This window comes from Myotis daubentonii, chromosome 4, assembly GCF_963259705.1.
Source record: "Myotis daubentonii chromosome 4, mMyoDau2.1, whole genome shotgun sequence".
NCBI classification, from domain to species: domain Eukaryota; kingdom Metazoa; phylum Chordata; class Mammalia; order Chiroptera; family Vespertilionidae; genus Myotis; species Myotis daubentonii.
In genome coordinates, this window is record NC_081843.1 from 43,080,557 (window position 1) to 43,224,735 (window position 144,179).

Below are 144,179 nucleotides of genomic sequence, written 5' to 3' on the forward strand. Positions count from 1 at the left end.
GTCATTTGTTGTTACATATAAATAAATGATATGAACTTCATTTTAGGTTAAAATCTAAAAGCCCATGTATATGGTTTGTGGTTTTGCTTAGTTGCCTTTTGTATTAACAAACTATTTAATAAGCTCACACGACTTGAAATTTGTCTATGATGGATAAAAAGAAATCTAGTTGATGTTTTAAAAAAGAAACTATCATATATGAATGGATCCTAACTTTCGTCACCATTACCAGTCACTTCAAGGACACAGAGCAGGCATTGAGAGAACGACCACATTCTGTTTTAATTGGGATTTATAAGAAATATGCATAAGCATACATACACTCAGGGGACACATTCAACTCAAGCTACAAACTAGCCATAAAAAGAGAAACATTGCTATCATAGAAATCCTTATTTAAATGTTTACCAGATTAGCCTGGAAGCTGATAATCTGAGAAAACAACCTGCCTCAAACTGTGGACAAATGTTTTTTGGGGGGGAGGGAAATTCACAAAATTAACCCACAAAAACAATTCACCTTTAAAGAGCTCTTACAGGTAAAACAGATGTAGGCTTGTGGTTGGCAGTTTGGAGATTTAAGTTGTAGAATATCTGGTGATACTCTGAACGAACAATTTTCTGCTTCCCTAGCCTACTCAAGGTAAAGTATCTGAATACACTTTCCTTATTAATGCAAAAGATAATTTTCTTTGTCCCATCAATGTTCAGTATTTCTCACACTGTTCAATATTAGCTCATTAACCAAGATGGGGAGGGCAGATCATTCCCTTTTGTCAGAAAACTTGACTGCCTTATGCTACTCATTTATTATTTGTAATCCTTGCCACAGATATTAGTAGAGGATTATTAACCCACAGGTTGAATATATCACTTGTGTTGCAGTAATTTGTAGCTTACATTTAAACAAAGCTCTTGCATCATACCTCTTTTTAATTTGAAAAAATAAAATATTTATTACAGAATTAGGAAAATATTGATTTCCTCAAGCATGTATTGAGGGAGTCTCATTTCACAAGACAATCTACTAAAAAAAGAACCCAATATAAAATAAGAAAAATGTTATCTGTGGCAGATATTCACAATACATATTACCATATTCAATAATTCTAAGAAGTCCTGTAGTAAAGAAACCACTTTATAACTTTATTATCTAGTGTTTCTCAAATTTGTTTTTCCATAAATTTTGTTTTTAAAATAGGATTTACTATGCTGTCAAATGTTGTTTTTTCATGAAAAACTCTGGGATATACCATATTAATTAATTATCAGCTCATAAAAATGAGATTATTTGAAAATTACTTAAAACAATATATGACAGTAGCAGCATTAAAGAGATAGGAAACAGGAATATCTGAAACCCACCAATTCACTGCCTGCCTAGAGGTACGATATTAGGGAAAATAACTTTTATAACAATTGATAGTTGGGATGCTGCTGGGGCTAAGATTCATAGATAAACAGTCTGGTAGTTGTGATCACATCACTTTTATTTTAGGACTCTTTGATTTCTGGTAATAGAAATATACTTAAACTTGTTTAGTCCAAAGAGGAATTTATAGGTTCATGTAATCAGACAGAGAAAAGGCAAAGGTAGGGTTATCCCTAGAGTAGATGGAACCAGGAAATCAAACACCATCAATGTTCTTGCTATTTTCTCTCTGGGTGTTCACTTCATTATTTTGGTTTAGTTTCTCCATGACGATAGAAACTTCGTTGTCTGCAGATCTCAGTACACATTTACACAGCTTACTGAGCAGAAAAAAAATGGCATTAACCTATAGCTCAAATTTGAAAAATTCAAGGGGAGGTATTTCGTAGGCTCAGGCTGAATCATGTGTCAATCCCAGATCCAATCACTGTGGAGACATGAGAGGTCCCGAATGAGTCAAGTGCTCTTCTTATTCCATTATAAACGTCAAGAAGACAGGGTCAAGTAAGAGAATGGCTGCTTACAGACAAATGACATGACTGCATTTTTGCTCTATGTGTAGGTGTGAGGGGAAGGTGGGGGAAAGAAAAAGGATTCCCCAGAGAAAGGGGTGAGTTATTAAGGGCATTTTCAATGAGAAGTTTACTGGGAACCAACAATCCACCTACTTATGCCAGCAAAAAGATTAATAAAATCAACATATATATAATTCAACTCAGAACCTTTCTTTCCAAGCTGTTCATCCACCCTATTTCTGTTAAGAGAACCCCATATTCTCAGAATCCAAGGGCTGACTTTTTCACAAGAAGGACATAAAGTCACCTTCCTCTCCCTTTCAACATGATTTCCCTCCCCTACTGGCAGGTCTAAGCAGTCTTCTCCCTCCCACCCCACCATCAGTGTTTCATAAAGTCTTAGTAGATTAGCATTTCAGAAGGGAAGCTCATTCTTATAGGTGAGAGAAGATCCCAGTTCCTTCTAATTCAACCAGTCACACTGGAGTTGCAACAGGTGGGTCATTCCAAAAAGAAAAAGGGAAAAGAACAAGAGAAAGAACCATTTTTTTAAGGTTTTGTTTCTCCAATTGCTACCCATTCCCACTGAACCCTCTACCATCCATCTACCCTGTTGTTTGTCTTTGACCATCAGTGAGAGACTCCATCTAGAAGGAGTACCTTAGGGGAGGGGGTATTGCACTCTTTATTTCTATTAGTTACACTGTGCTTTTAACACATTACAGTCCCTGTAGAGTGGGTGCAGTCAATGGTCCAGGGAAAACTTCAGAGAAAAGCACAGTAAAATACTAGTGTTCTGGAAGAACTGCAATAATAAATTAGAGATTAGGATGAGATAATAAGTAGTCAATATACCCATAGCTCTCCCAATATTCTCTCTTGATGTTCTCACCATCTTTTAATCTAGATAAACATGTACACATGGTTATGCTAGGGTGAGGTGAGAGTAGTATACAGGTGTGACAACTCACCCAAGAGGTTTTTGAGCCTGAGTCTGAGATACAACTGTTAAATTGGCTTTGCGGAGAAGAAATCTAAGAGGATGAGGTCAGTGGAATGGGATGGAAAACATACACATGGTGCAACTTCTTCACTAAGTTAGGCAACCTGCTCTCTGGAAAAGAACTATTAAGCCAAGACTTTCTTCAAGACCAAGGCTGACCAGAGATGCCTTTTAGTCCACAGGGAGTTATCCTGTTATTCTTTCAGAGTTTGAGAAGGTTTATCAGGAGCTAGGCACACATAACCTTATTCCCTGTCTCTTCTCCCCAATTTTCTCAGGGGAATATTTCTGAATATTAGAGACATGGAAAAAAATGACATATTCTCCTTTTCTCTCTCCTCGTGTAGGGATTTCACAATTTAACTACAGGGGCCCTCTAGAATTCTTTCTCTCTCAGTGATCAACAAGAGGCAAATGTGAGTTGAATCTACCAGGGGAAAAAAAAAGATGTAAGAGTGAACTTTGCCCTATCACAATAATTTGGATCTTCACCCAAAACCAATACTTCCATCCTTGGAACATATCATAATTCCCGAACTTGTACACTATTTCAAGCCTCTGGGGTCTTACCTGGATTTCTCTGTGTCCAAGTAGAGTTCTTTTTCCCTCCTTTTGGTACAGATTCAAAACCCTCTGCCTTTCCACTTTCTTTCTTCCAGGGAAAAAGAGGAGAGGAGAAGAGTGCAGATTGGTTTGGCTCAGTGGATAGAGCTTTGGCTTGCGGATTGAAGGGTCACACATTCAATTCCAGTCAAGGCGGGGGGAGAGATATGAGGGGGAGAGATGAGGGGGAGAGGAAGATGAGAGCCTTTCCTAAAAAAAAAAAAAAAAAAAAAAAAAAAAAAAAAAAAAAGAATACATTTTATTAAGAACCTTCAATACTTGGGCTAGTGGGAATTCTGGGTTCTCTTGACCGAGCAGAGGAGACAAACAGTTCAGGGCAAAGGGGCCTTAAGTATCTGGGGAGTTATATCATCTCCAGGGGGTCCCTCAGTCTGGCCTGTGGGGATCGGGCCAAAACTGGCTCTCTGACATCCTGAGGGGTCCAGGATTGCGAAAGGGCAGTTCTTGGGTGACGCATCCCAGAATCAGGCTCCCTCCTCTCTAGTTCAGGGTGTGTCACCCGAGAACCGTTGCTGCCAAGTCACCACAGCTCGGCAGCTCCTGTGTTGAACGTCTGCCCCCTGGTGGTCAGTGTGCGTCATATCTACTGGTCAGAGCATCTGACCCTGGTGGTCATTGTGCATCACAGCTACTGGTTGGAAGGTCGGACAGTTGCTTAGCCTTTTATAGATATAGACTAGAGGCTCGGTGCACAAAAATTTGTGCACTCGGGGAGGGGGCGTCCCTCAGCCCGGCCTGTGCCCTCTCGCAGTCTGGGACCCTTCAGGGGATGACCACCTGCTGGCTTAGGCCTGCTCCCCTGGGGATTGGGCCTAAGCTGGCAATCAGACATCCCTCTGGCAGCCTGGCAGCCCTCAGGGGATGTCCACTTGCCAGTGGAGAGCAGGCCTAAGCTGCAGTCGGATAGCCTTAACACTGCTGAGGAGGCAGGAGAGGCTCCCACCACCACCGCTGTACTGGCAGCCATCAGCCTGGCTTGAGGCTGAGCAGAGCTCCCCCATGTGGGAGCGCACTGACCACCAGAGGGTAGCTCCTGCATTGAGCATCTGCCCCCTGGTGGTCAGTGTATGTCATAGTGACCAGTCATTCCCAGTCTTTCTGCTATTAGGGTCAGTTTGCATATTGCCCTTTTACTATATAGGATAGAGGCCTGGTGCATGGGTGGGGGCTGGCTGGTTTGCCCTGAAGGGTGTCCCAAATCAGGGTGGGGGTCCCACTTGGGTGCCTGGCCAGCCTGGATGAGGGGCTGATGGCTGTTTTCAGGCTGGCCACACCCCCTTTAGGGTGGGGCTCCCCATTGGGGTGCCTGGCCAATCTGGGTGAGGGGCTGAGGGCCGTTTTCAGGCTGGCCGGCGACTGAAGCTCCCGGACTCTCCTTTTTTTCTTTTTCTTTTTTTATTCTGGCATATATTTACCTTCTATAATTGAAAATTTGTTGCTGTCACTGGAGCTGAGAGCCAGCTCCAACTCCGTGGCCACGGCCAGCTGAAAGCAGGTATCTGGGGTTTGTTTAGCTTCTATAATTGAAACTTTGTTGCTTTCAGAGCTCAGAGCCGGGCCGCGGCAGGTGGGGAACCTTGGTTTCCTCCATCACTGGAGCAAGCAAGCCTCCTGCTTGCTTCAGCTGCGTGGCTGCCGGCTGCCATCTTTGTTGGTGGTTAATTTGAATATCTTCCTGATTAGCCAATGGGAAGTCTAGCAAAGGTACCGTCAATTACCCTTTTTGTCTTTTATTAGTTAGGATGGCTTATTTAAAGATGCCAGTTCACTGGTGATCTCAACCTCTATCTCTGCAGATTGAGTTTCTCTGCTTCAGATTCTTCTCTGTCATGGAGAAAGTTCTTCTTCAGGCTTCTTAATGATTAACTTTTAAGTCACGAAACCAAATTTATATTTTCCGATTAGTCCATTCAAATGGACATCGTTGGCCTCCATGTAGGTAAAATAGAAAGGTGACTAGATGATGTAACTCCCCAGATACTTAAGGCCCCTTTGCCCTGAACTGTTTGTCTCTTCTGCTCAGTCAAGAGAACCCAGAATTCCCACTAGCCCAAACATTGAAGGTTCCTAATAAAATGTATCTTTTTTTTTTTTTTTTTTTTAGGAAGGGCTCATTCATTTTCCTTTAATGGTCATTGATACCTTTGGTTGAAATAGTCTCTCAGATTTTTAGCCAATCACCTATTTGGGACTTAGATAATGGGCAGTTTTTAAAAAATATATATATTTTTATTGATTTCAGAAAGGAAGGGAGAGGGAGAGAGAGAGATAAAAACATCAATGATGAGAGAGAATCATTGGTTGGATAGTCTCCTGCATGCCCCATAATGGGGATTGAGCCTGCAACCCGGGCATGTGCCCTGACCAGGAATCAAACCATGACCTCCTGGTTCATAGGTCGATGCTCAACCACTGAGCCACCACAGCTGGGTGATAATGAGCAGTTTTGACCTCAAGATAGGAGACAAGAAATATCAAGAATATGGATCATTTTATAGGACAGGCCTAGCAGTATATGTACTTGGACAAACTGGGCAAAAGCAGGATTGATCGGAAAGGAGGCTGATGGCCCTTTAGACATACTTCTACTTTGTATTCTTTTCCTAGGACAAGAAGCGTTTGTTTAGATAGAATGGCTGCCTTTCCTATTTCTTGTAATGAATGTTTATATCCAGCTAAAGAGTGCTACATATAGTTTTTATATGTTGAAAGCTTTTCAGCTAGGAAGTAGTCTTTAGGTATCAATTATTATTTTAATGCTAAAATTTAAGAAACCAATAATTTTATAGGGAAGCATGCCCCATTAGCATGTTGATTAAAAAATATCTGTGAAGATTGGGTCAGGAATAGAATAAAACTTTGTGCATGGGTCATATGTATATTTTTCTTCTGGTTAGAATTGGGAAGTATTCTTCAATTGGTCATTTATAAAGGTTTAGAGAATTTCAAAGAGCCTTCCTTGCTGTATTTCTGTGTGTGCTTCTGTATGCCCAGGTGGGCAAGTGCTTGAACTTGTTTTTCTCTATAAAGATGCAAAAACAAAAGAAAACCAAACCAAACCAAACCTTCCCCAGATCTGCCTGTCTTTTAATGTTGTACAGCCTTCATTTTAGTTTGAATTAAATTCTTTGTACATGTGCCAGGGGTTATTATTGTCAATCTTCTTCAACCTTGGCCATACTATAAATTGTAAGGTTTGGATTTTTTCCCTTTGCACTTGGGCACTGGAATTATAATCATACTAGGGGCCCAGTGCACGAATTTGTGCACCTTGAAAGGAACTGTGGGCCACGAGGCTGCGGTGGGCACAGGAGCAGGTCTCAGCCCATCCTTCACGTCCCTGCCTGGCCTCTCCCACCACAGCCCTGGTCCTCTGTCCACTGGCAGCCCCACTCCTGCTGCCGCTGCTCCCATATACTGACGGCACTGGCCCCGCTCTCACCCACGAACGGTGCAGAGGAGAGGAGAGAAGAGGAGAGGGGAGGAGAGAAATAATACTCATTTCATTGAGCTAACTAACTACTAAGGTAACTGTTTCTTATATCTAGTTTGTATTCAAATTTCACCAATTGTCTTATAACCTTTTTCCTTTTTTTAAAGTTGGTTTGTTTGAATCAGGATCAAACAAGGACCACACACTGAATTTGGTTATTAATGTGTTTTAAGTCTTTGAAAATAATATATATTTCCCTTTTATCATTTTTTGTCTTGCTATTAATATGTATGAAAAAATAGGTATTTTTATAGAATACCATTTGTCTTATATAATTTTTCACATTCTGGATTTGCAGATTTTATCCTGGTAGTGTTATTTAATACATTTAATGATCACTGCTAGATCCATTATTGATGATCAAAAGTGATTTTTTTAAAAGAACTGAGACTATTTCATAATGCTTTTTCATTTGAACTGAACTATTTGTTTCTTTCATTAATGTACTTTATTAAATTAAATAACATTTAATGTGAAACTTGATAATTGACCTTTTTTTCCCCCTTTAGTAATCTGAGATAGTTCTGGAACTTTATGAAAGACATTCAAGGTGCTGTGCTCTTTCATAAGAAAAGCCAAAGTGTTGTTTTTGGAGCTGTTTTTGTCATGTGTGTGTGTATTTTTCTCCCATTATTGTCGAATATAATTATAATCTTACACAAATGATCTGTTGATTTGAAATATCATGGGAACACTTTGACCGAGAACATTTTCAAAGAGGTTAGTTACTGGATATACAAGCTAAGGACAATTTATACAAGTATAACTTACTTTTTCTTCATATTTTTGTATTTTAAATCTGGTTTCTCAATTTCTTGTAGATTTTAAGAAGCCTAACTGTCATTCAAGGCTCCCTTTATCAGGCCCCAATTCCCATTTCATGGTTTCATATCCTACCATTGTATATTCTCAGCTATGGCCCAGCCAGACAACTGACTGCTTTCCTTATATCTCTCATATCCCCAGGGATAAAGTCCTTCCTTTAAACACATAGGGCCTTTATCTCTCTGTCTCTTAGGTACTTGTTTATTTTTTATAGATTCACATATAGCGTGTCCTCCCAAAGTGTATATACAAAACTTTAATAATTATAAAGGTAATATTTATTAAAATATATTTCATTTTCAAATCTGAGCTATCAGCTGTTCAAGTGTGTATACATTTTGCGGGGGACACCCTGTGTATACATGTTGTCCTAGTAGACTTCTAGTGTACAACTACTTCTTCGTGGCTAATACCCTTGTGTTTTTATTGGGATGAAATTTTTTTTTTTACTGATCTTACTGGGAAACTTTGAAAAATATAGAGAATCCAGTATTATTTAACATTTTCACATCCACATTTATAAATGATTTTGCTCCTCCAACCCCACCCTCTATCGTCTTTATGAGGTTTAGTGTGAACATTATCCAAGCTTCAGTAAAAATGGCAGTATGATGTAGTTGCTAACAACAAAGGTTATCTAAGTTCACATCCTAGCTTCACCGCTTAACAGGTACATGACCTTCAATAAGTCACCTAGCCTCCAAAGACTAGGGTGATAAAACAGAATGTAAAAGCTATAAACATTCATAAGGTAGAAATAGAATAACTAACAAACATTGAGAGAGAAAAAAGAAAAGAAAATGGAAGTGTGCAACTTCATACTTCTATAGCTAGAGTCAAAATCTGCACTTAGATTCCAACTATAAATAAAGCAGATAAACATATACATCTGTCTATTCTTAGATTTATTAATACAAAGACAACCTTAAGAAAAATAATACCACCAATTAATATTCAGTAGTGGAGGAAAACATCCTGAGAGAAAGAATATGTTAATTTAATCATCATCAGAATAAGCAGTAAATAGACACTGTCCAAAGCAGGGCTTGACAAATATGGACTGTTAGCTAAATCACCACTAGTTGTTGTAGATCAACGTTATCTAAATATAGCCAAGCCAATTTGTTTACAATACCACAATCAAGTAGCTGCCAAACAGACCTTATGGACTGCAGAGCCTAGAATGACCTGCTACAGAAAATGTTTGCTGACCCCTGTCCTAAAGTAATAGGTAGGGTATTTAGTATATTAAATCTATACTAATAATAAAGAAATATGCAGATTATCCGTTACAGTGTCACATCACGACCGGATCAGCTACAAGGCCCAGGGTAGGATAGGATACAATAGGAGGGGATAGGAAAGGAGAGGGAGAGAAAGGCAGGCCTGCATGCGGATAGGCCAAGAGGAGAAACAGAAATACAGCATGGGAACAAAAAAAAGACGCAGGAATGGAAAAGGGAAGGAAATGCAGGGCTGCACACAGGAGGGGGTAGTGACCGCAGGGAGGGTTGGGGGGAGAGGGAAGCAGGTACACCCAGCGAGGGGTAGGGCAGGAGCCCCACCCAGACACAGGAGGAGGGTGGTGGCCCCCTGCATGGGCCATTGGTGGGGAGGCGCCCACGGGTCCAGGACGGAGTGGTGGATAGTCCGAGGCCTTCTGGGTGAAGGCGCTCCCGCTTCGCAGCAGCAGCGCCCAGGCCACGCAGGCCTCAGCCACCCTCACTGGGCTGGGCGTCCCGGGCAGGGAATGGGAGCAGGATGGTGGCAGGGAGGCCGGGGAAGGGGAGGGCAGTGAACACCTGGTGGGGGCTGAGCCCTGGGCTGGGGGTTAATGCCCCCCCCCCCAAAATGGAAGCTTTAAGAAGGGAAGGAGGGAGAGAAGAACTTTATAAAGGAATCAGTAGAGAGCAAAGTTAAAGAAGGAAAGAGGATGTGTGAGTGAACTGTAGGAGCTATAATGAAAATCAAGTATAGTTGTGTACAGGGGACAGATTTTAAAAGTAGGAGTCAGAAAAGAAAAAAGATAAATGATAGTGAATAATTAGGCAGGTAGATAGATAGGTATTAAAACAGTGGAAGTAAGTGGAGAAGAATGTATGGCAAAGGTAGGACAAGAGAGAAAAAGAGAGGGAAGAAAAGTTTTAAAGGGGAGTTGGTAGTACTTAAAAGGAGAATGGGAAGAAGGAAGAAATGGGGAAGGGAGCAAAGCAGGCCTGAGGGAGGAAGTGAAAAAAATTAAGGTGGGAAGGAAGGAAAAGGGGAGGGAGGGGAGGAATAAAGATAAAGGAAAGAAGGAATGTGGTGGGGAGGGTAGGAGAAAGATGGGAAGAAGGATGATGGAAGAGAAGTAGGAAATAAGGAGGAAAGAAAAGTTTATAAATGATGAGTCAGTAGGAAAAAGGAGAGAGGGAGAAGCCAATAAGGAAGTCAAATACAATTGTGTATGAAGGGGATAAGATTTAAACAAAAAGTTAATAGGGGCAACCAGGCTGGCAGGGGAGGGCAGTTAGGGGGATCAGGCAGGCAGACAGAGTGGTTAGGGCAGGCAGGCAGATGAGCTGTTAGGAGCCAGATGTCCTGGATTGCGAGAGGGTGCAGGTTGGGCTGAGAGACCCCCTCCTCCCCATGCACGAATTTTGTGCACCGGGCCTCTAGTATAATTATAAAGATAGCCTCTATTAAAAGATATAAGTATTTCATATTATAAAAAAATCACTGACACAAAAGTTATCTAAAATGTATGATAATGTAACTGACAACTGTGTTAACGTAAGAAAATATTCAAACCTGCAAAGAATTTTTGTTGAGTTTATTTGAGCCAAACTGTTGACAATTGCTGGTAAGCAGAATCTCAATGTACTGGAATATTGAGATAATGCTCCAGAGAATGGCAGTTTTCACATTATTTTATACATTACAATCAAAGGGGGAGACATAAGTGGGTTACGTGAAATCCACTGGTGATAGATTAGGAAGGTTAGGGAGGTAGGAGAAAGCAAAGTGGGGAAACCTCTGAAATTGGATAAAAAGTAAAATGAAAGACACCTACTTCTTTTACATAGGTGGGTACAGGACAGTCAACAGTCAAAAATTAATAGGATAACAATAACAATGAGGGAATTTGTGGTCTCGCCCTAGCGCACCGGTGTGTTGGTTGTGCCCTGAGGGGTCTGGAAAAAGGGAAGTTACAGGTTACCCTGACATTCCAATGGTATGTTATCAAAGATGCAAAAGACAACAGACAGGCTTAGTTAAGGTAAAGATTGTCCTTTGTCAGGGAAGAATCTAGCCTAGGACATGACTACCTGTCATATACTGCTTTTAGTTAAAAAGCTTTAATTTCAGACAATCCTTTGTGGTTACTGTTAGGCACATTCTTGTGCTCCATTATGCCCCACTTGGGGCTCTTGCTCCTCTTTCTGTGACCCTAACATTTGGTGCTGAAACCCAGGAGGGTTCCATGGGGAGGAGGAGCCATCGCCCCAGCTTCAGTCACCCTGAGTTTGCTACTCAGAAAGCAGCAGACAGCGGGAGCTCAACCTGGGCTTACCTCCGAATCCTACTCCAGTGACATGACTGCCGGCCTCAATTAGGCCTTCCTCCCTAATGAGCCCTCCTGAACCAGTGAAAGAGGAACACATAAGGCCAAAAGGGGTAAAGAATTATAAATTTATTATACATCTGCTAGCAGAAGGGCTGAGACCAAAATGGCATCAGGTGGGCAGAGTAGGGGGAGCAGGATATTTATGCCTCTTACAAAGGTCAGAGTAACCAGTCAAACCAGGTGCAGGTGGGGGCCAGGTGTAGGTAGACCACTGGAAACTGGGTGAGATGGTTTACTAGAAACCAAAGGCCGTTAATCATAAAATCTATGAGAATAACAGAAAAATCGCCAGGAGGGGCACAATGGAGCACAAGAATGTACCTAGCATTCCAGAAAGGCATAAGAGCTTCAAACAGGGCATAATGGAGTGCAAGAATGTGCAAACCTTCTCCTCCTCTTATTGTGTATGCAGGTCTACCACATATCTCTTAAAATCTCCTAAGTCCTTACTATCTCTCTCAAACTCTCAACACATCACCTCCTCAACACCACCAAGTCTCACACAGGACTGCTGGCTCTGTCTTCCCCTCTCATCAACTAGCTACATCAAGCATGTCAAACTCAAAGACTAACACTGGCCAAATAAACAAGGTTTAAGTTTATGTGGGCCGCAAAAAAAACAAAAGCTTCAATTTTCACAGAATGAGGGTTTATTTTGATAGAGACATGCTGAATACAAAGGGCTGAAATAAATGCGTAATAGAATATTTTAATAAAAATTAATATTTTTTCTTGAACATTAACTTACTAGACACTGAATAACTGCACAAATAAGCATAACGCAAATAAACCTATTTTTCTTGTTCTCCGAAAGTGAAATATTTCCTGTTGCACACACCAAACAAGTCAGTCCAAGACTAATGATGTGGCAATCAGCTGCTAAAATATTCGCTGGTAGTATTAGTCGAGAGAAATGGTGTGCCTGCACGTAAGGTGTGTAAGGGAAATTAATGCAACACGATTATAGTAATCAGTCATTAGCGAACATTGTAGTTCATTATTAATAACTAGGGGCCTGGTGCACGAAATTCGTGCACTGGGTGTGTGTGGGGGGGAGTGTCCCTCAGCCCAGCCTGCCCCCTCTCACATACTGGGAGCCCTCAGGCGTTGACCCCCATCACCCTCCAATCGCAGGATCGGCCCCTTGCCCAGGCCTGACGCCTCTGACAGAGGTGTCAGGCCTGGGCAGGGGACCCTCATTTCCCCCCATCACTGGTTCTGCCCCCAGCCCAGGCCTGAGGCCTCTGGCCCAGGAATCATGCCTGGGCAGTGGACCCCCATCTCCCTCTGATCGCTTGCTCCACCCCCCGCCCAAGCCTGACGCCTCTGACCCAGGCTTCAGGCCTGGGCAAGGGGACCATCATATCCCCCCAATCCCCGGCTCAGCCCCCCGCCCAGGCCTGATGCCTCGGCCAGAGGAGTTGACCCTCATCACCCTCCGATCACCAATCACCGGATTGGCCCCTTGACCATGCCTGAGGCCTCCGGCAGAGGTGTCAGGCCTGGGCAGGGGACCCCCAGCTCCCCGCAGTTGCAGGCTCTGCCCCTGCCCAGGCCTAACGCCTCTGGCCTAGGCATCTGGCCCGGGCAGCGGGGACCCGCAGCTGCAGCAGCCCCGCGATCGTGGGCTCCGCTTTAGGCCCAGGCAAGGGACCCCTAGCTCCCGGGACTGCCAGCTTCGACCGTGTCCAGCTCCCATCGCTGGCTCCACCCCTACTTCCTGCTATCACTGGCTAGGGCGGCAAAGGCGCCTGATTCTCCGCCTTTGCCCTGCCCCCCAGCTCTTAGCTCCCCCCTGGGTTTCCGATCACTGTCAGTGGCAGGGGGCTTCTTCCTGCTTTCCCTTTCGTCTCCCTGCATTGTGCCTACATATGCAAATTAACCGCCATCTTGTTGGCAGTTAATTTGCATATAGCCCTGATTAGCCAATGAAAAGGGTATCGTCGTACGCCAATTACCATTTTTCTCTTTTATTAGTGTAGATTATGTATAACACGATATTGTAAAAATTAAGTTACGAAATTTTTATTAAAATGTTTCTTACGCCGAAACCAGTTTGGCTCAGTAGATGGAGCGTCGGCTTGCGGACTGGAAGGTCCCAGGTTCGATTCCGGTCAGGGGCATGTGCCTGGGTTGTGGCACATCCCCAGTGGGAGATGTGCAGGAGGCAGCTGATCGATGTTTCTCTCTCATCGATGTTTCTAGCTCTCTATCTCTCACCCTTCCTCTCTGTAAAAAAATCAATAAAATATATTTTAAAAAAAATGTTTCTTACATACTGTTATATTGGCTGGGTCGTAAAAATATTCGTTGTGGGCCACATTCGGCCCGTGGGCCGAGAGTTTGACATGCTTGAGCTACACAGTGGCCAACCTGGTTGGCTCTGATGCAGTCCCTTGATTTGACCCGAGATGGGACTATCAGGTCAATTCTCCAGGGCACTAGCTCATATGATCACCTGTCTCATTGCCAGGTTCAAAAAGACTGCCCATTAGGCATTCAACTATGACAAACTTAATGAAAGCAGCTCAGGACCATGCTGATGCCCTCCATGGACAAGCCTGGCAACCTTCCTTTCCTACCATCAGAGCCTATCCAAAGACCTTTCAGTTTAGAGGAAATTGCCTGAAGTATTGTCACAGTACAGGACCAGATAGATTTACTGGCAGCAGATACCCTCCAAAATCGGAGAGGACTTGACCTCCTTCCTCGCAGCTGAGAAAAGGGAGTTACGCCTATTCTTAGAGGAAGAATGCTGTTTTTATACCAATCAGTCTGGCACAGTAGCCCCTCCCCATAACAAAGAAACAGAATTTCCGGAGGATGAGGCCCAGAAATCAGGATTTTAAAAAGATTCCCAGGTGATTCTAATGTGCAGCCAAGGTTGAGAACCACTGCTCTAGTTGGACCCCTCTTAATGCTCTTCCTGGCACTCATCTTTGGCCCATGCATCCTAACAGCCCTTTCCTCCTGCCTTCAAAACCACATTCAGGCAATCATCCAATAGATCCATAGGGGAAATGATGTTATTCAGACCTAGAGTAGATATCATCCACTCCCTTAATCACTGACTAATTAGGGACATCTCTACACCCCACCTAAGCATGAAGAAGTTACAGAAAAGTGAGATCAGCATCCCTCATCAACCCCAACTTACAAAAAGATAGATAGAGAGAGAGAGAGAGAGAGGCGAGAGAGAGAGAGAGGCTCTGAAATGTTAGGTCCTTTTTGCACTCCATTATGTCCTGCCTGGGGCTCTTGATTAACAGCCTTTGGTTTCCAGTAAACCTCCTCACCCAGTAGTTTCCAGTGGACCGCCTATACTTGGCCCCTACCTGCACCAGTCTGACCTGTTACTCTGACTGCCCTTTACAAGAGACATAAATATCCTGCTCCCCCTACTCTGCCCTGCTGATGCCATTTTTGTTTCAGCCTTTCTACTAGCAGATGTAATAATAAATTTATAATTCTTTACCTTTTGGCCTCGTGCATTCTCCTTCAGAGACCCAAACAGTTACGTTAGGTCTCTAGTTATTGCAAGGCCTCCGCGTAGGCCTTCCCTGGGCTAGTCAGGTTAGAATGTGTCCCCTTTTCATCCACAGCCTACCTCAACAAAACAGTCAGAAAGCAATGAGGTATCTTCATATAATGGGAGAAAATAATTGCTAACCAAGATCAGTTACCCTATTAGACTGTCATTTGAGAATAAAGACATTACTCTGACAGACAAAATCTAAAAAGGCTTACCAGTAACAGATCTTCACTAGACAATGATGAAAAATATGTCCTTAAGGAAGTAGGACAATGATACTAGAAAGAAGATTGGAGACATAGCAAGACTGATAAAGAAACTGGAAAAGATGTATGTAAATTTATATAAATATTGACCACAAAGTAATAATGATCATGTATAATTTGGAGATAAAGTTAAAAGGCAGAACTAAAATACTTGACCTAAATGCATAAGAGCCCAGCCCATGTGGCTTAGTGGTTGAGCAATGACCTATGAACCAGGAGGTCATGGCTTGATTCCTGGTCAGGACACATGTTTGGTTGTGGGCTAGATCCCCAGTAGGGAGAGTGCAGGAGGCAGCCGATCAATAATTCTCATCATTGATGTTTCTATCTCTCTCCCTCTCCCTTCCTCTCTGAAATCAATAATAAAAAAAAAGATGCACATAAAATAAGAAAGAGATCAAAGAGTTATGAAGCCTATGTTTTGCTGGTAGGCTGGTAGAGTTGCTGAGATTAATTTAGATTTTAAGAAAATATTCACTTAAAAATTTAAAGCATAGTTTTGAAGAAATACCAAAATAGCAGAGAGAGAAAATGGAGCCGGGGGGGAGGGTGTGTGTGTGTGTGTGTGTGTGTGTGTGTGTGTGGTGGAATTGAAATTGAATAAAAGTGGGGAGAAAACCAGTAGTTTAGAAATCACAAAGTATCAGATCCTATTGGACATGGCTAAAGTGCACACTAAGAAAGCACTGTATACCTTTACCTAAACTAATCTAGAAAAAAAAGTACAAAAGTGTAAAATAAGACAAAAGAGTAAACTAATCCAAACTTGTAGAGGTAATTTTAAAAATCAAGAGATTATACTGTTTAGTTCTGCAAATAAAACATATATCATGGATGAAATGGTTACATTTAAAAATATGTAAATTGAATTTAGGTGAAAATCTAAACAGATAAATTAACATAGAAAAAAAAAATCTGTCAAAATGCACCAGGCAGAGATTGGTGTTTTTTGTTTGTTTGGTTTTTTTTTTTGTTCAGTTATTCCACTAAATCTTTAAAAAAGAAAAATCATATAGTCATTTTCATAAATGCTTCAAAGACATTTGATAAAACTCAGCATCTATTCTTAATTAATAAAAAATACACCTCATTAAGAAGAATAAATCTTAACAACATAAAACATATCTAAATATAAAAGTCAATTTCATGCATACGGGGAAAGACTAAAAGCATTCCCATTAATGCCAAGAAGGATAAGGAGGTCCACTTTTAGTGCTATTATACAATGTTGTAATAGAGTTACTAGCCAATCCAATAAGCTAAGAATTTTTATATTAGGTGCAGGTAAAATGATCATTTTCTTAAAATGATGAAATTCAGAACTTGCAAAAATGCAAGAGAAACCATGGAGTAACTATTAAAAGTTTTATCAGGTGGCTGAGAAAACTGTCAGTATACAGAAGTTAAGAGCTTTCATATATAGCAACAATAACCAGTTAGAAGGTTAAAGAGCAAATATCATTTATAACATGAATAAAATAAAATATTCTGTTTGGAAACAAAGTCAAAAGACTAATGAAAAATGGACATTCTTTGCAAATCATAATAAGTAAAAGGCTTATTTCTCTAAAATATGAAGAGCTCCTAAAAACCAATAACAAAAAGATTAAGAGCCTAAAAAAAAAACTAGTAAAAAAACAGGTCATAGAAATGAAAATACAAATGGCTAGGTTGATTGGGCTCACTTTAAACCAGCGGTTCTCAACCTGTGGGTCGCGACCCCTTTGGGGGTCGAACGACCCTTTCACAGGGGTCGCCTAAGACCATTGGAAAACACATATATAATTACATATTGTTTTTGTGATTAATCACTATGCTTTAATTATGTTCAATTTGTAACAATGAAAATATATCCTGCAGATCAGATATTTACATTACGATTCATAACAGTAGCAACATTACAGTTATGAAGTAGCAACGAAAATAATTTTATGGTTGGGGGTCACTACAACATGAGGAACTGTATTAAAGGGTCGTGGCATTAGGAAGGTTGAGAATCACTGCTTTAAACTAATGACAACACACTTCAAGTGGGCTCCTAATGCTGCCCACTAATCACACTGCTTCTTATTTCAATTATTCTCATTTTTTTCCTAGAGGAAAACATTACCTTCTCTCCCATTCTCATTCTGTACTGTTACTCACCAAGTTTGAGCCATCCCATCTCTCACCTGGATTATTCTAATAGCTCCTACCTGGTATCTGCAGCTATTTAACTATAGGAATCATCAATAAACTGAAGGGAAAAAAACCTTGTATATATCCATGATTATTTATTCAAAATAACAATATTTATTCAAATATCAATAGAATATGTGTTCAAAAAGTAAATATTTAACTGAGCACCTACTATTACTGAGAATTGTTCATGTTTGGGGCATGGCAGAAAACAAACAAGCAAAAAAAACAACAAAAAAACAAAGTCTGTGCACTCACAAAACATATTCCAGATAGAGACTAACACCCATTTAAATATATGTGTCAGATGATGAATGTCATAGAAGAAAAATCAAGCAAGGAGAAAGCAACTGTAACCACTTAATGTTTTTCTAAGGGCAGTCAAAGAAGCTCTCCCAAATAAGATGACATTTGCACAGAGATCTGTGAAACTGAGGGACAGAGCCTTGCAGATATCAAAGTAGAGAACAAATTCAAGCACTAAAGAAAGTAAATTCTAGGCATTAATAATGTAATTATAGTGCTTAAAAATCTTCAAAAATTTGATGGACCTGAAAAATCTCTCCTTTATCACCTAATGATAAAAATAAAAATTCAAAAGTAGTTCACACCTATTTCAGGTATGAGCTAAGTTGGTTGTTGTTAGTACATGTGAAAATGATGAACTTCTGTCCACAACAGAGAGGCCTACACACTGAGTATTCACACCATGTTTAGTTTAAAAATAAATACAAATAACCTTCTTCCCTTCAATGACCCTCTAAATTTTGGCTGTTTTTACTGAAAAACATCCTTTTAATTTTATTCTGAAAACAACATGGAGAATGACTTTCTTTCAAAACAAGTTCTCTCTTGAAGAGAAACACATGTTCAAAGAACAAACAACATTCCAGTATCTGACTTAAGGCTACTTAATTTTGGCAGGATGATGTCATACTTATGCTACTAAACATATTCCTGTACATGGTTCTCAATCTTCTGGCCCTTTAAATACAGCTCCTAATGTTGTGTCCCAACCATAAAATTATTTTCGTTGCTACTTCATAACTGTAATGTTGCTACTGTTATGAATCGTAATGTAAATATCTGATATGCAGGATGGTCTTAGGCGACCCCTGTGAAAGGGTTGTTCGACCGCCAAAGGGGTCGCGACCCACAGATTGAGAACCGCTGCCTGTACATACTATTTCTTCTGCAATTCTATAAGTCAGGCCTATTCACGGAAGCAGACCCATCATTTTATGCAATTAGAGAACAATAAAGAGAACATGTTTGAAGTACAAATACATTCCCAGTAATAAATAATTTCTAAGGGAAATTGAAGAGAGAAATATCCATGTGAGAGAAACACATCAATTGGTTGCCTCCTGCATGAGCCCTGACCAGGGCCTGGGCCAAGGAGGAGCCTACAACCAAGGTACATGCCCTTGACCGGAATCGAATTCAGGACCCTTCAGTCCCCAGGCCAATGCTCTATCCACTGAGCCAAACCGGAGAGATCCAAGGGCATCACTTCTTATCCTGCCACTCAGCCTGGGCTCGAGTGACCAGGTCCCAGGGAGCACGGCAGGCCTCAAGCCCAGGAAGTAGCAGAAGTGGTGCTGAACACAATGAGTGACCAGAAAGTAACAACAGCAGCTGAAGTAATAACAGTAATTGCTATACTCCCATTGCTAAATACCAGTGAGAGTACAGCAGCAAGAAGGGAAGTGGAACACTGGTAGAGGTATTTACTTACTTAAATTTATCCAGAGCTTACCGGGAACCAAGCACTCTCCTAAGTGCTTTATAGTTATTAACACCTTTAATCCCCACAATAATCTTATTGTTGGTCACAATTTTTATCACACCCATTTTACAAATGAGCCACAGATTAAATAATTTGCCAAAAGCCACATGGTTAGTAAGGGATAGGGCCAGAATTTAAACTTGGCTCCTACAACTTCCAAAGTACCAGTAGTAGAAGCAAAAGTAACAGAGGCAGACGCTGAATGCTAACGATCGGAGCAGCAACAATGGTGGTAATAGTGTGGGCAATGGTGGCAGAAGTAGTCAGGGTAATAGCACCACTAGTAATGGTAGTTGCGGTAGTGATATCAGAGAGCGGTAACAACAGTAATCGTGGTGGCAACAATAACAATACTGGTAATGAGATGACAGTATTAATAGCAGCAGTAACAGTTACAATAACTGTTTTTGGAACACCTACTATGTTCCAGGCATCAGAGTGAGGTGCTTCCACATCATTAATCCTCACCAAAAGCTATGAGGAAGGAGTTCTGACAGCTTACAGCCAGGATGACTAAGGCTTGCAGTGGTTCAATGATTCCCTGGCGTCACACAGCGGGGAAGAGACAGAGCCAGGCCCTTCTACCCCCAAGGTTTGGTTCTCTCTCCTTCTGGGGTCCTGAGTCCACCCCCTTCCCTGAGGCTGCCTAAGAAAGCACAGCCCCTGCTTGTACGCCTTCACCTGGCACCATTAGAAGGACAGTCTATCAACCCACACCCCCTACTCCTTGTTCCCAAACCTACCGCTCAGCCCGCTCCAAACACATCCACTCCCTTTGCCATGACAGCTTGTAGAGGTTGAAGGCAAAGATCTTATCCTAATCCACTGATTTTTTTTCAAATCTTCTTGCTTATAACATGGGTTCCTGACCTCTCTCCACCCTGCTTGCCCGTCCCCAGGCATGATGTCTAGAACAGGGCCAATTCTGGAAATGGGAGAGTAGTAGAAGAGTCACCTTCTTCCCTCTGGCATGACCTCTTTTTAAACAGCTTGATATTACATAAGCTTCTCACTCTGGTGATATTCTAAGTTGACAAACCCTTGGTCACTCCTGGGTCTGCTTCTCTTTGACCTGCTTGACCCTGGGCCCTTTCTGTGGTTCTCTGAGACCCTCTAGCTCAGTGGTTCTCAACCTTCCTAATGCCGTGACCCTTTAATACAGTTCCTCATGTTGTGGTGACCCCCGATTTCATTGTTACAAATTGAACATAATTAAAGCATAGTGATTAATCACAAAAACAATATGTAATTATATATGTGTTTTCCGATGGTCTTAGGCAACCCCTGTGAAAGGGTCGTTCGACCCCCAAAGGGGCCGCGACCCACAGGTTGAGAACCGCTGCCTTGTCACCAATGGGAAGTAGAGAGTTTTCTCCCACAAGTTTTTGGTTGTCCTCTCTGAGCATCAGATTTAAGGGATTCTATAGTCAACCACTCATTGTTCCCCTCCTGAAGGACACTGGTTCAGTGGTAACTTAGTAAATGTTCCTCAGGGAAAGGGTTCCCAGGTCAAATCAGTTTGTGAAACTCTGAGCAAAACAGACTCCTTCCCTGGAGAAGTCAGGCCTTTGTGAATCTTTGCAATGGGCCTGGGGCTCTCCCAGAAAAGGGTATACTTCCCAGTGTTTCCCAAACCTGGTTCTTTAAATGACTGTTTTTCTAAGTATGTGACACACAAATACATTGCCCTTGAAAAGAAAAGTCTCAAATTACAGTTAAAGCTAAAAGAAAAGTAATATCATAATATATATTTAAATAAAATTTAAAAGCTATAGTTAAATAAAATGTAAAAGTTATATTTAAAATTTCTTTGTAAAAAGAAAAGAAATAAAAATATCCAAGAAAACTTTGAGAAGAAAAAAAAAGATAAGAGTGAAACAAACTACTAAGTATCTAAAGAAAATACAAGGCTATAATAATTTAAAATATAACACTGGATCAGAGAAATGGATAAGTGAAAAAGAGAAAGAGCATAGAAGCACTTCGTGATTATACAGTGACATTTCAAATCAGTAGAGAAAGGATAACCCAACTACTCAGAAACAGCATTAGAACAATATTCATTTTGAAAAACATAGAATAGTTAGATCCTCACCACATAGCATACATGTATTAAAATAACCCTAGCTGCAGAAACAGATAAATACCCTAAATCTGTCACTTAATCAAGTACTCACTGATTTCTTGCTCATGTAAAGTTCAATAGGTGGTTGTATAGGGTTGGGGGATCTTGTCAATGTAACCATGGTTTATAGAAATGTCACCATCTTCAAAATCTCTCTTGCAAGGTTGCTCAAGATGTCAACATTTAGCTGGAAAACAAGGAAAGAAATATGGGAGAATGCTAGGAAAGTTTTGTGGGACATGTAATCATCTTTACCCATATTCCATTGGCTAGCATTTGCCTACCTTTAAGGAGGCTGGGGAATGTAATTTAGCCAGTTACCTAAGGAAAAGAAAAGTAAGATTCAGTGAATATATATATATATATAATGAAAGTTTTTAATGCAGTATGCCCTCCTGGTTACTAAGTATCCTACCAAATCTAGAGCACATTTCCTCTTTCCCCAAGTGAGACAATCTAAAATTCTACCTAGTTATTGCAACCAGCTCCAAGTCCAAGAGCTCTGAATGACGCATGGTTTTTTTTTTCTGTCAGTTCTGAATATGGCCCATTAAGGTTCAGTGACACCTGCACTAAACACACAAGTTATGGAAATCTCTCTACTGCCACCTGGCCCAACCTACTATGTTGAAGAAGTACAGGAGACACACAGAGGCACTGGTCGATCTGGCAGGCATTTTGAGGTCCCTATGATATAGCAGTGGGGACATCTCCTTAATTTGAACTTTGCTAGGTGGAAGAAACTACTTATTTAAATGTTCTTCCCAGCCCTGGATTTACCCTTATGCAGGTTCTCTTTTTGTCCATTGTCACATTCAAAATAAATGAGGGGGACTGTGCCTTCATTGGGGTCCTTTACAGTTTTTGTAAACTTTACAGTTTTTGTAAACTTCCCTGAGCAAGTTTGGGAGCCCCCAAATACCTTTAATGACAGAGCATCTTTAGGCTGCTGAAGCACAGGCTTGGAATTTCATTGCCATTACAAATAGGCAGATTATTGTTTTTTGAGGGAAAGTTCTCTCTATTCAATGACATATGCTAGTAGCATTTCCCAAAGTTCTTTCTTAAATCTCAAGCCTGTCTTATTTTTCTCTTCCTTTGCCCCATACCATCATGTTTAGGAGAAAATACCACACCTTTACTCAGGTGTGTAATGGTGGAGCCAGAAGTCTTCATGGACCTTTGTGTATATCTACTATCATCTGGAACTAGATGCTTTTCTATCATTTTACATTTTGTTTTTTCATGCTGTCAAAGTAACAAATTATTGCCACATCCCGTATTTTTCTTTTCTATCACCTTGATAAATGTAGGTAATAACAATCAACATTCATTACCAACATTCCATTTTCTAACCTCATTCCCTAGAGCAAAGTGTTCCCTAGACATGTGATCCACATTCTAATTGCAAATGACCATTGAACAATCATTTTATCACTGCATGACACAAATTTGTTTTCTCACTCTGGATATTAGCTTTTATCTTGACTATCTGTTGGACTAATGCCATGTGTTTTGAATTTTTTTAATAATGGAATTCTTGTAGCAACAACTTCTGTGTCAGAGTAATGATACCTGTCCTATTTTTAAAAAAAATCCCCAATTTTTGGATTTAACAGAGTGTTTTTCTTTTGTTTGTTTTTTTAAATATATATTTTTATTGATTTTTTACAGAGAGGGAGGGAGAGGGATAGAGAGTTAGAAACATCGATGAGAGAGAAACATTGATCAGCTGCCTCCTGCACACCCCCACTGGGGATGTGCCCGCAACCAAGGTACATGCACTTGACCGGAATCGAACCTGGGACCTTTCAGTCTGCAGGCCGACACTCTATCCACTGAGCCAAATCGGTCAGGGCACAGTGGGTTTTTTTTGTTTTTTGTTTTTTAAATAACAAATCCAATTGGCTTAAGTGGAGGAAAGGGTTGATGATCATGATTCTCAGTCACTTAGGTTCCCAGACTGATGGCTCTTTTTTCATTTTAAAAATAGGGTCTTCTAATGTCTTCCTAGGAAAGCACATCCATCTGAGGGATAAAAGAAGATTGGAGGATAGAAGAGGATTTTATGGGCCAGACCTGGAAATGTTTTATAAAGTTTTCACCCATATTCCAGTCAAGCAATTCTTAAGTCACAAGACCCCAACCTAACTTTAAGAGAGGCTGAGAGATGTTGATTACTTGTGTACTAATTGACTTGATTATGCAGTTTGCCAATCTCTGCCAGGATACACAGGGGTATATTCCAGATGGTTAAGAAAGGTGAACATAAACCTATAAAAAGTACTAGTGGAACTACAGAATTATTTAGGGATGTCAAGAACTCTTCGGGGCATGGGAGTTCCATTGACCTACTACAGAGAGCACTTAGAAGATGGGGGCAGAGCAAAGATTAAACTGTCCTTGATGGTGAAAGAAAAGGCTGCTGTTCAGCAGGGAGGAAATACCCACCAGGATCCTTCTTCCCTGCTGAGGAAAAAGCCTTAAGCTACTGTAAGATCATCAGATACTGTCAATCAGGACACAAGTAAAGACTCACTGTAGCATGGGTAAAAGGAAATACACTCTGCCCGTGGGAAGAGTCAGGAGGCCATCTGCAGCCAGACTTGGGGAGGGGCAAGAAACAGTCCAAGCAAGATTCACCAAACATACAGTGAAGAGTTTAGCTGCCACAAAGAAGAGGGGTAGGAACACTGAGAAAGCCATAATCCTAAAATCTACTGACAATCTAAGTATAAAAACCATGAAAAGTATTTTAAAGATCAAGGGCTCAAAGAATTCCCATGGTTCTTTTCAGAGGAATTTACTAGAAACTGAACTTCATCCAAACAAAAGAGAGTGGGAAAACTTTAGCAATTTAGTTTTCATATAACTTAATTGCAAAAATAAGATTAAAACTAAGGAGAACAATCCTATATAATAAAAGCCTAATATGCTAAGTGTCCAGTTATCTGATCGTCTATTCAACCAAAGCGTAATATGCTAGTGATATGCTAAGGACGCTCAACGGCTCCCTATGATGTCACTGACCACCAGGGGGAAGACGCTCTGACTGGTAGGTTAGCTTGCTGCTGGGGTTCAGCTGCTGGGGACTGGAGCCCTCCCGTGGTCCCTCCCTGGCTGGCCAACCTCCCGTGTCCCTCCCGGCCCTGATGGTGCACCAGTGGGGTCTCTCCCCTGGCCTGCACCCTCTCACAATCCAGGACCCCTAGGGGATGCCCGAGAGCCGGTTTCCGCCCGGTCCTGCAGACCAGGCCTAGGGACCCCACTGGTACACGAATTTGTGCACTGGGCTTGTAATGTTATGTAACAGTGCTCTATGCCTTGTGTTGTATGTTCCAATAAAATAAAAACAATGCATCTGAAAATAGGAGAATGGAGATGAAACAAGGAAAGTAGAATAAACTCATTAACTGTGATTTAGATAAGTAAAATTTAAGAAATGTTATTAAAAATTGACAATACAAATTATAGATAAAAGAAATAAGGAACTAAGGGCACTAAACAAGTTGTAAGCACAGATAACTATTAAAACAAAAATGTTAACCTCCCTAAATACCAAATTTAGGGATTTTTTAAAATATAAAACATAGAAAGCACACTATAAAGAGAAACAATGAATTATTACAGCATAAGTCTGATAATTGAAAGCAAGCATATTCATGTTATCAACAATTTTGGAAGGGTTTAATGTGCTTATCAAAAGGAAAGATTTTCAACTTTCATAAAGACCCAACTATATAGTATGCTCTATTCAAGAGACATGCATAAAACAGAAAGGCTAAAAATAAAAGGATAGTCAAAGGTATTCCAGGGAAATGGCAACACTAAGAAAGCAGGAGCAGCAACACTGATACCAGATAAAGTAAAAGTCGAACAATGGTAGAGGAAGATTTTCTAACTATGATTCCAAATCCATATGCAAAAATGAAACAGAAGAAAATGAAAAGAGAAATGATATATCTAACTACATATTAGTAAGTGGCAGACAAGCATGATAAAAAGGAAATCTAAGACAACTGACAAATTTGGAAAAAATATTTGTAATATACATAACAGATAAAGGGCTAGTATTTATTTTAATATAAAAATAAATCTTAAGCCCTAACCGGTTTGGCTCAGCGGATAGAGCATCAGCCTGTGGACTCAAGGGTCCCAGGTTCGATTCCAGTCAAGGGCATGTACCTTGGTTGCGGGCATATACCCAGAAAGGGGTGTGCCTGAGGCAGCTGATCGATGTTGTTTCTCTCCCATCGATGTTTCTAACTCTCTATCCCTCTCCCTTTCTCTCTGTAAAAAATCAATAAAATATATTTAAAATAAATAAATAAATAAATCTTAAAAATCAGGGGGAAAACACAAAAACAAAAAATAACTCACTTGCCCTGGCCGGTGCAGCTCAGTTGTTAGAGCATCAGCCTGCACACTGAAGAGTAGTGGGTTTGATTCGTCAAGAGCATGTACCTGGGTTATGAGTTTGCTCCCCGCCCCTGGTCAGAGTGCGTGTTGTAGGCAATCAATCGATGTGTCTCTCTCAAATCAATGTTTCTCTGTTTCTCCCTTCCCTCCTCTGTCCCTTCCACTCTCGCTCTGAAAAGCAATGGAAAAAATATCCTTGGGTGAGGATTAACAAAAACCTAAAACAAAACAAAAGGAAGTAACTCCTCACCAATGAAAAAAAGGGCAAGACAATAAATTCACAAAAATTGACTCAAACTTAAAATTAAAAAGTATTCAACTGTACCCATAGTAAGAAAAGTACATAGTAAAACTATATTTCACTCATCCAACTGGTGAAAATAAAAATGTAAAAACACCAAACTCTGTTGGAGAGGTTGTGAGGAAACAAGCCTCTCTCATCCACTTCTGGTAGAAATACAAATTGGTACAACCTTCATGGAGAAAAATTTGGCAATTTTAAAAATGCATTTACCTTCCAACATAACATTCTTAGCTCTAGGAACATAACCACAATATGAAAATGCATCTGTTTTTCGTATTTTCTTTGCAAACATTGTAAATGTAAAATATGAAAAATAATCTATATACCCATACATTGATGTATGGTTGAATAAACTGATAGATTACCCAAATGAAATACTATAAAGTTTGTTTTGTTTTAAATGAAGATCTTAATGAATAGATTTTCAGTGATTTCCAGGATATATTTTTAATGAAAAATAGCCAAGTTCATAAAAGCATCTAGGGAATGCTAAATTTTGTATAAAAAAGAGGAAATAACAAAATGTACATACATGTGTTCATTTGTGCAAGTGAACACAGCAAAGATACACCAGGGACTAATGAGATTGATTATCTAAAGGGAATGTATGGGGATGAGGTGGAAAGTAGGGAGTTGCCAATTCTCTGAGAATAGTGCATTGTGTGGCTTTGACTTGTAGAAAATGTTAATGTTTTACATACATAAAGAAAAAAATGAGTCAAATTAGCAAGAAAGAAGGACGAATACTTAAAATTATATACCATCAGAAACATATGACCAAAATTACATTTCAAATGAAGTACTACATAGAAAAAAGGAGGGAGAAAGCACAAACCCAGATAACTTTATTATTTTTTTTAAATTGAGATACAATTCACATACCATAATATTCACATTTTAAAGTGCACAATTCAGTGGGGTTTTGTATACTGAGAAAACTGAGCCACCACCACCATCCAATTCCAGCATACATTCATCAATCCAAAAAAAAAAATCAGTTCCAGAATCCCTTCTTCTCCATGGATACCAAAATTCACAGGTCCTCTATATAAAATGGCATACATAGATCAATGCAGTCGGCCCTCCACATCCAGACTCCCAACTACAAATAAAAAATACAGGTATTCATTAAAAAGATCTGCATATTGAGTGGATCCATGCAATTCAAACTGGTGCTGTTCAAGAAGCAACTATATTTACTTTCGTTAATTCAATCATATGTTGGATACTTGTTTCCTCTTTTAGCTATTACGAATAATGTTACCATGAATATTCATGTTCAAGTTTTTGTTTGAACATGTTTCCAAAGTTCATCCATTGCCAATGTATATATCAATACTTCTATCCTTTATATGGCTGAATAACTCCATTTATGTACAGTTGACCCTTGAACAATTCTCTTAAGGTATACAGCTATGAGTGGAAATGTGGCATCATATGAGACTCTCATTATGCCTATGTTGGCACACTTGGTGGTATCCCACAAGTCTTTGTGAATCTGTTCATTTTAGGGTTTTTTTCTGTTCCTCAGACTGGATCATCTTAATTGACATAAATGTAGTTTCACCTTATCGTTCTTTTGCCTGCGCAAGTCTGCTGTGGAGCCCTTCTGCTAATTTTTGCTTCACTTACTGTGTTTTTCAGCTGCTGCTTCTTTTTGTCTCATTATCATTTCTATCTCATCATTGATATTCTTTAGTTGGTGAGACACTGTTCTCAGACTTTCTTTAGCTCTTTAGACATGGTTTCCTTTGGTTCTCAGAACATATTTAAAATAGCTTATTTAATGTCACTGTTGAATAAATACAGGGTATGGGTCTCCTCAAGAAGTTTCTATTGATTGCCTTTTCCCCCTCTGTATATGATCCAGACTTTGCTTCTGTATATCTTGTTTTCTTGAAAACTGAACATTTTAAATATAATATTGCAACTCCAGAAATTACAGTCCCTTTCCCCACATCGTTGTTACTGGTTTTTGTTGTTTAGTGACTTTTAAAACTATTTTTGTGATGTCTGTATTCTTTGTTATGTATGCCACTGATGCCTCTACTTCATTAACTTAGTAGTATACTAATAACTGGACAGAAATTTCCTTAAATTCTTGGAATCAATACTTCCCTGATTTTGTTGACAGGGCTCTGTGTGCTGGGACACACCTTCAACACTTGGCCAAAAAGTTGACAATTCCACCTGAGCCTTCATTTCCTGCTTGTGTAAGCTATCTACTGTGTCCTTTCGACATATAAGTCCTTTCTCTAGCAGTGAAAAATATGTATTGTGTAAGCCAACCAGAGATGAGAGTTTAGGGCAGGGGTGGGCAACCCCTGGCACGTGTGCCAAACATGGCACACCAGTAACTTTTGCTGGCACGCAAAACCCTCTCTTATAATCTTCCATTTACAATTTCCTTAATATCGACTTTATTTTTCAGATAAATTCAGTGTAGGTGCATCTTAGATAAATAAATAATTTTACATAACAAGCTATCTTAAAGACCATAGACATGGATTGACGAGAGAGGGGAAGAGCAATTTCTATGCCTCTGCCTTAACTCTCCCTGCCTTCCTAGATCCAACCAATGTTTTGGTTTCATCCACATACACTTGTGAATCTTTGTTCTCAGTGATGAATTTTGTTAAGTCTCGTAATAGGAGCAGACTGACGGATGAAAGTAGTAGTTCGTGCATATCTCTGAAGGTCACGAAATATAAGCCTGATGTAAAATCTCTGTCATCAGTGATGCAGCAGCAAAAGTCCCACTGATAATATCAAATGGAGTCATAAAGTTTTCTGTTGGACTATCAGTGTACATGTATACATTAAAAAATAAATATATTTTTCATCATCATATACTGTTTTTGTCGCTCGAATGAATTTTATTTCTTCAAGGTTCTTCACATACGTACAGCTTAAGAGATATCAGGTAGGCATAACATATTCTCAAAAAATTAGGGTTGGCACGCAGAAGAATTCTGAGTCAGAGATTTTGCTGGTTTTGGCAAGCGCTCACAAAAAGGTTGCCCACCCCTGGTTTAGGGCATCTTCAGCTTTCTTCTGAACATGCACAGTGTTAAGCATGTGACTTCCTTAATTCCAAGAAATATGTCAGAACTTATCAGATTTCCCAAGGATATTAAATTCTTCATATTTCTTTTTAAGCTTTTTGATGAAATTTTTGTTTGCCCCAAGAGTTATTCACTGTCTCAGGCAGCTATGATGTTGAACAATTGCCTCTCTTTGTTTTCTAAGTGATCTCAGGAAATGGCTTTATGCACTGGGCAAGCTCTTTGACACAAGACAAATTTGCAAGAGGAGCCTGCCAGTGAACTACCAAAGTAGTCAAATTAATAACAATTCTGATAATATATCTATGAAGCTGACCCCCAGTGGCTGTCAGCTGCTGGTTTTCAAGACTACCAGGTTATATGAGAAGTGGGGGATGAGAATAGGGCAAGTTAAAATGTCACAAAGGTCACTATTCTTATGAACATTAAGCCATTTTTCTTGAAAAATACTCCCTGGATTGCTGTAAGCTTTGGTTAATTCCATAGCTCTGAAAAAGTTGATTCTGACGATATGGACAGTTTTCTCATTGCTTCTGACAGTGAGAAAAGTTTCTGGATGCCCTTACTCCACCATTTTTGCTGACATCATCCCAGATAACTTCCAAACTTAGTTTTGAGACCATATGCCCTCAGGCTAAAGAAAAAAGCATTCTGAACATACACTGAAGTTTGGTTAATGGACTTCTGTTTTACAGAGGCATCATTAGCAATTCTGAAACTAACTTCTGTGTATTCTCCTGTTGAGAAAATAAGTAAATATATTGTGAAAGGCTCCAAGTGGTCAAATTAAGGACAATTTGAGTATCAAAATAAATAAGGGATTTTTATTTCTGATTGTTACATAATAACTGAAACCAGATTTGCCCTTCTACATTAAGCAACTAGAAAACTTAATAAAATTTATAAAACAAAGGCTTTGGGATAATGGACAAAAAAAGCTGTACAGAATAAAAAACCAAATAAGTTGAGTGCTTCAGCTCACTACCTGGTAGTTCAGAGTTTAGATAAGCTAATTTGACTAGATTGTGGGAGGAAAAATACAGAAGAGGAAGGTGCACAGAAAGGGTCCTAGATGTACAGAAGGGTTCCTTCAAGTTGATCATATAAGACTGATCTATACAATGCATATGAAGAATCTACCAACGCCAGGGGGAAAAATCGCTAGAAAGTAGAGGAACAATACCAAGAACTTACAGTCCCAGGAACAGTTTGTGTTCTCACCAGACACAACAGAAAGATTTCCTTACAGACAAAGCATAAGATAGTGATTCAGTAATGGGGCCAAATGAGCCCTACACAAAGGTTTCCCAACCTTAGCATTGTTGACATTCTGACCTTGATAATTTTTTGTTGTATATACTATAGAATGTTCAGCAGCATTCCCGGCCTATTATCAGCAAAAACAATAACAATGTATAATAGGGTTACAAGCAGAAGCAAAATGTATGTAAATAACAAAACAAAGGCTGGGAGGAAGAAAATTAAAGTGTACTGCCCTGCCAGTATGGCTCATTGGTTGAATGTCAACCTATGAACCAGGAGGTCATGGTTTGATTCCTGATCAGGGCACATGCCTGGAGTTTTAGGCTCGATCCTCAGTAGAGGGTGTGCAGGAGGCAGCCAATCAATGATTCTCTCCCTCTCCTTCCCTCTCTCTGAAATCAATTTTTAAAAAAAGTGTACTGTAGACCAGACTGTGATAAAGATGTATATTGTAAACCTTTTAAGTCAATATTAGACACAACAAAATAAAAAATAACTAATAAAAAGAGCTATCCATGAGATCACAATGAAATAAATTTAAAAACTGAATAGTTCTTCCTTAATATAAAAAGCCAGCTAGTATTTGTAGAAACAAGAAACCTTTTTTTTTTACTCTAGCAGTAATTGTTTCAGTTAAGAATTACGGCTGAATGGTAGAACTAGTCAGTGAAAGTTTTAGAATAGTCTATAGTCTAAAAGTACTTCCCTAAAAATAATTATTCATTACAAAGAGGAAAATACTAACTTTCCAGTGGGGAAATCTCATAGACACTACCTGAAACAAGAAAATTAACATCACCAGTAATAGGTCACATCAACATCACCACCTGCCTCTTAATATGCACTGGGATAAATACAACATCCCTCCTGTGATATTCCTGCCCAAAGTGCCTAACTTGAACTTAATAACGGGGACATCAGACAAACCCAAATAAAGGGACAATGCTCAGTACTTCTGAAAAATGTCAATGTCATAAAATACTAAAACAGACTCAAACTATTATCAACTAAAGAGATATGGCAACTGAATGTAAGGTATGATGTTGGCTTTTCTGTTGTAAAAAGACATGGGGACAATTGGAAAAATCTGAGCATTTGATAATTGGACTGTGGTAATACAAGAGAATAGAGAATGACTTTGTTTATAAAGAGAGAATATAAAGGGTGGAGGGGAGAGAAGGAAACACGAAAAATGAAATGGGAAAAGGATGAGAACAAGAAAGCAGTTGGAGAGGGAGAAAAAGTGGAGGACAGAAAGAGAGGGGGATAAATAGGAGGAGGAGGAGGAGGAGGAAAGGAGAGGGAGGTGAATGGTAAAAACCTCGGCCTTGCTTAAGAAAATAACTGTCTTTGCCTTCACCTTCTTGAAGCGTAATCTATGTCATACCTGATTGGACTATCTTTGATTAGGGTAGGAGCTGGCTACACTAAAAAAAGACAAACCATGTGATTTACCACAGGGGCTTGGGTCATGTAGTATCAGTCCCTTTGGAACAACTATGTAAGCAATCAATCAATCATCCCTAAATATTGAAGGCACAGTAAAAATCCTGGATACAAAACCTTGAGAAAGCTCCTCAGATTGGTAATCTGCATTTGATGGCACAATGATAGTATGTCCTGAGGACAAGAGAAGCTTTGCATTTAGAACCCTCATAGATACTGCTCTATGCTTCTCTTCCTATGGCTGTTTATAACTTGTGTGCTTTCCCTGTGACAGATAAACTTTGTGAATAGGTTTCAGTGAGCTCTAGAAGTTTTTCTAGCGAATTATTGAACCTCAGTGTATGGGGAACCCTCCACCCATTCCCCTCCCCACACACCACCTCTGAACCTGCAACTGGTGTCAGAAGTAAGAGTGGTCTTGTGTGGGCTCTTCTCTCTAACTTTGTAGTTGGCCCCTAACTCCTTGCAATTGGGGTAAAGTCTTTTTCTTTTTAAAATATATTTTATTGATTTTTTACAGAGAGGAAGGGAAAGGGATAGAGTTAGAAACATTGATGAGAGAGAAACATCGATCAGCTGCCTCCTGCACACTCCCTACTGGGTATGTGGCCACAACCAAGGTACATGCCCTTGACCGGAATCAAACCTGGGACCCTGAGTCTGCAGGCCGATGCTCTATCCACTGAGCCAATCCGGTTAGGGCTTGGGGTAAAGTCTTAAGCAGACTTGGCAGTCTGGAAAATAGTATTCTCAACTTCGTAGCTTGGCTAAATCTGGGTAGGCATAGAGACATTTTTCTTTCACTTTTTTACTGTAATAAATTTTCATAATTGAAATTAATTTTAATCTAACATAACTGATATTATGTCAAAATAAAATTTGAAAGAAAAAAAAACAAATTTTGCATTCAACACAGAAATAATTTTCTTTCCACACAATATCTTGAATTCCATTGCTCAAGTTATCTAAATTTTTAAGCTCATGGAAAATGTAGAAATGACTCTCCAGAGCTTGTGAATTCCTGCTAATCAGAAGGCTTTCCCTGACATTAACTTTTGAAGAGATTTTATTATTTATGTATATATCTGTGTGCACGTGCACACACACACACACAAACATTTTTATTGGTTTCAGAGAGGAAGGGAGAGGGGAGAGATAGAAATATCAATAATGAGAATCGTTGATGGGCTGCTTCCTGCACGCCCCCTACTGGATGTGCCCGCATTTTGCTGAAACAGGATGTGCCTTGTCCAGGAATTGAACCATGTCCTCCTGGTTCATAGGTTGATGCTCAACCACTGAGCAATGCCAGTCGGGCTTGAAAGGATTTTTAAAATCTTAATTTTTCTTTAATAGAAATACTATGATGTACAGAGTAGCCCCCTCCTCAGTGAGTCATCTTATAATCTTCCGGTTCAGCTACTGTAGAAATGCTCTTTTAATCATAACTCCTTCAATCTATGATCCCTCAAAAATGTTTCTATAAGAGCACATGGCCACGTAATTAGGTGTCAAACATTTTGAATTTAACAGAAATATTTATATGCAGTGAAATAGAAAACTAATTTTTGGTTGTGTTGCTACATTTAAACAATGTTACTTAAATAATTGAAATAAATACTCAGAAATCTAAAATTATCCTGGGAAACTAAAACAATCAAAAGTACAAGATCATTACTAATTAAAGCTATAATATTAATATTTTTTGTATAACAATATTAATATTTTTTGTATAATTTATTACCTGTGTACCCCAAATGAACATTACTCTCTCTTTTTTTTTATTGATATTAGAGAAAGAAACATCAATTTATTGTTCCATCTATTCATGTATTCACTGGTTGATTCTTGTATGTGCCCCTGACCAGGGACTGAAACCACAACCTTGGTTGTACTGGGAAGATGCTCTAACCAACTGAGCTACCCAGCCAGGGCCAAACATTACTATCTTAATCTTAGTTTTACTAACAAGAATAACTTTTAGCAGAGGTTATCTACTTTAAATAGCTGTAATCTCCTCATAGTTTTCAATTATTATTTTAAATATATCTCAACTTTTATTCTCAAGGCAAAGAAACACAGACCTAATCCAGTGAAATATACTTCATGATAAGCACAACTGAGGAAATCTGACTAATAATCTCAAAATTCTTTTATAAAGGGAATGTTCTGGGCATATTTTTAAAAACCAACTAATGTAGTAGATTTGTGCAAGATTTATGTAAACATAACTTGAACATACTTAAAAAAGAGAAATAAAGACAACAAACTGATTTCTATACCTCCTCCAAAAAGACTTATCCAAATACGAGTTTAAATAATGGGCTGGTAAAAAACAAAAAGAAGGAAAACAATTTTTTAGATGGAAAAGTTCACAAAAAGAGGTACTAATTAATCATCAAACGTAATTTTTTTCCCCTGAAACACAGCAATTTTAGATTGCTGCTCTTTTCGCCTCCTGCTTGCTTCCCATGAAGGATGAAGAGGCAGCTGTGTCTGCTGTTTTGTATTTTCTGGTCCTCTTGGTGCATTCTTAATAAACTGATTTTTGAGTTGAGGGTCATTTTGCTGAAAACCTGGGAGAAGCAAGCAAAAATAATGAAAACTAAGTATATACCCAAAAAACATGCACAAAATATCTATTTTATCTTTTCAAATCAGTACTGAAGAAGAAATTTAGTTTTACTGAAATGGAATACCTCATTTTAAACCTAAGTCCAATAGAGCACAGTTTGAAGTTGAAATAAACATTAGCAGTAAATGTTGGGACACATGCTTCCTATTCTTGCAAGTGGATGTATATTGCTTGCCTCTTAATATATGCTGTGATATCTTAAGAAATATCATTTGCTTATGAAATCTGTGTGTGAATCAGATGTAGCCAGAAGGCACACGTCTTTACTAAGATACTGCATCTGACAATGTTGATAGGAGAGATTTATTTTTAAAAGGCTATTTATTGATTTCACTCCCTTCTGTTACTGAACAAAGTTATTACTACAAGGTAAATTACTAAATCTACTCCAATACAAGACAAAGTTTTGTTTTAATCATGAAGCTACAAAAGATATGAGATTGACAACTTATATTCTAGCCCAGGGGTCCTCAAACTTTTTAAACAGGGGGCCAGTTCACTGTCCCTCAGACTCTTGGAGGGCCAGATGATAGTTTAAAAAAAAACTATGAACAAATTCTTATGCACACTGCACATATTTTATTTTTAAGTAAAAAAAAAATGGTAACAAATACAGTATTTGTATTTGCATGTGGCCCGCGGGCCGTAGTTTGAGGACCCCTGTTCTAATCCTCATGGCATCTTATATTATGAGGCACTTCAATTACATTACCTTGAACAAACTACTGTTTGGGAGAGATATACTAGCTTGAAAAGACCTGAATCAATGCATGTTTATAGAATCAGAAAGAAATAGGGGGGGGGGGGGGGACAAAAAAAAATTAACAAACAGGGAGGCAAAAAGTTTAATATAGATGTATTAAGTTTAACATAGGATGCATAATTTCTCCACTTCAATTTAGACATCACTATCAAAAGCCTTTTAAAGATCTCCTTTAAAAGCAAATGGGATAATCTACATATACAAAAGCCTAAGCCGCCATTCGACTATTAACTATGATGCACACTGACCACCAGGGGGCAGACACTCTGACCAGTAGTTTAGCTTGCTGCTGGGGTTTGGCTGATCCAGGCTGGGCGAGATGGGCTGGACATGCCCTGGAGCCCTCCTGCAGTCCCTCCCCGGCCCCGATCATGCACTGGTGGGGTCCCTCGGCCTGGCCTGTGCCCTCTTGCAATCCAAGACCCCTCGGGGAATGTCGGAGAGCGGGTTTCAGCCTGATCCCCACAGGCCAGGCCAAGGGACCCCACCGGTGCACAAATCCATGCACCGGGTCTCTGGTGTTTTATAAGTAAATAGAGGCCCGGTGCACAAAAATTTGTGCACTCGGAGGGAGGAGGGTTCCTCAGCCCGGCCTGTGCCCTCTCGCAGTCTGGGACCCCTCGGGAGGTAACGACCTGGGAACTGCTCCTGGGTGGCAGAGGGCAGGCCCAATCCCTAGGTGCAGCCCCTGGTCGGGCTCAGAGCAAGGCCGATTGGGGAGTTGGGGCGCCGCCCCCTGTTGTGCACAAAGCAGGGCGGATAGGGAGGTTGCAATGCCACCCTCAGTCACGCTCAGGGTAGGGCCGATTGGAAGGTTGGGGCACCGCCCCGTCACACTCAAGGCAGGGTCGATGGGGAAGTTGCGGCGCCACCCCGTCACACACAGAGCAGGGCCAATCAGGGGGTTGGGGCGCTGCCCCCTGTCACTCACAGAGCAGGGTGGATCAGGGGGTTGGGGCACTGCACCCTGTCACACTCAGGGCAGGGCCGATGGGGAGGTTATGGCTCTACCCCCGTCACACACTGACAGGGCCAGTGGGGGGCGGTTGGGGCGCCGCCCTCTATCACCCACAGAACAGGGCTGATCAGGGGGTTGGGGCGCTGCCACTGTCACGAACAGAGCAGGGCGGATAGGGAGGTTGTGGCCCCGCCCCTTGTCACACACAGAGCCGCAGGGCAATCAGGGGGTTTGGGCACTACCCCATCACGCTGATCCCGGTGCCGGGAGGCCTCACGGCTCCGCTGATCCCAGTGCTGGGAGGTATATTACCCTTTTACTATATAGGATAGAGGCCTGGTGCATGGGTGGGGCTGGCTGGTTTGCCCTGAAGGGTGTCCTGGATCAGGGTGGGGGTCCCCACTGGGGTGCCTGGCCAGCCTGGGTGAGGGGATGATGGCTGTTTGCAGCTGGTCACACATCCTTCAGGGTGGGGGTCCCCACTGGGGTGCCTGGCCAGTCTGGGTGAGGGGCTGAGGGCTGTTTTCAGGCTGGTGGGTGACGGAAGCTCCCAACCGCTCCTTTTTTTCTTTTCTTTTTTTTTTTTCTTCTGGGCCAGCTTTAGCTTTGAGGCTTGGCTCCAGCTCTTAGGCCTCCACTGCTGAAAGTGGTTTCTGGCCTTTGTTTACAATGTTGCGATCCTGCTGGCTGAAGCCCGGCAGACTAAAGCAAGTTTCTGGGGTTTTGTTTAGCTTCTATATTTGTTACATAGTTGCTTAGAGTTGCAGGTCAGAGGCCTGCAGGGGCAGGCGGGGAACGTTGGGAGTCCTCCGTCACTGAAGCAACCAAGCCTTATTTTTCAAGCTGCCTGGCTGCCGGCCGCCATCTTAGCTGGCAGTTAATTTGCATATTGCCCTGATTAGCCAATGGGAAGGGTAGATGTCGTACGCTAATTACCATGTTTCTCTTTTATTAGATTGGATTGCATACAGTTTCCAAAATATCATGTACACATTCATATTTTATACAAATCACCATGTGCTCCAGAAATTTATAATACTCAGAGTGGCTCTAGTGATGAAGAATGAAGAGTTTAAATGTTAAGTGGAACTGTTTCATGATAACAGATTTGAATGAGACAGTATTTCTAAACTAATATTTTTCATAATTACGCAAAGTAAATTTGCACATGTGAGTAAATTGGTAAGTATTATGAATTAAAAAGTTAAGCAAAAATAAACAAAAAAAATCTCACATGGGTCTCCTCAGGGAAAAAATGGGTGTGGCTTTAGTTTAGTTATCCTATGTTTGTGAAAATAAGGTAAATGAGGCAGATGGCCTCGTGTTTGCCAAACTTGGTCTTCTTTTCCTTCCAGGTGCACACATAATGTATTTCCCGTCACACAACAGTTAACTGAGGCCATGTAACTTGAGTTACAGCCAATGGAAGCTTCTATTGTTTCTCCTTTATTTTTTGTAGTATATTGCCAAAGAGCCATCAGTATACTTATCTTTTATAATTTCTAATCACTTACCCCCCAAACTCCAAAAACATGAAGCCTGCTTCCTAAGTTTTCATTGCCAACCGTTTTATCTATCTTTAGCACACAAATGCTCATTTTCAGTCTCAGATATCTATTTTCTTACCATCTATCAATGAACTGCTAAGCTAGTGCCAAATTTTTATGTTTTATTAAAAATTATTTTTATTTATTTTTAGAGGGAGGGAGGGAGAGGAAGAGAGAGGAAAAAAAGAAACATTAATGTGAGAGTGCAAGATCAATCGGCTGCCTACTGCATACCCCCGACTGGGCACAGAGCCTGAAACCTAGGCATTTGCCTTGACTGGGAATCACACCAATGAACCCTTGGTACACTGGACAACATTCAACCAATTGAGCCAGTGGCCAGGGCCAGGGCCAGTTTGTTTTTTAATGTACAGGTCACTAAACTCAGAGCAGTCACATCCATGACTGTTCTGTTGATGCTGCTGCACCAGGGCATCACTGAATAATCCTGGGCTGAGCTGGATGAGCCTTTGGGTTGGCTTTGTTGGGAAGGAGGTCAGTGTGCTCTACGTGTGGGAGGGAAAAAAAGGGCATCTGGTGATCAAAAGGATGGTGATTATGTGATTATCTGTTCAAGAAATTCCACTTTATTTTTTTTCCTAGCCACAGAGTCAGTCTGCATTTCTTAACTCCCATGTGGCTAGATATGGGGTCATATAAATGAATTTTGGCTAATGAAATGATAACAGAACTGATTTCTGCCACTTCAGGCCTGGCCCATGATAACCTTCTGCAAAATTTTCCATGTACTTTATTCCCTTCTGTTGGCCAAATGGAGAATATCTGGGAACTGCAAGAGGAAGAATCCAAATGAAACTTTATCCTTGAATGACTATGCCCCTCTGCTGATTCATGCTGGACTGTGATGTGAGTGAGAAACAAATTTTTATTGTTTTTAAATCAGTGAGAGTTTGGAATATGCACAGAAGTCAGCCGACCCAAATATATTAAACTTGATTTGTTATAAATTAATTTAAAAACACTTTGAGCTGGCCAGAGTGGCTCAGCTGGTTGAGTGTCGTGCTGTACACTAAAAGTTTGCTGGTTTGATTCCTGGTCAGAGCCCATACCTGGGTTGTGGGTTAGGTCCCCAGTTGGGACATATACAGAAGGCAACAGATCAAAGTTTCTCTCTCTCTCTCCCTCCTTCCTTTCCTCTCTCTAAGCATGTCCTCAGGTGAGGATTAAAAAAGAAAAAAACACACCAAAAACTTTGATTTTACTCTCAACCCAGAAAGTAACATACTTGTTACTGAATGTTTAACAGCACAGTGTTGACTAAGATATAGCTCATATAATAATTTACTTAAAGAATGCATTAATTTAGTTCAAGATAAATTAAATACACCCAATATTTCCTAGTAAGTTTTGTCTATATCTTTCCCAATGGCAGGACATAGGGAAATAAAACAACTTAAATTAATTATAAGACGGTAATTATAAGATGCTCTAGTTCCATTTCTGTGGGTACATAATTCATTGAGGCTATTGAACAATGAGAATTTTTCATCCTTCCACTTTGACAAAGCATTGCTTTATTGCATATGGAGGTTAACCAGCCATTAATAACATACCTGGGGTGTTGCTTTTTGGAGCCTGTTCTCTGTAATTTCTAAAAGAAGAAAAACATCATTAAGATTTTTAAAAGATAAGTAAATCTTCTGATTTAACAGTTAGAGAAAGATAAATACCATATGATTTTACTTACATGTGAATCTAAAGAACAAACACAGAGATATAGAGAACAGACTGATGATTGCCAGAGGGGATAGGTTTGGGTGACTGGATGAAAAAAATGAAGGGATTAAAAAGTACAGATTGGTGGTTATAAAGCAGTCACAGACATGTAAAGTATAGCAGAGGAAATACTATGTATGGTGTCAAGTGGGTACTAGAAATATTGGGGGCAACACTCTGTAAAGCATATGAAATGAATAATGTTGAATATAAACTGTAATTGAAAAATAAAATTTAAAAAGAAAAAATCTTCTAACTTAATATCCTATGGTTACCTTGTGTCTATTTTTGAGGTCTATCTAGACAAAGAATTCAAAAAATCTTTTCACAGGGGGAATGAGTCATTATAACAAAAATTAAGACTTACATTTAGTAGGAAAGAAAAGGGATAGTGATATGTTATTTTCAAGTGAGAAAAAAAATGTTGACTTTCGAGGCAGGTTTGGGAGATGTTATTTTCAAGGCTCCAAAGATAGTTGTGTGTCTTTTCTATACTCTTTATATTTATTTATTTATTGATTGATTTCAGAGAGGAAGAGAGAGAGAGAGATAGAAACATCAATGATGAGAGAGAATCATTGATTGGCTGCCTCCTGCATACCACCTGCTGGGGGTGGGGGGAATCGAACCGGCAACCTGGGCATGTGGCCTTTTATCCTCTATCCTCTGAGCCAAACCGGCTCAGCTTCCATACTCTTAAACTTCTTTCAATATCAGTTTTCTATTGTATTAAAATGATCCCTGACCTCTAAATATATAGAACAGTTCACTGAAGAAAATAGCTAATAATGAAGAAATAAGCTTGCCATGTGTAAAGATACCCCTACCTGATTAAAATTACAAATGAAAATAAACTCACTGATTTAAAACAGAACAGCTGTGGAAAGTGGTATTTAATAGCAGAGACAGAGACAGCAGCATCAACAAACAAAAAAGCATTCTGGAAAAACTCCGGTGTTAGTGCAAGCAGTGTACTGAAATAGAATACATAATAAAATGATGGATGGTTACAATAATGGCCATAGGTTAACAGAAACAAAACAACAAACAAACTCACCACATTTTTATTCATTAAGTTTTGTTTAAAGAGTGAACTATGTGAGACATTTTCAAAAGTTATTTATCAAAAGCTAATTCAAAGTTTTAAAACTTTGGTAATTGAAGGGATAAACTTAAATTAGCTAGAAAAATTATTTGGCTCTAACATCTCATTTTCTTATGAAGCTGGATATAAATGTGTCATTGACATTTGTGTTTTTGTATATATTATCCTAATATAAAGTGGGAGAGATCCAAGTCACAGGATGTAGTTTGAATAAACTAGAATTATGGAGGGGAGGTAGTCTCTTCTTTCACTATTAGGATGTATAAATATGTAATATTTTTAAAAATTAAAAACTAATAATTATTTCAGAATACAAAAATATAATTACCTTCTAGAGCTTTTAGATCCAGATAAAGAATGGAAAAACACTGATTCAAACTTCCTTGCTTCTGTACTTGGCTTGTTTCTGTCATTTCTTATACTCTCACGGGTTTCAAGTATATCTTCTTCAGGGAACACTTTTTTGGGAGATTTTTGTTCCAAAACTGAAGAAGGACAATTACTTTCCTTCTTTCGTGTCCGTCTGACTTTCCCAATGAAGAAGTCATCTCCACTATCACTATCCTCAGACATGGAAGACTGTTTGTAAAACCTTTCCTCTGTGCTATCATCAAAATATTCCTTCTCTTCTTCATGTGATTCTTCTCCATCACTGTTATCACCAAGTGAACTATCAAAGGCTTTCTTTTCTTGGTTTTGACTTAATGTTTTCATTTTGGGGTCAGCAGGCATCTTCTGCAGTCCAGAGGGAACTACAGGATCCTTTTCAGAAGGCTGTGATGGAGAATTTGGAATATCCACTGTTTTGAGTCCATGTTCCATCTTGACTACTTTTTCTTTTGAACTATTTATTGGTTTCTTTGCTAATATTTTGGCTTCCTTGTCTTTTTGCTCACTGATAATAGCACTTTCATGCTGCAACTTAATGGCATTATCATTTGAACATGAAGTGTCCTTGGAATGATTTTCTTCTGAAGCATTCCTTGATGACTTAACTTCAGCATCATTCTGTCTTGCATCTTTGAAGGCTTTGACGGCAGCTGCAAGAAAAATAGCACACAACTTGTTTCAACACTGAAACAACACAAAATATCAATGTTTAGTTTAATATTCCTTATATTATTTAGGAACACTTGGGCTAATTTATACATGATATTAAATACAATCACACTCGACATAATGACATTTCCATCAACAATGGACGCCATATATGACAGTGGTTACATGACATTACAATGGAGTCTAGGTGTGTAGGAGGCCATACCATCTAATTGTGTAAGTACCCTGAATGGTGTTTGCATAATTATGAAATCGCCTAATGATGCATTTCTCAGACTGTTATTCCTGTTGTTAAGTGATGCATGAGTATATATATATATATATATATATATATATATATATATATAACAAACAGTCCGAATTTATAAAGAAAGCTACTGACTTTTTAAAAACCAAACTTCGAGTAAGAAAGCTCAGGAGTATCCATTTAAAACATAAAATGAGAAAAACCCATCATTTTATGCCTTGGAGTCTTGAAGAACAGTAAAAACTTTACTGAATGCAAATAAATAAAACGAAATAACTTTAATTTCTATAGGAATAATGCATTGATATAATTGTAGAGCATTATGAATTGGCTTTCAGACATAAAAATATCTTCCAATCTGTGACAAAAGCATTTAATTCTTTCAATACATTTTATAATACACATGCACATAAATGAAAATCATATGGCTAAGTAGTAGACACATCAAAAATAATATGAATTACATCAATAATTAGAAAATCAATTGTATTCAATATAATCATGAATATATATTACATATATTCAAATATTAGAATTTAGAAAAAAATATGAATTAACTTGGGCTACAGACCACCTTCTTGATAGTTAGATAATTCTTTAGGTATCAGATACCTTCCATATTTTCAAGCCTCTACTCACACATATGGAAATATTTGAAAGAGATATTTATGACAGAAAAGGTCCATGAAAGGCAAAAGAACCAAAAACACAAATAAATCAACAGCCATTTTTCAAAATAACATGCACAAATGCATTAATAAGTACATGGCTTTAATTCATACCTTTAAGCATATCTATTTTTTTCTTCAGAAGAGGGTGCATTGCTAATCTGGCAATTGCTCTTTCAGTCGCAGTAGATTCAGGCTGCAAATTGAAACAATAAAATACACGCTGATAAAAATACCACTGTCCTTAGATAATTATAATTATTGTGTAATCAATGAATAAATATTGTTTGGGTACTTAATGTCTTTCTAAAATTGTGGTAGGCATCATATGTGATTTTTAAAAAGTATAAAAAAATATATCACTCTAGCTGGTTTGGCGCAGTGGGTAGAGCGTCAGCCTGCAGACCGAAAGGTCCCGAGTTCGGTTGTAGTCAAGGGCTCATGCCCTGGTGGTGGGCTTGATCCCCCATAAGGGGTGTGCAGGAGGCAGCCAATCAATGATTCTCTCTCATTAATGATGTTTCTCTCTCCCTCTTCCTTCCTCTCTGAAATCAATAAAAAATATATATATTTTTTAAAGTATAATATAGCTCCTGCTTTCAAAGAACTGAAAAGATCAAGTTAAGACTAAATTAATATGAAGGAATCAAATGATATATAGTATTAAGCTCGGTGATATAACTTATGACTATATAATGTTTGAACTTTCATTTAATATACACCTAGAAATTATCTAATCCTCTATATACTTTGAATGTCCAATATCACTATTGCATTCTCAGAACCTTCCACTACAGTGCCTGGCTTACAGCCAAAACTTTATAAATATTTGATGATGACTGAACAGGAACAGATTACACATCATATTTAATGTATTTAAGAATTTAGAAAATTCATAATGTGGGTTAACTGCTTTAAATATCATCTATAGGCTAACAACTTCCAAATTTCTACTTCCAGTTTTAATCTGGGCTACAGACTCATATATCCAACCACCTCCTTGATAGTTGTATAATTCTTTGATTTTCTTCTCAAGCCCACTTTTACTATAGACTTTCCCAGCTTATTTCTTTTTAAATATTTTATTGATTTTTTACAGAGAGGAAGGGAGAAGGATAGAGAGTTAGAAGCATTGATGAGAGAAAAGTATCGATCAGCTGCCTCCTGCACGCCCCCTACTGAGGATGTGCCCGTAGCCAAGGTACATGCCCTTGACTGGTAATCGAACCTGGGACCCTTGAGACCACAGGCTGACGCTCTATCCACTGAGCCAAACCAGTTAGGGCTTTCCCATCTTATTGTAAGTAATTTTAACTTTTCTGGTTACACAAGCCTAAAACTCTAAGGATTCTTCTACTGTATTTTTCCTTCCTTTACATCTCATTATTAGTCCTTCAGCAAATCGTATGGTTCCAACTGCAAAATATACTCACTTCTTACCATTTCTACTCTTACTACCTTTCACCAACTCACCAACGGTCTTCTCACTTGGACAAATGCAATAATTTCATACCTGGTCACCCTCTTTAGCATTTTGTTCCCCTACAGCCAATTTTCCCTCTAACAGTCACAGTGAGCTTTTAAAATATAACCAGATCATGTTATCTGTTCTTGATACTTAGGCTTTTCCATTGCAAGATCTTCCCTACCTGGAATACTCTACTCCCAAATATATATATATATGTTTGGTTGATCATCTCACTGTATTCAGGTCTCTGCTAAAGTGTTGCCTAAACTAACACAACGCTTTCCAACATTCCTCATTTATTTCACATCACCTAATACTTCATGCCAGTGCAGATATTTGCATAGCAGTAAGGCAGACACTTTATCTTCTTCATTGCTGTAGACCAGGTTCGGGGAACCTTTTTTTTTTTCTGCCAAGGGCCATTTGGATATATATAACATTTTCGAGGGCCATCCAAAATTATCAGCTTAAAAATTAGCCTGCTATATTTGGTTAAACATTTAATTAACTCATCCCTAATGCCTTGGCAGGGCCAGACCAAATGATTTTGCAGGCCTTATATGGCCCGTGGGCCAGACATTCTCCACCCCTGCTTAGACCCAGTGCCGAACAATAACGGTTAATAGTTGGCATTCAGTAAACATTCCATAAAGCAAGTGAATACATTTCACTAGTGTGTGAAAGAAGAGCTACCAGCTTCAAACATCTTTATTTTAAATTTATCCTACAATGTTAAATAACCCAATATAAGGTTTTTTCCCTTGCGAGTAATATAAACTTTTGAATATCTAAGTAAAAGCAAGATGGTGGCAGTTTGAAATCTACTGTTTAGAAGACTGATCTAGGTAATGTCACCCAGAATAATGTCTTCAGATTATACCTGGTGAAAATCCTCTGCCAGGACTTCCTGCTGCTATCTAATTACCTTGCGTACTGCGCTGCACAATCTTCCCCTAAAATTCATGTTCAACTAGAAACTCAGAATGTGACCTTATTTAGAAGCAGGATCTTTGCAGATTTAATTTAAGAGATCACAATGGATTAGGGTGGGCCCTAACATTTGGTTACAGAGGCACAGAGACAGAAAATGAAGAAGGCTGAGGCAGAGATTAGAGTTAAACTGCCACAAGCCGAGGAAGGCCTAGGGACACTAGAGGTTGGAAGCAGCAAGGAAAGGTTCTTTCCTAGGACCTTCTAAGGAAGTATATAGCCTTACTGACACCTTGACTTCATATTTTAGCCTCCTGAATCATGAGAGAATAAATTTCTGTTGTTTTAAACCATCTAATTTGTGGCATTTTGTTATAGCAACCTTAGGGTAACTAATATACCTTGATTGTGACTCTTACACATCTCTGTTCAACCTTCTCTGAGAAATGTAGTCCATTGGGAGACCATTCATTACATATAGTATCAAATCAGTCTTCTGCTTCTTCAGTACATTTCTAGGTTTCCTGATGCAACACTGGACTTCTTACCCATTTTATCCACCTTAAAGAGATATGAGAGAATCTGGGAAGAAAGCCTTTTGCTGGTATCCTGAGTCACTCAGTGACAAGCTCGAATGCTGAAGTTTATGGGTCAAATATGTTTGCTTGAACTTTACAGAAAGCATATTAAAAACTGTAGCACAGCTTTTATGTCCAATGAAGGACATAATTTTTCAGGTTGAAAAGGCTCAACACAATATATGAAAATAGTCACATCAGAATACTGACTTTACAAGCTTTCAGAAGAAAAAAGCAAACACAGCAAATCACACACACAAAAATAATAATTATATCACATACACTCACATACACAAATTTAGGAATCAGGATCAGAGGTCAAAAGACAATAAAGCAATGCTTCTAAATTGCGTAGGGAAATAATTTTCAAACTAGGTAAGAATAAAAATACTTTGAGACATGCAAGGTTTAAAAAAGTTCACATCCATTGAATCATTCTCCCAAGAAGTAGCCAATGCCTCACCACTAATATGAAGGATACAGCAAATGAGGAAGGCATGGGATGTAAGAAAGAAGAGATCCAGGCAAAAGAAATGCCCAATATAGTGACAGAAGATTTAGAATTAGAACACCTTGTGTATTAAATATTTTTAGAGGAGATTTCAGTAAGTGTTGAGGGGTTTGGTGCTATGCTAGAGAGAACATAGAAAACTAACAAAACAAACATAACAATGATAAACGATAGGAAATAGAAATATTATGGAAAGGGAAAAGTAATCACTCACTACATGACAAAGTTAAAATAACAATCACAAAATGTTCGTTTAATCTAAATTTATATGTAATCCTATTAGTCCTATATAATAAAGAGGTAATATGCAAATTAACCATCATGCTGTCACAAATGGCTCCGCCCACAGTGGAGGCGGGGTTCCCATAACGAGCGATCAACAGGGAACTGAGGCTGCGTGGAGCCGGGCCAGAGGACCTGAGGCTGCGCCCCAGCCTAGCGGGGCTTGGTGGGGGACTTCAGGGTGTGCCCCCAACCCCAGCGCTGGCCTGGGGGACCTCAGGCCGCAGCCCCCACCCGGCGGAACTTGACAGGAGACCTCAAGGAGCGCCCCTCGCCCTGGCCTGGGGAACCTCAGGCCACATCCCCTGCCCCAGTGCCGGAACAGGGGACCTCAGGCCGCGCTCTTTGCCCTGGGCTGGGGAACCTGAGGCTGCGGCCCCCCTACCCGGCGGGGCTTCACAGGAGAACTAAGGCTAAGCCCCCCGCCTGGCACCGGAACATGGGACCTGATGCTGTGCCCCCCGCCCGGCGCCAGGCCAGTGGACCTGAGGTTGTGCCCCCCAACCCGGCGGGGCTTGACAGGGGTGGGGGTGGCCAGGTCTGGGTCTTACGCAATTTCGAGGCACGCGCGGGTGGGTTGGCACTTCACTCTGGGTCCCGTGGCGCACCCCAGACTCTGACAGGAGGAAGATTTTCATATACATTTTGCTAATTTTCTTTCATCTCTTGACACTTTTATTATAGAGAAAGGTCAAATAGCAATATTAAAATATTTCCTCTAATTAACTCCCTTTTAATGTGCACAAATTTCATGCACCGGGCCACTAGTATATATTACAAGGCTAATATGCAAATCGACCAAACTGTGGAATGACCTGTCGCTATAACACACACTGACCACCAGGGGGCAAACGCTCAGTGCAGGAGCTGCCCCTTGGTGGTCAGTGCACTCCCACAGGGGGAGTGCCGCTCAGCTGGCTCATAGCTGAAAAGCACAGTGGCGGTGACAGGAGCCTCTCCCGCCTCTACTGCAGGTGAGCAGTAAGAAGCGAGGGGTCCTGGACTGCGAGAGCCCCGGACTGTGAGAGCGATGTCTGACTGCTGGCTTAGACATCCCCTGAAGGGTCCCGGCCTGCGAGAGGGCACAGGCCAGGTTGAGGAGACCCCCCACCTGCAGTGCACGAATTTCATGCACCGGGCCTCTAGTCTACATATATTACGTTAGAGGCCTGGTGCACAAAATTCGTGCATGGGGGAGGGGGTCCCCTCAGCCCAGCCTGCACCCTCTCCAATCCAGGACCCCTCAGGGGATGTCTGACTGCAGGCTTACCCCCCTGCCGGCTGGTTGCCCCATGCAGCCTGCTGCTCAGTCATTTGGTCGCCCCTCACTAACCCCACTGCTGGCCAGGTCGCCTCACACAGCCTGTTCAGTCGTGATGGTCGCTTAGGCTTTGATATAGATAGATATGACATGGAGGAGGGACGAGATAGAAATCCTTACAGACCATACAAGAAGTCAACAGCTAATGCTTAAAGAGTAATCAACTTAATTTGAAAGTGGGGAAAAACTAATAAAGACCTGTCATTTTCACAAAAAATCTTGTATAAGTATTTGACTCTTATATCCGGTGGTAGGCAAGCTGGCCAGCTGTCACCTGTTGCCTATCTTTTAAAATAAAGTTTTATGGGAATGCAGACCCATACATTCATTATACAACCAACCATATGCACTCTAGAGTCCTACCCTTCTTTCAGGTTCCACGAGAAAAGAACATACTGCAGCAACAACTATTTATCTGTAACTGCTTTCTTCAGTATATAGCAACAAAATATTTGTTTCAAATATAATCTCCAACATATGAACATCTGTATTTGTAAAATAGGCAAATTAGAAAGTGACTATTCTCATCACATGGGTTAATTTCACATGCTTTTAGATAAAAAATTCTGGGAATTCTAATAGATTTTGACTAAATGTATTCACGTAGAATTGCTCAAAACATCTACCACTGTTCTCAAATCCCTGCTCTGACAACTTGCTAAAAGCTTTGATGAATTGGGTATTTTTCTTTCCAGAGTTAGCTACAACTTTCCATCTTAGTTATAAAAAGTTTTAGAAGAGCAGTGGTAATACCTGCACATCTAGTGTTGACTCTAGGTAAATACTGTTTTGTTAAGAATCATTTTATCACCGAGTTCATTTACCAATGTTATTTCTCTGCCCTGAAAAATATCCTAGAGTGACTTAATGATCCAAATTCTGGAAATTCTATGTTTTTTAAAGGCTCTAGAACAGTGCTTACCAACTAGTGGTCCGTGGACCACTGGTGGTCCGTGAGGTCCAAAAGATTGGCAACCGCTGGTTTAAGGAAACCTTTGGAGCAGTGGTGGCCAACCGGTGGTCCATGGACCACTGGTGGTCGGTGAGGTCCAAAAGGTTGGCGACTGCTGCTCTAGAGTAAGTTTTAAATTTTACAATTATGTATTAATTTAATAAATGAAGATGTTATTCTTATTTATGTCTTCCTCTCTAACTATATTTTTATGTTGCAACCTTTGTGGAGAACTTATTTGGGGGAAAATACCAGGTTAATAAGAAGTTAAATTGATTCAAAAAGAGCCATTGCATTGCATAATCCAGGACTGCCATTCACATAATCAGAGTTGTGCAGTATATAGTTTATGCAGCCATATATAACAGCAGAGAGTTCAAAAGAAAAAGGTTTGAGTTAGGAAACTGATAGGTAATATTGAAATCAAGTCAAGACAGTATAATTGTTAAATAAAATCTTTGGTCTGTGTTCCCCTTACAAATTCTTAAAATTTATATTTAAACAATTAAATAAATGATTTTTAATTGCTTTTTGAAGAATAAACTTAAAGAAAAGTTTAAAGTATTAATTTCACTTTTTTTTTTACTTAAGAGAAATGTTTATTTAAATGACTGCTGAAATTATAAAATTGGTATTTTTAACTAACTTTCTTTAAATAAATAATTTAAGAACTACATGTATCAAAGTCAGGTTTCTGAATTCAGTCTAGAATGAGAAGTTGTTGAGAAACAAGTTTTCTTCCAAATTATTTGAGATAACTTTCATTTTGTGACCCAACTTCAAGGCCCTTTCAAACCTTTTGGGAAAGAGATCAAATATAAACATTTAAAAAAAGAGGCTTGTGAAGCAAGTGGGCTCAGGCTCACACCTTTGGTCGTGCTTTGGGACTCTGCTGCAATTTGTTTAAAGCACTAGGCTAAGTGTAGGAGCTCACAAGAATAAGCAGGCAGCCCCTGCCATGAGACTTTCTTTATCTCTCTTTAATTTCTCTCCAGTCCATCCTCTTTCCTCACTTACATCTCCCTCTTTATATTTACTCATGTTTATATTTGCATTTATATAACATGACTTATGATGTGAAGGTATGGTCTTGAAGACAAACACCATCTTTTGAGGTTTATGATCTTGCACTAATTTAAAAGGTTAAGACAAATGCACAAATAACGATTCCAAGGCAGAGTGTGATAAACTTCATAGAGAGACAGAAAATGCTATGGAAGTTTACAGAAAGTTTTCAAATAGAGTCATACATCTTAAATTTAAATAAATTTATTTTGAAGCTAAAAGACTAAGTAGTCTCTGTGAGCAAATAGTTTTTACACCTGCATGAAAGTCCTCACAATATTGTGGGGTATGAAAGAAACCACAGGTTTCCTTATTTAAAGTTGACACAATGTTTGCCATGGAAAATTCTCAGGAAACTGTGGTTTAACACACCTCGAGTTTCTTCCATTTCAAATAAATTAAATAAAAAAGGGAAAACACCTAATTTTTTAATGGAAAATTTTTATTTTGGCATATGGGTATTTATTGTGAGCACAAAGCATTTGGTGTTCAATTCTGAAAACCATTTTGAGAATGTACATAGAAATATAAACAACAATCTAAAAATGCAAAAGCTCTTTCTCTTTTTTTAACATATTTTTATTGATTTCAGAGAGGAAGGAAGAGGGAGAGAGAGATAGAAACATCCATGATGAGAGAGAATCATGGATTGGCTGCCTCCTCCAAGTCCCCCACTGGGGATCAAGTCCATAACCCGGGCATGTGCCCGACCGGAATCAAACCTGGGACCTTTCCGTTTGCAGGCCGATGCTCTATCCACTGAGCCAAACCGGCCAGGGCAGCTAAAGCTCTCTTACATACAATGTTCATTCCTTTGAAAATATGCCTAAAACAAAGTGATTTTAAATGAACTTGTAAAGGTACACTGCTAGTAGCAGTGCTCTTAATTGGACTTAATTTCAATTCTGTGTTTTACCTAAAGATATAAATCAGTCCATTTAGATGGATTCAAAGAACTATGACAAACTAAGGTTTAGAATTCACATTTAAGGGCACAGGAGACCTTTCTGCATTTGTTGAATTCATAATCCCTATGATACCATGATTCAAAAATACAGTCTTACACATATGGAAACTTATTCCATCCTTTTATCCAAAACTTTCATTCTGTAGGCCAAAAACCGAGAAACCTGGGTTTAGACCTTGGACCTGCCATTTCCTACTATCTGACTGTAGGAATATTTTTTACCTTTCTGGGCCCATGGCCTCATCTATTAAATGGGATTATCATCATCTTCCCTGAGAAAGCTAGCATATATAAAGCACCTAATAAGCCAGGCAACTGGTATTCATGTTAACAAGTATTACTTTGCTTCCTCTTATCCTACAGTTGTTTACTATAACTGTCTTTTATTTCTACTGGATTACATCATCCTTTAGAAAAACTGTTGTACATATATACAAGGGAATACTATATGGCTGTAAAAAGGAAAGACCTCTTACCCTTTGAGATGGCATGGACAGACCTGGAGCTTATTTTGCTAAGTGAAATGAGCCAGTCAGAGAAAGACAAATACTATAGGATCTCCCTTACATGTGGCAGCTAAGGAACAAAATAAACTGGCAAACAAAATAGATCCAGAGGTATGGATACACAGAACAGCCTGACAGATCTCTGAGGAGAGGGGTTGTTGGAATGGATAAAATAAGGTGAAGAGATTAGTCACAGAATGTATATGCAGAGCCCATGGACACAGACAACAGTGTGATGAAGGCCAGGGGGCGGGGAGGGCTGGGTACTGGTGGGCAAAGCAGAGCAAGGAGGGGCAGAATGGAGGACATCTGTAATAGTGTCAATAAAAAAAAATATTGTCTCTATTCCCTTCATATCTTTCATAGTGCCAATTGCTATGCATGCAACAGATGTTTTGAATTGAGACACTCCTGAAATTCTGGCAACAGCTGTCTGGAAATGTCAGCGCTCCAGTCCCTAAACTCTCTAGCTTTAAACTCTCATCACATACATATTAACTGGCTACTTAACCTTTGTACCCCATTTCCTTGATTTGAAAAATAAAGACATTACTATTATTACTCCCTCCACCCTCCCCACATATGAATACTTTCTCTATGAGATCACTGTTTTACAGTGTTTTAAGATCAATTGAGATAAGAATGCATAAGGAGAAATTGTGCAAGCTGTAAGATATTCCACAAATTAGTTTGTTCTGGTCTATTCTGATGGTCACATAACCTCAAATGTACAGAGCTCTATGTAACAGACTTATTTCCTATTTGGTCATCTTCCACTGAGCTCCCTTCCTGCGGCAAATCTATATATATAAAATCCTAAGCAACCGGCTGACCTGACACACACTGACAATCAGGGAGCAGAGCTCACTGCAGGAGCGAAAACAATAGGCAGGGAAACATGGAACAGAGGGATGAATCTCAGTGGGAAGGGGGGAGAGCGGAGGGCAGGAAGAGATTAACCAAAGATCTTATATGCATACTAGAGGCCCAGTGCACAAATTCATGCACCGGTGGGGTCCCTCAGCCTGGCCTGCAGGGATTGAGCCGAAATCGGCTCTCCGACATCCCCCTATCTGAATTACTATTACAAATCTCAGGACTATATATACAAATGAATTTACTATTAGAAATAATGATAAGGTAATATTGATGTTTGTTTTTCCATTTTCAATTTAAATATTTTAAACACTGGAAGGCTGAACAAAGGGATGTAAATGGAAGACAGATGATAATCTAAAAAACTGATTTTACACATATTACACATACGTTAACTGATGTTAACCTTCCAAAGGAAAAACAATCTGGCTGAGAAGTCAAAAAGAAAAGACACAGGATATTTTATTTTGGATATTTTCCAGTTCAAGTTAAGTAATAAATATTGCCAAGTGTTACTGTTAGAGTTTAGATAAAAACATATTATTATTAAGGAACTAAAAATAAATTGCTTTTTACTCTTACCACAAATTAAACATTAATGAAATACCTTTAGAACTTAGAGACCAAAAAGTTTAAAAAATGTATTCTGGTAAAAATCTTAAATTACGTATTTTTTTAAAACTCTCAAGAGAAAGCAAAAATATATCCTGCCATATTTTTATACAATTACCACTATTCTATTTAAGATGTCATTATTTAGCTATAACAAAACTTAGTTTTTCCTGCTCTTTTATGAATGACTCCTATGAAATAATATTTACTGAAAAATCATAGTAGTATAAATAAAGAGGCTATTGTAAAATCATGCTCAATACTTTGGTGTTGCTTCTATGACAAGGACAATGATGGCAACAACAAATCCTCACGCTCCTCAAACAAATAAAAACATTTTCTATTCTGGCCCTCTTCCAATAAAATGCTTTTAACATTTAACATATCTAACGCCAATTAATTGTAGAGAAGTCCGTGCAAGTCTACATAAATGTAGAACAAGAGTATATTTTTCCTTAAGGCTAGAATAGACAACCTGACATTTATAGTTGGTGATTCCAACATACTTCTCTCAATAATCAATAAAACAGGAAGAAAATCAGTAAATATATAAATCACCTGAACATCATCACTCAATTTGACCTAAGACACTTATAGGACACTGATCCCAATAGAATACATATTGTTTTCAAGTGCACATAAAATAGTCACCAAGATAACAAATAATCAAGTTAAAATAATAAAAACCATAAAAAGTATGCTCATGTATCATAAAGAAAACAGTAACAAAGATATATCTGGAAAAATCAACCAAAGATCTTATATGCATATATGCATACATAATCCATGGATGCAGACAGTGGGGTGGTAAGGGCCTGGGGCGGGGAGTGGAGGGGGTTGATGAGGGAAAAAAGGGGATATATGTAATATTTTCAACAATGAAAATTTAAAAAAAGATATACCTGGGAAATCCCCTATTTACTCAGAGATTAAAGAATATAGTTCTAATTAAACCATCATTTAAAGATAAAATTTCAGGGGAAATTCAAAACATTTTGAACTATAAAATGAAAATATGTCAAATATATGAGATGTAGCTAAAGTGGTGCTTAGATGGAAACTTATAGCATTAAATGCTTACATTAGAAAACAAGGTATAAAATCAGTAATTTAAGCTTCCATATTCAGAAACTGGAAAAAGAGCAAAGTACAAATGCAAGAAAAAACAAATAGTATAAAGTAGAGCAAAAGTCAATGAAAGCAAAAACAGAAAAATAATGTAGAAAATCAATCAACCCAAAATCTGTTTTCAGGTAGAAATTCTCTTAATTGTAGGCATTAGCAAAATGAATGGAAATATAAAAAGGTAAACAGTAAAGAAGCAGGAGTTGCAAATACAAGAAGCAGAACAACTGGATAAAAGTCCTAACTGTACAGCATAACAGTGGTATAACCTTAATTGTCTCACTTCATTTTCTCAGTTCTTCTCATTTGTAAAAGGGAGTTTAAAAAAGTCATTCACAGGGTGAATGGCAGGGGTTAAGGGAAATATTCATGGAAATTATTTGGAAAGAATAAAAATAACAATTGTTTGAATGAGTAAGATTGACAAACTGTTATCTAACACATAAATATCATATTATGTCAACATTTAACATATCTAACATCAATTAACTGTAGAGAAGTCAGTGCCTTTAAGGACCTTGAAGGTGTGATAACACAGCAAAGGAAATTCACAAATTACTATAAAATATTTTTTTGGGCCCTGACAGGTTTGGCTCAGTGGATAGAGTCGGCCTGCGGACTGAAGGGTCCCAGGTTTGATTCCGGTCAAGGGCATGTACCTTGGTTGCTGGCACATCCCTAGTAGGAGGTGTGCAGGAGGCAGCTGATCGATGTTTCTCTCTTATCAATGCTTCTAACTCTCTATCCTTTCCCTTCCTCTCTGTAAAATATCAATAAAATATATTTTTAAAAAATATTTTTTTGGTGGCAAAATTGAAGGTCAAGTGGGGAAAATTCATTATATACTAATAATACCTGGCTTCTTCATAAGTTTTCTCATTAAGGAAAAAAGTAAAAAATATAAATAAGGAACTTTTAAAAAAAATACAACCCACTGCAGATATACCTTTTTGCAGATTTTTTCAAAACTGATATCATCACCAAGAGCAGATTTAGTTACTATATCAGGTTTCAACTCCTGTAAAAAAATAAAACAAAATAATTTTAGTTATGAGTCTAATTTTAAACTCATTATTATTATGAGATAAACTTCTTCATCTGTTTTGCTCTTAAGAATCTGATGTTAAGTGAATTTTCAACTTTTAGAAGATAACAATTTCTATCACACAGTAGGAAATGACCATGCTAAGAAAAAAGTCACAGCAAAATGAATTTAAAAGCTAATCACCCCACAACAGTTATATTCTATGAAAGCTAGAACATTCAATGTGCTATAAAATTCCAGGATAAAAACATTTCCTTAATAAAAATAAGATTAAAGTAATTCAAAATGTTAATTTAAGAATTATTACATTTACAGAAATTTTTACTTATTTTAATGACATTGGCAATTTCATCAATTTAGAGAGACTGATGTTCCAAGTGACTGATACCCCAGTAAATACCTGAAACCGTGCATAGTGCCAAATACTATATACATACTATGTTTTTTCCTATACATACACTAGAGGCCTAGAGTACAAATTCGTGCATGGGTGGGGTCCCTTGGCCTGGCCAGAGATTGTAGCCGATTGGGGCTGTCTTGCCCAGTCCCAATCGGGGTCAATCAGGGCCAGCTGGCTGAGGGGAGGTACCATGGGAGGTTGGCTGTGGGAGTGCACTGAGCGTCTGTCCCCTGATGGTCAGTGTGCATCATAGCGGCCGGTCTACCAATCATTTGGTCTACTGGTCATAACAGTCACTTAGGCTTATACACACACACACACACACACACACACACACACACACACACACACACATATACATATACACTTCTGATAAAGATTAATTTATAAATAAGGCACAATAAGAGATTAACAACAACTAGAGTACAACAATGATAAAACTGAATTATAACAATGTACTGTAATGAAAGTTATGTGACTATGGTCTCTCTCTCAAAATACCTTACTGGACTGTACTTACGTTTTCACTTAAAATAAGCACTTTATGACTTCTCTTTGGCATGTTTGAATTGCCAGCATCACTACTCTTGCACTTTTGGGCCATTATTTAGTAAAATAAGGGTCATTTGAATACAAGCACTGTGATAGCATGGCAGTCAATCTGATAAACCCAGATGGCTACCAAGTGACTAACAGGTGGGTAGCATATACAATGTGGATACACTGGACAAAGAGATGGTTCACATCCTGGGGGGACACAGCAGGACAAGGTGGGACTGCACCATCTGCTACTCATAGAGGTGCACAATTTAAAACTTATGAACTGTTTATTTCTGGAACTTTCCACTTAATATTTTCAGACTGCAACTGATTGGGTAACAGAAGCTGAGGATAAGGGAAGACTACTTTACACTAATTCTTAACTATATCACTAGTGGTGTTGGGGAAAGTTATGTTTCCAACCAAACTATTTTATATCAGGCTATGGAGAGGGACACTGTATCAAAACAAAAAGTAACTTGAAGGCAGTGACCACGTAGACATTTTAAATTCCAACAGGTTCTCATTAAGGTTGGGCTTTTAATTTAATAAAATATAAAACCTACTTGTATTTTCCAAAATGTGATGAAACTAAAATATGACGTTTAGATTAGGAGGGGTTAATTCCCAATACAAAGAATTATAAGGTGCCAAGAAAGTCTGGATTCTTGGAGATTTTTCTTTTTTTGTCTATTGGAAAATGAGGCAAGAAATGCATTTCTCTGAAATAAGAAATCTGAAATAACTTGTGAGAGAGTATTGACATCCAAATCTTCATGCTTTTTCACAGATGGGAATTGCATTATGGTTATTCTTTAGTAACAATAAAAACCTTATTTCCTAAATATTGTTCTACTGTTTGTTAAATACACTTCTACCAGATGGAAATTCAATAGGTTACACTCTGTCATCATATTCCCAAGAAATTAAAAAACAACAAAAACCCGCAATAACCTTTGTCTTCTTCCTTCATCATTCTTGTAAAAAAATGTCACCAACAATTTCCACGTTGCAAAATCTAATGAACAGATCTCAGTCCTCTTCTTATTCAACACTAAAGGCCCAGTGCATGAAATTCATGTGCTTGGGGTGGGGGGTGGGTGGTGGGGTGGGGGAAGGGTCCCTCAGTCTGGCCTGCACCCTCTCGCAGTCCAGGAGCCCTCAGGGGGTACCCGACTGCTGTGGAGGCAGGAGAGGCTCCCACCACCGCGGCTGCACTCACCAGCCGTGTGCCTAGCTTAGGGCTTCTGGCTGAGCGGCACTCCCCCTCAGCCAGTGGGAGCACACTGACCACCAGGGGGCAGCTCCTGCGTTGAGCGTCTGCCCCCTGGTGGTCAGTGCACATCATAGCAACCAGTTGTTCCGCCATTCGGCTGATTTGCATATTAGCCTTTTATTATAGTCAACATAGCAGCAGCATCTGACTCTTCCCTTCCTTGGCCTGTTATCACCTTTTCACAAGTTAATTCCTTTTTCCTATTTGATATACTCGCTTTGTATGACTTTCAGGACCCATACTCTTGGTTTTTCTTCCTTAGCCTCCTTTGCTAGTTTTTCCTCTTCTTTATAGCTTAATAGTGGACCAGAATTCTGTCCTTGGTACTCTTCACCATTATCTAATACTACCTTAGTGATTTCATTTAGTCTCATAATTTTAAATATCACGTACAAGTTAACAACTCCCCAAAGTCTCTTATCTCTAGCCCATTACTGTCTTCTGCACTTCTTCACATCATCACTCCTAACCCTTCCTACTCTGCTCTAATTTTTCATAGCATATCATCTACTAACATATTAATCTATAATAAAAGGGTAATATGCTAATTAAACTGGACATCCTTCCGGGCATCATTCTGGACACAGCCAGGGCCGGAGGGAAGCAGCTTGGTCCCGGTGCCTGCCAGCGGCTGGAAGGAAGACTGGGTCCCAGGTGCCAGAGGGAAGCCGATGCTGGCAGCCAGGGGAAGGAAGGCCTACTCTTGCACGAATTTTCATGCATGGGACCTCTAGTTACTCTACTGTCTTCCCCAATTCCTCCCAAATAACAACACTGTCAATTTTTGTTTCTCAGGTGTATTTTAAGTACCTAGTAAAGCTCATGACATTTGATAAATGGTTAAAGAACACTTGTTGAAAGAATGGATACTGAAGTTATTTTCATTTGTTAGGTAGTATAAATTGGTAAATTGAATACTTCAGCTATCTCATAAGAGTAGAGCATAAGCTAGGCCTGCTAGTAAACACTGCCCCTGTTCAAGAACTATTATAAAGAGTACATTTAATAACTATGTCTTTCACTCATTTAACTTTCTAAATTAAAACAAAAAAACCCCCCTACAATTGTTAATATTGTCATGTTGAGATATGAATCTAAATCACTATCAAACCTAATGCAACACTTCATGTAGGGAAAACTGGTAAAATAATCTAAAAATGTTTTGTATTTTTTAATTTTTTAAGTACTTCCTTTATAACTTCTCTAAAACAAATACAATAAAGTATTACAAATTTAAGTTTCCCATTCTACAACTTGGGAAGTTATGGTCACTTTTTAAGAGTCAGCTTCATTTAACAGGAAGCCTTCCATGAATCTTCAAAGAAGTACTAAATGGCCCTCCTCAATAGAGCTAATGGTGTTTTACAAATTCTCTGCACGTGTCCATCTCATTCATCAGACTCTAAGCTTCTCAAAGAAAGCATCATATTAGTTTCTAAATTTCTATAAACAGAGTACTTGGTAAACAAAGTACAGACCTAATAGATTTTTGTTGAGCTGAAATAAAGTGCTTTGGATGGCTCCAAGATGACATGATAAAAGTATGTGAACTTTTCTGGCAAATTACAGGACTAAATAACATCTGGTAAAACTTTTGTTTTTTTGAAACCTACAATACTAACTAAAATAGTAAGAATGATTTCAGCTCTGGTCTAAAGTTACAATGTAACACAGACAATGATGGTAGACTGAAGTGTATAGTAAATCTCCAAAAGACCTCTATTCAGAATTTCTCCATATTGAATAGTTTTGACATTATTTTTCAAAATGGTATTGAAGGCAATTGCTATCTTAAGTAATGCCGGGAGCCGGTCCATCCTTGCTGTTTCAAGGGACCTGGCATATATGGCATACGGTTCTTAATATGTTTGCTCACCTTCTTGGCGCTGTGTTTTAACCAAGGTCACCTCTCCGAGAAAGGTTGAATCCCCAGGTAGGGATTTTCCCCTGAAGTTAGGGAGGGAATAAAACCCCTCAACTAAGTGCCAGGCGGGTAATTAATCACTTTAACTATGAACAATCATGCTTAAGCTACATAATCTTTACTCCCTGGAATGGAGATAAGATACGCCCTAACCTTTGGAAATAGAGATTGATAGGATTGGAATCAACTGGTATAAATACAGATGCAACAAGACAACAACAGACAGAATTCAGAAGACAGAACCTACACGGAGCCTGGAGACAGAAGAACTTTGCTGGAGAGGACATGGCAAAAGATCCTGGACTGAACCTGACTATAGAACATGGCAAGAGAACCTGACTAGAACCTAGTGACTGAACCTGGCTGGACCTGGACAGAACCTGGCTGGAGATCCTCAGCAGAACCTCTCTGGAGATCCAGACCAGAACTTGGCTGGAGATCCGGGCTAGAGATCCTGGCTAGGCTGCTGATCAACTGAACGCTGTCTCCGTGTCATTCCTTCTTCGCCGACTCCGTCCACACCTTTGGGGACCCCTGGACCTGCTGGGGTTGGACCCCGGCAAAGTAATATTTCATCTATGCCAGTTACATGGAGTAAAAGACTAAAGAGATTCAAAATATTTTTAAAAATTATTAAGCCAGTACCATGCTAAGAACAATGATATTGCATTTTAGTGGTACAAAAACAGTATCAACCCAACTTCTTAAAATTTTCAGAAAACGATAGAAGTGGCTTTATTCTTCTTTGCTTTTATAATTATAACCTTCTACATCTTAATGCTAATTTTACTTCAAAAAATTCATTACAGGTGGTATTTCAAAAACATGGTTTTGATCTGCACAGGTTCATCTACAAGCAATTTTTCAGTAAATATAGTCAGCTCTCCACATCCCAGGGTTTTGCATCCACAGAATCAACCAACCATGGATCAAAATTGATCGCAGCTTGGAATCTGCAAATGCAGAGGGCCAACTGTACGCATTGCTCTATGCCATTTTATATAACAAACCTGAGCTTCCACAGATTTTGGTATTTGGCAGGTGAGTGTGTTTTGTGTGTGTGTGTGTGTGTCTGGCGGGTGTGTGTGTGTGTGTGTGTGTGTGTGTGTGTATGTCCTGGAACTAATCCTGAGGGACAGCTGTAGTTCAGCTTTTGGGGGAGTCAAAAGTTCCCTGCTTTTCCACTGAGCAGGGTGATGAAGATGTTGTTCAAGAGTCAATTGTATTTAAAATTCAAATTCTTAAACCTAAAATGGAAACTTAATAATAGAATCTCAAGCATTATTATTAAATGATGCATAGGAAAAAAGAAACTAAGAAATGTGCAAACAATTGACAGAAATTTATCTTTACTTTGATTAGCAAAATTTAATGTGAAGCATGTTACTAAATAGCCTTCTAAAATGCAGAACACTGGGCACTGTATAAAAAGACAACCAAAAAGAGTAGAGTTTATAATGTGCAAATGACCTGACATCATAACACAAAGGAAGATATAATACAGTAGATTGTTAAAAACTGATTACCTAAGTACTATATATATGTATGAAGATAAAATATGCAAGGTAGTTTCTGTTTAGTTCTCAATAGTGGGAATAATAAAAAGATAACCCAAATACTGGGGTTCCCTTCTCAATTTGCACAAACCTCGCACCCATATGATATTTGTCACTAGGTATGAATCCTCATGCGTCTCTCCCTGTCAACAAAAGCTCTGTTTTAGAGGTTGATAAAGGGTTTGACAATGATCCATTCTGGTTTTGTAAGAATATGTGTGAGATAATGGTGAAAGCCGTGTGGTTACCAGAGAAAGTTAGAGAAACTTAAAAACAGGAATGTACAAAGTATGTGTAGGGACATAAAGTTGACTGTATTATGCAGAAAAATGGGGATGAGAGATAAAGTTGATCAGGATGAAAAGAACCAACTGGTGAATTAGCTTTTACTACCCATGAGGAATTAGACCCCATTTGGTAGACAATAGAAAGGTAACTTAGTTTCTTGAACAAAAGAGTAATATATAAAACAAAGTAGGTTTACTATTAGGAAATTTTACTAGTGTCAGGTTTTGCTGGCAGCCAGTTAAAGAATTACTAAATGTCTACAAACAGTACTGTCTCACTTTAGTTCCAAGTTGACTTTCATATTTAAAGCTGAATCTTCATATTCTAAAAACTAAACTGTAATGCATCTTTCAACTATAAATTATTTTCATCAAGCTATGAAATTACTGATGTGAGCAAAAACTAAAAAACATGTGAAATTCAAATAGTCCAAGATGTGCATTACATTTAAAAGTAGATATAAGCTAAGGAGAAACATAATCAAATAATTTCATCAAATGAAGCTGCAAAACCCTCTTGGCATTAAATAGTCCTAGCTCTCACAGTAGAAATACCTTTTAGAAAATAGGACAAAACAAAAATAGTTTAACTCAAGTGATTAAACACGATCACATTTTTTTATGCCAAATAAAAACATCTAAACTGTTCTTGGAACTTCATGAAATTACCCACTTCTGAATGTTCAAGGAGGCAAGCAGAGAAATGAGATGCAGAAATTACATCAGCCTGAAGGCTCTACTTAGAGCACTTCTGCAATTTAAAGGAATAAATCAGTAAATCAGGGTAGACAGCTTTTTCTTTTCATTTTAGAGACTGTCTTCTAACAAAATGCCTGGCCTCGGGAAGAAAAGTTTACTATTTTGTAAATATATAGAGAGTAAATAAAATACTTAAAACTATTTTATTTTTGTCTTCCCAATAACATGTTAAGAATAAAATAGAAGAGGTGAGATCTGTACAGTTATTATTTTTGTTATTATTCAGTATATCAAATAAAAAGAGGACACAAATATAGCTTTATTTGAATATTTTTATTTTTTAATCCTAAATATATCTATATATATTTGCAAGTTTAGTTTTCCCTGCCCAGCACCAAAGAGTTAAAGGGGGGGGAAAAAGCACCTCAAACTTAATAAACAATTACATAAGCCCATAGAACATTTTTTCCCCTTCAGTAAATGACCTAGGAAATTCATCAAAAGGTCTTAGGAAAATTATATTAGGTGACTGAGGCAGTCTTTCCCTATAATATTGGAACTAGTTAACTAAGATATAGGGATGTGCTAAATAGGATTTAGGAATGTGTTAAAAGACAGTGGTTTTTAACTGAAAAAATAAAGGATAATCTTTAAAATCTCAATGAAGTCAAACTATTTATTACAGCTCTAATTCCTTTAAGCAGTTTCTCTAGAACTTCAAATGTCCAGTAACCTTTCTCAAGGACACAATAAAATCTATACTTGTTTCTTTCTAAAAATTTATTTTTATTGTTGCGGGTATTACAGATGTACCCCATTTCCCCACCCTTTCTTCCCCTTCATCCAGCTTCCACTCTACCCCATGCCTTCTCTCTCTCTCTCTCTCTCTCTCTCTCTCTCTCTCTCTCTCTCTCTCTCTCATTTCAGAGAGGAAGGAAGAGGGAGAGATAAAAACATCAATGATAAGGGAGAATCATTGATCGGCTGACTCCTGCATGCCCCACACTGGGGATTGAGCCTGGAACCTGGTATGTGCCCTGATCAGGAATCAAACTGTTACCTCCTGGTTCATAAGTCAACGCTCAACTTCTGAGCCACACCAGGCAGACTACCAAAGCTTTTTAATCTACTCATTTACTGATGGGCATTTGGGCCATTTCCAGATCTTAGCTATTGTAAATAACACTGCTATGAACATAGAGGTACATTTATTCTTTCTGATTGATGTTTCGGGATTCTTAGGATATATTCCCAGAAGTAGGATGGCTGTTCCATTTATTATTTTTTGAAGGCTCTCAATGCTGTTTTCTACAGTGGCTGCATGAGGCTGAATTTCCAACAGCAGTGTACTAGGGCACCCTTTTCCCCACATCCTCACCAGCACTTCTTTATTTATTGATGGTAGCCATTCTGGGAAGTGTGAGGTGGCACCCCATTGTAGTTTTAATTTGCATCTTTCTGATGATTAGTGACGTTGCGCATTTATTCATATGTCTCTTGGCCATTTGTATGTCCTCTCTGGAGAAGTGTCTATTCAGATCTTGTACCCATTTTTAAATTAGATTGTTTGTCTTTCTTTTGTTGAGTTGTATGAGTATTTTATATATTTTGGAAATTATCCCTTATCAGATGTATCATTGGCGAATATGTTCTCCCATACAGTGGGCTCCCTCTCATTTTGTGGATGGTTTCTTTTGCTGTGCAGAAACCTTTTAGCTTGATGTAGTCCCATTTGTTTATTTTTTTCCTTTTGTTTCTCTTGCCCTAAGAGATGTATTGGCGAAAATTCTGCTTCGTGAGAAATCTGAGATTTTACTGCCTCTGTTTTCTTCTAAGATTTTTATGGTCTCACGTCTTACATTTAAGTTTTTACCTATTTTGAGGTTATTCTTGTATATGGTAAGTTCATGGTCTAGTTTCATTTTTTTTGCATGTAGCTATCCAGTTTTCCCAACACCATTTTTTGAAGAGACTGTCTTTACTCCATTGTATGCTCTTGCTTCCTCTGTCAAACAATAATTGACCACATTGACATGGGTCAATTTCTGGAGTCTCTATTCTGTTCCATTGAGTTATATGCCTGTTCTTGTGCTAGTGCCAGGCTGTTTTGATTACAATGGCTTTGTAGTATAGTTTGATATCCAGTATTATGACTTTTCTAACTTTGTTCTTCTTTCTCAAGATAGCTGGTGGAGTCTTTTTTGGTTCCATATAAATTTTTGGAATATTTGTTCTAGATCTGTGAAATATGCTAATGATATTTTAATAGAAATTGTGCTGAATCTATAGATTGCTTTGGATAATATGGACCTCTTAATGATGTTAATTCCAAACCGTGAACACAGTATAAGCATCCACTTATTTTGTATCTTCCTCTATTTCTTTTTTCAATGTCCTACAGTTTTCTAAGCACAAGTCTTTTACACCCTTGCTTAAGTTTATTTGTAGGTATCTTTTTTTTTTCTTTTTGCAATAGAAAATGCTTTTTTTAAAAGTTATTTTTACTTTCTCTTTCTGAGAGTTCATTATTGTTTTATAAAAGTGACATCAATTTCCAGATATTAATTTTGTATCCTGCTACTTTGCCGAATTCATTAATTAAATTTAGTAGCTTCTTGGTGGCATCTTTAGGGTTTTCTATGTACAATATCATGTCATCTGCGAATAATGACAGTTTAACTTCCTCCTTTCCAATTTGGATGCCTTTTATTTTTTCTTCTTGTCTTATCCCTGTGGCTAGGACTTCCAGTACTATCCTATCTAATAAAGAGGCAATATGCAAATTGACCATCACCCCGACACACAAGATGGCTGCCCCCATGTGGACACAAGATCGTCAGCAGGGGAGGGCAGTTGTGGGCGATCAGGCCCCAGGGGAGGGCAGTTGCAGGGGACCAGCCCTGCATGGGAGGGCAGTTGGGGGCAATCCGGCCAGCAGGGGAATAGTTAGGCATTGATCAGGCTGGCAGGGGAGTGGTTAGGGGGTGATCAGTATGGCAGGAGAGTGGTTAGGGGGCGATCAGGCTGGCAAGCAGAAGCAGTTAGGGGCAATCAGGCAGGCAGGCAGGCAGGCGAGTGGTTTGGAGCCAGCAGTCGTGGATTGTGAGAGGGATGTCCAGTGGGATTGGGCCTAAATGGGCAGTCGGACATCACTCAAGGGGTCCAGATTGGAGAAGGTGCAGGTTGGGCTGAGGGACACACACCCCCCCTGCATGAATTTCGTGCACTTGGCCTCTAGTGTTGAATAAGAATGGTGAAAGCAGACAACTCTATCTTATTCCTTTTTTTAAAGGAAATTACTTTTAGTTCTTGCCACTGAATATATCTCCACTTGCTAATAGCTTAAAGAGCCTATATCAATTAATACTAGAATAACATTACAATCAAATTTGTTTAAAATATTATGACAAAGCAGCAAGAAATGAAAATGCTCAGAAACCTAATCATAGCTACTAATTCATGGTACTTTGGGAATTGATAACTTTGATATTTAGCTTCCAGATATTGTTTTTAAATGTTAAATGCACAAACAAAATCCTTTATAGATAACCAGGTGTTCTATTCTTTAGGAAGTCCCAACTATTCTAATTATGTCAAATTATAAACAAATTCAATTTTGTCCCCAAGAGGCAATGATGATAAATCATTTCATTATTTTTACTTTTCATTTAATAATGAGCATTAATATTATAACGTAAAAGCACATTTCTTTTTTTTCTTTTAGAAATAGCACATTTCTTTATAATACCTAACTATTCTTGATAAAATTGTGCACTTAATACTTAAAGTAAGAGATGTTAGGTTTGTAGAGTATTAAGAATATGAGCTACTTATTCAGACAAATTTCTACTGCATCCTGGCTTTAGCTACACTCTAGTAGTGTAACTTCGGGCAGAGCAATTCGTTTGTAAATCCCTAGTTTACACATCAGTAAAATGAGGCTAAATAGGAGTCTTGGAAAAATACTATGAAGATTACAAATAATACAAAGTAGGTATACAGTTGTATGTGAAACAGTTTATTCTTTTTTTCTTTTTAAATATATTTTATTGATTTTTTTACAAAGAGGAAGGGAGAGGGATAGAGAGTTAGAAACATCGATGAGAGAGAAACATCGATCAGCTGCCTCCTGCACACCCGCTACTGGGGATGTGCCTGCAACCAAGGTACATGCCCTTGACTGGAATCGAACCTGGGACCCTTCTGTCCGCAGGCCGACACTCCATCCACTGAGCCAAACTAGCTAGGGCCAGTTTATTCTTGTATTACTATTTATTCTTGTATTATTTTTCATGTGAACAATTGTAAACCTACTGTCGCCCACTCCTGTATATGTATGCTGTAGCAAAGAGCCTGGCACAGAGTAGGTGCTCAGTAATTAATAACTAAAATTACTATTAAATTATTTATTAGCAGTGCTTTTACATCTGAAGTTGAGCTTCCTAGTGCTATAAATAACATATAAGTCTGGGATGTGAAGCTGTTGCATTAAATGATATCCTTGCTATCTAACTGGGATTCACTTAAAGATTATCAAGGAACTCATATTAATTTGGTAAATCAGTAACATTAATATTTTTCATATAACTGTCTCCTTTTCCAGGAAACCATCCCTGATTATTAGCTAGCAGCAACCTCTTTTTTAAAATTTTCAAAGCACCTCTCATAACTTAGTCTGCTCTTAAAAGTATGCATACCAGCCCAACAAAATGGCAAAGGCAACAAAATCTCAGACATATGCCGAAGCAATTTCTTCACCGATACAGTTCCTAGGGCAGTGGAAACTAAAGAGAAAATAAACAAATGGGACTACATAAAAATAAAAAGCTTCTGCACAGCAAAAGAAACCATCAACAAAACAACAAGAAAGCCCACTGCATGGGAGAACATATTTGCCAATGTTATCACTGATAAGGGTTTAATCTCCAACATTTATAGGGAACTCATACAACTTAACAAAATACTTCAAAATCACCCGGAATCTTGTTGTGAAATCTTCCTGCAGGAAGTCAAGAACCCATACTCCATAGAGAAAAATGGCTATTAGGAAGATAAACAATACAATCAAAAACTGGGCAAAGGACCTAAATAGGCACTTTTCGAAAGAGGACATTCAGAAAGCCAAGAGACATAAGAAAACATGCTCAAAGTCACTAATCATCCGAGAAATGCAAATCAAAACAACAATGAGGTACCATCTCACACCTGTCAGAATGGCTATCATCAACAAATCAACAAACGACAAGTGCTGGAGAGGATGTGGAGAAAAAAGAACCCTTCTGGACTGCTGGTGGGAATGCAGATTGGTGCAGCCACTGTGGAGAACAGTATGGAGTTTCCTCAAAAAACTAAAAATGGAACTCCCATTTGACCCCATGATCCCACTTCTAGGAATATATTCCCAAGAAAACAGAAATACCAATCAGAAAGGATATATGCACCCCAATGTTCATAGCAGCACAATTCACCATAGCTAAGATCTGGAAACAGCCTAAGTGCCCATCAGCAGATGAATGGATTAGAAAACTGTGGCACATCTACACGATGGAATACTATGCTGCTGTAAAAAAGAAGGAACTCTTACCATTTGCAACAGCATGGATAGAACTGCAGAGCATTATGCTAAGTGAAATAAGCCAGTCAATGAAGGAAAGATACCACATGATCTCACTCATTTATGGATAATAAAGACCATTATAAACTTATGAACAAAAATAGATACAGAGGCAGAGCTGCCTCGAACAGACTGTCAAACTACAGCGGGAAGGCCAGGGAGGGTTGGGGGGCAGGAGGGGGGTGGTAAGAGATCAACCAAAGGACTTGTATGCATGCATATAAGCATAACCAATGGATATAAGGCACGGGGGAGGAGGGGTGGCCAGGGGATTGTCAAGGGTGGGGGGAAAAGGGGACATATGTAATACTCTTTGTAATACTTTAAGCAATAAAACAATTTTTTAAAAAAGTACGTATACCAGCCCTTCTCTGATAGTATAATACTTTTGCAGAGCAAGAACAATGAATTACATTGCATATTATATTCCATAAAGATAGGCTTAATGGATGTCTCCTTAATGCATGGAAAAAGTAAATCAGTCCTTGCTTCCTAATCAGTTATCTCCCCTCCAATCAATCCTCCACTCTCCTTCAAATTTGTCTTTCTAGAAAATACATATGACTACTTAAAAACCTTTCATCATCCATATTTCCTAAAGGCTTTACATGATAATCTCATCTACCATTAAGCCACTATCTTTAACCTTTTGGTCCTCTATCCATTTCATATTCCAGCCATGACATTGACTACTGAAGAAATACTTGCTAAATGGCTGCTTTATGCCAATTAGTACACTAAGCACTTGAGATAAAAAGACAACATTCTACCCTCAAAAGAGGAGACATTTAAAGAAATAAATATATTTCAATGTACTAAATACTGTAAAAGAAGTTTAAGTACTGAGCAGCTCTTCCAAATCACACCAAGTACTTTCAGATCTATATACTTTGTTCTCAGTGTGCTCTATTTACCTGGACTGCCTTTTCCAAAGCAGAATCATATGTATTTTTCAAGTTCCAACCCAGTGCTTCCCATTCTGTAAGGTCTCCCCTAAATCCTGTCAATAAACTAATCCCTTCTCTAGGTTCCTGAAACTCTGATTATAATATAAGTATAGTATATATCACAGAGAGATTCATATGCTTATTTCCCACAGAATAGTATGTTCCCTGGCAGCAGAAATTTATTCATCTATAAACATAGGAGGTTCTAAATTAAAATTTATTTAACTAGCCTGAACATATAACATGGAATTTGTAATAGCTATTCTTGAAATTCCTAGTCTTTTTTTAAATGTTTAGTTTTTCTTTTTCTTTTCTGGTTGCAAATTTTATGAATCTTGAGAGATATATGATCATTAATAAACTGCCATGCTATCTTAGATAGTGAACAACAGAATTATTAATGACAACTAAAACCCACAAGTTCTATTTTAATATATTGAGTTTCACCAGAAATTAAGAATTAAAAAAGTGAAGATCTCTCCTTACTTTCTTACCTTAATATACCTTTTGAAGGGTTTGGTTAGTTTTTATACAGAAGAAGCGCAAGAATATTAGTAAAGTATACATTTTCACTGCAAACTGCCAAAGAACTATTTTTATAATTTAATAGCAGGTAGAGAAAACAGAATAAACTTCATATTTAAGAAAAAAAATAGAACACTACTAAGTTTCTCTTGTTGTCAAAAGATATTAACACTTTGAGTAGCAAAATACTAACATTAGCTACTCTAACATATGGGGGGGAAAGAATGCATGGTTCCCATTACAACAGAAATCTAACAATGTAAAATATGAGGGCATGTTAGTGAGTATAAATGTTTATTTATTTATATTTTTAATTTGTTTGAGAGAGAGAAAATGACAGGGAGAGACTGAAACATTGATGGAAAAGAAACCAATTGGCTGACCCTGCTTATCCTGGCTGCCCCCTGCATACCCTTTCCTGGGGATGGAACCCAAAGCCTGGGCATGTGTCCTGACCAGAAATCGAACTGGTGACCTCCTGGTGACCTCCTGGTGCATGGGCCAATGCTCAACCAACTGAGCCACACAGGCTGGGTATGAGTATAAACGTTTAAAAATAATGTGTCTCTGTTTAATCCCAAATTCAGGTGACATCCCAGTTGAATAAAAAAGAAAAGCCCATTTTCTAGACTAGTTATTTATTGTTCTTATTACTGCCTTCTCTAGGACTCTATGTCTCCCATTGTGTGTTTCAAACAAACTATGTTGTAATATTTGCCTCTTTTCTCAATCACCACATTATTTCATGCTAACATTATGATAGTAGTATTGGTTGTCCAAATTTGTTAAATTAACAGTTGAAAAGGGCTTTGGATACTTGCACAATTAGGAGGAACATTCCGCCAAGGTTCTAAGTTCAAATTTGCAGAATTACAAAACTTAAAAAAAAAAAATCAAAATAAAACAAAAAGAGATAAAAAACATTTTTGACCAAAACCTCGTGATAATCCTTTCTTACTTCCTGTTCCCACACTAATTCCTATTCATATACTCAGAAGCCTCTGAAGTTTATCTGAACTGAAACAATTCCAAAATCAGTTTATTATTTTAAAATTAAGTGTGTATAATGACTGAGTAAATGGTAATAGCATTTTCATCACTTTTGTCAACAAGGATCTATAACTTTTCCTGTTTTCAAATAGAATCAAGTAGTTTCAAAACCAGGGGTGCATACCATTTTTATTTGTCACAACTGCTCTTAATTTAAAATATAAAAATATTTTAAGGCCACCATATGCTTGATATAACATCTTTATATCAACACAGCCTACAGTGAAAATCATGACCCCTACATATTAAAAATGTAACACTGCTAAAGGTTAGAGGACTTATTCAAAATACTGGCTTAAAGCTGTAGAAACCACATGCCAGGAAGCAAACTGGGATTCCAACATGATGATCTGTTTCTAAATGTTGTTTCATGTGTGTGAGGAGAGGAGTATATATATATAATGATCTTTTAAAACACCACTATGACTTCCTGTTGATCATTTCAAATGTCACATGCTGAGTACAAAAGAATATTAAATTAGGGCATCTTTTTCTGCCTTAAGAAGCAATAAAAGTTGTTCCTTTAAAAAAAACTGAATTAGAAATTAAATGGCCTTAGAGAACTGGCCAAAGGTGACTATAAAATGAAGAGCCTATCCATTTTTCTATTTCTGACACTTAACATTAAACCAACTAAAACACAAAAACAACTCTGGTTAGAGACTCTTCTTAGTAATCTACTTATATATTGAGACTCAGAGCAACCTCAACATTCTACATATGACAATAAAAATAAGAAATTTTACATTAAATGTCACTCAGTCTGCTAGCCAGGCAGCATCATTTATCATACACCTGACACGTTACCAGGTGTTGGGGACCAAGAACTGAGTAAAACAATGTATTTCCTAAAGAAGGTCTCTGTGAGTAGCAGGAATGGCATGAAAGCACATTCATTCAATATGACAGTAGAAATATATGAAGGATAAGGACCTGTATAGAAGACGTGGTGAATAATTCTTTTCAGGGCAGAGTGACTGTGTCAGGGAAAGTTTCCTAGAGCAAGTAACATAAGAAGTGAAGTAAAGCAGCTGAAGTAAAGAGTAAGTCTTTATTCAGATGGGAGAGGTGTGCTATGTGTAAAAATGCAAGTAGGCATGAAATAGATTGATATGTTTGGGGTTCATAAATTATAGTTGGTACAAAAAGTACAGGATAGGTAGATGGTATAATTGGAGAAAAAAGGTATCTGGAGTATAGATCACAAAGGGCCTTGTATGCCACGCAGGACAGAATCTTGATCAAATCTGCATTTTAGAAAGGTCACTGGTTACAGTGCAGAATGTGATTTGAAGTGTGGTAATACCTAAGGCAGGAAGTACAAGTGAGAAATAATAAGAACCTGAACTAAGAAGTGGTTACATATTTAGAAGATAAAAATAACAGATCTTAGTGAAGGACAAGATATGAGACTAGAAAGTAGCTAAGGTAGAAGGGAATTCAAAACAATTCCTAGACTTCTGGCTTAGGAAACTAGATGAATGATAGCGTTAAAACCAAAGTCAGGAATAGAAGAGAAGAACATCTGATTAGAATGTGGGTGGTGAGGAACAAAATGTTAGAATCTATATTCAGGTACTGACTTCTTTTGGAATATCTCCTTATCCATCTTCTTTTCTTTACAATCCATCACCCTGTCCCCTAATACTCCAATGCCACAGCTGATTAGACTCAGACCAGTGATAGACATCTAACCCAAGATGGCCCAAGAACTTGAGTCAGTGTGGACTGAGGTTGCCACTATACCATGACCTTGGAGATACCTAAGGAATGAGAGCTGTTTGGAAAGTCAGAGAGAAAGGGAGTGAAAGAGAACAGAATGGGCAGGATAGGGATAGGGAGAAGATGAGGAAAAGCAGAGATGAAGCACAAAATGGAGGAAAAAGGAGCAGGAAAGAAACACACAAACAGAACTACCTGATTTTCTGAGAATCTCCAGATCCTGATTCTCGTCCCTGCTGAGGTTAAAATTCAGTGCTTGCCCTTAGGCTTCATAAGAAACCCCACCTTAACCATGCTTTTTAACTTAGCTCAGTGAGTCATGTAAAATGTTGAGTTTTGGGTGCACCTAAAAGCACTAAGTGGAGTTGAATATAAGAGTGCAGACTGCCCTAGCTGGTTTGACTCAGTGGATAGAATGTTGGCCTGTGTCCTGAAGGGTCTTGGGTGCGATTCCGGTCAAGGGCATCTATCTCGGTTGCAGGCTCCTCACCAGCCTGGGCCCTGGTGTTTCCCTCACATCAATATTTCTCTCTATCTTTCCCTCTCTCTTCCATTCGCTCTAAAAATCAATGGGAAAAATATCCTCAGGTGAAAATTAAAAGAATGCAGACCTTCAAAAATGCAAGTAGCCATGTTAACCCTTTGCGGTCCAATGTTATTTTTGGAATTCAAACAGTCTGGTCCAAATTAATTGACGGGATTGAATGTTGAACTTTTTAATGTTCTTATTGCTCGATGTTGGACCTGCTCCTAGCGCCTGGTCTGTCGAGTCAGCCTCGAGGTTGGACTGAAAAGGGTTAAAGAGTGTAAAGTGAGAAGATAAAGAAAGAACTTTGGGGGGACAACAGCATCTAAGAGTCAGTATGAATCTTATTCAAGGACACTGATGAACAGGCAGGTAGATAAATTAAGTGAGTTGCTGAGGAAATGGGAAGTGAGGAGGCCCAGTTACCAGTGGTTATGCTATTGGAGGTAAAGATGCTATTCTAATAAGGGGAAAGGAAGAAACTGAGAGGCAGTTAAAGGATGATGATGGGTTTTAAGGCATAAACTAGTTTATTAGCTAACTAATACCCACCCAGTTAGGGGCAAAGTTTGAAGCTATAGGTGAAATAAGGAATAAGTAATAAAAGAAGAAAAAGAAAGAGACATAGCACATTAACAGGTTTTGGCCCTGAATAGGAAAAGAAGAAAGCATGGGACCAATAAGAACCAACTATCAGTCTGGGATGACTTTGTGAAGAAACAGACCTATAAAAATTTTTAGAAAGTTTCATTACATGTTTTTTATTTTTTATTTATTTTTTAAATATATTTTATTGATTTTTTACAGAGAGGAAGGGAGAGGGATAGAGAGTTAGAAACATTGATGAGAGAGAAACATCGATCAGCTGCCTCCTGCACATCCCCTACTGAGGATGTGCCTGCAACCAAGGTACATGCCCTTGACCGGAATCGAACCTGGGACCCTTCAGTCCACAGGCCAACGCTCCATCCACTGAGCCAAACCTGTCAGGACTACATGTTATTTTTTAAATACCAAAAATGCATGTCTCCTCATTAAGGCAAAGAAGATTTTCATATCTAAAGAAAATCATCATCATTATAAAAAGTTAGATGTTTCAAAGGGTAAACATCTAGAAAGGTCCTTACCCTGTCAACTAGATAAAATGAATAAGAAATTGCTGATTTAGTAAATTAGAATTTAAGTGGTATAAGACCTACAATGATATGTAAAAACATGTCAACCACTGCTTTGTAAATAAAATATAAATTTCAATTAAACTACTTCGAAACAAAAATATTGTTTTACTGAGAAGCTATAAAACCTACATTTTTTGCTCATTATTGAAAGAGCAGGTAGCAAAGGTAGTAAACTCCAATCTAGTTGAGATTAAAGAATAGGACACAGGAGCAAATGACTTAAAAAAAAATCTACGCAATCATCTTAATTTTGTGGATGAAGAAACTAAAGCCTACAGAGGCCAAAGTTTATAACCTGAATTCCAAGACTTAGAATTCAGTTTTGTACTTTTCAATTCATACTCATTCCACTTTTTTGTTTGTTTTTCTTCTTTCGGCCTATGCACAGCGGTGTTAGATAAAAAGATTTTATATGTTCTGACAAAAACGTAGGCAAACATATCTAAAGATCACTGCTCTGTTCCAACTGCTCTGAAGACTGTTGCAAACAATTAATCCAGTTCATAACTATAGTCACATAGCTGAAAACTTCAAACTGTCAAGTACTAAAACAGCTTTATTCAATTTTCAGACTATTAGCTATTCTCTTGCTATCTTTGTGGATTAACAATATCATTCATTCCTCTCACAATATTCACAAAGCACAGGTTTGTAATTGCTATACAAAGTTTTCTCTCATTTTTACATTCAACTACATCATAATCCTCCAGAAATACACAATAAAAAGATTAACATTATTTTATTTTTTTAAAATATATTTTATTGATTTTTTATAGAGAGGAAGGGAGAGAGAGATAGAGAGAGTTAGAAACATTGATGAGAGAGAAACATCGATCAGCTGCCTCCTGCACATCTCCAACTGGGGATGTGCCCGCAACCCAGGTACATGCCCTTGACCAGAATCGAACCTGGGACCTTTCAGTCCGCAGGCCGACGCTCTATCCACTGAGCCAAACCAGTTTCGGCAAGATTAACATTATTAAAAAATCATTGTAAAAAATTAAATTTACTCACCAAATAAAATACAAGAATGGCAACAATCACAGGAAAAGATGTTGAATTATTAGTTATTAGTGGTCTACAAGTTAAAAAATATTGCTATCACATCTTATCATGTGATAGGAGTAACTGGAATTCTCACACATGATTGCAAGAATGAAAAATGGTATATGGAAGAGTATTTGGAAATTTTTAAAAAATTAAATGTAAACTTGTCATATAAAATCCAGTATACTACTTCTAGGTATTTATCCAATAAATAAAAACTTATGTTGACAGAAAAAAAAAAAATTAAATCGCAACATACATTAAGATTACCAAAACTTGTGTGCGCTCCCTCCTAGGAACACGCCCGCACCTTTCTCTTGCCCCACAGGCCTGCATCTCCTTAACTCTAAGGGACCCCATGAGACTTGCAACCAGGGGAGCAATGGACAGTGGCTGCATATCCTGGGCTAACCCCCGACCCTGTCCCTAAGGCCTCCTGTTCTCTAACTCTCCAGTGAGCTAGCAGCAGCACCTCCTTGGCTCACTTCTTTCCCATAATGTTTCTAGAGAGCCAAAGCAGCCCCGCCTGGTCTCTCTCCTGTTGCTTCTTCTATCCTGAGCCCCTCCTCAGTTTCACTGTCTCCAGCTTTATTAACATACTTCAAAATCACCCGGAATCTTGTTGTGAAATCTTTCCTGCAGGAAGTCAAGAACCCATACTCCATAGAGAAAAACGGCTATTAGCACTATCTTCAATATTGTAAAAAAAAAAAAAAAAAATTAAAATCTTATTAGAGAAATAAAAAATAAAAAATTCCAGCAGAAAAGGAGAAACAATTAACTGATTAAGTCACAAAGTATCAGTCACTACTGGGTGAAAGACTACAGAATATTCAGTTTCAAAATTATCACCTCACATATATATAAAAGCCTAAGCAACCGTTATGATGGAACGACCGAAATAACCAGATTGGTCGCTATGACACGCACTGACCACCAGAGGGCAGACGCTCAACACAGGAGCTGTCCCCAGGCCCCTGGCCCTAGTCGCCAATGGAGACTGCCGGCCAACCTCCTGATTTTTCCTTGCCGGCCAGCAGGCCCCGATCGCCTGATCTGGGCTGGGCCCCCGGGCTGGGATGGGAAACCAGGGGTGGGTGGCGGCAGACGTGGCCCCTTTCCCAGGGAGACCAAGGGTTGGCACACTCCTTGGAGCTGGTGGCCCACCTCCTGGGTCCCTCCACCTGGCTGGCAGACCCCAACTGGCCTGCCACCCACCCGCTGTGGTTGTGGTTGGCCCTTCCTCCTGGCCAGCAGGCCCCGATCACCTGATCAGGGCCTGTTGGCCAACCTCCCGGTCCCTCTCCCTGGCCAGCAGGTCCCAATGGCCCGATCGGGGCCAAGGAACTGGGGATGGGTGGTGGCAGACATGGGTGGTGAGTGAAGGAGGAGGCAGAAAGACAGGGAACCTGATCGGCCCTGATCGCTGGTCAGGCCTAAGGACCCCATCCATGCTGAATTTCGTGCACCGGGCCCCTAGTTACTTAATAATTGCAAACAGGAAAAAGGAGAAATCTGGCAGATAACATCTAACCAGGGGTGAGGAACTGCTGGCCTGAGGGCCAGGCCATATAAAGCCCACAAAATCATTTATTCTGGCCCTTTCAAGGCATTAGGGGCGAGTTAATTAAATGTTTGACCAAATATAGCAGGCTGATTTTTAAGTTGATAATTTTGTATGGCCCACAAACGATGTTACAAATACCCAAATGGCCCTTAGCAGCAAAAAGGTTCCACACCCCTGCTCTATACCAAGTGATTGGAACTAAGCATCACCAGTAAAGGGACAAACTAGATGTGATACAATGTATTACTACTCTACATTGTAGCATTATAATTTTTCTCCAGGTTTAAAATAGTTTCCAAAACATTGGAAGGAGATATAAACAAAAGAAGGGGGAAAAGTCAAAGGAAGACTTACAAATCAGAGAAGGAAGAATTAAAACAGCTGTCCTGGGCAATCACTTCTTTACTGGGAGGAAACTCAAGTATAAGTAGGTGATGGAGTTTAATCTATTTGTTAATATGCTGATAACTGGTCCTCCTGGTAAACAAACTATTGACTTTTGTTAGAAGGAAAGGCCTTATCTGAAGAATGTTCCTTTCCCTAGTTAAGGATGTTTACAGTACACAAACCTAGAATCTAAGGATTTCTAAGGTATGGCACACTGAGAATATTACCTAAGCTACACAACCTTGGGGTGCAGAATGGGAAAGCTTCAAAATCTAAACTCCCTCTGTGATGAGATCATAACTAGACTTCCTACTTAGAGATTTCATCTACTCTGGGCAAGAAAGTGCATGTCTGATGTAGAAAGGAAGGACTTGTGGAATCATTCTGAGTCCCAGATCTACCCTTGCTTTACCTTTGCCTCCTGATTGCATGTATCCTTGAAATGATCAGTAAAGGTGGTTCTAGGTAATATCTCTAACATATGAATCTGATTTGACAAAAATGATTTTTGTATTAGCTTACAAATAAAAGATAAAACTGAAAAATAATTCTAATCTGCCCTTGTCAGTGTGACCCAGTGGTTAGAGTGTCAGCCTATCCACTGAAGGGTCATGGGTTCAATTCCAGTCATGGGCACATACCTAGATTTCAGGTTTCTCTCACATTGATGCTTCTCTTCCCCCCTCTCCCCCACCCTTGTCCTCCCTCTTCCTTCTTACACTCTCTCTAAAAATCAATGGAAAAAATATCCTCAGGAGAGGATTAACAACAACAAATTATAATCTTAGATGAAGAATACCTCTTAATACTATTATTTTAATAGAATAAATGAATTAAATGTTAATTTGACACAATTAAAATGGTATACTTGCAAGATAAATAAGGCATGTTTTACCATATGGCAAACTTTTTGTTTTTTTTTTAATCCTCACCTTGAGGATATGTTTTCTTATTGATTTTTAGAGGGGGATAGAACCTGCAACCTAGGTATGTGCCCTGACTGAGAATCAAACCTTTTGGTGTACAGGATGACACTCCAATCAACTAAGCTACCTGGCCAGGGCCATATGGCAAACTTCCTTTTAAGAATCCATATGAAAAAAAAAAAACTAACAAAATCATAGCATGTAAAATTACAGAGAAAAAAACTCAATACATTTTTAAAACATATATAGAACCGGAAATATCATAAAATTCTAATTAATATATGACATATATGATAAACATACAATTCAAGGGCAAACAGGCTAATGATTTTGTTAGAAGGAAAGGCCTTATCTGAAGAATGTTCACAATAGAGCCCTTCTAAATATGTCCTTTGAAATAAGATTCTGCTCATTTTATAGCTGTGGTGAAATGAAATGCAAAAGATGTGATATGTTATTTTGTTTACGTATTATTTTATTTGACTTTGCATAATAGCGACAGATCATAATCTACAACTCTTTTCCCATCTGTGATCCACCAATGACAACCACTTAGAAACAGGCCATGAAGAGCATAAGCAAAGGTGCTTTAAAGATGCGTTTAATAACAGAGATTTGAGCATGTAAACTTAGAAAAGAATGAAACAAAAGAAGTTTTAAAATAAAGAGTAGCAGGCAGAGCCAAGTCTTACAGAATAACATTCGAGTTCTCACTCTACAGGAATACTCAGTATAGGAAAAGTCATGGCCTCAGAGAGAAGGAAGTTAAAAACACACACACAGAAACCAGCGTGAGGTAACTGGGCATATGCATGTAGTTCTGAGGAATTAAAGAATCTGAACACGTGTTGAACACCTCCTTTGGGTCTTTTTTTCTTAGAGGGCAGCTGTCATGGTTATTACATTATCTCACCTGGCCTTGAGGAAAGTAGAGTGTATTTCAGAAGTCCTGGTTTACTGAAGAAGCACAGTAAAACTGCCCAGGCCATTAGCTTTTAGTTAGGAAGCCCAACAAGTACTTGACCTTGGGCAAGTTGCTTAAATTCTGTAGGCCTTGGTTTCCTATTCTGTAAGATAGTAAGAAAAATGACATCTATCTCCTGAGAAACTGAATATAAAACAGAGGACAAATAAGGCATCTTATACCTTATGGAAAATTTCTTTTTAAGCTTTCATACAAAAAAATTAACACAGTGTCATGCACATAGTAAATAGTCACAGAAGAAGCTAGTTATATTACCTTTATTATTAAGGAAGGGATTTCTTGTATACTTATATTAATTTCATTGTCTGCCTTAATTTTACTATTTTTTTCTTCAGCTAAATAACTTTGGGATCTATAAAAGCTGATCAGCTACTTTAATTTCCAAGAAAAAGAAACTATTTCAGAAGCCAGAATTTACACTACTATCAGAGTTAAAAGTAGGAATACTATTAGAAAAGGCAACAGAGTTGGTATTCATATATTATATCTACTAAATTGGAACCTATGATTTCATAGTATCATAAAGATCAGGCCCTCCACCCTAGCCGGTTTGGCTCAGTGGATAGAGTGTTGGCCTGAGGACCGAAGGGTCCCAGATTTGATTCCAATCAAGGGCACATGCCTGGGTTGTGGCCGCAGTTTGACGTGCAGGAGACAGGCAATCAATGATTCCCTCTTATCATTGATGTTTCTATCTCTCTTTTCCTCCCCCTTCCTCTCTGAAATCAATAAAAATACATTAAAAAAGAAAAAAGAAAAAAAAGATCAGGCCCCCCCTTTTTTTCTCTTGGCCAGAAATAAACAAACTCCCATTTCTAAAAATATTTTAGGTTTTCTCCTTGAGGAAGTCATCTTGCAACAAAATACCCTATTATCATAGAAAGCAAGTATAGGACAGTATGTCATGAACAAGACTATAAAAATGTAGTGGTATATGAGCCAAGGAAAAAATTCATCTGGAAAAATGAATAAGTAGAGGTTTTTCTTCAAATTTAATTGAGACTGTGAGTTTCCTGTTTTGTGACTATTTCTTTGATACTCCCATGTATATGATAAACTGTTCTTTAAGAAATTTCAAATGACCATTCACTTAAAAAAATGCTCTATATGTTTGTTTCTTTTAGAAAAGTAGACCATTAAAAGAATCATAAATGAGGAGAAAAATTAGACGTGTAAGAAAAGCAAACATAGTCTTACTCTTTTTTTTCTGTTTTTTTATATTTAAATTTAATCCAACTTTTAAAAAGCATTACAAAAAAAAGTTTAATTCATAGCATCCAATTCAGACCATCCTAACCCACTGCCACGAATACAAGGGGACAAAATATGTATATACTATTAATTTTATGAATTCCAAGACTATACAGGCTATGCATTTTAGCTTTTTATGAGGCAACAATTCCACAGTGGTCTTATACAATCACATATACACACAAAATAAAACTATGAATGTGATACAGTAATGTTGCAAACCTAAGAACTTTCTCACTGAGTCTGATTTGCTATTCCTGATGAGGTTTAAGAATAAAAGAAAACAAGTTGCACACATAGATAAATTAAGACAACTTGTTTTTCTTTCTTTCTTTTTTTTTTTTTTAAAGGGTTTTTTGCTTCTTTTTTTTTTTAATATATTTTATTGATTTTTTACAGAGAGGAAGGGAGAGAGATAGAGAGTTAGAAACATCGATGAGAGAGAAACATCGATCAGCCGCCTCCTGCACATCTCCCACTGGGGATATGCCCGCAACCCAGGTACATGCCCTTGACCGGAACCGAACCCGGGACCCTTCAGTCCGCAGGCCGACGCTCTATCCACTGAGCCAAACCGGTTTCGGCGACAACTTGTTTTTCTGATTAACTTTAAATTAAATTAATTATTGAGAGTTACAGAAGGAAAGTACTCTGAAGATTAATGAGTATCTTTTGTTTTCAGAGTCTCACATACTACACATAGGCCTATTATATTATAATGTATCCTTTCCATGGAAAAATAAAATCAGCAATTATATAGTAGCTCAAAGCCTTTGAATAATTAAGGACTACAAAAATGACAATTCAGAAGAAATTACGGGAAAAAATATAGGTAAGGAATGTAATAATTCAGTAAGGACCTTGATTAAGAGAAACTGAAAGACACAATGGGATACACAATAACTTCTTATCTTAGAGTTATCCTCAAAACAAGAGTATCCAAACATTTTATCTCTCATTTGAATTTCATGAGAAATACAAGGTATATGAAAAAGCCTAAATGATGTATCATTCAAAATGACACAAATGACAATTAGGAGGCAAACATAGAGTATGTTGACTGAATAACTGGGGGAAAAAAGAGGGATTAAAACATTAGAGAGGATAAATCAAATGTATTTCATAAATTTTGTAGTCCTGCGATTAAAAATAATGCCACACACACACAAAAATGAAAAAATAAAAACACCTCACCCCGAAAAGAAATGTCCTATATCTGTTTCTACTCAGATTAACTGTGAAAAATAACTGACCTATAAAATACTTTACTATCCCTTCAAAAGGAAAAATAAATGGTGAGAAACTTTGATAATTTAACTCAATTAAAACAGTTTTAGAGAGTTCAATCATTCTTTTATCTATCTCAAAACTTGGAAGTGCCCAGCCAGTGTTGCTCAGTGGTTGAACATCAATCTATGAACCAGGAGGTCACAGCTTAATCCCCAATGGGGGTGTGCAGGAGGCAGCCGATGAATGATTTTCTCTCATCATTGATGTTTCTCTCTCTCTCTCTCTCTGTCTCTCTCTCTCTCCTTTCCTCTCGAAATCAGTAAAATTAAAAAAAAACACACACAAAAAAACTCCTCTTAGAAGTTATACCAAAATGTAATAGTCAAACATACATGCAAAATGACCCTACAATTAAGATAATTGCTAGTACCAAATGTTGTTTTTAAGTTCTGCAATAAAAAAGTCTCCCAGACATTTAATAGTATGTCATTTGGTAAATGAAAGTTTCCACAAAGTAAGAGCAGTGAGAAGACCTAAAAATTATGCTAGTGAAGAGTCTGGCTGAAAGAAACAAAAATATGGATCATTTTGGTCCAATACTAATTTTATTTCGAGTTACTACAGAGCTGAATAAAATGCTGACACCATCACACAAAAATTTATTGAGTTGGCAATAGGCAAAGCATGATGTCAGCCACCAATATCCCCATCCACATTACCAAATAGCATGAACACTTCAATTCCTGAACTTAACTTAGACTACATGCCTAAAGTTACAGTAAAAATAAAAACCCTAGGCATGAGGCATTATTAAACACAGATGAGTTTATTTTGGCAGTATTTTGACGCAAATTAGTCAAGTACTTTATCAAATTCAGTGAAAAAGAAAATGCAAGCTTCAACATATTACAATTTTCTAAATGTGCTACATTCTTCACCAAACAGACCCATAAAATAAGTCTTGGTCAACCTACAATAATATTCAAATAAGTAACCCAACACACACACAAAATGCAGACTGAGAGGAGAGACAGAAACACACGCATACACACAGCTGCACAAGTCCTTACCTTCATGGCATGAATTTCTTCAAGCAATCGTTGTGCCCGCCTTTGGTTTTTTAACAGTGCATCTTCAGTACCCCTGCAAAAAATACATTACAATATGTAGACAGGAAAAGCACTTATTACAGACTCATATCATAATGAAAAGTCTCATTTCTTTTAGAAAAATATCATAAATCTCTAAATAACAAGCAAAGTCATCCTGCACTGCTTTCTCCCCTTCCAACATATATCCCAATTCTATTAATAAACTCAAGTTCTTGGCAATACCAGGCATTATCCTGGCATAATATTAAAAATTATTGCTGCTGTTTGCCTTCTAATTCCTTAATGGGAAGGCCAAATAATACTTTTTAATTAATCAGTTAACAGCACATTGTATTTAATATAAGGTCCATAAGCTACAGCTAAAGGTTAGATATAATTTTATTAAATAAAAATTTGTCCTCTGGAATTAAAAGAATATACAAAGATGTCAAATATCTGATTATATCAGAGAGGAAACCCATCTTCTGCAACATTTATGAAAGAAAGCACTAAAAATTAATCAGGAGCAAAACACATTTGAAGACTTTAAATAACATACTTTTTCTCTAATACCAGTAACACTGAAAATACAAAATACTGTTTTTTCAAAAAATTAGATGGAACACAATGTCTTGATAAACACTTCCACAAGGTACTGAAGATTTTAAATTAATTAGCAATTCAAGAAAAAAATGATATAAATTTTTACAACTGATTCACAAAAGGTATTACTAGATTTGCTCAACTATACCACATCTTAAGATAACTTCTAACAACATAAAACACATACATAACCCCAAAGGACTTTCATTTTGAAAAGGTCAAGGAGATTTTTGAAAAAAATAGAAGCAGAATTCATCATGTATTTTAAGCAAATATGATTCAAACCATGTAACATGCTGACACAGCACATTTTATCTCACTCAGATCCTCTCTAAATATATATATATTTTTTAAAGTGCTGCATGAGTAAGATATTTAATTATCCCTCTTAGGTCCCACCCTCAAATTTTGTAAATATTGAATAAAAACAATTTTTGACATTTTATCAGTCAGAAGGCCATAACTTGAAATGACTCACTTTTTTGACTTCAGTCTGCTAACACTTCTGACAAGTTTTCGGATAACCAAAACTCGGATTCTCTTCACTTCTTTTCTCATCTTCACAACCTTTGAAGAATAAAGCCAAAATTTGAAAGGTTATTAATTCAAAAAGAAACATACTTTATTTTGAGTCTTAATATTATAGGCAAAGTCTACCACTTTATCCAAATTTTTGGTTAACTATATTTCTAGTTGGATGAAATCAAACATTTTCCACTAAGAGTGAATAAAGGAATACATCAACATTTTAAAATGTGTCTGAGGACTCAAGAGAAAGAAGTTATCTTACAAAAAAGTCACAGCATTCCCAATGATTAGTATTTTAATATTACTAGGGGCCCAATGCACAAATTCGTGCACCTTGCAAGGAACTGTGGGCTGCGAGGCTGCAGTATGCATAGGAGCCCATCCTAGGCCTGTGTGCTGGCAGCACTGCTCCCACCGCCCCTCAGGAGCAGGGGGAGGTGGAGAAGCCCTCGGGGCGACCAGGGCCGGCAGCCGCCACTCGCAGCCACTGATGGTGCCGAGTGATTGGGACTGGTGCACCGGCACTGGTAGCAGGTGGGAGTGGCAGCTCTGGCACCGGCTGCAAGTGTGAGTGGGGCCGGCGCTGGCAGTGAGTGCGAGCGGTGGCTCTGGCGGCTGCTGGCCCCAATCTCACCTCAGAAGCAGGGGGAGGTGGAGAAGCCCTAAGGGGCGATCAGGGCCGGCAGCTGCCGCTTGCACCAGCTGACAGCGCCAAGCTATCAGGGCCAGTGCCGGGCGCCGGCAGTAGGTGTGAGCAGTGGCTCCAGCGCCAGCAGTGGGTGCAAGCGGGCAAGCGCGGGCCCTGGGCAGGACTGCGGCATTCGCAGGAGCAAAGGATTTTCAGTAACCACCAGAGGCTCGCCCCGCTAACAGCGACCGGCACCCTGCCTTGGTCTAGTGCTCCCACTCACCTGCTCCACCATCCCACCACGGCCAACACCCACAATGTTCCACGCATGTCCCCTGGTGGTCAGCGCACGTCACAGCGACCGGTTCGGTTGTTCCGGTTCCACCGTTTGGTCTATTTGCATATTAGCCTTTTATTATATAGGATACTTATTATAGCTTGTTGGGCTTGGAACATAATAAACTGAGTTTTCTGAGATCAGAGATCATCATATCAATCTTTGTATCCCTGTGGCTTAAAGTAGAGCTTCAACCATCATGATGGAAATTTAATTTATTGAATGAGTGTGTTAACAAAAGCAAATGCATGAAAGTGATCATATTTACTTAGTTATTACCCCTTGCATTTATTTTTAGCAATAATTTATTTGAGGCATAACTTTAAAAGAATTGCCAAAAACACAAGGGCACATTGTGTGTGCTCACACACATACACAGTACATGCTTTAAATCATCCCATTAAAGAACAATACTGAATTCCAAGAACAAAAAAACAAAAACAAAAACAAAAATTGTATTGGCCAAGAGATGGGAATATTCTAATGATAAAGAGCTACATGTTATAACAGTACTTAGTACAATGGGATGCTATCATTTTGAATCTATGTTTGTCTGTTATTAGGAGCCATACATCTTGTAATTCCTCCTGTATTGTCTTTCTTCCCCTCCTCCACATTAGGAACTTCATAAAATTCATTTCAGGTATCATCTTTCCCATAAACTTTCAATGACTTCTTCAGTTAGAGAAAACCACTCCATCCTTGGGGTTCCAAATATACTTTGTAGGTAGATTCTATTTCACCATACTGTCATTAATCACTGTGGCTGTTTTTAGTGTTTTGTTTTGTTTTGTTTTGTTTTGTTTGTTTTTCCTATAGTTTTTGAGCTCCTAGAAGACAGGGAATTTGCAATATTTACATAGTAATTTCTGTGCCTTTCAAGAGTACCTGGCATACACAATCCTACAAATTCCCTTGCCAAAATAGCAATATCAAGGCTCTTGCATTTGGCTGTAATAGCTTCTCTTACCTTTCATGAATATCATTCACGCTCTGTATTACATTGAAGATACTGACAACCAACTTATAATTTCTCTCCACCCTAAGTTTTGACATCATTCTTAGTGACACAAATGCCCACTTAATAACTCACCCAATATATCCTCACTTCTTGACGTGCTCTTTTCTACTTAGCTAATCTATTCCATCTCAGTGACCCACTTCCAATGTCACACTGTAGTCCTTATCACTTATAACCATTCTATTTCTAAAATGATTAGTTGAAATATTCCACAAGATTACAATTTTTTAAAAATATATTTTTATTGACTTCAGAGAGAAAGGGAGGAGGGTGTGATAGAAACATCAATGACGAGAGAGAATCATTGATCGGCTGCCTCCGGCACGCCCCACATGCCCCACACTGGGGATCGAGCCCACAACCCAGGTATGTGCCCTTGACCAGAATCGAACCTGGGACCCCGCAGTCCACAGGCTGACGCTCTATCCACTGAGCCAAACCAGCTAGTGCAAGATTACAATTTTTATCTGCTTGCTTATTCAACTCCACCCACCACAATCGTCTCTGACTTCACTGATCAGCAATTCACTTACCCCTGTACTTTCTCTCAAACAGTTAGTCCTCTGCTTTTGATTTTCCTCCTTTAGGTACATGATCAACATTGTACCTCCAATTTGATCAACATGATCAACATGTACCTCCAATTTAGGTACATGATCAACATTTGCCAATACCTTAAATTCCCCTATGGTTAGCAATCCCTTTAGTAATCTTGAAAAGAACATTCTGAGTTCTTTATCACAGCATCCCAATAGCCAGGAAATAGTTAATACATTCTATCTACTATAAATTCACCATAATTAACCTCAAACAGGCTTTTACACTTCCTAGCAATCCTACGTATTTTTTTTTGGTCAATTCACTCTACAATAACTATTTTAAACCTGTCTGCTTTCCTAAAATATCTAACATTCCTTTTCATCTCTCTTTTAATTTCATTGAGAAAATAAACATTAGATGGGAACTATCACCTTTCTACTACCATTAATACAAATTTATTTGCATCATTCACCCTATTCTATTAATAAAGTTGTATTATCCTATATAATAAAAGGCTAATATGCAAATCGACCAAATGGTGGAAGGACCGGTTGCTATGATGCAGACTGGCCACCAGGGGGCAGATGCTCAATGCAGGAGCTGCCCCCTGGTGGTCAGTATGCTCCCACAGGGGGAGCGCAGCTCAACCAGAAGCCAGACTCACAGCTGGTGAGCGCAGAGGTGGTGGCGGGAGCCCTCCCACCCCCAGGTGCACAAATTTTATGGACTGGGCCTCTAGTAAGAAATAATCGTACACATATCTCATGTTAATCTTTTAACTGTTTTGAATCTCATCCTTTCTGCCATCCTAGAACTCTCACTATACATTATTCCTTTCTAGCATTGTCAATCTCTGGATTATTCCCATTGATTTTTAACATGCTTGAGTCATTTTCATTAAAAATAAGACAAACAAAACATCCTCACTACAAAGTTCACGAGGAGCACCCTCTGTCTTCAACTGCCTCAGAGCCAAGCTTTGAGAGATGTTCAAAGTCATTATCATCATTTTCATGCCACATAATTCCAGTTTGTGGTGTCTAAGACACCAATGATTTCTAAATGACCCTGAATACAACAGGAAATTTTCAGACTTCATTTTACTTGAAATCTCAAAAGCATCTAACACTGTTCACCACTTCCTCCTTCTTGAAACACTTTTCCAAGTGTTTACATGACCCATGACAGAATACTCCCCTGGTTTTCCTTCTGCCCCTCTACCCTCTCCTTTTTGGTCTTCTTTGAAGGCTCATCCACCATTTCCTGTCATGAAGTGTTCCAAGTTCAAAGGTCAGTCCTAAGCCAGCTGTACTTTTCACCATCCATTTTTGGCCCTAAGTGATCTTATTGTGTGAATATTTTTTTTTCAATTTGCCACCTAAACAAAGATGACTCAAAAATTTATACCTTCAACTGAGATATATCTTTCAGCTCCAGACCCAAGTGTGCAACTGCCTACTCAACAGCTCCTTTGGAGTAGCTTAAAATCACTTCCACCTCACACTGGAACCCATGTTCTTCATCCCCAACTGGATCCCTTTTTTGGTGTTTCATGTTTCAAGGAATAGAACAATCTTTTCATTATAAACCTAGGGCTCACTATAGATAGCTCTCACTTCTAAATCTCTCACAATAAATCTATTACCAAGTCCTGTTAATTTTATCTCCTAATTATCTCTCAAATTGTACCACTTTTTCTATCTTGACCTCACCTAGCTATCCCGGTTGAGTTTGGTAACTCGTTTCCCCACTCTTGCCCCTCTCCAGTTTCCAAAACTCAGTCAGAATACATTATTAGCCCTAGCCGGCTTGGCTCAGTGGATGGAGCATCAGTCTGCGGACTGAAGGGTCCCAGGTTCAATTCTGGCCAGGGGCACATGCCTGGGTTGCGGGCTTGATCTCCAGTGGGGTGCGTGCAGGAGGCAGCCGATCAGTGATTCTCTCTCATCATTGACGTTTCTATCTCTCTCCCTCTCCTTTCCTCTCTGAAACCAATAAATATATTTTTTTTAAAAAAAAAGAAGACATTATTAACACAGAGATGTCATGCCATACCTTCCTTTCACTCTCTTCAATGGTTTCCAATTGCTTAAGATGGCCACATGGGCTCTTTTTGAGTTCTTTGTCTTTACCATGCTCACATCTACCAGCAAGTCTTCACATTTACTGTTTCCTCTGGTAGATATGCTCTTCCTCCCCATGTCAGCTTGTTAACATCTGATCCTTCTGATTTTTGGCCTATTTGTCATTTCCCAGTAAAGTCATTTTTTGGGCTCCCTGACTCAAAATTCCCAATTATAAGTACTTAAAGTACATATAAAACTTATCATGAATATAATTTAATTTTAATACTTTATTTTTAATCTGATGATATTTAATGTGTCGTTCTCCCAGTAAGTTATCAATTGAATGAAAGGTCAAGTATCTTGTTTTACTCAACATTATATCTTAACACCTAAAATAGTGGGTGACATACAGTTAAGTGTGTTCAATAAATATTTGTTAAATAAATGACCAGAAAGGTAGAAACAGTCGCTTGTTCATTCACCATTTCAAAAGAATAGTATAGTAACAGAATGCAGAGCAATCAGGTTTCTTTTCCACTAGACAGATAGGTTAAGCTCTTTGGAATCTGTTTCAAAGTTAGGTCTATTTAGAAAAAAGTCATCCTATATAATAAAGAGCTAATATGCAAATGGTCATCACGCCCTCATGCCCTCGCGCCGGAACTGCTCAGACACTCAACACTGGGGAGAGAGGAATGGGACCAGCCAGGCACAAATGAGCTCACGAGAGAGGAATGGGGACCAGCCAGGCACAAATGAGCTCACGAGAGAGGAATGGGGACCATCCAGGCTGCGGCCTGGGAGAGGGACAAGCCTCCTGCCCCACAGTCCCGGGTGCCTGTGGCTGCAGACGGGATGAAGCCACCCACTCACAGTCCCCTGCGGCTGCAGCCGGCCCGGGTCCTGGGTGCCTGCAGCCAGCTAGAGGGAGGAAAGCCTGGGTCCCGGGTGCCTGCGACTGGCCAGAGGAGGGAATTCTGGGTCCCGGGTGTGGGGCAAGGCAGAGGCAGTTAGGGATGATCAGGCCAGCAGGAGAGCAGTTAGGGGTGATCAGGCAGGCAGGTTTTGCAAGAGGTTATGAGCCAGCAGTCCCAGATTGCGAGACACAGTCGGACATCCCCTGAGGAGTCCCAGACTGGAGAGGGTGCAGGCCGGGCTGAGGGAACCCCCCTCATGCACAAATTTTGTGCACTGGGCCTCTAGTCCTATATAATAAAAGGCCAATATGCAAATTGACCAAAAGGCAAAACGACAGGTGACTATGATGCACACTGCCCACCAGGGGGCAGATGCTCAATGCAGGAGCTGCCCATTGGTGGTCAGTGTGCTCCCACAGGGGAAGTGCCACTCAGCCAGAAGCCCTGAGCCAGGCTCAAGGCTGGCGAGCGCAGTGGTGGTAGCAGGAGCCTCTCCCACCTCTGTGGCAGCGCTAAGGATATCCGACTGCTGGATTGGGAGCAGGCCTAAGCCATCAGTCAGACATCCCTCCAAGGGCTCCTGGAGAGCGAGAGGGCACAGGCTGGGCTGAGGGACCCACCCCCCCAGAGTGCACGAATTTCATGCACCGGGCCTCTATTACTTACATAAATGAAAAGCCATTTTGACTAGGTTTAAGTGGGGGGGAAAAAAAGCACAGCATAATAGGGTAATACATTTTTTGAAAGTTAAGTCATTCATAAATAAATTAATAACAAGTGATAAATTTTGCCTTAAAATATATTAGCAAATGTTTCTAATTGCTGTACCCTGCAGGTGCATGAGATTATATACCATTTACTAACCACTGTTAGCCAAACTTAACTAATAAGCAGTAGGCAGAGTTGGTCCTCGGTTACATTCCAATCATGGGAAAGCTAGACTCCAATTTTAAAATTCCAATTTAAGAAGTACTATGTTTGTCATTACTACATAAGGGAATCTAAAAGCAAAGGGAATGCTTCATGTACTTAGTTTCATGCCAATGTCAAAAAATACTTTAATAGGTTAACTTCCTCAGCATTCATGTATAATAGGAAGAATATTTAACAGGTTTATTTTTTTACAGAAAGCATGTTCACTTTATGTAATAATTTAATTATACTTTTATTTTTCTCACAACTACTTGCCTAAAGCACTTAGTTTTCTCAAAGTATTTAAATTTATTTTTGAAAAACTGATGAACAGCTACCAATAGACTTTTAGTTAGAATTTCAAGGGGTGCCAAATCATTTGGCACCTAGAAATTATGATGCTGGTTGATAGATAATGCTGAAGTTAATAAAAAGGACTAAAACAACCAATATCATTAGAGAGCTGGAAAATTCACTTTGATGAATTTTCCAACCAAAAGCAAATAGAACTTTCATAGTTAGAAATGCAATAAGAGTATGATACTGTCTGTAAGGGAAAGGATAGAAATGTGAGCAAAGAGGCATAGAAATGGAAACGAAATGTGCTGACAGAAGAAAAACATGAAAGAAAAGTGGAAAGAGTTTGAAGACAGAAACTGAAGGACAAATTGGAAGGTCATGATCATCAAGACTGAGAAGCCTAAACTAAAGTGCTTCCAAGCAGCAAAATAAATTTAATATAATCTCCAAGAGCAGATGAAAAGAGTTAACACATCACACACACACACACACACACACACACACACACACACACACCTTGAAAGTGAGGTGTCACCTAGAACCTAGACCAGTGATGACGAACCTATGACACGTGTGTCAGAGGTGACACACGTACTCATTTTTTTGGTTGATTTTTCTTTGTTAAATGGCATTTAAATATATAAAATAAATATCAAAAATATAAATCTTTTTTATACTATGGTTGCAAATATCAAAGAATTTCTATATGTGACACAGCACCAGAGTTAAGTTAGGGTTTTTCAAAATGCTGACATGCCGAGCTCAAAAGGTTCACCATCACTGACCTAGATTTACAGATGCCTCAAATAACCTGGTAAAATCTGAACATAGTAATGTAACATGGATCTCCCTTTGGACAGACAGTACAAAAATATGACCTAAAATAAATTAAGTGGAAAGCTAATATAACTACTTGTAAAAAGGCCATGTAAGCATATGGGGAAAAACAACATAAACACAGGAAAGGGAACCATGAAAGCAAAAGCTGGAAGTGTCCAACTCAAGGAAAATTCCAAATTGTACTGGAATAACTCAATTATTGGGACAGATGTATCATAGCCCAACACTGAATCATGCGATTAAAATCTTTTCTATGGTTCTATATTCCAAGCAGCCGATGTAAATCAAATAGACAGGAAAAAAAGTATGCTTACAATGTGAGCATTACTGTCTACATTAGATATATTTCTTAATAAACAGGCTTTCTCCTTAATATAGTCTCCAATAAGCGTATGGTTAATGCAAATTTGCTTTGAGAGATTGAGCTATACTTTCAGGATGGTAACAGCAAGTTTCTGATCTACAAAGCTGAGAGCAAACTTTGGTCCACAACATAATACTACTTTGGGTTGATTTTTTTCTTTGCATTTGAATGCTTTTATTAAAAGTTTAAAGTAGGTGTTTAAATAATAATATTTCCATTTTAAAAAATTACTTTATTTTCCAATTATAACTGGCATACAATATTGTTTCATATGTGCAACGCAGTGATTAGTGATTTATATGCCTTATGAAGTCATCACCCCAGAAAGTCTAAGTATTCATCTAACATAATACATAGTTATTACAATACTAGAAGCCCGGTGCACAATAATTTGTGCACTGGCAGGGGAGGGGGGGGGCGGGGGGTGGTCCCTCAGCCCAACCTGTGCCCTCTCACAGTCTGGGACCCCTCAGGAGATAAGCACCTGCTGGCTTAGGCCCACTCCCAGGTGGCAGATGGCAGGCCCGGATCCCGTGCTGCGTCGAGCGGCCGCTCAGATCGTGCTGCCGCCCACCCTGCCCACCCCACAGGCCCGGATCCCGGGCTGGGGCGGGCAGCGGCTGGGGATGTCGCTGCCACCAGCCCCAGCCGCCCCACACACAACAGGCCCGGATCCCACGCTGGGGCAGGCGGAGGCTTGGGATCTCACTGCCACCCGCCCCAGTTGCCCCACACACAACAGGCCCGGATCTCCCGCTGGGGCGGCCGGCAGCTTGGGATTGCACTGCCGCCAGCCCCAGGCAGGGTGGCGCAGCAGGATCTGCCTGCAGTATGCAAATTAGCCGCCATCTTTGTTGGCGGTTAATTTGCATATCATGCTGATTAGCCAATGGGAGGCATAGCGAAGCTACGGTCAATTACCATGTTTGTCTATTATTAGGATTATTGACTATATTCCCTATGCTGTACTTTACATTCCTGTGATTATTTTTATAACTGGCAATTTGGACAGGGGATGGTGGTGTGAATTGACTCTTCATTGACTATCTGCTAGCCAGTCAACTAGCCAGTTTCTTTTTGATAATGCATTGACTTTGCCATTTATTTGAATTAACCTTAACAAAAACCCATGGTTAGTATAAAACCATTACTCCAAGAGCTAGTATTGTTCTAAGGGAGCTTGCAGTGCTAAGAAAACTGAGTATATCTGTGTTTCTTACAATACATTAAAACTTCTGAAAAAAAACAACTTCTGCGTATTCATTACTAATTTATCAGACTGACAAAGACAAAAAACTAGGATAACACATTCTTCAGTGAGCTGTGAGAAAGCAGGCACTCTCATACATTGCTGGTAGGAATGCAAATTGGTATACTCCTTCCAGAGGAAACTTTAGCAATACCTAACAAAAGCCTACTTCTAGGAATCTAGGTAGAAGACACACCCCCAGCAATAGCAAAAGGTTATGCATAAGTCTATTTATTGCAGCATTCTTTTTGTTTGTCTTTTTTTGTTAATCCTCACCCCAGGAAATTTTTCCCATGGCTTTTCAGAGAGTGAGTGGGGGGGAGGGGGCAAAGACAGAGAGAGAGAGAGAGAGAGAGAGAGAGAGAGAGAGAGAGAGAGAGAAACTGATGTGGAAGATAGATACAAATCAATTGGTTCCCTCCTGCATGCCCCAACAGGGGCTGGGGATTGAACCCCTGACCCTTCAGTGCTTGATTGAGGTGACACTCTAGCCACTGAGAAACACCTGCCAGGGCTCACTGAAGCATTCTTACAAAACGTTACATAAAAGATAAAATATTATATAAGGTATGCACAATATAGTATTTTAAACCAATGTAAAAGATTTGCATGTATCATGGATAAACCTTGAAAATGTTTGGCGAAAAAACTAACTTTTAGAGTGATATGCATATGATATCACAAAGTTTAAAAATATACAACACAATACTATTCACTGGATATAAGCATGAGTATATATGTTACTAAAATTATAAAAGCTATGGATGAGAAAATAACACACTAAGAGTAATAATTACTTCTGAGGCAGTCTAATATGGCAAAATACTGACATTTGCTAAATATAGAAAGTAGATTACAAGGACATTTGTTAGATCATTTTCCATATATTTGAACTATTTCATGGTTAACAAAATTAATTATGGTTTTATATGGAGGACTTCTTATTTGGCCATTATTATTGAATTATATTTCTTTTTATTTCTAATGAGCAACAGTGTAAAAATTCTAGAATGCTTGGTAATTATCTACCACTTAATCATTACTGAGAATATGCTGCCACCTAGCAAAACTTCCCAGAATAGTTTAAAAACAAAGCAGAAAATGATTCCCTTCTTATGGATGGATTCTATTTACTATTTCAGTAAAAATTATTTAATAGTACTACACACTCAATTATGAAATAGCAGTTTTGCAACATCAAAAGCACAAACATAGTTTCTGACAGTCTTATCTTTTACAATACATGGAGGCAAACCATTTGTTCTCTGGCATATTAGCTTCTATGTTTATTATCTTATAGTAAATGGAAAGCAACTTTCTAACAGGCTTGTTGGTAATCTGCAATCAAGAAAAACATGACAGTTTTATATAAAAGCCCCTGGCCCTTGTATGAAATTAAAGTATCCTGACTATTTTATATATCACTGCTACCAAAGAAACAGATGACTGAAGCAAACTCAGCCCTAGTTTTGCATATCCATTACTCCGGTGTGGAAGTGTGGCAGCCTATGAACCAGGAGGCACATGCCGGGGTTGCAGACTTGATCCTCAGTAGGGGGAGGGCAAGAGGCAATCAATGATTATCTCTCATCATTGATGTTTCTATCTCTCCCTCTCCCCTCCTCTCTGAAATCAATAAAAATGTTAAAAAACAAAAACAACAGCATGTTGTTTTCAACTGTGCATCCTTTCTCTAGTTCTAGTAAAAAGGGAGGAAAAGTCTTACATGTAGGAGATCCTCCTCCACATGTAAATATTAGACTCAGGTTGAACCATCCATACTTCCATGTGTCCAACACATATTTACTTGTAACTATCTGTAGACAAGGTACAATGCTAGAGGTTAGGGAAATTCTATAAGGCAGTCCACATAAAGTAATGGTGAACATAAAGCATGCATTAAATAATTATAGGATGAAATAAAAAGTGATAGTTTATTATTTTAAAAAGGTAAAATTTTTACATTACTTCAGAAGAATAAATGTATTTTAGGGACCTAGAGTCAGGAAATATTCTGTAAATGTTAGCCTAAATTTATCCTTGGAAATTTTTTAAAAGAATAGAATTATTAAGGGTAGAAGAGATTGAAAGTTAGCGTAACAGGCACCTCTGGAGGCAGGCTTTTAAGACACTTTGGGTACTTAAATATACTATAACTTTTTAAAAGAAAAACCATAATAAAAAATTACAATACAAGTAATTCAATCAAATAAATCAAAGATATGAGTGCCAACATCCTAAAGATAATACCAGAACTTTATAGATGAATGCCTAAGGACTCTTAACCCTTCAGAGACAGGCATACAAACACAAAATTACACATAATTTCTGGCAGTTAGAGGATCCCTGAAATACATTCTTGGATCTCAGTTAAGGAGAGCTAATTTAAGTTACTAAGGATCATAAAAATGATGTTTCAAATTCTCATTCAACAGATAGGTACTGAGGATATGATAGTGAACAAAAACTTAGGTGGAGGGAATAGAAATCTCTCTCACATTCACATACATGCTAAGCAACTATTGCAAGCTTACCTCTAAAATGAGGTAAAATGGTTCTATAAGAGCTTATAAAAGGGGTAATGAAGGTCAAGAATGCTTTCCCTGAAAAAGTCTGAAATGGACTAATGAGAGAAACAGTTACAACCAACAGCATGGGCTCTGTAGATGCTGTGCTAAATCGGGGTGGGGAATGTCTGGCCCAAGAGCCGTACAAAGCCAGTGAAATCATTCAGTCTGGTACTGCCAAGGGATTAGGGGTGAGTTAATTAAATGTTTAACCAAATATAGCAGGCTAATTTTTAAGCTGATAATTTTGGATGGCTCTCAAATGATGTTGTTATAAATATCCAAATGACCCTTGGCAAAAAAAAAAAACAAAAAAAAAAAAACGGTTCCCCACCCCTGTGATAGATGGTGGAGGAAGGCCAGTGTAGTTGAAGGAAAGAGACAGAGGTGAGGGTGTTGGGGTGGGAAGTGGTATAATAGAAGATGGAGAGATTGGCTTTATTTAGATAGGTCTTGACAAAAAGCAATAGGAAAATCATCAAATAGGTTCTAAGCAAGGGAGTCACATGACTAAGTTTGTTTTGAAGAGAATACTTCAGCTGCATTAAAGGGAGTGACAAGGTAAGATTTATGTTTTGAAGAGAGCAGTCCAGCTGCACTAGAGATGAGATTGGAGGGAAAGAAGAATCACAGGTAAGTAGCTGGGATATTACAGTAGTGCTGGTGGGAGATATAACATGGACTAGGATAGGGGTAGTAATGAAAAAATCTGAAAGATAACAGTGAATTTGAACTTTTTTTCAGGTACATTTCTTCTTTGGAAGAGTTAATTCATTTATTTTACCAATTTTCTATGAGATGGTTCCTCCTAATTTTCATGAGGTATTTTACAGTAATGGCATTAGCCATTTATCTGTCATATGTGCCCTAGTTCTTTTCCTAATTGGTTTTGTCTCCCTCCCCTCTTTAGGATGTTTTTCAAATTTTATGCAGACAAATCTTTATCTGCTTTTCCCTTTGCAGTTTTCCTCCCATTAAGATTATACCATCATGTCTACTTTTCCCCCCACCTTCATATTAGAACATGTAAGATTTACTTTACTAGGTGTACCAGTTAATAATGCGGATTTTTCTCAATAGATGAAGTTACATATATTTTGACATATATGCGATTTGATATGTATGCTATTTTGTTGTATTCACAGTAAGTTTCAAAACTTCATATGTCAAATTTGCTGAAGGTGTTAACATCATAGATATTTCTACGCTTAAAAATGTTGAATTTTGTGCAAAAAAAAAAGAATATTTGCAGGAAGTTTTAATTCATTACTTTATTTTAAAGAAAAAGTTATCGTATACTTTAGGAAGCTTATGATGAAAATGCTGCATCTCAAGATACTTGTGGCCCTAACCGGTTTGGCTCAGTGGATAGAGTGTCTGCCTGCGGACAGAAGGGTCCCAGGTTCGATTCCGGTCAAGGGCATGTACCTTGGTTGCGGGCACATCCCCACTGGGGGGTGTGCAGGAGGCAGCTGATGGATGTTTCTCTCTCACTGATGTTTCTAACTCTCTATCCCTCTCCCTTCCTCTCTGTAAAAAAACAATAAAATATATTTTTAAAAAAAAGATACTTGTGAACGCTGGTTTAAATGCTTTAAAAGTGATGATTTCGATGTGAAAGACAAAGAACATCCAGGTCAACTGAAAAAGTGTGAAGACCAACAATTACACACATTATAAGATGAAGATGTGTGTCAAACTCAAAAACAACTTGCAGAAAGATTAAACGTTGCTTAGCAAACAATTTCCGATCATTTACAAGCAATGGGAAAAATTTTATTTTTTTATTTTTTAAAATATATTTTTATTGATTTCAGAGAGGAAGGAAGAGGGAGAGAGAGAAACATCAATGATGAGAGAGAATCATTGATTGGCTGCCTCCCTGCATGCCCCCTACTAGGGATGGAGCCCGTTGGCTGGAATCAAACCTGGACTCTTCAGTCCATAGACCAACACTCTAGCCACTGAGCCAAACTGGCCAGGGCATAAAGAACTAGTATTTACTGAGCAATGACCTGGTGCAAGAAGGGAAAGATTTTAAAAGAAGAAAAATGGGTGCTACATCAACTGAACGAAAGACAAATGGAAAATTGAAAAGTCATCAGTAAAATGCTTCAACAGCACAAAAGAAAGTCATTTTTGTATCGAATTGTGACTGGCGATGAAAAGTGGATTTATTTTGAGAATCCCAAATATACAAAATCATGGGTTGATCCAGGTCAACCATCAACATCGACTGTAAGGCCAAATCACTTCGAAAAGAAGACAATGCTCTGTGTTTGGTGGGATCAGGAAGGTGTGGTGTATTATGAGCTTCTAAAACCAGGCGAAACTGTTAATACTGGTCACTACCAACAACAAATAATCAATTTGAACCATGCTTTGATCATGAAACAACCAGAATGTGCCAGAAGACACAGCAAAGTAATCTTGCTTCATGATGACGCACCATCACACACTTCAAAACCAGTTAAAGACATTAAAAGATCTTGCCTGGTTGGTATTAACCCACCCCCTGTATTCACCAGACCTTGCTCCTTCAGATTACCACGTGTTCTGATCGATGGCACACGCACTTTCTGAGCAGCACTTCAAAACGTAAGAAGAAGTGGAAAACTGGGTCTCTGAATGGTTTGCCTCAAAACAAGAAAAGTTCTATTGGGACGGTATCCACAAATTACCTGAAAGATGGGGGAAATGTGTAGCTAGCAAGGACATTACTTTGAATAAAGCACTTTTGATGTTTCTCTTGAAATTATCATGTTCTCTTTGATTACAAAATCCGCCATTATTAACCGGTACACCTAGTAGTGTGAGAATGTAAGCTTCCAATTTGATAAGTTCATTTAGTCATCCAGCAAACATTTATAGAGCACATATGTTGTAGGTGACAGACATACACTCAAAAAAAGAGAAACAGGTAAACAGGTGTTTTCAGAGTAGAAAGCACTCTAGTTGCACAGAGAATGGATACTTAGCCCAGACTGAGGTGAATTAGTGAAGACTTCCTAAAGGTCAAAATTTATTTGGAAGAGGCCTGGAAATGAACTCAATGGAAAAAAGAAAGAGCCTTAAATGAGGAGTGGCATATGTCATTACTACTCTCAGAGTAATTTCAAAATTGAGCAGAACTCACTAGTACTTCCAGTGAACTCCCATATCTTTTATACCCTAACGCAAAAAACCCACTAAATGTTTTCTGGAAATAACACAAGCTTATCATATGTTGATAAATATACGCGAAGCATCTTTAATATTTCCCTCTCTAATCAATCCTGTACTCCACTGCCAAGTGAAACCCAGATTTATTGGCCTGGCAGTAAGGAAGTAATATATTTCCATTTCATTTCCTACTTCATCCCACAAGGTCTCATCAACAGCGAGGTTCAATCCCTATACCACCCAAGCGGTTTCCTACTACCATCCCTTTTCTGCTTATACTGGTCCATCTGTCTGGAATGCCTTCTTCCCCTTCATTGAATCACTGACCTGAAATTCCTGCATAAGATTCTTAAATCTCAAGAACAAATCCTGCACTCACTTCGCTTTGCCTTTTCTGGAAACTTTTCTGTACTAACAGTTTTCCTGGGCATTATTCTGAATCATAGGTGAGTTTTCCTACCTGGTGTAAGTTGCTTGAAAATAGAAAGTGCCTTACACACGGTGTAATATAAACAGTGAGCAGCTTACAGCAGACACATGTATCCACTGAATAAAGAACTATCTTTGCTGTAGCTGTGAGATCCTAATTTGAACCTTGCTTTTCCAGCTTAAGTTTAACCTCCAGATGATTTATGACTCCCTGGAATACAAGCAAAAACTGCAAAGAGAATAGTGGCAGAAACGGTAGCCTAGTGGCATGAGCACGCTACGGTGATGAAGGCAAATGTTTGATGAGACTGGAATTAGCACGAGCGAAGAAGAATTGGGGGCCACAAGTATAAACAGCTCTTAAAGTTTTGCTGTAGCCGAAACCGGTTTGGCTCAGTGGATAGAGCGTCGGCCTGCGGACTGAAAAGTCCCAGGTTCGATTCCGGTCAAGGGCATGTACCTGGGTTGCGGGCATATCCACAGTGGGAGATGTGCAGGAGGCAGCTGATCGATGTTTCTAACTCTCTATCTCTCTCCCTTCCTCTCTGTGAAAAACCAATAAAATATATTTTTAAAAAAAATTTTAAAAAAAAAGTTTTGCTGTAAATGAAAGCAAAGAAATGGGGCTTTCTCTGAAGGATATGACCTCATACGGGGTCAGCAATTTCTTAGGAAAAGCTACATAAGGTAGGTAACGTGTACGGGGAGTTTACTGATTGTCAGGTAATGTGCGAACACTTTACGTATTCCAGTTAATTTAATCCTCACAACCTGTACTATACTCTGAGTTTAGTTATACAAAGGAGGGCACTGAACATATATACATAAAATAAACCCCCCGAAGTCCCACTGACACAAATTCCTGGGTCCAGACCTCAGGGATACGTCTCTAGCTTCAGCCACCTAGAAACCTGAAGCGGAGTTACCGCTGCATCCGCCGAGTTCCGGACACCAGCCCGGGCCCCCCTGCAGGCTCCTCTCCGCACTTCCCATCCTCACCCCGGCCAGACCACGCGCCCTTCAGAGAAACGCAGAAGAGCCCTTCGAGGGCGCTCAAGGTCATCCGCACAGGCCCCCAGACCTCGGTGCTCACCTCGTTATTGAGGTTCAGGGTCCCGGGCTGGGCCATGGTTGATCTAGGAAGCGGATCCGCAGAGGCACGTGAACACAGGCCGCCTTTGCCGTTGGCGTCGCCACGCCCCCTCAACGGTGGCCTCTTTGGCCCAAAACTCCTCAGTCGTGTGCGCAAACGCTTGAATCAAAGGGACACAGGCGCTGAGATAGGACAACTTCCGGAGCAGAGGGCTACGCGCCGGAATTGCGTGTTCCTATGGAAACCAGGCGTCAGCGGTGGCCCCTGGGCGCTCTGCGATCTGTTTGTAAAGGAATTTTTCAAGATGCTGGTTTTATTGTATTCACTTGTAGACTGGGCCCGCGTTGTAAGGACCTTAGTCTTTTTTGTCCCAGTGGAGGTGAGAGAGCTTTTTTGAAAGCATCACTTGAATCACTAGGTTTTGCTCTGAATTTTTATTTATCTAGTACATGTGAAGATTCTTGCACGCCTTATTAGATACATCTTTTTGTTCAGCCGCACGTTATAAGTTAGGCATGAACATGTTTTTCCTGCACACTGTACGTTTAATTAGATAATGAACGTGTAAAGCAAAACCAGGACACACATTTGCCGCCGCCTGTGGGAATGGATATTAAATTTAAAGTATTAGCCTGCAGGCAGAGGAGACTTGAGGGAGTGAGTATGAATTAGGTAATATATTGATTACTACTTAACACCCGGAGTACTGAGCGTAACATGAATCAAGTACTGGGACACATGATCTCCAAAATAGTAGCAAATCCAATTAGATAAAAACAATTATTCTTATCTTACAGATGTGGAAACTGGAGGACTCCGGGGCTGGTTGTAATCTGAGGAGCCCAGTGCAAAATGAAAATGCAGAACCCCTCATCCAAAAAGTAGGAAAAAGTTTCTTTCGTGGTTTATTGGCCTGTCATATTTCTTATTGGTATTTAGTCTGTTGCTCCCTCATCACAGGAATACTGGTGAGGCTAGTGCACTGCCTCACAGGTGCCTAGGAGCCCGGCCCAGCAATCAGGGAGGGGTGCCTGCGCTGGGCACAGACAGGGCTGTGGGAAGCCAAAGAACCCAAACGGGAGGATGTGAGACCAAGCCCTTGATGTATGTTCCACTGCACTCACAAAACTCAACTTCACAGATAAAAGTATTAACAATTTCAAGAGTCTGATGAAAAAACATTTAATCCAGGCCCACTTCTGAACTCTGTCCAAGAGACAGCACTGTCCGGAGCCCATGCTCTTAACTACTGATTCTGTACTCAATTTACAGTAATTCATGATTTTTATTTGGATTAGGATTCTTTTAGTTTAATATATGACTTGAGCACAAATGAATTAATGGCTGACTTCCTTACAGTGTCACATAAAGGTAGTTTTTGTTTCTTGTGGGGTTTTTTTGCCATGAATAAACCATACACTGACTTATAATGGTCTCCTTATCCATCAGCTTCCCTTTTTAAAGATGAGCTCCTGCCTTAGCCAGTTTGGCTCAATGGATAGAGCATCGGCCTGCAGACTGAAGGGTCTCAAGTTTGATTCCAGTCAAGAGCACATGCCCGGGTTTCGGGCTCAATCCCCAGTAGGGGGCGTGCAGGAGGCAGCTGATCAATGATTCTCATCATTGATGTTTCTCTCCCTCTCCCTTCCTCTCTGAAATAATATATATATTTAAAAAGATGAGCTCCTACATAGGGGCTTTTTCAACTCAGCAGGTAGTAGACACTACATACATAAATACCTAGGGAGAAAATAAAAAGAAAGAAAAAAAACGTAAATACCTAGGAAAGGATGTTTTAAAGCTAAATGTAGAACTTTATGGGAAAGGTGTTTTTTATTTGGGAGAAAGGTATTGTTATGATTTCATAATGCTTCATAAAATGTATTCTTATTATGAAGTTTGTCTGTGGCTCTTAAAGGCTATAGTGTTTACTCATGACCACACCTCTTGTTTTCTAACACCTCATATTTCTAGCAACTACTGTCTCCTCAGACTTGTCCTTATATATTCTTTGATGAACAAATCATGTGACATTATACTTTAGTATGCTATCGTTTGTTTGTGTTTGCAGGAAGGATATATATATATGTGTATATATGTATATATACAGTATATATATGTATATATGTATGTATATGTGTGTGTGTATATATATATATATATATATATATATATATATATATATATATACACACACACACTAGTAGCCTGGTGCATGAAATTCGTGCGCGGGGGAGGGTATGTTCCTCAGCCTGGCCTGCACCCTCTCCAATTTGGGACCCCTCGAAGGATGTCCTACTGCCAGTTTACAGGGATCGGGCCTAAACCATCAGTCGGACATCCCTCTCACAATCTGGGACTGCTGGCTCCTAACCGCTCACCTGCCTGCCTGCCTGATTGCCTTAACCACTCCGCCTGCCGGCCTGCTCGCCCCCAACTGCCCCCCTCCCCACCGCCGGCCTGCTTGCCCCCAAATGTCCCCCCGCCAGCCTGATCACCCCAAACTGCCCCCCCTGCTGGCCTGCTTGCCCCTACCTTCCCACCCCACTGGCCTGCTCATCCCCAACTGTCCCCCTGCTGGCCTGCTCACTCCAAAATGCCCCCCCCCCCGCTGTCCTGATCACCTCCAACTGACACCCACTGATGGCCTGCTTGCCCCCAACTGGCCCCCCTGCTGGTCTGCTTACCCCCAGCGGCCCCGCCCCCCACCAGCCTGATCACCCACAACTCCCCTCCCCTCTTGGCCCCTAACCGCCTCTACCTCGGCCCCGCCACCATGGCTTTGTCCAGAAGAACGTCCAGAAGGTCTCCTGGAAGGTCTCCCAGTCTAATTAGCATATTACTCTTTTATTGGTATAGATATATTTGTCTGTAAATATGATTATGATTGCAGATAGGAGTAGGACCAGGTAAAATTTTATAGAATGGGCCTTTTATTACAGATGGTTTGCCATGTATGCATTTTTTCTAAAGAAGTAAAAATTACTTTAAAAAGTGTTTCAGGAAGACTTTGAGAAATTTACAGTATCTGCTTTTCTTCCAAGAAAGTTGTCACTTTTATGCCAGAGTGAGAATTATTTGTATGCTTTGTATGTCAGCATTGGGCCACTGTGACTGGGGGGCGGGGGGGGCACTTGACTTGAGAGTAATTATTTTGCTCACTGGCTGGGAGGGAGGGTGTGTGGCAGAGGAGATAAATACTCGGTTCTGGATTATTCATAGATTGCTGACTTTCTGGACTGATTGTGCAAGCCCCTTCTTTTATTGATGTCCACCTTCTATTGACAGACATCTACCCTGGGAGAGAAATGAGATGAAACTCTCTTTCTTTTCATTGTAAAAAGCATTTGAATTCCTAAGGTGTGATAAGGCCACCCAGCCATCCACAGTCAAGGTACACATTTTCATGGAGGATGTTCCCACTCTTGAATAAATTAAAACAATTTTTTTCTTTTAATTTAAACTTTCTTCTATAACTGTTTTCTTGTTACTTAAAAGCTAGTTTTTTTGAAACTACTTCCAAAGCTTTTCAAGCTGTATATGTCCTTGGAATGAATTTATAAATAAGAATTGAGCCCAGCGGGTGTGACTCAGTGGTTTAGCATCGACCTATGAACCAGGAAGTCACAGTTTGATTCCAGGTCAGGCCACATGCCCGGGTTGTGGGCTTGATCCCCAGTATGGGGCATGTAGGAGGCAGCCGATCAATGATTCTCTCTCATCATTGATGTTTCTATCTCTCTCCCTCTCCCTTCCTCTCTGAATCAGTAAGAATATATTTGAGAGAGAGAGAGAGAGAGAGAGAGAGAGAGAGAGAGAGAGGAGTATATATGTTTGTAAATAACAAAACATGTATTTGACGCTCTTACAAAGTCTTATTTTCTTTCATTAAAACTTGTGCAGTATAGGGAACTCCATAGATTCTCTTAATTTGAAGAAAGTTAGAGGGAAAGGTACTAATTCAGAGTTCCTTGGGAAAATGTGTCACTTATATATTTTTTTATGTTTATTTTTTTAAAATCAAAAACTGAAATATTTTCTATTCAGAAAATATATTTGGATCTAAATATCTTCTATAATTTTAACCCTAAAATATCAATGTAAATATTTAAAAAATGGTTGGGATGTTTGTTTTTTTAAATAAGTTAGGTTACTGGAGCTCTAAATGTTACTGGATCACCTGGGGTAATTTTCTGATTGGAAAATTAAGAATTATAGTCAGAGGGGAGGACATGAGAATTTTTAAAGAACATATTCAATTTACTTTAGAAGCCGAACCTCTCTTATCATATGACTTGTTTTATATGTTTGTTAAATTATATTATCACATAAGCATTGCTGCTATTGGGACAAACAGTGACAGTTGATTCAGGTCATTTGAATGTCCACTGTCTGTTTTAATTTGTATATTTGTTTTGACTCTGTCAAATGCCCAAACTTCAGTGGAAGTCATGAGAACCTATTATTTTTGCCAGCTCCCTCCTTTACGTTGGAAATATTCTTTTTTACTCAGAGGGACCTTAACTTTGATATAAGGGATTGTTTCCGTTGCCAACTTTTTTCTTCCTTGCCAAGTAAGAGAGTTGTTGTGAACTCTTCAATGATGCCTTCCCCAGGATATTTGCAGATGTGGCTGGGAAAAGCCATTTCATCCCCGACCTTTGCATGTCAGGTGCTGGGGTGCCCAGGTGCCGCCTTGCCTGCAGCCGGGCTCTCTGATCGCGATCCTGATCCCGGTTGCAGATCACAGGGCCACAGGCACGGCAGCACCCAGTGCCCGGGGTGCCGCTGTGCCTTCAGCCCTGGCTCTCCCTTCGCGATCACCAGCTGGGTGCAGGCAAAGGCAGCCCCGGTTCTCCGATCCAGGGCTGGGGGGCAGGGGCAAAGGCGGCTGCCTTTGCCCCTGCCACCCGGCTCTTCCCTGCCACCTGGTTTTCTGATCACCATTCTTCCCTCCTTCCCCTTTCGACTCCCATCATTGTGCTTATGTATGCAAATTAACCACCATCTTTCTTGGCAGTTAATTTGCATATCGCCCTGATTAGCCAATGGGAAGCGTAGCGAAGGTATGGTCAATTACCCTTTTTGTCTTTTATTAGATAGGATGTTACATTTACTTGATTATATAGCATTTTTGTTCCCTGGAGGGGAAGTCAGTGGCTGGAAAACATAAGTAAAGTATTTCTTCCTTGTTCCCTTTTATATCTTTTAAATTTTGTACCATGTGGTAGTATACACTTTTAAAACAAAAATTAAAATATATTCTCATTTTTTTTTGTTACAATTGTCAATGGCATATGTTTTCTCATTTCTGCCTGTGTTAGCTGATAGTGCCAGTATAGATAGAAGCTACATATTTTTATTTTGGATATATTTGTTATGCAATCACTTATTCAAGTGTTTTGTTGGGTGTGTGTTTTTCTGAGGGAGAATTTTCCAAGTATATCATCATATTATCAGAAAGAAAATTACATCTATTTTTTAGTATTTATGCCAATTATTTTATTTTAGTGTATTATTATACTAGAAATTATAAAACAATAAGTAGTAACAGTGATGGTGGATATCCCAACTTGTTCCCGATTTTAATGGGAATGGCTTTAACATTTCACTATTTGAAATGATATTTGTTGTTCGTTATGGTGAATAGTTTAATAAAATTAACTATTAATTAGTTAATAAATTAATTAGTTAATAAATTAATTAGTTAATAGATTAATTAGTTTTGTTTTTCTAGCAGCTTTTTTATGGGTAGAAATTGTTGCTGAATTTTATCATTTGTCTTTTTAATTTCCATTGCTTTGATCATATTGATTTTCCCCTTTAAAGAAATTCCCCCACATATGTTCTAATTTTATTGTAGCTATTAGAAAAGCATGGTTGTAGATGTTAGCATCAAGCGTGCCTATCTTCAGAATCCAGCAATGAGCCCGCTCATCTGTGGACCCTGCCAGCTGACCTGTCCCTATCCCACTAGCTATCCAGCCTGTGGACCCTGCCAGGTTACCTGTCCCTTTCCCACTAGCTATCCGGCCTGTGGACCCTGCCATTTGGCCTATGCAGAATCTCTGGCCGAGGTGAGTGGGGAGTGACTTTGAGGGCCCTCACTTTAAACTCCCTGATGACACCAGTCTGTAAGGTCTACCAGAGGTGAGAGCCTCTTCAGATGTGCAGCCAACAATTCAAGGCTACTAGGATCATGATAAGTCAGGGAAACACGAGACCACCAAAGTAACAAAATGAAGCTCCAGTAACCCGTCCAGAAGAAATGGAGAACTATGAACTGCCTGATAAAGATTTGATTTCAAAATAATAATCCTAAAGAATTTCAAAATAACCAAAACAAAACAAAGATATAAAATCAAATGGAATCAGACAAACAATAAATGAACAAAATAAGAACTTCGACATCCTTTCTTGGTAAAATCTCTAAACAAATTTGGTATAGAAGGAATGTACCTCAACATAATAAAGGCCGTATATGATGGTCCCACAGCTGTCATCATACTCAGTGGTGGAAGATTGAAAGCTTTTCCTCTAATTTTAGGAATAAGACAAGGATGCCCACTGTCACTACACCTATTGGACATGGTACTGGAAGTCTTAGCCACAGCAATTTGGCAAGAAAGGGAAGTGAAGGCATTCAAATTGGAAAAAAAAAGTTAAATTATCTCTGTTTGCAGGTGACATGATCTCATGTGTAAAAAAATTCTAAAGATATAACAAAAAACCCCCACCTATTTGAACTAATACACACATTCAGTAAGTTGCAGGATTAAAAAAATCAATAAACAAAAATCAGTTGCGTTTCTACACAATTACAATGAACTATCCAAAAGGAAATTAAGATAACAATCCTATATATAATAGTATCAGAGAGAATAAAATACTCAAAAATAAATGTAATAGAAAAAATATTTTTGGGTGGGGATTAACAAAAATAAATAAATAAACAAACAAACAAACAAACAAATAAACATATCCCTGAGTGAGGATTAAAAAATAATGAAGAGAAATTTATGAGCTGGTGCTAACAAGGTGATTGTAATGTTACACCTTTCTCTTACTTGGATGAGTCAGTAAAAATTATTGGGAATCCTGTCTTTTGTTAAGCATATTTTCAATCTTTAGTACTCAAACTATCATTCGTAATTTACCTCACAACCGATTGCCACACAACTGTGTGCTTCAGTCCCTCCTGAGGACCTCTGCATTAAGTTTTTCAGTTATTTTGGCTCTGCCCTTTCAATCCTTTATCCCCTGGATGGCAGTGTTGTTCTCCAAATTTCACACTACAGTGGAAACTTTGAATGTTAGAGAAAACAATCTAAATGAACGGATATGATAGCTTTTTCTGAATTTGAAAGAAAATAGATCCCAGGTTTTATATTTCTTTAATATCTAAGATTAACCCCTCAGGTTTCAGTTTTTTATTTAAAGTAAATTACTAAATAATAATAAACCCAGTAATTGAACTACTAATGGATTTATTTAAGATTCAATGTTTTATGTTTATATAAATAAAACATACTGAAGGTTATAACTAGTTATTGTGTAAGAGACAGGAAATTTTTAAGTCACTAGGCTAATATGTTTGCTAAATGAATTCTCCAGCATCTTTTTGTCTAAGTTTCATTTGAATTTTTATGGAGTATTTTGATTAGATTTGTCACTTTATATGTCTAGGAAATCTAAAGAAAAGTTTCTATTCTTGGAATTTTAGATCTTAAAATTTTGAAATAACTAGTTAATGTTATATAACCAAGTTTTACAGAATCTGAAAGGATGCAGCTGATACTTAGCAATTTAGCATTTTGACTAAGAACTTTGTTCTGGAATCAGACTAGCTGATATCAAATTCTAATTCTGTCTTTTAATATCTATGTGCCCTTGGGCAAAATATGTAAGCTCTATGTAACAAGATTATTTATGAAAATGGGTATGATAATCAACCTCATAAGATTATATTGGTGATTAAATGAAAATACAATGTAGAGACTTCCTGGTAAATATATACCTCTCAATAATTCAAACTGCTATTATTTTCCATGATCTCATTTTATCTTGATTGTGAATTTGTGAGATAGGCATAATACATATGAAGTATTCATTTCTTAAGAATAACAAATATGCTTGAGATCATAGAGTTATAGATGGCAATCCAAGTCTCTTGACACAAAATCACTGGTAGCAGATTTATAACACTATGATAAGAATGTATAATTTATTTTTTAAATATATTTTATTGATTTTTTACAGAGAGGAAGGGAGAGAGATAGAGAGTTAGAAACATCGATGAGAGAGAAACATCGATCAGCTGCCTCCTGCACACCTCCTACTGGGGATGTGCCCGCAACCCAGGTACATGCCCTTGACCGGAATCGAACCTGGGACCTTTCAGTCCGCAAGCCGACGCTCTATCCACTGAGCCAAACCGGTTTCGGCAAGAATGTATAAATTTTTTAAAAAAAGAATGTATAAATTATACTAATAATCCTATTTAATAAAGAGGGAATATGCTAATTGACCCTCATGCCATCGCAAACATGGTGGCACCCACAGCCAATAAGCAGGGAATATGCCCTCAAAGATGACAGCGCCCACAGCCACAAGATGGTGATGCCCAGTCCCCTCAGCCCCACAGGGTGGCAGGTACATGCCCCCCTCAGCCTCTGGGAGCAGGCCAGGCCGCTCTGCACTCCTGCCTACGGAGTACCCCAGTCCCCTCAGCCCCACAGCTGCCCAGGGCCACCTGAGGCTCAGGTAACCAGGGCCGGCAGAGGCTTGCGCTGCTGGCAGTGGCAGCAGCAGAGGTGTTATAGGGCGTTGCCTTCCCCTGATCTCCGGGTTGCCTCCCACCCCTGAGGGCTCCCAGACTGTGAGAGGGGGCAGGCCGGGCTGACAACCACCCCCCCTCCAGTGCATGAATTTTCAAGCACTGGGACTCTAGTTTATCATAACCATGTTATTCTTTCTCATTCATCTAATTACTTATTGAATGTTCAGTAATTAATGAGCTAATGTATTTTATGAACTATAAATCCCTTCATATATATAACTTATTTCTTTTGTTTTCCAATTAACCCAAGATAGGCTACAGATTATGTAACAAAGTCTATAATAATTTAAAGGTAAATTCAGAAAACATTATTAAAGCCCAATTCAGATTAATTTTCAAGATAGTGATTGGCTTTGATTCATTTTAATAAACATTTAAAGGCAACTCTCTCTGATGGCTGAGGACAATTGTAAGACTCTACAACAGTGGTTCTCAACCTATGGGTCGTGACCCCTTTGGTGGTCAAATGACCCTTTCACAGGGGTCGCCTAAGACCATCCTGCATATCAGATATTTACATTACAATTTATATCAGTAGCAACATTACAGTTATGAAGTAGCAACGAAAATAATTTTATGGTTGGGTCACAACATGAGGAACAGTATTGAAAAGGCCAGAAGGTTGAGAACCACTGATCTACAAATAGAAAGTAAGGGAGTTGAACAGAGATTTGATTTTTAATGTGAAAAGAAACCTTGCATCTATTCAAGGTAAGGCCAATGAAAATGGTTTGATACTACACATAGAGCAGAACTGTTTTGAACTATAGAAACAATGTGTTATAAATTAAAATTAGAAAAATGAGGCAAAGGGAAATAAAAGCAGGAAAATAAGATAGAACCAAAAGAAGGGTAATATGTAAATGGATGTCAATGTCCTATACCTTATTTTAGGGATGAGCTCTAGATTAAACTCTAAGATTATAGTGCTAATCTATCTATATAAAAGCATAAGTAACCATCACAACTGAATGAACGACCGAACAGGCTATGTGGGGTGACCAGGCCAGCAGGGGGGTCAGTGAGGGGTGACCAGACAATGGAGCAGCAGGCTGCGTGGGGCAACCAGACCGGCAGGGGTGGCAGTGAGGGACAACCAGATGACCGAATTGTAGGCTATGTGGGGCGACCAGGCTGGCATGGGTGTAGTTGGGGGCAACCAGGCTAGCGGGGGAGGGCTGTTGAGGGCGATCAGGCTGGCAGGCACAGGCAGTTAGGGGCGACCAGGCCAGTAGGGTGGGCAGTTAAGGGCTATCAGGCCAGCAGGCAGAGGCAGTTAGGGGTGATCAGGCTGGCAGGGGGGGCAGTTAGGGGCGATCAGGCAGGCAGGCAGGTGAGCGATTAGGAGCCAGCTGTCCAGGATTGTGAGAGGGATGTCTGACTGCCGGTTTAGGCCCGATCCCGGGGATCGGGCCTAAACCAGCAGTCAGACATCCCCTGAGGGGTCCCAGATTGGAGAGGGTACAGGCTGGGCTGAAGGGACCCTCCCCCTGTGCACAAATTTCATCACTAGGCCACTAGTCCTTTATAATAAAACCCTAATATGCAAATCGACCAAACAATGGAACAACCAGCGTAATGACTGGTCCCTATGACACGTATTGACCACCAGGGGGCAGACACTCAAACCCCCCCCCCAAGAGGGAGTTGACTAGTGGTGGCAATCAGGGGGTGGAGCTGGCCAGCAGGCGGTGCCAGGCTGCCAGCCAAGGCGGGTGCCAGCAGGGGCCCCCTCAATTGCCCTGCCTGCTAGTCACCCCACAGACGGCCCTGATTACCAGCCAGGCCTTGGGACCCTACCCTATATAATGGGAACAGTCTCTTAGATTTAAAAATTAAAACCTGGCGAGGCTACTCTAACACTGAAAAAAACGGATGATGCAGCGATGACATGCATGGACTCTGGCTTGTACATTTTGTGGTCAGCCCTGATTCTGACACTTATAACTGTGTGACAAAGCCAATTTCTTAACTTCAGTAATTCCACCCATAAGATGGGGAAAATGATACTACTGCCTCTGAAGGCTCATGTTATGTACTACTTTTTATAATTAGGGCAAAAAAATGTAGTTGCCCCTACAACAGCAAGATGCCTTTCACCTGTATGAAAAGTATGGTCACTGATGCATGCAGCATTCCGGATTGCGAGAGGGATGTCTGACTGCCAGTTTAGGCCTGACATCCCCTGAGGGGTCCCGGATTGCGAGAGGACACAGGCCGGGCTGAGGGACCCCACCCCCCGTGCAAGAATTTCATGCACGGGCCATATGTGTGTGTGTGTGTGTGTGTGTGTGTGTGTGTGTGTGTGTGTATATATGTAGTAATTTTGATGCTCTGAATGTCTGTAACGTAAATTATGTCTTGTTTCTGGAAAGGCATTTAATGTGATATTAAGGTCAGAGAAGTATATCTACTAGGCCTTCCTCTCAGAAACCATCATGTCATAGAAGACATTCTCAACATCTTTACAATAAACAGTGATTTTTTTTGTTTACTATGTATCTATCATTAAAAGGTACTTATATTTTTATTTTCTACTAGGGGCCTGGTGCACAAATTCGTGTACCTGGAAAGGAACTGTGGGCCACAAAGCTGCGTTGGGCACAGGGGCATATCTTGGCCCATCCTCTGTGCCCTTGCCCAGCCCCTTCTGCCACGGCTCCCAGTCCCCTGTTTGCTGGTAGCCCCACACCCACCTCCGCCACTCCCATGCACTGACAGTGTCATCCCCACTTGCACCCGCTGAGGGCGTGGAGCTACTGGGGCCTACACTGTCAGTGGGTGCGTGTGGGGCTGGTGCCATCAGCAGGTGCAAGTAGCAGCTGCTGCCCTGATTGCCCCTCAGGAGCAGGGGGAGGTGAAGAAGCTCTCAGGGGCAATAGAGGCTGGCAGCCGCTGCTCACACCCACCAAAGGTGCTGAGCGATAGAGACCGGCGCCGGGCACCAGCAGCAGGTGCAAGCGGGGCAGGCACTGGCAGTGGGTGTGAGCAATGGCTTCGGTGCTGTCAGTGAGTGTGAGCAGCGGCTGCCGGCCCCGATCACCCCTCAGGAGCAGGGGGAGGTGGAGAAATCCTGAGGGGTGATTGGGGCCGACAGCTGCCGTTTGCACCCACTGATGGCGCTGAGCGATCGGGGCCGGTGCCAGGCACTGGCAGTGGGTGCAAGCACCAGAGGAAACTGCGGTGCCTGGGAGCAAAGAATTTTCAGTAACCACCAGAGGCTTGCCCCAATAACAGCAACCAGCGCCCTGCCTTGGTCTGGTGCCCCAGCTCACCTGCTCCATCATCCCACCACGGCCAACACCTGCCATGTTCTGTGCTCTGCCGCCTACTGCTGATGCCCACCATGTTTCGTGTGCACACACTGGTGGTCAGCGCATGTCATAGCGACTGGTGTTTGGTGTGGAGAGCAACTACAGCGTTTGGACAGGATCAAGCCTAGGACTGATGAGAGGGCACGTTCCTTTTGTGCCAAAGCCACATACAAGTCCCAGCTTGGAGGGCAAAGCCCTCCCAGCACAATTATAGCCAAAGGTTATGTTTGTATATAAGCTTGACCTTACAGTATGACCTTGTAGTCCTAGGTAGCTGAGGGATGTGGGCTGCAGGAGGTATCAAACAAAGCTTGATAGAGTTCAGAGGATTGCAATAACAGGAAAGAAGCAGATTTGAAACTCGCAAGAACATTGTAAATATCTTGAACACTCCCTTGTTTTGCTTTGTGTGATCTGACTACAGAATAAAGATTCGGCTTACAGGTGGGGTCCCTGTGTCCTCATCCAGGCGCAGTGATCTACCTGGCCCCAACTATATTCTCTTGTCTGTTTTTTTTAATCCTTTACCGCCCCTCCTCAGGTCCACCACTGGCCGTGCTGGATGTGGTTCAGTCCAGTTGTTCTGTCGTTCAGTCTATTTGCATATTAGCCTTTTATTATATAGGATAGCTGGAGGGCATTCTAGGTTTTGATTCACCAAAGTTTTGTTTCAAAATATTAAAGATCACTCCCAGTCTTGAGAGACTAACAGTGTCTGGGATTACTTTTCGCTGTAAACAACTAGAAAACTGGATTAAATGTATGGAATTTCACATATAATTCATAAATAACTTTTATACATTGAACAACAAGCAGTAGAGGGTTGTGATCCCTGAAAGAAAACAAAACAAATGAATATAAACCTATTTAAGGTGTTATTCTATGCTCTCAGTGTCACTATTGATTATACTTGTTCTTAAAAAAAGATATATTTTGTTATGAAGTTTTTTTTTCAATCTTTAATTTCTTTATTGATTAAGGTATTACATATGTGATCTCATTCTCCCCATAACCCGCCCCCCCACTCATGCCCTCACCCCCCTGTTGTCTGTGTCCATTGGTTGGGCTTATATGCATGCATACAAGTCCTTTGGTTGATCTCTCCCCTTTACCCTCACCCTCCCCTACCTTCCCTCTGAGGTTTGACAGTATTATTGCTGCTTCTGTCTCTGGATGTATCCCTGTTCATCAGCCTATTTTGTTCACTATATTCCACAAATGAGTGAGATCATGTGGTATTTATCTTTCTCTGACTGGCTTATTTCACTTAGCATAAGGCTCTCCAGTTCCATCCACGCTGTTGCAAATGGTAAGAACTCCTTCTTTTTTACAGCAGCATAGTATTCCATCGTGTAGATGTACCACAGTTTGCTAATCCATTCATCTACTGATGGGCACTTAGGCTGTTTCCAGATCTTAGCTATGGTGAATTGTGCTGCTATGAACATAGGGGTGCATATATCCTTTCTGATTGGTGTTTCTGGTTTCTTGGGATATATTCCTAGAAGTGGGATCACTGGGTCAAATGGGAGTTCCATTTTTAGTTTTTTGAGGAAACTCCAAACTGTTCTCCACAGTGGCTGTACCAGTCTGCATTCCCACCAGCAATGCAAAAGGGTTCTGTTTTCTCCACATCCTCTCCAACACTTGTTGTTTGTTGATGATAGCCATTCTGACAGGTGTGAGATGATATCGCATTGTTGTTTTGATTTGCATCTCTTGTATGATTAGTGACTTTGAGCATGTTTTCATATGTCTTTCGGCCTTCTGTATGTCCTCTTTTGAAAAGTGTCTATTCAGGTCCTTTGCCCATTTTTTGATTGCATTGTTTATCTTCCTTTTGTTAAGTTGTATGAGTTCCCTGTAAATGCTGGATATTAAATCCTTATCATTGATAACATTAGCAAATATGTTCTCCCATGTAGTGGGTCTTCTTGTTGTTTTGTTGATGGTTTCCTTTGCTGTGCAAAAGCTTTTTATTTTGATGTAGTCTCATTTGCTTATTTTCTCTTTAGTTTCCATTGCCCTAGGAGCTGTATCAGTGAAGAAATTCCTTCAGCATATGTCTGCGATTTCGCTGCCTGTGGATTCCTCTAGTATTGTTATGGTTTCCCGTCTTATTTTTAAGTCCTTTATCCATTTTGAGTTTATTTTTGTGTATGGTGTAAGTTGGTGGTCTAGTTTCATTTTTTTTGCATGTATTTGTCCAATTTTCCCAACACCATTTATTGAAGAGACTGTCTTGACTCCATTGTACGCTAGTTATGAAGCTTTGAGTTTTAAAATTATTCTATTGCTAGAGGCCCTGTGCATGAAATTCTTGCACAAGTAGGGTCGCTAGGCCTGGCCAGCGATCAGGGCCAATTGGAGCCTTCTGGCTGCCAGCCGGGGCCTGCCTTTGTTCTGCACCACCCCCTGGTGGTCAGCGCACATCATAGTGAGCAATCAAAGTCCCAGTCTCCTGACTGACCTCCTGAGGGGAAACTTTGCATAATAGCCTTATATCTATACTAATATAAGGGTAATATGCTAATTAGACTGGGAGACCTTCCGGATGTCCTTCCAGACAAAGCAATGGTGGCGGGGCAGAGGCAGAGGTGGTTTGGGGTGATCAGGCCAGGAGGGGAGGGCAGTTGTGGGTGATCAGGCTGGCAGGGGGTCCAGTTGGGGGTGAGCATGCTGGCAGGGGGGATTTGGGAGCGAGCAGGCCAGCAGTGGGGGGCAGTTGGGAGCAAGCAGGCCAGCAGTGGGGGCCAGTTGAGGGCAAACAGGCCAGCAGGGGGGGCCAGTTGGGGGCGAGCAGGCCAGTAGTGGGGGGCACTTGAGGGTGATCAGGCTGGCGGGGGTGGGCAGTTGGGGATGAGCAGGCCAGCAGGCAGAGTGGTTAGGGGCGATCAGGCAGGCAGGCAGGTGAGCAGTTAGGAGCCAGCAGTCCCGGATTGCGAGAGGGATGTCCCCAGAGGGGTCCCAGATTGGAAAGGGTGCAGGCTGGGCTGAGGGACACCCCCCCTGTGCATGAATTTTGTGCACTGGGCCACTAGTATATATAGAGATTGTATTATTTTAAGCACTAAAATCACCCCTAAATACCATGGTGCCATTTATTTTGTTCCCTAACACCTATATTTCCTGTGATTTGGTACTTATAAAACATTTCATTGATAATATTGTGTACTTCCATGAGAAGGCATGAATATGTGACTCTTTCTGGAACATCAGTACCTATTATGATCATTGTCTAGCTCCATTAATTTCTTAATGGTTCCAAAATGGTGATATTTTAATTCTGTCATTTCTTTTTCATTTAGGAGTTGTTCTGAAGAAAAACTTTTCCTTTTCAATTACTTGGTTATTAGGGTACAGTTGTATTGGAGAGGCAGAATAAATACTTGATAGCCTTTATCGGTTTTAAAAATGAATTGGTTTCCTAGCATGATTAACAAATTGACTAAGGAGTTTTCTGGGTTTTAAAGAAATGCTTGTTTTAGAAAATAAGTACCAGCTTTGGGGAAAATAATCTACATCATTGAGGTTTTAATCCCACTCAGTTGCTCAGTTGGTCAGGGAATTAGTAAAGGTGGATCATATATACTACCCAGTAGCTATCAGAAGTTACATGTGGGCTATTCAACTACTTCCTCTCTTTTCCTTGATTCATTTCAACAAATCAAAGTGTTCCTGCTCCTTAACGTTGTTTTTTTTCTCTAGGAGAAAAACAAAGGCCAAGAGCAAGAATCCTAAGGGGGGGAAATGGGATAGACAGAGGGTTATATATTATTTTAAGGTGAAATTCACAAACCCATTAGGTTGTTTGGGGAGGTTGTAGATAGGCTGCTGTTTGATTAAGCATATTGATTTCCCAGAATGAACTAGAGTAGGAAGACCCAGAGACACATCAAAGTTAAAAAAAGAAAAACCCCTAGCTGGTTTGGCTCAGTGGAGAGAGCATCTGCCTGCGGACTGAAGGGTTCTGGGTTCAATTCCAGTCAAGGGCACATGCCTGGGTTGATCCCAGTAGAGGGCATGCAGGAGGCAGCCCATCAGTGGTTCTCTCTCATCATTTATGTTTCTACCTCTCCCTTCCTCTCTGAAATAAATAAAAACATATATTTTTAAAAAGGCTTAAAAAAGAAGGAAAGTTCTATTACTAAGTTGAGGAAGTGATTTCTGACCTGGAAACTAGACATAAAGGAAAGAATGTTAGAGGCTGCATAAGCTCTAGGATGAAGAGAAAACAAGACCAATGATAAAATCAAAAGTTCCAACATAATTGTTTTTAAAAAATTGGAGTCCAATGGGTCATTTTCATTGAGCCATTTATGCAAGACTTGAGCAAAAAGAGAGGAAGAAAGAGATTTTTAAAATACTAAGTGCTCAGTTCTTAATTTATTCTTTGGTGACCTAATTTGTTTTAGATTTGAGGGAGGTAGTTATTATGTTTGATTATATGCTGATTTGAGTGCTGTGTATATCTTTATCAGAATAGAACTTAGTTTTAAATGGAGTTACTCTCATTTTTTCTATTTGGATGATAAAAGCACTGTTAATTCTAACAGTTCTTAAATTAAGCAACCATTAATAATAACTTCTCCTCAGAAATTCTAGATAGGAGGATAACAATTGCTTGACAACCTCATTAGCCTGCCATTTACAAATTACCTGCGTTATCTTCAGCATTGAGATTCAGCAGCACTATTGCAGGGCTACAGCCAGACTATAAATTAAAGAAGCTGCTAGAATTCTTACAGTTGCCTCAGTTTTGAAACATATCTTGTAGCTAAAAGAGGATTATATTTTACTTAGCATATGACCTGTTAATATAAGAAACATTAATAACTTAATAAATTTTAAAACCCTGAAACTGAAAATTCAGTGGAACCCAAGGAACAATCTACACTAATAAAAGGCAACATGCAAATTGACTATACCTTCACTATGCCTTAAGCCATGCCCACCAGCCAATCAGAGTGACTATATGCAAATTAACCCAACCAAGATGGCGGCCGGCAGCCACGGAGCTGGAGCAAGCAGGAAGCTTGGTTGCCCCAATGATGGAGGAAGCCAAGCTTCCCGCTTGCCACAGTGGGCTCTGAGCTCCACTCAAAGCAACAAAATTTCAATTATAGAAGGTAAATGAATGCCAGAATAAAAAAGAAAAAAGAAAAAAAGGAGAGGCTGGGAGCTTCCGTCGCCAGGGACTTGGCCAGCCTGCAAACAACCATCAGCCCCTCACCCAGGCTGGCCAGGCACCCCAGTGGGACCCCCACCCTGATCCGGGACACCCTTCAGGGCAAACCAGCCGGCCCCCACCTGTGCACCAGACCTCTATCCTATATAATAAAAGGGTAATATGCAAACTGACCCTAACAGCAGAAAGACTGGAAATGAATGGTCACTATGACACACACTGACCACCAGGGGGAAGACACTCAATGCAGGAGCTGCCCCCTGGTGGTCAGTGCACTCCCACAGGGGGAGCTCTGCTCAGCCACAAGCCAGGCTGATGGCTGCCAGTACAGCGGTGGTGGTGGGAGCCTCTCCCGCCTCCTCAGCAGCACTAAGGATGTCCAACTGCAGCTTAGGCCTGCTCCCTGCTGGCAAGTGGACATCCCCTAAGGGCTCCCAGGCTGCCAGAGTGATGTCTGACTGCCAGCTTAGGCCCAATTACCCAGGGAGGGGGCCTAAACCAGCAGGTGGTCATCCCCTGAGGGGGTCCCAGACTGCAAGAGGGCACAGGCCAGGCTGAGGGATCCCCCTGAGTGCACAAATTTTTGTGCACTGGGCCTCTAGTCCTATATAATAAAAGGCTAATATGCAAATTGACTGAACAGTGAAACGACCAGTCGCTATGATGCGCATTGACCACAGGGGGCAGACACGCAACACAGGAGCTGCCCCCTGGTGGTCAGTGTGCTCCCACAGAGGGAGCACAGCTCAGCCACAAGCCGGGCTCAAGGCTGGTGAGCACAGCAGTGGTGGCAGAAGCCTCTCCCGCCTCCACAGCAGCGTGAAGGATCCTGCAGGGAGCTGGCCTAAGCCGGCAGGCAGACACCCCCTGAGGGGTCCTGGACTGCGCGAGGGTGCAGACCAGGCTGAGGACCCCCCCCCCCATACCTGTGCACGAATGTCGTGCACCAGGCCTCTTGCAGTATAAATAATCTTCTATCAGTGGGGTTTAAGTTCATTCTTCATTTGCTTTGTATTACAAGACTGAACAGTTAGAACAAAAATAGATAGACATTTTTTAAAAGTTTTAAAAGAAATTATATTTTGTGTAAGAATAATAAATATGTCTCTACTAACTCTGATAGTTTGTCAAGTTCAAGTACTGACAGATGTGGTTCAACAAATGTCAACTTTGATTAGAATTTTGACAGTGTTCTAGCATTTAATGATTTTATGTCCATGTAGTCTAGAATACTGTGTCTAATAAGGACTGGGGAAAACAGACACATGAAGTTGACAAAATGGTGAATAACCCATATATAACCATTTTTTGTCCAAAAAAAAGCCCAAAGCTATAGTTTGAGGATTCTATTTTGCTTTATAATTAAGACTTTTGCAAGTTAGTTTTCATATGAAGTAAAGAAATGGTCTTTCCCCTTGGAAAAAATGAATTTCTTTTCAGCTTTCAGAAAGTGAACTTTTCATTTTCATAATCTATATATATAAAAACCTAAGTGACCGTCGCAACCGAAACAACCGAACGGATGACCCAACAGGCTGTGTGGGGCGACCAGGCTGGCAGGGGGTGCAGTGAGGGCCAACCAAACAACTGAGCAGCAGGCTGCATGGGGTGACCAGGCTGGCAGGGGGGGCAGTTGGGAGTGATCAGACCAGCAGGGGGGTAGGAGTGAGGAGTAATCAGACCAGCAGAGGTGGACAGTGAGGGGCAACCAGGCTTGTGGGGCGGGGGGGCAGTTGGGGGTGACAAGCCAGCAGGGGCAGCAGGAAGAGGTGACCAGGACAGTGGGGGAGGCAGTTAGTGGTGACCAGGCTGGTGAGGGGGGGAAGTTGGGGGTACCCAGGTCAGCAGTGGGGGCAGTTTGGGGCAATCAGGCAGGCAGGCAGGTGAGCAGTTAGGAGCCTGTGGTCCTGGATTGTGAGAGGGATGTCTGACTGTTGGTTATCCCCCAAGGGATCCTGGATTAGAGAGGGTGCAGGCTCAGCTGAGGAGAACACCCCCACCCCGTGCACGATATATATAACACTAGAGGCCTGGTGGACGAAATTCATGCAAGAGTAGGTCTTCCTTCCCCTGGCTGCTGGCACCAGCTTCCCTCTGGCACCTGGGACCCAGACTTCCCTTGCAGAGGGAGGCCCTGCCCAACTGCTACAGCCTGCTGGGTGTGGCCTGGGCCTCTCTCTGCGGGGAGATCATGGGGCAATGTCTGGGCCCCAATCATATTGCACCCGCTTTGGCTGGCCTGGTGCCACTGGATGTCATAGCATGGTCCTGGATGGTCATACAGGTGGTCATCTAGAAGGTTGTTGGACGGTCGTTCCGCTGTTTGGCCGTCCAGTCCAATTAGCATATTATGCTTTTATTATTATAGATAAGAACTCATAACATTAATAATTTTAAATGTAGAAATTGATTGCAATGTATGTTTGTATATCCTTAATGAAACTGATTTCTCCATGGATCCACTGATTGGAGAAATTTTATGCCCTAACTGTAGTGGAACATAATACCAAAAATAAAAATGTATTTATGAAATCATTCTTAATTTTTTTAAGAAGGAGTCTTTTATGGTCATGCATATTTAATATATTCATTAGGGTGTAAGTTTATTCTTCATTGGCTTTGTATTGTGGTTTTCATAATAGTACCACTGTGGGGCCAAAGCCAAAAAAAAGTAGGTCATCACTGCTTGTGGAATAAAGAAGCCATATGAGTTCCTAGGTTAATGCCAGCAAATGATTTGGAATACATTAAGTTTTGTTTAATCAAACTCTGTAACTGTTCTAAGAAAGCAAAGACTATGTTTCCAATTTTGTTGACTCCATATTGCATTGGGGTATATAATAGTAATAGGCTCATAATTACAATGTTATAGCTCTTGAAAGTATTACTAAATAAAAAATAGATAATATATCAAACTACTCTTTTCTAGCTATTGGCATATATTAACTTATTATTTAACACACATTTTTTTCAAGTCAGAATGTCTTATAATGTGTTAATCTTGTAAATCTCTCTTGATTTCCCTGCTTCTGTCCTGCTAATTTGCATTCTTTTATTATAATGTTTGGGCTAGCAGTAATGGTGAGGCAGTGATCAGATTTTAGTATAGTATTTAAAACTGCTAACAGCTGTTTAGCAATCCACACTCATTCCCTGATTCTATAACCCAAATTGTTACCATACATTTGCATTCAACCTCTTGGTACAAGAGCAATTCATTATACCCTGGTATTTCCCCTGATCCAAGTACTCTCAACTTTCAAATGCTCTCAGCTCTTATTACATCCTGTATAGCAGGAGTCCTCAAACTACGGCCCGCGGACCACATGCCGCCCGCCGAAAACATTTGTTTCTTTACTTCAAAATAAGATATGTGCAGTGTGCATAAGAATTTGTTCATAGTTTTTTTTAAAACTATAGTCCGGCCCTCCAACAGTCTGAGGGACAGTGAACTGGCCCCCTGTTTAAAAACGTTGAGGACCCCTGCTGTATAGTAACTGGCTCCATAATCATCTCAGAAACTCAAGATGGTTGTGAATTTTTCCCTTTACCTTCAACTAGAGGCCCAGTGAACAAAATTCATGCACTGGGGGGACGTGTCCCTCAGCCCAGCCTGCACCCTCTCCAATATGGGACCCCATGGGGGAAGTCCGACTGCTGATTTAGGCCAACAGGGATTGGGTCTAAACCAGCATTTAGACATCCCTCTCACAATCTGGGACTGCTGGCTCCCAACAACTAGCCTGCCTGCCTGCCTGATTGCCCCTAACCACTTCTGCCTGCCAGCCTGATCACCCCCTAACCACTCCCCTGCCAGCCTGATCGACACCTAACTGATCCCCTGCCGACCCGATTGCCCCCAACTGCCCTCCCCTGCAGGCCTGGTCGCCCCCAACTGCCCTCCCCTGCAGGCCTGGTTGTCCCTAACTGCCCTCCCCTACAGGCCTGGTTGCCCCTAACTGCCCTCCCTCCCCTGCAGGCCCAGTCACCCCCAACTGCTCTCCCCTGCTGGCCTGGTCGCCCCTAACTGCTCTCCCTTGCTGGCCTGATCTCCCAGAACTGCCCTCCCCTGCTGGGCATCATGTGGCTATGGGCACTGCCATCTCTGAGGGTGTGGCAGTCAATTAGCATATTCCTTCCTTATTGGCTGTGGGTACCGCCATCTTTGAGGGTGGGGCAGTAAATTAGCATATTCCCTCCTTATTGGCTGTGGGCGTCACCATCTTTGCAATGGCATGAGGGTCAATTAGCACATTCCCTCTTTATTAGATAGGATGGTTCCTCACTGCTTATAGGATCATTTAAAATTCTTTCCAGTTGGCATATAAGACCTGAAGCTTCAAATATTAGAGCTCCCATCCTTGCACTTATGTACCACAAATACTCAATGAACTATACTTGTAATCCCTGGAACATTCTATTGTCACAGCCTCTAAGCCTTTGGCCAGGCTGTTCCCACCGCTTGGAAATCCCTTCCCCAACTGTCTGCCTACTTTTCACAGGATACCCACATCTTCTTTCCCCTTCCATCATTCAAAACTTCTCACCTTGTTGGTCTCTGAGACTACAACGACTATACCCATCACACCTTTGGTTTCTGTGTATTTTATTCCCCACCAGAAGCCCCAGACTCTCATCCTTAGACGGGTTGTGTTTAACCTTGTTTGTCTTCATTTCCTATCCCTAGTCCTAATTTTATTCCCTAAACTCTGCTGGTGCACTCTCTGTACCTTGTGATTTGTCCTTATCAAAACCTCCTATATCTTTCATCTCTCCAGTAAACATTTCCTTTACCTTCGTGCTCTAACCAAGACTTGATTGTATACTTACCACGCTATCTTTTATGTAGCTTTCTCAGGTAGTGGCTAATTTTCCTCTTATGGCCCTTGTGTCTCTGAGCCTGAAACTGAAATAGATGCCCTTTTTGTTTCTATCTGCTGTATTCAGAACATTGTTCATCCCTCCTTCTAAGAAGCCTCCATCATTGAAGCTTCTGCCACCAAAGTATGTTACTAATTATTGTTGTTTCTGTTAGCTACACACAGTCCAGTCTCTCTTATTCCTCAAAGATTTGAGTATTGGTTGTCTAGTACAAACAGATATCGAATTTGGATGATTTCAATATCCATACAGATTCAAATAGACAAGCCTTCCAGTTCCCTGCCCTTGTTTCTCAATTCCTTGATTTTCCTTTATTTACCCCATTTTTCACCCTAAAACAGCCAACTTTCTCATGTTTCTCTAAATTAGCCATAAACAACAACTACCCTTCTTCCTCCATAATTTCAATTGTAAGCATCCAGCTTTATTTCCTTACTGGCATTTTATTATAAAAAGTTTTCAAGCATGAAATATTTTAAAGAATTTTACAGAAAAAATCCCTGTATTCACAGCACCTAGATTATACCATTAATATTTTACTGTGTCTGCCTATCTATCTATCTATCTATCTATCTATCTATCTATCTACCATCCATCCATCATTAATCCATTTTATTATAGGTGCATGTCAAAGTAAATTACAGATATCAGTAAACTTCCTCTTTAATACTTTAGAATTAATATAATTAACTACAGTTTAAATATTTGTTTGCAATGGTAGTAATCCTCTCTCTCTCTCTCTCTCTCTCTCTCTCTCTCTCTCTCTCTCTCTCACATATTTATTTGCATTCTGCTTTACTACTCGACTATGATCTTCCTGAGGGCATGCACAATGATACACTTATATTTATATCCCCAGTGGCTAGCACAAGAGCATTTAGTTATTGGTAAAAGAAAAAAAAGCTAGTTGAATGGATGAAGATCTCTCCTGACAGTAATATTAATTTAGTCAGTTAAGATCACAAAATAAATCCCATTGGATTACTCATATTCAGACTTAGATTATCTTGACAAATCAGGCAGGGAGCATTGCCAGAATGTCAGGACACAGACTGACTTTATAGACAAGTCAGCTTTTTTTTGAAACCCTTTTCTTACATTTCATTACATTCTAAAGAAGTGACAAAATTGAAATTTATTGTATGAGCAAAAGTTATAATGCCTCGTTGCTTTCTTCAGAAAGGCATGCTTATGCTGACACATTTATTTTCTATCATGGCTAAACATAGGCTAATATTTTTATTATTAGTTTACTATGCCGAGGATAATTATAGTTATGTCTCTTAATAAATAATTACTTCCAGAATGCATTTTACCTTTCAGCTTAGTTTAACAAAACTGTATCATATATAGCATAAAGACACCATTAAGAAATTAAATGTTCACATCAAATCTTGCTAAGTTACATAGATTGGATATTTAATAAACTGGATGCAATGTGACATGGCTTTAACACGTGTGTTGATTTTTCATGGTTGCCTATAGTGTTATACAGATGTCATAATGTTAATAAGAAAATTAAGACTCTGTGATATACCTTACTCCCAACAATGTAACTGGATAATTTATCCCTTCTGCTAAGAGACTCAGTAATCATACTGAACAGGTGCAAAGGAAAAAGAAATATATGGTATGCTCTGACAGCATGACACAATTCACAATATTAAACAAGAAGCATGTGCCATAAATGTGAACCTTAACAACACCTTTTAAAACACAAGTGTGATCATAAGACCATCTGTTTTATAATGAGCTTGCAAAGTACATCTGGTATTGCTATATTGGCTCACCAAATATTTCCTAAATGAATTTTAAAAACATAAAGTACATACAGATAGTCTATATGGATTGAGAGATTAAATATCCAGATGGCTTCCTTTAGTACCTTTGCTAATTTCATCATTGTATTTCTTAATTAAGCTCTCTCAGTAAGCATGTAACTGTTACCATTAAAAATGCATACTGATTAAATGGGTGTTTGAAGGACACTCAGGTAACTGGTGGCTTCAATTTAGTTGTGTAAGTTGAGTATAATTTCATTTCTACTTAATTATTACTTATTAAAATGACATAAAATATGACATCACTCGAGTCTTTCAATCTTAATATCAATGTATCATATACAATGTGACTATATTGCTATAGGAAGCGGCAAAGCTTAAAGTGATAAATTAATACAGAGCAGACAGTGGGTTCTGGCTTCAAACAGATTTTAATAAGGCAGTGAAAAGCTTTATCTTAAATCAGAAGACACCCTTACCTTTTATTATCATTGACATCAGAACATTTGTAATTATATCTTTAGTAATAGTAATATTTGATTTAAAAATAATTATCAGGTTGGTCAATATTTCACAGCAAATTTCTTCTTTATACTAGTTGGCAAAAAACTGCAAATAATTTATGGATATTAGATTATTTTAATTATCATGCAAACTTCTTTTCTTAAATTTAAGTGTATTGGAGTGTCATTACTTAATAAGATTAGATAGGTTTCAAGTATAAAATTCTATGATACATGAGCTGTATGTCTCAATGTGTGCCCATCACCCAAAGTCAAATCATCACCTGTCACCAGATATTTGACACCCTTTATCCTTTACTACTCCCTCCCCTCTTCCCTCTGGCCACCACCATACTGTAGTATGTGTCTATGAGTTTTTGTTTTTCTTGTTTGTTCATTCGTAGCTTTCAGTTTTATTCCCACTTGTGAGTGAATAATATTGTTCTTAACTTTTTCTAACTTATTTTGCTTATTGTGATATTCTCAATATCCATCCATGTAGTTGCAAATGGCAGTATTTCACCTTTTCTTATGTCTGAATAGTATTCCAGAAATCATCTATCAAAGGACACGTCAGTTGTCTCCATGTCTTGGCCACCATGAATAATGTTGCAGTGAACATAGGGGTGCATATATCTTTGCAGATAAATATTTTAAGATTTTTCAGGTAGATACCCATAAGAGGAACTGCTGGGTCATATGGTAACTTAATGGTATTCTTAATTTTTTGAGAAGCCTCCATACTGTTTTTCATAGTGGCTGTACCAGTTTACATTCCCACCAACAGTGAATGAGAGTTCCTTTTTCTCCACAACCTCTCCAACACTTGTTATTACTTGTCTTGTTGATAATAGCCATTCTAACAGATGTGAGGTGGAATCTCATTGTAGCTTTGATTTGCATTTCCCTGATAGCTAATAAAGTTGAGCATTTTTTTCATATATGTGTTGGCCATTTGTATGTCTTCATGGGAGAAGTATATGTTCGGATCTGCCCATTTTTTAGTTGTATTGTTTGTTTGGTGTTGAGTTATATGAGTTCTTTATATATTTTAGATATTAACCCCTTGTCAAAGCTAATATTTGTAAATATCTTCTTTCATTCAGTTGGTTGCCTTTTTGTTTTGTTGGCAGCTTCCTTTGCTCTGCCAAAGCTTTCTAGCAAACAGACAAGAGAAAGAAATAAAAGGCATCCAAATTGGGAATAAGGAAGTAAAATTGTCACGTTTTTGCAGATGGCATGATTCTTTCTTTATAAAGGAAACCCCAAAGACTCCACCAAAAAAACTTTTAGAAACAAATACCATAAAACTGCAGGATAAAAAGTCAATGTACAAAAATCTACTGAATTCCTTTATACTAACAATGAAATTTCAGAAAAAGAAATGAAAAAACAATTCCTTTTGCAAATGCAACCAAAAGAATAAAATACTTAGGTATAAACTTAACCAAGGATATGAAGGACCTAATCATGAAAACTACAAAGCATTATTAAAAGAGATTGAAAAAGGCACAATGAAATGGAAATATATTTTGTGTTCATGGATTGGAAGAATCAACATAGTTAAAATGTGCATATTACCCAAAGCAATATACAGATTTATTGTAATTCCCATAAAACCCCCAATGACATTTTTTAAAGAAATAGAAAAAGAATCATCCCATTTGTATGGAACCACAAAAGACTCCAAATAGCTGAAACAATTCAGAGAAAAAAGAACAAAGTGGAGGTATTATATTTTAAATTATACTACAAAGTGACAATAATCAAGATAGCATGGTATTAGCAGAAAAACAGATATACAGAATAGGACAGAATTGAGAACCCAGAAATAAACCCACATGTATATGGGCAAATAATTTTGACAAAGGAATAAAAGACATACAGTGGAGAATAGAAAGACTCTTTAATAAATAGTGCTGGGAAAATTGGAAAGCCACATGCAAAAGAATGAAACTAGACTACTGTTTGTCCCCATTTACAAAAATTAACTCAAAATGGATCAAATTTCTAAATATTAGATCTGAAACAATAAGTTGCAGAGGAGAAAACATAGGTACTAAACTTATGGATCATGGGTGTTAGGATTTTATGAATTTGACCCCAAAGGCGAGGGAGTAAAGGCAAAAATAAATGAATGGACTACATAAAACTGAACTAACCTTTTTATCATAACCCGTCTCCTTTGAGAGTTTGAACTGTTTCCTTAGTTAGGATTTTAGGATTTATATTTGCATGTGTTTCTCTCTCCTGTAAATACTGTTATTTTCAGTTTAATCCTATTCCTTTTGTTATTCTAGGGGAGAGGAACAAATGTTTCCAGTATAATGTTTTAACACCTCTGTAAATCAACATTTAAAAATATTTCATTTCTTAACCAGTGTTGATGACACTATGGGCAAAAGGCCAGTACTTTTGGTAGATGTGTAATACTGTAATCTAATAATTTTTAGAGAAATTTGGTAATATGTATCCAAATGTAAAATGTTTTTACCCTCTTCAGCAATCTATTTTGAGAAACATAGGTACACTTTGCAAATGTGCACAGATATATTTACTATATAGCCACATATTCATTAGAGTATTCACTTGAAAACAAGAAAATTGTTGCCTAATAAGGGAAAAGTTAAATAAATTATTTCTTACCTAAGCTCATCTTTTTGTTAAAAAGAACCCAAAATTATAAATGGTAAAAATGCATAAACACAAACATAAAACACTGTAAAAGTATTTTCTTACTTTGGATTTGGATCCTGGAAGACTTCTTTTTATGTTATATAGTTTTGTTGTACTTAAATATTTTACAACCAGCATGCATTACTCTAGCAAACTGACAAATAATAAGATAATGAACCATTTCAATGTTTGGAGTGATTTTAATTCTTTTATCCCTTACCCCTACATGCAGCAGTGTTAACCCTAGCATTTCATACTACTTTTGAAAGCTTTCCCTTCTTTTGCTATTTTAAAACCCAATTCTTCCCATTACTTAGCTCTTAACCTTTCAATGCCAATATGATATTCTACATAATTGCATTTTTAAGAGTTATTAATTTTACTCTGATTTCCACTGTAGATTTTTTAAAAATTTATTTTGGGTCTGGAACAATTTATTTTCTGTATAGAATCAATAGACATGACTTTGGAGGGCTTATTCTGTCACTTCTGCCATGTGGTTAATCCAGCATGAAGTAGGCTCTTTCCAGAAGTCTTTGCTATGAAAAATGTAAAATTTGTCATACAATTAAATCTCATTAGATTGATAATACAGTCTATTTTAGAGAACTGAATTTTTTTAAGCTAATAGACCCTGAAATACTTTGAAATAATAAAACAGTGCAGGATTTAAGCAGTATGTTTATTTATTATTTCTAAGTAAATTCCAATTGAAGTCACCATCTTTTTCATATTCACTCAGCAGAGAATAGGGGACTTGGCCTCTATAGCTTCACAAACAAGCATTCTATATTTCTGTACAGAAAAATATGGAGTAAATGCAATTAGAATGTTTAATTTAAAACCAATAAGGATAAAAGAGCAAAAAGACACAAGTGAAAAGTAAGTTACTAAACAAGACTTAAAAAACAGAAAGCATAGTGAAAAATACAAAATGAAATAGCAGTGAGAAATACAAACATTTCAGTAACCACAGTAAACGTGAATGCTAAATAAAGCTATTAAAGTAAAATAGTGCCTCAAATTAACTTAAAAAAACCTTAAATGAAGATAAATGCTGCTCGGCTGGTGTGGCTCACTGGTTGAGCATCCACCTATGAACCAGGAGGTCATGGTTAGATTCCCAGTCAGGGCACATGCCCAGGTTGTGGGCTCGATCCTCAGTAGGGGGTGAGCAGGAGGCAGTCAATGGATGTTTCACTCTCATCAGTGTACCTTTGTCCCCCTTTCCGCCTCTCTGAAATCCATGAAAAACTATTTTTAAAAAAGATAAATACTTATTATAAGAGACATTACATGTATATTCATTACAATACTGAATAAGCAGAGGAAAATGGAGGTATGTTTCCTAGTTGAAAGAACAATTCATCACGAACAACAAGAAGATGCAGCAGTTGGAACCTTTATGCACCCAACAAATTTGCCTGAAATTTATTATACAATCTTAGAAACAGAAAATCTATAATCATAGTGAGACATTTTAATATCCATCACTCAGAAATGACAGATTAAAAGGTTAAAAATAAGTAAGATTACTGAAAATTACAACTGTAATGTTTTCTTTCAAACAAGTATCTTTTCCAAAATTATTTATGTTTAGGCCTTGGAGTGAATCTTAATAAACAGGAAAATTTGTTTTTCTGCAGGTCATATTCTCTGATTGTAATACAATATAGATTTCAATAGTCAAAAAAGTACACAACTAAAAACAAAACCACACCCAAAATAACATTTGTGTTCAAGAATAAATGGAAATGCTAATTATGAACTGTTCATAATTGAACAACAACATGTGCCTCCCATATCGAAATTTGTGCTTATGGCTAAAGCAGTACACTCAAAATATATATGGCTTAAGTACATTATAAAACTAATGAAATATTGAAAACAAATAAAATGGACTTCAGGAGATTAAAAATGCAAACAAAATATATCTTTATCCACTTTAATTAAAAATTTTAGAAGATTTTATCAGTGAATCTAATATTATTTCTTTGAAAATAACAAAAGAATCTTTTTAAATATCATCAAAATGAAAGCAGAAAGCAGAAATAACTTCAGGTAACTATTATCTTTAGTGATAACAGGTAGCAGTGCAAAGGTGATGGCAAATTTTATGGAAATAAATTAGAACAATTAGAGGAAACGCCAAATTTCTAAGGCCATATATAGGATCAAAATGACTCAAGAAAAAATTAAAATGAGTAGACAAATGAAATATTAGTGTGTATTGGAGAGTTCATCAAATTGGAAAAATATGAGGCCAACATTAAAAAATTAATCGCTTTTCTGTACCTCACCTATAACTATTGAGAAAATGTTGAGTGGAAACAGAAATTATTCTACAATGTAATGCTATTTATGTAAACACTCTCCCCAATTAAACAATCATATTTTTTTATACTGTTACATATATATGTAGGTAAATATAATAAAAAAAATTGTCTGGATGGTTTCATGCCAAACTAAATGTAGTGATTATTCTGGAATAGGAAAGGGATCTAGGATTATGGTTGGTGTTCAAATTTTAATCACTACAGATAAGATGATAAGTAGTCAAATCAATAAGATAAAAGAAGATATCTTATCTGTAATTTAAATAAAATTTATAGTAGATTGTCTTTTTTGCTTTCATAACTAAATATTAAGTTGAAAAGTAAACAAAAAGCCAAACAGAGTAAAAATTAATAATAGTCTGCTGTGAGGATATTTTATTAAGATAATGTGATGAAATGCTTAGTCCTCCATTGCAGTTTGTCTGTAGTAAACTGTTGTAAATCAAGACTGTAAGCAAAGTGGGATGTATAGCCACCACAATTACATGAATAGAGTTTCAAATGCTAGCGGGTCATTCTAGTTGGAGGTCAGTATGTATCAGTGATATTTCCCAGTCTCAATAAATAGCTTCCAGCTGCAGGACAACAGAAAGGTTTTGGGAGAAAAAACAGAGTCACACTACAGTATAGGGACCAAGTGCTCTTCATTTTTTTAAAAGTTTTTTGTTGTTAATCCTCACCCGAGGATATTTTTTCCATTGACTCTGTGTTTTAGAGAGAGTGGAAGGGAGGAGGAGAGACAGAGAGAGAAACATTGATGTGAGAGAGACACATCAATTGGTTGCCGCCCACATGAGGCCCAATCAGGGCCCGGGATCAAGCCTGCACACTGAGGTAAATGCCCTTGACCACAATTGAACCTGGGACCCTTTAGTCCTCAGGTCGATGCTCTATCTACTGAACCAAACTGGCTAGGGCTGCTCTTCATTTTTAATACCAATTCCCTATACTGGTTTTGCATTCAAAGTTTAAAGGTCCAAAGTGAGAATTCCCAGCCAGAAGTCAGAAAATTGTGCGTTTATTATATACTTGCCTTCTGATATTAGAATCTTGGTTTGCTTTTGTACAGTCTTTTTGAATCATACCCAGCATAAATTGGATCTTTATGACTAAATTGGGGATCTTTATCTCTGACCTCATGCTCAAACTTACCAGTTTTAAATTGTTCATTCAAAAAAATATTTGAGTTTGCACTGTATTTACGTCATTCACTATTTTAGAAAATTCAACAGGAGTTATTGTCACTACTCTCAAAGAACCAAGAACTAAAATTCTTTAAGAATGGTCATTTGAGGAGGCTTCATTAAGAAAGTGATGTGTCAGTTGGCTAATATATTTTTTAATTTTTTATTGTTTAAAGTATTACATATAGTGTTACATATGTCTCCCTTTTCCCCCATTAACCTCTCCCTAGCCACACACACTCCCCACACATGCCCTCCAGGGGTCCTCAAACTATGGCCTGCGGGCCACATGCAAATACAAATATTGTATTTGTTCCCGTTTTGTTTTTTTTTACTTCAAAATAAGATATGTGCAGTGTGCATAGGAATTTGTTCATAGTTTTTTTTTAAACTATAGTCCGGCCCTCCAACGGTCTGAGGGACAGTGAACTGGCCCCCTGTTTAAAAAGCTTGAGGACTCCTGTACCCCTTAATGTCTGTGTCCATTGGTTATGCTTATATGGATGCATACAAGTCCTTTGGTTGATCTCTTACCCCCCTCCCCTGCCTTCCGTCTGAAGTTTGACGGTCTGTTCAATGCTTCTCTGTCTCTGGATCTATTTTTGTTCATCAGTTTATGTTGTTCATTATATTGCAAAAATGAGTAATATCATGTGATATTTATCTTTCTCCAACTGGTTTATTTCACTTAGTATGATGCTCTCCATGTCCATCCATGCTGTAGTGAATGGTAGGAGTTCTTTTTTTTTTTTTTATAGTGTTCCATTGTGTAGATGTACCACAGTTTTCTAATTCACTCATCTGCTGATGGGCACTTTGGCTGTTTCCAAATCTTAGCTATTGTAAATTGTGCTGCTATGAACATGGGGGGGGGGGCATATGTCCTTTATGATTGGTGTTTCTGATTTCTTGGAATATATTCTTAGAAGTGGGATTACTGGGTCAAATGGGAGTTCCATTTTTAACTTTTTGAGGAAACTCCATACTGTTCTCCACAGTGGCTGCACCAGTCTGCATTCCCACCAGCAGTGAAGGAGGGTTCCTTTTTCTCCACATCCTTGTCAGCACTTGTTTGTTGATTTGTTGATGATAGCCATTCTGACAGATGTGAGATGGTATCTCATTGTTGCTTTGATTTGCATCTCTCGGATGATTAGTGACTTTGAGCATGTTTTCATGCGTCTCTTGGCCTTCTGTATGTCCTCTTTTGAAAAGTGTCTATTTAAGTCCTTTGCCCATTTTTTGATTGGATTGTTTATCTTCCTTTTGTTAAGTTGTATGAGTTCCTTTGGTTAAGATGTATGAGTTCCCTATAAATTTTGGAGATTAGGCCCTTATCAGGTAAACATTGGCAAATATGTTCTCCCATGCAGTGGGCTTTCTTATTGTTTTGTTGATGGTTTCTTTAGTTGTGCAGAAGCTTTTTATTTTGATGTAGTCCCATTTGTTTATTTTCTCCTTAATTTCCATTGCCCTAGGACCTGTATCAGTAAAGATATGTTATGACATATGTATGATATTTTGCTGCCTATGGTTTCCTCTAAGATTTTTATGGTTTCCCGTCTTACATATAAGTCCTTTATCCATTTTGACTTTATTTTTGTGTATGGTGTAAGTTGGTGGTCTAGTTTCATTTTTTGCATGTATCTGTCCAATTTTCCCAACACCATTTATTGAAGAGACTGTCCTGACTCCATTGTATGCTTTTACCTCCTATGTCAAATATTAATTGAGCATAATGGCTTGGGTCGATTTTTGGGTTCTGTGTTCTGTTTTTGAAACTTATAGTTTTTGAGGAGATCCAAAATATAGAGTGCCAAAAAAAGGGCACAAAAGTGGGATTTCAAGCAAGATGAGACATGAAAAATTTAATATTGAGTACTTTTTACCAAGCACTATTCTAGGCATTATCCATTCATATTATTTAATCCTCATAACAGCTATACATGGTAAGTCAGCTCAATCCATATTTTTTCTGAGTACAGACTCTACATTTTCTTGTAATTCTAAATTCAAGTTCCTGGTGGGGACTTGGTGGTAGTATGATTAGACTATAATAGTGAATCCTTATAGTAAAGAAATGGGAGAAAAGACTGGACATCTTTGTTAAAATCAATTTTTAATACTTTTATCATCAAACTACAGAACTTGAATTTTAGTCTAGAGATGTTATAGTCAGATCTGTAACATCTTCTATTGTTGACATAGAATAAGCCATTGGGGCTCATAGGGAAAGGTAAAAGAGCAGGAAAAAGGAGAGTAAAAATATATCCTTAAAGTACTAAAATTTCCAGTAGCAATATTTGTTTGACATTTCATATGTATCCTTGGGAACTCATTAAATATGACCTGTGCAGCTATCTGGACCAATGATATCTCCCTAATTTTTCAGAAGATAAAGGACAGTGAAAAAGTGCATGGGAAGAAGATAATTTGACAATCTTTTTTTTCCGGTTAAAGGTTAGTTGTGAAAGATTAACTAAATGCTTTATTCATTATATACATTTTTCTCACTTTCAAAAATGAAAGTACCTTAATTTGATATGGGCTTAAGGGTTAGAAGAGCTAGAAAGAATAAATTATTTCAGAATCAGCAGGTTGAATGGTTAAACCACAGCAACAGCCTCATATTGTTAATATTTTTATCTCCCAAGAAGACTGGTTACTGTTAGGGGTATTGGATACCATAAATGTGCCAATTGCATACTTTGGAATACTATACAGAGAACAGAAGGAGTAAACTTATGTTGTATAGCAACATACAAATCAAGAAAATAATTTGAATAGAAAGAGTAAGAAACAGAAGATTTATTGAACCACCATTTTTTAAATTATAAGTTATGGTCACATAAAACACTATTAAATTTCATAGCAAAATCTGTATGCAACTTAACACCTGGATGTTTGGTTGAAGGTAATAAATGAATGGGGCTTGGAATAACCGACAAAGCAGATATAACAAGAAATACAATACCGAGGAGGCCTTATAAGGACTGGTGATCATGATAGTTATGAGCAGTAACCTATAAACAACTGAATGTAGTCAGAAAGAAACAAAAAAGAAATAAAGAGAAGGAAGGAAGGAAGGAAGGAAGGAAGGAAGGAAGGAAGGAAGGAAGGAAGGAAGGAAGGAAGGAAGGGAAGGAAGGAAGGAAGGAAGGAAGGAAGGAAGGAAGGAGGGGAGGAAGGAAGGAAGGAAGGAAGGAAGGAAGGAAGGAAGGAAGGAAGGAAGGGAGGGAGGGAGGGAGGGAGGGAGGGAGGGAGGGAGGGAGGGAGGGAAGGAAGGAAGGAAGGAAGGAAGGAAGGAAGGAAGGAAAGAAGGAAGGAGGGAGGGAGGGAGGGAGGGAGGGAGGGAAGGAAGAAAGGGAGGGAGGGAAGGAAGGAAGGAAAGGGAGGGAGGGAGGAAGGAAGAACAGGAGGGAATAAGGAAAAGAGGAGGGAAGGAAGGAATGAACAAAAAAAAAGAAAAAAGAATAGAAAAGGTAGATTTAAAGGACCATGTAAGAAGGAGGAATAAATATTTATAAATAAAATATCATAATGTTAAAAATGACTGTATCTAAACCCTACTTGCATAAATTGAAGGCAGACAGAATTTTTGTCTTCAGTCCCTCCCACTGGTGCATAGTGGAGAGGGAGGGCAAGATGTTGAGTTTCTGATAATAACTATTGTTGTGTGTACATGTTGTGTATCTTTAACAATTAGTCTCAGTGACTTTGCCAATCCCTTTGCTGTATCAGAGCTGTATAATTGACTTTCACGGGACATATATCTGATTAATGTTGCAAGCTGACAAGTGCCTGAGGCTCAGCTCTCTAATTTCCACCCACCCCCAGCTACTGTCTGTCACAATTTTTATGCCAAAGCCTTTTAAAGTATAATTTGTTACTTAAAGTATATTTTTCTGTCAGCACTCACCATTACCAAGAGTTAGCTACTTCTGTAATTCTCCTGCCAGTTTTACTACATTTTCCTATTTTTTAAAGAGTTTTGTTTATTGAAGTACCATTTAATACAGTAAATTATGCAAATTTTATGTGTAGAATCGTATGTCTTATTTGTTTCTGAATTATTGTTGATGTTTGGTTTTGAAGTACATGTGTCTAAAATACTCTAATGTAGTTTATATTTAACTTATATTTATAGTATTTATAATTTGACATTTAAAAAAGAAATAATAGCTCAAACTGGAAGCTCTTGTCCAAATAAATGACATTTTAATTAAAAAATTTTATTTTTAAGAATTAATTTTATTAAATTTTCCCCTAGTAAGTTTTAAAAAGCCACAAATTCTAACAATTTGAGGCAGCTAAGAATGGACAGAATTCAGAACTTTACCTAATCTGACTTACAGATATCCTACCATGTTTTGCTTTATGCCAGTTAAATGGAACCTACTTTGTCTCCAATTCTTATTATTATGTAGCATCAGAGTGGAATCTACTTTACTTTTAGTTAGCTTTATTTTACATGGCTCATAATATTTCTGGCTCAAATAAATTCCCAGAAAACCTTTTAGGAAGCACTTACAAATCTTTTCAGGCCGTTGGTATTTATTGTCCTTACAGAGTAAAGCACATATATGAGTAGGTAAAAAAATCTATAAATATTATACATTATTTAAAATGCAGCACATTTTATTTCTTGGCTTCATTTTTAAAAGTTAATGCTTCGAATGTCACATTGAATAAAACATTAGCATTTAGATGTGCCTGAAGATATTATCCTCTAATATGGAAACTAATTATTCTTTTTTAAAGTTCGATAACAGTTATGAATTAGTTAAAGTAATTTAGGTTGGCCTAAATTGATGCTTATTTTGAGACTACAGTCAAATTATTTTAAAATTATATTACTGTTTTCAAACTTAAGCAATTCTTATAGAATTTTAATAAGTTTTGCTTTGTCTATTTACCCACCCTCCTATTATTTACTTGATATTTTCTGTTGAAATGATTCTTAAAAAGAAAACTACCCTGGCTGGTGTGGATCAGTTGGTGGGAGCATCATCCTGTGCACTGAAAGATTTTGGGTTTGATTCCCAGTTGGGGGCATGCGGGAGGTGGCTGATCAATGTTTTACTCTTACATCCATGTTTCTCTCTCTTTCTTTCCCATTCTACCTTCCTCTCTTTCTAAAATCAATAAGTCCTATCCTTAGGTGAGGATTAAGAAAAAAGAAAAAGAAAAAAAAAGCTTACATACTATTTTAGCTTCATCTTTATAATAGTATCACAGTTTTTATATTTTTTTATTGGAGAGAGAGAGAGAGAGAGAGAGAGAGAGAGAGAGAGAGAGAGAGAGAAGGAGAAATAGAAGCATTAATGATGAGAGAGAATCTTGATTGGCTGCCTCCTGCACTCCCTGCACTAGGGATCGGGCCAGAAACCTGGACATGTGCCCCAACTGGGAATCGAAGTCTGACCTCCTGGTTCATGGGTTGATGCTCAACCACTGAGCCATACTGACTGGGTAGTATCACAATTCTGATGTATTAGTAATACGTTTATATATATTTAATAAACACATTACTATTAAAATTTAAATGTTTATCTTCATACTAACTAACGGTATCAAGTACTCAGTGTTAAGTGCGCCACAGTTTGGAAATGACTATTAAATGATGAGTTATGTTACGAAGAAATGAGGTTGTTTGGGCATATCTCTAGCCACCAAGTAAAGTCCATACAGGTCTACAGTCTCAGAATCTGGCAATCATGGGGCAACTAAAACCTGGTAAAAGGATCAACCAGTTGGAATCAGAGGTTTCAGTGTACAGAAATTATAGACGAATATGGATAAACTATTTTAATTTCTTTTAAAAGATGGCATGTTAGATTAAAATCTAAGTTAAGATACTATAGTGTGGACAAGTGGTCCCACAAAAATGGATATTATTTTCATGGAAATCCTGAATGCAAAACCTTGCCTGCTAACAGTATTGGCATATTTAAGTATTTGTGGGCAGAAATAAGAATCAGAAAAAAGGTAGATAAAGCTTCTCAAAATTGGAAAAATGACCATCTTGTATATTGATAAATACACAATAGACCATCATGAAGTTTTCATGAAAGCCAGATTTTCATGTGCTGCTTAATTTTCCATTTCTGTAGATGTGAGAAGAATTAAGTATAGACACTACAAATAACAGAGGTTGTATTCTCTAAGTTCTAAATATGAAGTCAGAATTCCAAAGTGCTCAGGAAGGTAATTGACAATGCTTTTGATGTAAAGCAGTCTTTTAAAAAACTCAGTAAATTAGAGACTTGAGGAAAGCCCATTGGCAATGTTGTGCTTGATTTAAGAGATTTAGGATGTATTAGACATCATCAAGCTTAGAGAGAACTATGCCGAACCATGGATTGTTTGAAACTTGTTAATGTTTTTGTTGAGATTTGATCTTATGAGTATGAGATTTTCTCTTCTTCTCTAAATAACATATTGGTGTCTATAATTTAGAAATTATGTTCAGTAATTATTATATACTTATGTTTTAATAAAGCATCTATTTCTATAGAATAAGCTGAGTTGAATAGGAAAACTTGCTTTGATCTTTGATATAATAGGATCTTATGATGTAATTTGATCTTTGGTATAAGACTTTATTATGTAAATTGCTAATAGTAACACTCTGAAAAGATCAAAATTTCTACAGTTGTTTTGCTCAATAAAGCTATTGCCTTTCTGCATTTCAAGAATTGCATTTTCATGTTTATAGTCTAACTTACAATAATATAAAATGAATATTTTTATGAATGACAGTAATCATTAAAATGAGATTTTGAATGGTATGGTCACATTCTTTATTCTAGCAATGCAATATGTGACCAAGAGTGTGAGTTCAGAAATCAGATAGCTTAGAAATTCTTTTTTAAGCCTCAGTTTTCTCTTCTATAAAATGAAGATAATAAGAGCACCTATTTAAATTTGGTTGTTGCAGGGATTAAATGAGATAATTTCCATAAAGTTCTTAGTATTGTGCTAGGGACATAATAAGTACTCTACAAAAAGCTATTATTTTAAATAATATGATAATAGTGACAATAAAATAAAATAAAACTGATGACATGATTTTAAAATATATGAAATTTGTGTATAAGTAACTGAAGATATATTTCTGGTTAAGATTATTATTACCGTGTTGAAAAAATTCATTAGCAGTGGGTCTAAAACATTCATTTATCATATAAACAAACTCCCCTGTGGGGAGCCAGGAGGATAGCTCCCAGAATTTTTGTAATTTATCAACATCCTTTGATAACTGTTGAGAAGAGGTCAAAATGAGCTTTTTATTTTCCAGTTGATGGCCATGAGTCTCTTTAGGTTGTAACCCAGTGACATTTTGAGCAATGGTCAATTAAATTCTGCTACGAAGTGATGACTCACTGTACCCTCACTTATACATCATGACCCTTTCTATTTACATAATATGTACAATCAGATTTGCCACTTTCACACCTCTCATCAAATTTATAGTTGCCCCAAGCAGTTCAAAATGTTAGAGAAAATTATATTTAATTCCTAAACAACTAATTTTTCTGATACCTTTTAAATTTTTAGAAATAAATATGAAAATAAATAACCACCAATAAGGACAATGTACAAGACATATCTTAAAGCGATTTCTGTATCCTGTGCGTCAGCAAAAAGGACCCAGGGATATCTTAATAAAAGTGTTAATGATGGCTGTACTCCTGCCATTAAAATAATATTCGATACTAGAGGCCTGGTGCATGAAAATTCATGCGCTGGAAGGGGGATCCCTCAGCCCGGTCCGCTCACAGTCTGGGAGCCCTTAGAGGTGGGAGGCGAACTGGCCATCAGGGGAAGGTGACGCCCCCTCACACCTCTGCTGCTGCCACTTCCAGCAGTGCAAGTCTTGGCCAGCCCTGGTTACCTGAGCCTTGGGCCGGCCCTGGGCAGCTGGGCAGCCGCCATCTGAAGCTTGCCCGCTCCTCAGGCTGGCCTGCGCAGCTGAGGGTCTGAGGGTGGGTCTGACCGCACCATGCGCCTGCTCCCCCCTCCCCCCTAGCAGGGCTGAAAAGACTGGGGGATTCCAGCAGGCCTGAGGGGACTGGGCGCTGCCATCTTGTGGCTATGGGTGCCACCATCTCTGTGACAGTGTGATGTTCAATTTGCATAGTCCATCTTTATTAGATAGGATTCCATGGTTCTCTACTTAAACCTCAACAGACCTAGTATATTGTTAGAGAATTGAAGAACTAGTGCTATTATATGGCATACTTAATAGCCCTAGGGAGGAAATTTGTTAAGTGGACAGATTTGTTAAGTTTGGGGAGAACATTAGATGTGAACTAAGTAGGACATAAAAAGTGTCTTCAGCCTGGCCAGTATTGCTCAGTGGTTGAGCATTGACCCATGAACCTGGAGGTTATGGTTCAATTCCTAGTCAGGGCACATGCCTGGGTTTTGGCTCCATCCCCAGTAGGGGGCATGCCAGAGGTAGCTGATCAATGAGTCTCATCATTGATGCTTTTATCTCTCTCTCCTTCTTCTTCCTTCCTCTCTGAAATCAATAAAAATATACTTTTTAAAAAGTATCATCTAATTCAAGTTATCTGGTACATTTAATATATATCATGCAAGTTCTAGAATTATTTTAGTTTCAATATATATTAATTTACTCAACAAGCAGTTATTGAGTACCAGCTATATATGAGGTACTTAAGGCTCTGGAGATACAAAGGTAAAAACTGTTTTTTGACTTAAAGGAGCTTGCTGTACTGTGAAGGATGTTCATGACAGTAATAATGACCTTTCTAAAGATCATTCTCCAAAAACTGAAAGGATAAAAAAGCTGTGGTTCTTTTACACAATGGAATACTACAGGGCACGAATAAAGAGGGAACTCTTACCTTTTGCAACATCATGGATGGACCTAGAGATTATTATGCTAAGTGAAATAAACAAGTCAGAGAAAGACAAATACCATATAATCTCATTTGTATGTGTAATCTAATGAACAAAATAAACTGACAAACAGAATAGAAACAGAAGCGTGGATACATGGAACAGACTGACAGCTCTCAGAGGGGAGGGGAGCTGGGGACTGGATGAAAGAAGGTGAAAGGATTAGCAAAGAACATATATGCATAACACATAGACACAGACAACAGTGTGGGCTTGGCCAGAGGGAAGAGAGGCTGAGGGCTGGGTGGAGGTAGGCAAAGGGTGGGGGATAGGACATCTGTAATAGTTTAAACAGTAAAAAGAGAAAAGAAACTCCATGAACTTTTAAAACCTTGTTTATTGACATAGTGTTTGTTATATATGTGAACCTTTCATTATTTCAAAACATATTTGACTACCTACTATATGGGCCAAACATTTTGTGAGATGCTAGAGCTACCATGTGAATAAGATTTAATTCTTGCTTTCAAAGAACTAGTCATATAGTACATTATAGAGCTAAATAAATGACATTTTAAAAATGTATTAATAAGTGAATTCAATGTCAGTTAGAGAAAGGAAAAAAAACCCCCGCATTATTTATAGCCTTCCTTTCTTCTTCTCTAACCTCTTCTAAACTCTTGAGTGCTTTTTGGTCTTTGATGTTTGTGTGAGTTTGAGTTAGTTTTGTTTGTATTAGTACATCAATCAGAATTCTTGGTGATGACCAATAGAAACTGACTTTGATTAACTTAAGCAAAAAACATAATCTATAGAAAGATTAATATTTTACTCTTAATATAAAATGATTCAACAAGGATTCAGGAAATAACAGAAATCCACTGTAGCTCCAGGGACCATTTTCCTTGGAAATACCTCAATTCTGTATCTTCTATTTTTTTTAAAAAATATATTTTATTGGTTTTTTTACAGAGAGGAAGGGAGAGGAATAGAGAGTTAGAAACATCAATGAGAGAGAAACATCGATCAGCTGCCTCCTGCACACCCCAACTGGGGATGTGCCCGCAACCAAGTACATGTCCTTGACCGGAATGGAACCTGGGACCCTTCAGTCTGCAGGCCGACGCCCTAGCCACTGAACCAAACCGGTTAGGGCTATGTCTTCTATTTTTATGTGTCTCCACCCAATATTCAAATTCCTGGAGAGACATCTGATTTTTCTAATGAGTCATGTGCTCATAACACAGATAAAGAAAGAAAAAAAACAGTATGATTAAAGTTCTACTAGAACCATGTGGAATAGATGAGTGGTTTTCTAAGGAAAGAGTGAGATGCTACTGCTAAAGGCAGGTTAAAAAATGCTGGACAGCTAAGAGCAGTGTTTCTCTAAGTTGAGAAATGCATGGCCTCTTTTAAATGAAAAAAGAATGATCACACCCCTTCTCAATGTAGCTTAAATTTCTTTTTATTCATTATTTTCAATATTTTTATTTTCCTGTTTTTAAATCTTTATTGTTAAAAGCATCATTTTCAATATTTTAAAAGTTCAAGCACTTTGTGCTTATTAATAAATATACTACTTCCTTTTATAAGGTTGTTGAATGGAGAAGAATAGAAAGTGATGACTAATTTTTGTTTCTTGGTTTAAAACACCATGAAAACTTGCATGTACTAGTACAGTAATGGTGTGTTTCTCTTGTCCTGCCCAGTGGTACTGTCAAGTGGTAGCAGGGGAAGGAGAAGTAATTCCCCATACAACCCTCTGTTGTCATAATCTCTAAAATAATTTTTGCTAATTAAATGCAAACAATACTAAAAGAAAACATAATCTTTTATTTTAAAACACTGCTTTACTGTGACAGATGATGTTGTTTCCTGAAATTGAATCATTGCTCAAAATATAAATGTGAAACCAGCTGCTGCAATGCAGATTCTTTTAAGTTTGGCATGCCTATACTAGGGATAACTCAAACGTTCCTTCACTTTTCTTTGTTTAAACACATTCATAACCATTGCTTTGAGAGTGTTCAGTGACATCCATCTCACCTTCATCTGACATGAAAATATTATTTGTATATTAAGTCCATATATGTGCTCTTGTTATTAGCCTTGATAAATAAAGTGAGCCATTTGGTTTCAATGTGATGATAAAGACAAATGCAACATGTGCTGAAATGATGAAGCTGCACTCCAAGTATAAGGCAAATATACAAAAGATGCTTATTTATAAAACTTTAGATTAATATCAAACAAAAACGTGACTTAAAATTATCTTGACTAGAACTCATATACCCTACTTGAGAAACACTGTTCAGGCAATCTGGTTGTAGGGACAGGTGAAGGATGGAAGGACAGAAAGGTAGTCACTGTGGGCAGGACGTGGGTTATATCTCTACTCAGCTCTCCCCTCTCTCCCTGACTTAATTTGGTCCAGCATTGGCTATATTTTCTTTTTCTCTTACAAAGGTTTTAATTAGGTGGCCAGGGATGTGAAAAAAAATTATTTATTATATAATACTTATTGATGCAGATCGAGAAAGCACTGCTTCTCCACATTAAACAAGTAGACTTTCATTCATTTGTCACAGAAGATAGTAATCATGATATTTTATCTGCAGTAGATTGTTTCACACTTGGATGGTGCTCCAACAATTATTCATGAAAACTGTTTTAAATTTGAACTTTGTATAAATTATTATTTTCACACATGGTAATAGAGTACCTAGTTCCTTAGTAGTAAATATACTACCCCTTTTACAGGGAAGTTGATTAGGGAAGAATGAAAAATGGTTACATTTCAAGGAAATGAATTTAGTATGCTGAATTCCCATGTTTATTTAAGCATCCACTATAACTCATTGCCTATAGTGTGTTTTAATGTATTTTAATATGGTTCTTTGACTATATTCATAATAGTCAAAATATGGATACAACCTAAATGTTCTTCATTGAATGAATGGATAAAGAAACTCTCTTATCTGTGGTTTCATTTTGAAAGTTGCTGCCGAAACCGGTTTGGCTCAGTGGATAGAGTGTCGGCTTGCGGACTGAAAGGTCCCAGGTTCGATTCCAGTCAAGGGCATGTGCCTGGGTTGCGGGCACATCCCCAGTGGGAGATGTGCAGGAGGCAGCTGATCGATGTTTCTCTCTTATCGATGTTTCTAACTCTCTATCTCTTTCCCTTCCTCTCTGTAAAAAAATCAATAAAATATATTTAAAAAAAAGAAAGAAAGTTGCTGACAGTAGATCTTAAGCATTCTTAACCTCACAAAAAAGTTAACTATGTGAGGTGATGGATGTGTTAATTATCTTGATACTCATAATCATTCTAATGTATGTTTATATATAAAATGATCACTGTCCACTTTAAATATATGCAATTTTATTTGTCAATTATTCCTCAAAATTGGGGGGAAAGAAAAATGGTTGCCTAAATATTCTTTTAAAGCAATAAGAAAAATTGTCTCTAATTACAGTAATGTTAGGTTTTTCTTGACTTGGCCTGTGTTGCCACTCCAAATGCACATAGAATTTGGATAAACACCTATTATGAAATTGCATCTTCAAGACAAGTCCCCTAGCTATACTCAATAGTATTGCTCTATTTTCATTTAGAAATTCCAGAGTTGTGGACATTCTAAAGCTTCTGACACACTGTTGACCCTCAAGAAAAGCTTGTATGGACTTGATATGGGGTGATCCACAGATCTAGCAAATATTTCATGTTGCTGAAAACATTTTGTCTTTTATCACACACATATATTTCTATGTGAATAAGTCTAGTACATATAACAGACTTTGGAAGGAATTTGAACTATGCAAAAGTAAAATAAACTCAATTTGCAGGGTACACACAGTAAACATAAAAATGAATTTATTTTGAAGTGATTAGAGAATTCAAGGTCAAAGACCTCTTTATTGAAATGGCAGAAAATGTAAACTTCACTTATTCCCACTTAGACAAGAATTTATACTGATTATCTGAAGTCAGAGCTAATAAAGCCAATCTGCCAAAGGTCAGTTTTTATGTTTGGGTTTTACAGTGTGAAAAAGCATCCATTCAATGATTTCAATGATTTTTCCACTAAATTAAACAAACATTCACTGGACATGAGCTGCACAGATCTGTGCAAGGTGCTGTCAGGGAGACAATGGTGAATAAAGCAAGAAGGCTACAGGTAAGATGCGTGCACGCATCATACCGGCACAGTTCCGCAGTGCACTTTTTGAGTGAGCTACTCTGGGAACAGAAGAAATGCACATAGGAGATAAGAAGGGGGGATGATTGCTGTAGCCCCAGGTGCTGGGAATACAGAGAATAAATAGAAACCAGTCTTTGCCTTTAGCATAAACAGAATTACACAAGTAATTATGCAAATATTTAATTAATCATACATGCTATGAGCTCTACAAAGGAGAAATATAGATGTTAGGAGAATATGAAACAGTGGAGCTAACCTATTCTGATTTTCAACAAAGATTATCCTGAGGAGACAGAATCTGAACAGAGACCTGAAGGAGGCCAGGTGGCAAAGAATTGCAAGGAATTCGTTGATGGCATTGTTGAGGAGGCTGACCATATGAAGAGAAACATCACAGGCAGTGGATACAGTGGACTTGGCAGGACAGATCCAGGAGAGCCAGGCAATCTTTTGGATCATAGCATGATCTGAAAGGGAGCAACGGGAAAAAATACGGGAGCTATTGGGTTCAGATCAGAGCGTGAATTTGAAAGCCTTTCTTGGATTCTTACTGAGGTACTTGAACTTTATTTTCTAGGCTTTTAGGAACTGCTGAAGCCATTTGAGCAGAGGATATAACCAGAAGCAGGGCATGGAAAGATTACCCTCAGGAATGTGCATTTCCATAGGAAGGTGTCAGAGTCAGAGAAGCTGCGGTGAAGGCTGGTACCAGGCCTGAGAGCATCTGAATGGGAATAACTCCAGCGGTAATGGAGGGAGGGCTGGGATCATATGCAAGGGTGAATGAAGTGGCACAAGTATCATAGAACTGTACACTTGAAACCTATATAATCTTATTAACCAACTAGGAGCCCAGTGCACAATTCGAAATCATGCGGAGTGTCCCACCCACCCGCAGCCCTGCCTTGACACCTGGACCTGTCCACTCAGAGCTCCAGCGTGCCTGGCCTAGCCCCCAAACCCTCTGGCCTTCTCTGGCCACTTCAAGCCCCGCCCTCAGTTCCTCGTGTTGCCTTGGGCGGGTCCTGCCTTCTCTGGGTGCCTCCCCGCTCCCCCCCTCCCCCGGCTCCAGAGCAATGCAGCGGCTCCACCCCGTCATGGCACCAGAGGAGAGTGTGGAAGCCTCCTGCCTGCTGCACTGTGCTCCTTCCCCTGGCAGGTGGGCCATGGGGCACTCAGAGTGCGAGAGGTGGGCGGCTTAGGACTGGTGAGGGGGGCGCTATGGGTTCTCACCCCTGCCCTCCTCGGCATGGGATGGTCCCGCCTCCTCCAGGCACC

At 38.9% G+C, this 144,179-nt stretch overlaps 1 protein-coding gene across 2 annotated transcripts; it reads right to left on the reverse strand.

The window, feature by feature from the left end:
• Positions 1 to 33,677: 33,677 nt before the first annotated feature.
• SRFBP1 (serum response factor binding protein 1) lies at positions 33,678 to 99,280 on the reverse strand. 2 transcript variants are annotated; one of them, XM_059693794.1, is made up of 8 exons: positions 99,127 to 99,280; positions 82,652 to 82,740; positions 81,550 to 81,622; positions 54,744 to 54,815; positions 42,719 to 42,800; positions 40,959 to 41,670; positions 39,363 to 39,400; positions 33,678 to 34,461 (listed from the first exon to the last, which is right to left on the reverse strand). In XM_059693794.1, the coding sequence occupies exons 1-8, from the start codon at positions 99,160 to 99,162 to the stop codon at positions 34,277 to 34,279; spliced, it is 1,287 nt and encodes a 428-aa protein (XP_059549777.1). In that variant the 5' UTR covers positions 99,163 to 99,280; the 3' UTR covers positions 33,678 to 34,276. The 2 variants fall into 2 exon arrangements, with proteins under 2 accessions (XP_059549777.1, XP_059549778.1); XM_059693795.1 differs by lacking the exon at positions 99,127 to 99,280 and adding an exon at positions 83,613 to 83,845.
• Between the last annotated feature and the right edge of the window lie 44,899 nt (positions 99,281 to 144,179).

Excerpts from the sequence above, each read along its gene's own strand:
- SRFBP1 (XM_059693794.1), bottom strand. The coding sequence starts at position 99,162 with ATGGCCCAGCCCGGGACCCTGAACCTCAATAACGAG. Across the intron at positions 42,801-54,743 it reads TTGAAAAAATCTGCAAAAAG|CCTGAATCTACTGCGACTGA; the intron begins GTATATCTGCAG and ends TTCAATTTGCAG. Across the intron at positions 34,462-39,362 it reads TCCAAAAAGCAACACCCCAG|GTTTTCAGCAAAATGACCCT; the intron begins GTATGTTATTAA and ends TGCTTCTCCCAG.